The sequence below is a fragment of the Mercenaria mercenaria genome, chromosome 17 (genome assembly GCF_021730395.1).
Source record: "Mercenaria mercenaria strain notata chromosome 17, MADL_Memer_1, whole genome shotgun sequence".
In the NCBI taxonomy this organism is placed as follows: domain Eukaryota; kingdom Metazoa; phylum Mollusca; class Bivalvia; order Venerida; family Veneridae; genus Mercenaria; species Mercenaria mercenaria.
The window spans coordinates 11,749,666-11,871,099 of record NC_069377.1 but is presented as its reverse complement, the minus strand read 5'-3'; the positions used below and the strand labels follow the sequence as shown (position 1 = coordinate 11,871,099).

Here is a 121,434-nt window from a genome sequence, read left to right as displayed (position 1 = left end):
AATACCATCGTTTTTATCTTCAAAAGTTGAATTCCATAAATTCGTGTGCCCATGACATAGCCATTTCAATATAGACAAAGCAGTTATCAACAACAAAAATAAAATGACTATTAAGTCTTTAAAAAGAACTGATCCTTGTCAAATGTACAATTTATTACAATGCTAACCTCGGAAACAAATTTGCACAAGTTTGTTTCAATTGATAATGCATTGTGTCGTAAGTGCCTTGATGTTGGTGACTCACAGGTTCTGTTGCTTGTTCTGACTGAGCTCCTAGCTTAGCCAGTTTGTCTGCATCTTCATTGCCTGCAAGTCCACAATGGGATGGAATCCACTGAAGGGCTACTTTGCAGGTTATACTCAGGCTCTGCATTCTCCTGGCTAGCTGCGGAGCTTTATTGTCGATCAGGGCTTCCATGACAGACAGTGCATCTGTGAGAAAGACGACTGAGGAGCTTTCTTCTGCCGAGTTTTCAATCATTGAGACGGCCTTCATGAGTGCTTCAGTCTCTGCCTTGTAATTGCTGTAGTGTTTTCCTGTGGCTGCGTGTAGTGTAGAGAAATTTCAATTCACCAAAATACATATAATTATATACATATCAATTATAATTAATAATGTATATCCATGGTTTCTGCCCCCCCCCCCCCCCCTTAATACATTGACATAAAAGTTCAAAGTATTAGATATTGGATGTCATTGGATGTCAACCAACTCATTGTTGCCAGATTTTGGATATACAGTGTGTCATCAGAAAAAAATGTCAGAGATTAAATATGTCAACCATTTTTTGAAGAATCTTAATTAATATTTATTTAAACAAGTTTTTGTGAGGTAAGATACACTCGTTGGCCTATAATACAACTGGTTACTTAAATCAGTCCAGCACCAGAGTCAGAGTATATGTGCTTTGCTTGAACCTTGAGTAGTATAACACCATCTATTTTTGCACATTAACTACATCACAACTGTCAAACATTGCTGAGTGTGTCTAAAACAAGGAAACAGCAATGATTTCAATTTAGGAGTTATCCCTGTTACAAAACACTTATTATATAATCTCTAATTTTCAGCTGGATAGTGGATACAGTTAAATGATTACATCTCAGTTTTAGTCTTTGTGGCCGGATGGTTAGGGTAGTTGATTTTAAATTATTTGTCCTTCACTGCTGTATGTTCGAAACCTTGCTCAAGGTGTATAATTCTTTCATGTGTGGATTTTTAAGTAATCCAGCTGACTTAACTTAAAGGACAGTGGCTTAACCTAGCTGCCCACCCATGCCTTAAATAATGCATTGAAAGTTGATATATGACCTATAATTCTGTCAGTCTGACATTAAACTTAACAAAAACAAACATTTGTATTCACTCAATTGGTCTAATGGCTTATGTTGTTGAGTGCAAAAGGCAGTGACTCAACTGTCTATGCCATAATTAGCCTTGCTATATATACACATGTTAAACAGTGTCGGCACATGAGGGGTAGTAATAGTAGTACATGTTATTTAATATGTTTGGCTCTCAGATACAAAATCTGTCATTTATCTCCATTTAGAATAAATGTAATCATCAGTTTTTCTAGATTCGTCATTTTGTTCATACAAACCGCCTGTTTGTTCAAGAACTCATTTTAACAGAAACCAGTTTAAGTTTATCATTATTTTTTATCCTTACCAAAACCTAAAACCCAAACCGGATTTTTGCAAACAAAAGCGCCCTAAGTTGGAGATTTTAACGCCAGAAGTGGATTTTTGTGCGATTTTACTGACTTTGACAATTACATTAATTATGGTTATAGACTTGCCGATATTTGTAGAAGTACAAGCTTATATATTGCTTATCGTCGGTGTGGCACAGATGCCTACATTGCTGCAAATACCTGCTTACCAGGCAGTGTTATTGACTATGCTATATTATCTGTTGAAAACTTTCCTAGAGTTAAGCACTTTCATATTCTAGAATTTGACCCGTTATATTCGGATATACATCGCCCCATTGAATTTTTTATTGACACATCATATTCAAATTCATGTTTGTCAAATGACATTGATGAAAATGTTGTAATAGTTGATGAGGATCAAAGTGATAAATCGTATCTGGGTCAAAGAAGAAGCTACGAAATTTGTGAGGAAAATTTGACAATTTTGTCTTAGTCGATATTTTTTTGCAATTGTCTGACATGTACAGGGGCGTCGGAAGGTATTTGATATTGGGGCAGCGAAGGGCGGTAGGTACTGGAGGGGGATAAGGAGATTAGGGGAAAAAAAAACAGGATCATAAATGGCGAGTTCTGGTGCATTTTCGCATCTCAAGCCTCCAGTATTTTCTTACTATTTACAGGACTATAAGCATCATAATTAATTATGTGTAAAACAATACAAAGAATACATGCATGATTTTTTGTATTTAATATACTGAACAATAATCATCCATGTTACATTCAATAAACGTATTGAAGCTCAAGTAATTTCACTTAACAGTTTTTAATATTCTCAAAGCAGTTCAATGTGAGACCAGTTTTATGTCAACTGTTATGTACAGTGTTGTAACTGAACTTATTCAGTCTCTTTAAAACTTTCCAAAAATGGTAAGACTTGAGTCTCTGCTGATATCTCTCTGCAGATATGACGTAAGTTAAACTTCAGTTCTTATTTTTGTTTCACGTTTTGAGTAAAAACAATTTACACAACTAATTCCTTACATCTTAGCGGGGTGATAAATCTTAATACTTACCTCTTTCATTAAAGAAAAAAACATCATTATTATTTTTCCTAATTTTCTAAGTTAATTACTTAGATCTTAGCGGCGGGGTATAGCTTGAATTTACCTTTAACTAAAGACATGTCAATTAAAAACATGCTGATTTGTTCACGCCTAATCAAGTCCAGTCAAAGAAGTATAAAATAATTATTTTTATAGCTCTTTGGTCCAGTGTATCCCTCCAATTAACATCCCCGGTCGTGTCACCATCACCACGTTAACACACTAATCTGGACAGCGTGTATTGTTTAACGCGAAGCAAAATTTAATATACTGTACATAATCTGCGTTCCAACTTATAAGTTTACCCAAAAAATCGCTTTTGGGAAAAGCGCCCCTGCATGTATGCTGGTAAAAATATAGTGAAGTTATTGTTAACGATTTAACAGAAAACTGTTCTAGAGTCATTGCAAATGCAGCTAAAATTGTGGTTTATTAAAACAAAAACAGTCTAGGAAAAGAAGTCAATAATGCATTTGTTAATACAGTGTAATAATAAACCCTGGTTTGATGATTCTTGCAGAATGTATCGCAAGAAATATTTGCATGCTAAGGGTAAATATAGAAGTTTTCGATCAACAGCAAACTATAATACTTTGTTAACGAGTATGCAGACTGTCACATAATAAGCCCTTCATCGAACATGGCCTAATTCAAGGGGCATAATCCAAGAGTGCCTTGGGCGATTTTGGTGGTTATCATACTTGGCCGAGATATTATGCCCACAAACATTGTCAGCAATTTTGGTGAAGATCGGATGAAAACTGTTCAACTTAGATTGCGGACAAGGCTAATTTCACAGTTTTTTTTTAGTAATTTAAGGGCCATAATCCAAGAGTGCCTCGGGCAATTTGGCTGGTTATCAAACTTGGCCGAAATATTATACCCACAAACATTGTCAGCAAGTTTGGAGAAGATCAGATGAAAACTGTTCAACTTAGATTGCGGACAAGGCTAAATTCACAGTGTTTTTAGTAATTAAAGGGCCATAATCCAAGAGTGCCTCGGGCAGTTTGGCTGGTTATCAAACATGGCCGAGATATTATGCCCACAAACATTGTCAGCAAGTTTGGAGAAGATCGGATGAAAACTGTTGACTAAGAGAGCGGACAACACTAAATTCGCTGTTTTTCGAGTAATTCAAGGGCCATTATCCAAAAGTGCCTGGGACGATTTGGCTTGTTATCGAAATTGGCCGAGATATTATGCCCACAAACATTAATATTTTTCCGTTACGGCTCTTTTTGTTTTGTTTGTTCGTTTTGTCCTCATGTGTCGGCTTTGTGTTCGAGTGTGTGTGTGTGTGTGTGTGTGTGTGTGTGTGGTGTGCACGTCTGCGTGCTGTGGGTTTCGTTTTCGGGAGGCTGCATTTTTTGTACATGGCATTCTCTGTTTGATATTTGTCTTTGTGTTTTGGGCCTACTTTGCAAATGCGCGGCTCGCATTTGCAAAGTAGGCCCAAAACAAAAGAACCATAACGGAAAAATGTTATAGACGGGTTACCATATTATTATAGGTATACTAATACATCGAAATTTGAAGAACTTATTAACAGTAGAAACAAAACACTTTAAAAAATCTTGCATAGTTTTTGTAAAATAAATATTACAACCTGCAAATAGCTTTGATAATGTTCTATCATTAGTTGTCTTCTTGAGAAATTTGTTAATGATGCGTAAATTTGTAGTGTATTTTTTTCATTGGTCAAGTTGTGGCTGTTTAGAGGCTAGTAATACTTCCATGGATTTTGGACATTAGCTAAGATAAAAAGATTAAATAGGAGCAGCCACGTTCAAAGAACAAAGCCCACTCATACTGAAACAGGGTAACAATATACGTAGAATACATAGATTAATTACTAGTAACACAAATGGACAATACGGACACAGCAAACTCTTAAAGAAACACATAGTCAAGGGGCGTCGTCTTGAAACGATCAATGGCAAAATAACACTGGAGTATTTACACAGCCTAATTGCACCAAAACCTCATTCTTAATCGCTAACAAGATTCAAAGTTCAAAAGAATAAATATCAAACAGGATGTATTCCCCTGCCAGGTGAACCACTTGCGCAAAGGTGTGATTTGTAATAAAACATGTAAGAAGATTTTGGAAGCATAGAATGCAAGTGAGTCAAATCATAGCAGACTCACTTGGAATGAGTCTATCCGGGAGATGTAATGAAGTGTCCAACACCCCTCGCGCCCCCTAGTACCGACATAAGCGAAACTCCTTTGTACATAAATATTGAATGAACTCCGTGGTTCAAAAGGACCAGAAAATATAACAACACTTTAAGACACAAAATACTCATGTTAATTTATATAAAAGCAAATGTGTCGCAAGATACTGTGGAAATACAGAAGACAGTGTAGAAATAAAACTCAGCAGACAGTCTATTTTCTATAATTTTATTTCTTATGTGACTTTATCACATAAATTTCTATATTTTAATAAATACCTTTTTCTCGTCAGCAAGACCGTTCTGCTGACTGCAAGTCTTACAGTTATACCAGTTATACAAGTAAAAATATTAGCAGACCAACTTAAATATATTCATATTTGAACGAAAGTGTATGTCAATACTAATAATTCTTTGCACGTTTACATCTGCTACATGAAAAATGTTTACAAGTAAATCAATGAATAAAATTATCTACCAACTAATTGTGGTATATTTACACCGAATATGAAAGGTTTTATTTGGGATTTCACTCAGCCAGATCAGAATTATGACCCTTGACTAGATGTCAAAAAATAAACTTAAAAGATGTAAAAGATTGTATCGCACATACTTCAAAAAAAGTTTGATATAAGGTCATAAAACATTACAGCATGCAAAATTGTGTTCCATTGGTGTTTTATTTGAGAGTCACTCGCCTAGACCAAAGTTTTTGCCCTTCAGTCAAACATATGCATTCATTGTTAATTTGTTATAGTTGGTGTCGCATATATGTCAAAAAGTACTTGACTTAGAGTCATTCGGCCTTACAGAAGTATTAGTCAGCATGTGAAGTTTTGCACCGTGGGTTTCGTTTCAGATTTCACCAAGACATTCCAGAGTTGTTGTCTTTGACTTAGGAAGAAATATGCATAAAATGGCTTGAAGGTTTGTGTCGTATCTATCTCAGAAAGTATTAGACCAAGAGTCAATAAACATAAGAGGATTATTATAATAATATATAATATGCCAAGTTGCGTACCTTGTGTTCTGTTTGGGAATAGACTCGGCCAGACCAGCGTAATGGCCTTTGGGCGACCTTTGGGTTTCCCTATTTCTCTTTCACTTAAATATGTATAAAGGGCTTATATGTATTTGAAAAAGTATTTGACATAGAGTTCATATTTTAGTTTCTTTTAGCTTGTGTTTCTTGATGATGTTTTGGTGTATCTATATGTAATCTGTATGTAATCTATAGCTATCGTAAGTAGCTATAATGGGAGTTACCTAAAATCATCGGCGGATTTCTTCAAATAAATATAACGGAATTCTTAGTGGCTCTTCTTGTCTTTTTTTATTTGTTGGGTTTAGCTCGCACCGACACAATCATAGGTTATATGGCGACTTTCCAGCTTTTGATGGTGGAGGAAGACCCCAGGTGCCCATCTGTGCATTATTTCATCACGAGCGGGCACCTGGGTAGAACCACCGACCTTCCGTAAGCCAGCTGGATATGGCTTCGTCACATGAAGAATTCAACGCCACGAGTGAGGCTCTAACCCACATCGGTGAGGGGCAAGTGATTTGAAGTCAGCGACCTTAACCACTCGTCCACAGAGGCCCCTGGCTCTTCTTGGGTAGGAGTAATAATTAATATATAAGTGCAAGTAATTAATGAACTCTCAACTAGTCAATACATGCATTTTTAAATTTAAGTTGTCTGGTTTGAAAATACAACATCACAGCGTTGCAGTTCATTAAAGTTGCAATAACAAATATCAGCATTGTCAACAAAGTCCATATCAACATACTTAGAAGAAGAAATAATTCAACCAAATACTCAACAAAAATGTGTTATTTGTTGCTAGTTGTTTGCCCTTGTTTTCAGTAGTCGGTTAAAAAGCTCAGTCAGAGCTTTTGTTGTATTGTTATATGTCTTGTCGACATATAATAAAACTTATCTTATCTTATCTTAACAAGCCCAGACAGCATGTCTTTTTACACAGAAGGCGAAGGGACGACCTTACCATGTGACAACCCTGACCAGACAACCTGGACCGAGATAGGAACAACCAGGACAATGTTTGAAGATAACCTGGACCATTTCCCGGAAACTTCTAAATCACTGTTTATTTTTTTTATATATAAGAATGATTGGTAGAGCCGAAGATTTACAATGTCCATGCATAGTCAGTAAACTATATTTACCGGTAATATGTTATGGAAGACCCGAACAAAGTGTTAGGATGAACCATAGGTCATGTTTCAGGAATTTTAAAATGTCTAAAATGTATGTGTATGAACAATGATACAGGGACTTCAAAAAGTGTATGTAGGTCTTGAAGTTTACAAGCTAGACAAGCTAGAAAATCATGCGGTAACTTTGACGGTAGTCAAAATATTGCAGACAGCGGTTCCTATTCAAAATTTCTATGTAAAGCGCTTTTTCAAATTGTGTTGCATGGTTTATTAAGTTGCCATATTGAAGTAAAAGTCATGCAAACAACTGCTAACCCCTGTAAATAAACAAGTCATGCCCAAGGTCAACATATCCCAGGAAGGTGTAGAAAAGCTCCTTAAAAGCCTGGATCCAACTAAAGTCTCTGGCCCAGATGAACTGCCACCTAGGTTATTGAAGGAACTGTACTTAGAAATAGCCCCTGTCCTTTCCTACATATTCCAAATCTCCCTCAATACTGGTATTGTCCCCAATGACTGGAAGCATGCAGTCATTGCCCCTGCATATAAAAAAGGCCCTAAGTGTAAACCCTCTAATTATCACCCCATATCCCTCACATGTATTGCCTCTAAGTTAATGGAACACATTCTTGTTTCCAGCATCATGTCCTTCTATGATCAGTTTAACATTCTCAGTCCCTACCAACATGGTTTCAGGTCAAAACACAGCTGTGAAACCCAGCTAATAAGTTTTTCCCATGAAATCAGTGACAGCTTAGAACAAGGTCAACAAACAGATATCATAGTCATGGACTTCAGCAAAGCTTTCGATAAGGTAGATCATCACAATCTAGTCAACAAGTTACAAAGACTAGGTGTCAATCCACAGGTCACTTTTTGGGTCAAGTACTTCCTTCAGGGTCGCACTCAGCAGGTTGTCGTCGAAGGTCACAATTCAGACAATCTCCCCGTCCTCTCTGGTGTCCCACAAGGCTCGGTCCTCGGACCTTGCCTCTTCCTCTCGTACATAAATGATCTACCTGAAAGTGTTAAAGGCAAGGTGAGGCTGTTCACAGATGATACAATAGTCTATGTTACGGTCAAATCAAACAGTGTTGCCCAAGCCCTACAGCAAGACCTTTTCAGTCTCGAAACCTGGGAGTCTGATTGGTCCATGGAATTCAATCCAGATATGTGCGAAGTCCTAAGAATCAGTCGCAAAAGAAACCCTGTAATATTTCCTTATAAGCTGCATGACATCGAGTTAAAATCGGCTGATTCTGCCAAATATTTAGGCGTAACCATTTGTAAAGACCTATCATGGACCAATCATATCAATAATGTAACATCAAAAGCAAAAAATTCCATAAGATTCCTCAAACGTAATGTCAAAACCCCAAATAAAAGAGTCAAAGAGGTTGCATATAAAACCTATGTTAGACCCCAGTTAGAGTACTGTTCCACCATATGGCATCCATGGCAAAAATACCTAACCCATAAAATTGAGCAAGTTCAAAGATCTGCAGCAAGATATGTCTATAATGACTACAATTACACCAGTAGTGTCTCCAAAATGATAAATGAACTCAACTGGCAAACCCTAGAACAACGCCGTAAGATCAGCTCAGTTACTATGTTATACAAGATCCAACAACACCTTGTTTTTGTTGACCACAGTCATCTTAGACCTACCAGAAACTTGAACTACTTGATACCGTATTCAAAGACACATTATCATGCAAACTCCTTTATTCCCAGAAGCATACGTCTGTGGAACAGTCTCCCCGTGTCTTTGCAAGCTAGTCCCAACTTAGAAGTATTTGTTGGGCATCTACCACCCTTCTATCAGTTCTAATTCAATTTCCTGCTTTTACTTTTTAACCTGACCTGTAAAATAGTTCTTTTACTTTATCTTTGAGATGCACATAATCTCTGTTTTCTTATTATTTTTAACAGCTATCCCTGACAAAGCGCCTGCTAGTTATAATCAATAACGATTGTTAAGCAGTATAACATAGACATAGATAGACAAAGGCACGTACAGTACTGATTTTTTTCGGTAGCAAGACGTTTTGACCCCTTGACATTTTGACCCCTAATAAAATAAGATGACACCTTGACCCCTTGACACTTTGTCCCCTATTTTCAATTTTTTCATATTGACACTTTGACCCCTAATATTTTTTTTTATTTGCCTGGTTAAGTGAAAAATTTACATGTTATATGTCAATGCGCAGTGTTTGTTGTTAGCTTTTATAGTTTTTGTTGAATATTGACAGATATTAAAAATTTACTGAGGTGTGATAATTGGATTACACTGCACTATAAACTGAAGTGTGCCCCTAATTACTCTAATCTAGGTACAATACAATAAACTTGTGTCCTTTAAGTGTTACCTAATGGGGTCTCACCTTCACAACATGCAATTAGTAGGTACCATATATTAATTGAAATGTATGGTGTTAAAGGATATCAGGCTAATATTTAATGAAAATTCCTTAAAATCAAAATGTTTTTTATCTAAGCTGAATATATTTAAAAGTCCGAAGATAGTGAATTAACTTTATAGAAAATGTGAGCAAAACAGTAATGTGATTAAACACACATCTATGCATAATTTGGTACCGATCTACATGACTGAAATATTAAGTGTTATTATTATCATATTATTATGGAACCGCCGCCAAGTGTATGTGTCAATGGACAATCGTATTGGCGATCTTTGGGACAAATACGATGACCATGACATTGTGTGCGAAGACTTTCTTGCCCAGGTTGGTGAGATCTATGGCCGTATGTAAATCCTCAATTAAATTGAAAAAACAGTGCCAGTGACTGACCAGTATCAAGTAAATAGTGTACAAAGTGTATTATATTTTATGTGATGTATTTTTCTTATTTGTGTCTTTGTGGTCTTCTGTTTGATTTGTATGTTTTACAGTCTTCTGTTTTTTGTATAATGTTTATATATTTATGTTGTGTAGTCTATTTCATGTAAATAGTGTACAAAGTGTACTTATTCAATGTATTTTATGTTTTAAGTGATGTATTTTTCTTATTTGTGTCTTTGTTGTCTTTTGTTTGATTTGTATGTTTTACAGTCTTCTGTCTTTTGTATAACGTTTATATATTTATGTTGTCTATTTCATGTAAATAGTGTACAAAGTGTATTTATTCAATGTATTTTATGTTTTAAGTGATGTATTTTTCTTATTTGTGTCTTTGTTGTCTTTTGTTTGATTTGTATGTTTTACAGTCTTTTGTCTTTTGTATAATGTTTTATATTTATGTTTTCTGTTCCATGTACATAGTTTAGCGTTACATGTATTTATTTATAAAAATAAAGTAGAATACCAGTAAATGAGAAGTTTCGAACAGAGTTATTTTTTATTTCAATTAATAAATGAATTTATTTATATCTAATTACTAACATGATTAGTAATTTCATCTAAATAATTGCTTAGATACCTGCAAACGTTTGTGAAACATCATTGTTAATAATACCAACACGAGTAAACCAACACTCATAATTTAAAACCAAACTTTGTAACCTACTCATAGCCTAGAACTTGTCCATTCAATACAGCTTTTATCAATGACTTGCATGCACATTAAGAAATTTAACTGCAGAAAAATATACCCCTAGCCACAAAAAATCAAAGGGGTCAAAGTGTCAAATAAAAAAATGTAGGGGTCAAGGTGTCACTGAAAATAGGGGTCAAAGTGTCACTAAGGGGTCAAGGTGTCATCTTTGGTAAAAAATTTAAGGGGTCAAAATGTCAAGGGGTCAAACCGTCTGACATTCTTTTTTTTCATTCTTTCATTTATTCATAAAATCTTTCATGTGAAAAGTTATTCATATAATTTTGAAAGAATATGCTGTTAGTTTATTTATTGCTCTTAGTTAGTTATATTCTTGTTTATCTGAGAATGCTAAACTGAAATATGTCCCTGGTTTTCTTTTTCTGTAGTAAAAATCTTTCATTCTATTTCAGGTATATCTATAATTTCTGGTACTTATGTTTGGAAACCAGTCTAACACTCTCATTCACACTTCCTTTTCCGTCAACGTATATTAGCGAAGGGTACGTATGAAACCGGCTCTTCTTCAATCCAATGTTTTTGGTGTAATCATTGATGAATTTACATTGACAGCCATCTAAGATTAGCGTGGAATTAATATATTTTCAACTAATTCTCCAATTGTCAGCTGCAGCACCCGAATTTATGACCAAAAAAGCTTTCACTTGATTGATATTTCTGGGCGGATAATTCTGTTTGTATCCAGTACGGTGTATTGTCTATCGGCAGACTATTAAACGCAGGTAACAGATTTCACCCGACAGGGATCATGTGTTACGTCCCAGTTAAGGGTTAGACACTAACGGAAGATAGATAGGTCTAATATAGTAAAGTAAACCCTGGGAGAGAAAATACCAAGGTCCCTATTGGGGCTAAAATCCCGGACCTCGAGATCTATAGGCGGACACCCGACCACGTCGCTAAAGGGTTAACCCAACAGCAAGGCCTTGCTGTTGGAAGTGTAGTCCAAATAATTGTACTCGAGAGTTGAATATCGTTACATTATTTTGACTTGTCGATATCCGCCTCCGAGTACAAACCAGAAAAGGTAAAGAATGTGGTAGCACTGTCCTCTTCTTTGCGTAAGTAATACCCAATGGAATCCGTTGGGCGGGAATTATGTTATAATAATGCAACGGATAAAAAAAAAGAAATACATACATAGAAAGCCTGTAATTTTTCCTTTTCAATGATGTATATATTACCGAGATTTCTTGAGAAAAATTCAAACTATGGCAGTTAAAAAAATGCCATGGTTTAACACGAGTGTACTACATATTGGAAAATGGCCGATCACCGGTAAACACATTACAACACGAAGCGTTTTCATTGGTCACGCCTCGGACCGCCATTACATGAAGACGATTGAAACGTTAGAGGTTTAAATTTTTTACAACAGAAATTCCTGATAAATATGTCCTGTTCTTATGTTTTTTTATTTACTATTCATGATTTAAAACAACAGGTAAGCAGTTTGGGCTAAAGAAAAATCGTGACTACTGATAAATCGTAATTTCAATTGACCACAGTTTCCACCACAGTTTTGATTGTTTCTGGTTGAGACCTCTAGGTAGACAACGTAAAATATCAAAATGTAAAATCGGTCTGCCCGAGGTCTCATTATTTAGACTATTGGAAGTGGCCAATAAACCTACTATCACTACACTTCACCCCCTTCACTTTTCAGAGCTTACCAGCTCTCCAGAATGACACTCCATCCCCACCGCATGAGTCGTCAGACACTTCTGACACCATTAAAGTAAACCCTGGGAGAGAAAATACCAAGGTCCCTACTGGGGCTGGAACCCCGGACCTCGAGATCTGTAGGCGGACACTCAACCACGTCGCTAAAGGGTTAACCCAACAGCAAGGCTGTTGGAAGTGGCCTATAAACCTACTATCACTACAATAGTGTGTATATGCTGATAATCTATGATGTATATCTGAATATTTTGAAGATGATACTTCTGAGTACAAACACTCGCCGACCCTGCCAAATATCAGCCAGTATTTTTAGTCTCTTTAAAAAACACTAGCACATATTTCAAACATTGAAAAAGTTTTGTTACAAATTTGTGGCATGTTTTAAAAATTTCCATTTAATAATATCATTTGATCTAATAAAAAGTAACTGTTTGACAATTTACTTGTAGCATTTCAACACAAATTGCTTCTCCAAGGTATCTGAGCTTGGTTGGTGTTGTGCCATCAAATTTACCAACAGGAACACATGAATGATAATATTATGATCGTCAATGGTTATAATAATAATACTCTCCTCGCAAGTCATTCGCGATGGCCAAGGTGTATTAAAGCGCTGGTTTATAAGGCTTCAAGCTTTTTGCCAGGGTTGCGTGTTCGCTCCCCACTGTGGGTGATATTTTTTTGCGAGTAATTGTTTTTATGCCCCCGAAGGGAGGCATATAGTTTTTGAACCGTCTGTCAGTCGGTCTGTCAGTTTGTCCGCAATTTTCTTGTCCGGTCCATATCTTTGTCATCGATGGATCGATTTTCAAATAACTTGGCATGAATGCAGCATGCCCACACATTTTTAAAGTTGAGGGTACGTGTACCCCCTGCTTTTGCAAAATAGGGGTACACTTAAAAATTTGGGGGTACACTACATGGCAGATCTGAAAATTTTCTATTTAACTACTGAAATTTGTATATATATTACATGTTTGTTTTTTTTGGTTTTTGTTGTTTTTTTTCCATACAGAACTCTCGTGGGTGGGGTATAACAGATGAGATAATTTTAGAAAATGTAAAATGTTTTTCCAAAGTTAAGATAGGAAATTCTGAATCAAAAGACCCCTCCCTATATTATACTAAATATAAATAAGTTTTCAGCATGGTTCAGGTATTCCCAATTTCGTGAATGGAACACGATTCGTCCGAAATAACATACAGTCAACTAAGACTGGTAAAATTCGTCCATCAATAATAAATGCCCAAACTATTACAGATATGCAATGTGTATCAAAATTGCAGTTAAATATCGAAAAATAAAATACTGTTAACCTTTTGCTGAGTTTATTAAAGCTAAAATGCCTTTTTGCATTTCGTATCCATTCTTTTTTTGCACACGACCCGTGTGACGTCCGACTAAAACATTTACCAACCCCTCTATACAGCTGGCAATTACGCCGAGAATTTGGTGATGGAAACGAAATTATAACGTTCGTGGACTGGATCTGCGTTTTAGACCATACCAAACAATTGGCAGGTGCGCGATGAAATAAACAGCGATTTTGCAGCTGAACTGGAGTTCCGAATCTCTGCGTGCATGTACCCCCAACAAGTGATTTTTATGCGTGCATTTGATATTTTGTACGTGATTCACGTACTGCAGTGCGTGAATGGTCATGCTGAAATGTGTACCACAGTAAGACGATGTGTCGCGCGCAAGACCCAGGTCCGTAGCTCAAAGGTCAAGGTCACACTTAGATGTTGAAGGATAGTGCATTGATGGACGTGTCCGGTCCATATCTTTGTCATCGATGGATGGATTTTCAAATAACTTGGCATGAATGTGTACCACAGTAAGACGACGTGTCGCGCCCAAGACCTAGGTCCATAGCTCAAAGGTCAAGGTCACACTTAGACCTTAAAGGATAGTGCATTGATGGGCGTGTCCGGTCCATATCTTTGTCATCCATGGATGGATTTTCAAATAACTTGGCATGAATGTGTACCACAGTAAGACGATGTGTCGCCCGCAAGACCCAGGTCCGTAGCTCAAAGGTCAAGGTCACACTTAAGACGTTAAAGGATATTGCATTGATGGGCTTGTCCGGTCCATATCTTTGTCATCCATGGATGGATTTACAAATAACTTGGCATGAATGTGTACCACAGTAAGACAACGTGTCGCGCGCAAGACCCAGGTCCGTAGGTCAAAGGTCCTAAACTCTAACATCGGCCATAACTATTCATTCAAAGTGCCATCGAGGGCATGTGTCATCCTATGGAGACAGCTCTTGTTTATCTTGTGATTATATCATTAAAAAGAATGTAGAAATATTACATTTTAAAAAAATAAAGAAAAAAAAGAACGAGTTGTCATAATGATAACAATTGAAATCTGTTTAACAAGAGGGTCATCATGGCCCTATATCGCTTACCAGAGGCAGTTGATCTGGCCTACTGACCTAGTTTAAAAGAGTTAAGAGTTAAAAAGATTAGATCACTAGGTCAATAGCTAAAAAAAACGTGTTGTATTTTCTATTTCGTGTGCATGAAGGCAAGTTGGAGTGTTTGTGTTACTGAAGTGAAGGTTAAATTGGAAAACTAGGTGGTTTAGGGTAAAATTTGAGTCATATTAGTGGTACAAGCCTTGTATCCTGCTAAAGAATTGCCCTCCCGAATTGGCTCACAGCCATGAAACTTCATTGATTTGAAAATGACCTGTTATAAGAGCATTAGTTTGTCAAATGTTTTGGTCACTTAGACTTCCAAATTGGTTTCAGATAGGTTGCTTAAAAGTACTGTGACATAATGGAAGAAGTCTTGCGAACAAGAGAGTACGTCTTCCATGGCTCACACCCAGCCACATAACACAGATGTCAAATCTAAAAGTTCTTGTGCGTTTTTTCAGTAAATCAAGATGGGGGCCTACAAATACATGCAGGAGATGTACCGTAAGAAGCAGAGTGATGTGCTTCGTTTCTTGCTCCGTGTGAGAACATGGCAGTACCGTCAGTTGTCTGCAATCCATCGTGCCCCAAGGCCAAACAGACCAGACAAGGCCAGGCGATTGGGATATAGAGCCAAGCAAGGTAAATTATTTCAGTTAATATCTTCAAACTTTGGCAATGATGGACAGTATACTATAAAGATGGGCATAGTTCTGTGAAAATACTGAGCAGGCAAGTGTTCAATCAAGGTCTCGTAATCTGGGATGCAACTTGGAAGATAAGTTAAATTCAGACAATAGCAATACCTTTGTTCTCTATGGGAGGAATTTATAGTTGTAAGAAAGGAGATTGTAAAATTGTTAAACTTACCATTAACATTAATTGTAATTATATTTCAGGATATGTTATTTACCGTGTCCGTGTTCGTCGTGGTGGACGTAAAAGGCCTGTTCCCAAAGGTTGCACATATGGAAAGCCAAAGTCTCATGGTGTTAACCAACTCAAGTTCCAGAGGTCGCACAGATCAGTTGCAGAGGTTTGTACCAAGCTTTGACTTATTTTATGAAAAGTACAGAGTTTGGGTATCATGTAACTGAAATCAGATTTTTCTTGCCAAACTCTTATATTATGGTTATGTTTTTTTTTTGTCAATGTGTGACTTTAAATTAAATGATTAAATATTCATAATTACTTGCATTATAAGCAATTTTGCTCCATACATTCATGATTACACCCTGTAAGTTACCACAGGGTTGGAAGTCTCGATATCTGGCATATAATTTTGCATAGTTCTGTGAAAAGAAGCTTTACATCACATTTTCATGCAAGCAAATGAGTTTTGTTTCTTATTTACAGGAACGTGCTGGTAAACGCTGCAGGGCTCTCCGTGTTTTGAACTCTTACTGGGTGGCTGAGGATGCCACATACAAATTTTATGAAATCATTATGGTAGATCCATTCCATAAATGCATTCGAAGTGATCCCAAAGTGAACTGGATTTGCAGACCTGTGCACAAGCACAGAGAAGTACGTGGTCTGACATCCGCCGGAAAGTCGTCTCGTGGTCTTGGAAAGGGTCACAAGTTCAACAACTCGAAAGGTGGCTCAGTCCGTGCTTGCTGGAAGAAACACAATACCCTCAGTCTGCGCAGGAAGCGTTAAACTTAATTTTTTTTCTTTTCAAATTTATTTCTTCGTTTGACCAACTCTGGGGAACTTGTAAATTTTGGAATGCTGTTTTGTTTTCATGTCAAGTGAGAGTTGTAATTGAAATAAAAGTGGCTTTCCACATGTGCAGCAGTTGGTGTTTTGTGATTTCTTTTGTTTTGTATTAAGGACTGGTTGGAAAATTTAATTTTTGCCTTTTTATAGTACAACAGTTTTGAAAAAAAAAGAAAAAAGACGTATGTGATTGCGCGTGTCTGCCAATCCATCCGTAATAATTTGTCTGAAGCATGACTTCATACCATTAAAGATACTGACTTTAAACTTGGCATTAAGGTAGATGGCAATGAGACGATGTGCAGATCGCTTGAACTGGCTCTATGTGAAATGTCAAGGTCACAGGTTGAGCTCAAAACTGTCCGTATTTCATGTTCTAAGCATAACTCATTAACCATTAAAGGTAATGACTTCAAACTTGGCATGTAGGTAAGTAGTGATGAGACAATGAACATGAACCTGTTGGGTAAAGGCCAAGGTCACAATTTGAGGTAAATTTGTCCATCTGCATAACAATTATTTATGGTATTGACTTTAACCTCTGAATGTAGGTAGGTGGTGATGAGACAATGTGCAGTGCGTGAAAGGGTGGTAGGTCAAGGTCAAATCTGCCAATCGCATTTTGTGTCCAGAGCATAATTATAACCTGACCGCTTGGTGTCTGAGTAATTATGTCTCCCACCACACAGTGGTGTAGGAGACGTATTGATTTACTCCAGTCTGTGTGTGTGTGTGTTTGTCACAAAGCTTGTCTGCACTCTTAAGTCGAACATTTCTCATCCAATTTTCACCAAACTTGAACAAAATGTGTTTGACCATAAGAGCTCGGCCAAGTTCAATAACTAGCCAGATCGGTCCAGGCGTCTTGGAGTTACAGCCCTTGAATTGCCAAAAATCGGCCTTTTTCGCTCACCTGAGCACGAAGTGCTCAAAGGTGAGCTTTAGTGATCACCCGTTGTCCGTCGTCTGTCGTCAAAAATTTGACTGTTAACACTCTAGAGGTCACATTTTTGGCCCAATCTTAATGAAACTTGGTCAGAATGTTACCCTCCATAAAATCTTGGACGAGTTCGATATTGGGTCATCTGGGGTCAAAAACTAGGTCACCAGGTCAAATCAAAGGAAAAGCTTGTTAACACTAGAGGTCACAATTTTGACCCAATCCTAATGAAACTTGGTCAGAATGTTACCCTCCATGAATGTTACCCTCCATAAAGTCTTGGATGATTTCGATATTGGGTCATCTGGGGTCAAAAACTAGGTCACCAGGTCAGATGAAAGGAAAAGCTTGTTAACACTCTAGAGGTCACATTTTTGGCCCAATCTTAATGACACTTAGTCAGAATGTTACCCTTAATAAAACCTTGGACGAGTTCGATATTTGGTCACCTGAGGTCAAAAACTAGGTCAAAAGGTCAAATCAAAGGAAAAGCTTGTTAACACTCTAGAGGTCACAATTTTGGCCCAATCTTAATGAAACTTAGTCAGAATGTTATCCTTAAAAAAGTCTTGGACGAGTTTGATATTGGGTCATCTGGTGTCAAAAACTAGGTCACCAGGTCAAATCAAGGGAAAAGCTTGTTAACACTGTAAAGGCCGCATTTATGACTATATCTTCATGAAACTTGGTCAGAGTGTTAACATTGATGATCTTGAGGTCCAGTTTGAATCTGGGTCATGTAGGATTAAAAACTAGGTCACCTGGTCAAATCAAAGGAAAAGCTAGTTAACACTGTAGAGGCCACATTTATGACCATATCTTAATGAAACTTTGTCAGAATGTTTATGTTGATGCTCTTTAGGTCAAGTTTAAATCTGGGCCAGCTGGGGTCAAAAACTAGGTCACTAGGTTAAATCAAAGGAAAAGCTTGTTAACACTCTAGAGGCCACATTTATGACTATATCTTCATGAAACTTAGTCAGAATATTAATCTTGATGATCTTTAGTTCAAGTTCGAATCTGGGTCATGTTGGGTCAAGAATTAGGTCATTGGGGCAAATCAAAGGAAAAGCTTGTTAACACTGTAGAGGCCACATATCTTGATGAAACTTGGTCAGAATGTTAATCTTGATGATCTTTAGGTCAATAGGTCAGGTGAGCGATACAGGGCCTTCATGACCCTCTTGTTACTCTTGTCCGCACTTTTATTCAAACATTTCTCATCCGATCTTCACCAAACTTGAACAAAATGTGTTTGACCATGAGACCTCGGCCAGGTTTGAAAACTAGCGAAATCGGTCTAGGCATTTTGGAGTTACGGCCCTTGAATTACCGAAAAATTCGCCTTTTTACTCTTGTCCGCTCTCTAAATCCAACATTTCTCATCTGATCTTCACTAAACATGAACAAAAATGCGTTTGGCCATTAGACCTTAGCCAAGTTCGATAACTAGCCAAATCCACCCAAGCACTTTTGATATATGGCCCTTGAATTACTGATTGGATCCGCTCATCCAGACCATATAATTGGATCCACTCGTCTAAACCATCTGAAGAAACTAGACATTTTACATAGGGGGCAGTTGTGGGAGACATGCGCTTTTCTCAAAAGCATCTCTAGTTCGTCATATGTTCTCCATGACAATTTGATAAGACATTCATCCTCCACCACTGATCCATGTGAGAAAGTTGCTGGTACAGAATCCAGGAGCACTGGTTAGGTTAACTGCCTGCTGTTACATAACTGAAATACTGTTGAAAAATGGCGTTAAACCCAAAACCACGCTGGCCATAGCTTTTGCAGAAGCGGTGGTTCCAACGCAGTGGCGGTGGAGGATTCGTTGCAGAAGCGGTGGAGAAATATGGCCGACTGACTATATTTACGCTCTCATCGGTACATTTTCTAACGAGTGTTTCACGTTTGACTGAAAACAACCAGTGAGACAGGAGCCCACATGCATATTCTTCCAGCCACAAGCACTTGTTCAGTGCAGTTCTTTTACATTAATGTAAACACTTCTGTACAGTTTGACGAAGGACTGCCTTTTTGTAGAATTTCTATCAGAAATGGTAAAATCTTGTACAAAATGACCCCTGACCACGTTTGCATCAAAATGTCAGTCTGGCATTGTCAAGCAAAAACTTTTTCTCCGTAATTGGAGATTTTTCATTGCAAGCATACAAAATAATCCACCAAAAATCACCCCAATGCAGTGTACGGTGGATACAGTTGCTACGCATTACTGTGGATCTTGTTTCTTTAATGTTCGCTATTGGCTTTAAATTGGAGTAAACAGCATTTTCCTAGAATTTTGGTAGGACCATGAAATCACTTTGACATTAGTTAGCGACAGAAACTGTATAGAATAAATATATGACATTGATTTGCACATCCGTAAATACATAATATTAAGTGACAATATTAATTTTCTGATTTGATCACATGTGACTTTTGCATCGTATGATAAACTAATCTGACTAAAGTACAATACAACTACCAATTAGTAATATGTAGCATACCTTAACAAAATGCAATTGAGCAGCTGTGTTACTGGAGTTAAGACTTTTTACATGTAGGCTAATTTACCTCATCTTCAACAATATCCTTTTATTTTTAGCCGTTTACCACAGAATTTTAGTGACAAGATGAGATTATTTGATTGCCCGTCGCCCGTCAGTCGTCTGTCCGTCCGGTCCGTCGGGCCACAATTTCTTTTGAACACTATAGAGACCTCATTTTCAACAGATTTTAATCCCCGAAGGAGCCAAAATGTTCACCTTATGAACATGTTAGCAGTGACATTTTACTTTCGACTTTTAACTACATTTACACACAAATTAAGTCACAATAAGATCTCAGTTCCTATTGAAAAAGCCAGATTCCATCATATGTTCAAGAGATACAATCTGAATAAAGTACTTGATCTTCTAAACGAGGATCTGAGAACGACCCATTCACATTCGTCTTCTGTATATTTTGGATTTCCAATATTGTTTTTTTTTTTATTTTTGCAAATTTATTTTTATTTGAACCAATCAGAGGACTTGTTCGAATGTCAGAGTAAGAAAAATTTACAGTTAGTCCAAGGTTCGAACCCGGGACCCCTCGCTAACAGAGCAACTGCCCTACTGGCTGAGCTAACCGGCTATCTGACCTCTTTCGACATAAGAATTGTAGATATCAAAAACCAAGGCTTTTTAAGCGTGCAGAATGTTGTAAGTTAGCTTTTGATTGGCTAGCGGAAGGGTCGTCAGAACGAGGTTATCAGATCCTAAGCGTAGCGTAATAGGATATGTATTGTGCTATTTTTTAACCTGTCAAATGTGCATTACACGCTCTTTGCTTTCGATATTATAATATTTGGCCCAACTTCGGTGCTATTCGTATGTTTTACGGAAAGAAATTTTGGTTAGGTGTCCACATTTCATCATTAGTATTGTAAGTGAAACACGCACTCGTCGTTTGTATCTGTGGCTCAGTGGTTACCGCACATGACTCTGATGTTGGAGATAGCTGGTTTGAGCCCATTAGGGGGAAAACATTTTTATTTTTCATTTTTAATTGTTTATATGATTTATAAGACTCCGATGACAGCAGTACCGACACCGCGAGCGGAACTGAATGATGAATTTAGCTTGTTGTAATTTATATGCATGAAATTTGTAATGTAGTAAAATGAACGGTGAATAAAAATAACATAAACATATATAAAAAATGAGAAATTAAAAAACGAGATAAAGATATTTAAAAAATACTTGTGAAAATACAATGAAGGAAACATTGCATAAAAATGTACATGTACAAAGTGTTTCTTGAAAATTGTTAAGGAAAAAAAAAACGGAAAAAAAACAGACTGAACGGTTTCGATCTTAAGATCTCCAGGTTTCAAGCTATTGACGATGACCATTGACCTATCGTGACTTCCCATCCTCCGTATACACGCTTAAAATATAAACCATTTTAATTGCTGGTTACCTTCTGTATACTATACGGAATGTACTGAATATGAACCGAAGATTAAAATATTCTGTGCACCTCCCATGTAATCAATAGGCATTTGACAGTTCAATAAAATAGTACAATACTTTAGTCAGATTGCAAGAGATACTACCCCTGAAAGGGGCAAATTTTCTATTCTGGCCCCCTCAGCCTTATAAGGTTTCATTTATGCTTGGATTTGATACAAACTTGCATATGTGTGCCCAATCACATGATCGCGCTACGTCATTTAAATTTGAGCCCGAAAGTGAAAGAGGAAACGTAAACAAAAATTATAAATCAGGGCGTAAGTTTATTATTCAACATATTGTGTTAATATCATGTACATCGTTCGAAACCTATATGAAAGTGCTAGCCCCGGTACTACAATTGTCCCGCCAAAACTTTCTCGTTTTAACGCTATTCCTGTTCAACCACTTTCGACAGTATGCTGTCAATGTGCAAGTCAAATGAACAGGAATAGCATTAAAACGAAAAGCTTTTGGCGGGGAACGCGCGGGAATAGCACTTCCAAATAGGTTTCGAATCATATGCACGATATAAACACAATATATATATTAAAAAAATACGCCCTGATTTTCAATTTTTGTTTACCTTTCTACTTTCACTTTCGAGCTCAAAATGACGTAGCGCGATCGCGTGATTAGACACACTGTGCAGGGAATTTTTATCTTAATCTCTTGGTCAAGTTCGAAACTTTGTCATGTGGGGTCAAAAACTAGGTCAGCAGGTCAAATCAAAAGAAAATCCTGTTAAAGCCATACACCACATTCATGGCCTTATCTTTAGTAATGTTTATCTTCATGATTGAAAGATAAATGGAGAAACAGAGTACAAATCACTAACAACAGACAAACAGAAAGAAATGTTACAAAAAATGAAAGACAAAAATTTCATTTTCCTCTGAAAACTGTCACAGCGCCAATCAAACATATTAAGAGACCTTTAACTCCTTGTTCTAGTGCCAAGAGGACGACAAGGAATCAACTCATTTCAGTTATTATTATAACAACTGAAGAGAAACTACAGTTGGGAATATACTTAAATATGCCAAAACATGATTAAAAAAACTAAAAAAAAATGACAAATGGTTGCAGCCTGTGCAGTGTGTTGGAAAATACTCCCCCAACCCCAATGCGAACCTGGATTCGATATTATACGGCCAAAACAAACAAAGGGACAGCAGAAACCCTGTCAGTTTGTATATTAGATAAGTTGGTCTGTTCTATGATGTAAAAGTCGCATGTGGTAAGCATTTAATCAAACAATCGATATTGTCAGTTGATATTTTATATATAATAAGGGAAATGAAGAAAACCTTCATGCTTTAATATCAATAATCATAATTTGGGTGTATTTAGTACGAAAGCACATGACGTTATTATCTGGCAGTTGATTTAGTAAAATACTTCCGGTTTAAAATAAAGCTTTTCGTGTGTGCATTCAACAGAACGGAAGTGCAAATCAATAGCATATTATTACTAAACATTAAGTTTCTGTTGCTGTCTGATGTCAAAGTGATTTCATGGACCTACTCGTATCAAAATCCCAGGAAAATGCTGTTTACTTAAGTTAAAAGTCTATAACAAACATTAAAGAAACAAGTTCCACCGTAATGCGTTGCAATTGTACCCACCGCACACTGTGTTGAAATCGTTTTTGGTCGATTTTTTCATATGCTTGTAATGAAAATTCACCTATTACAAAGAAATAGTTTTTGCTTGACAGGGACGTACTTACGATTTGCTGCAAATGTGCTCAGGGGTCGTTTTGTACAAGATTTTACCATTTTTAATGGGAATTCAACAAAAACGGCAGTCCCTCGTCAAACTGCACAGAAGTGTTTACATTAATGACAAAGAATTACACTGAACAAGTGTTTCTGGTTGGAAGAGTACACATGTGGGCTCCTGTCTCACTGGTTGTTTTCAGTCAAACGTGAAAAGGTCATTAGAAAACGTACCGATGACAGCATAAATGTAGTCAGTCGGCCATATTTCTCCACCGCTTCTGCGACGAATCCTCCACCGCCGCTGCGTTGGAACCACCGCTTCTGCGAAAGCTATGAACAGTGTGAAAAAGAACAAAAGAGCATAATTTTAAAGATATAAAAGGATTTGATTTGAAACTGGAAAACAGGCAGTTGGTGATTAGATGTAGACTGACCAGCACATAGAACTGTCCATTGTCCATTCCAATTAGTGTTGTGAATATCTCAAAAAGTATTTTAACTAGGATCCTCTTAACTTCAAAGGTTTGTTATTCAGCTAAGTGGTTGTGCACGTTGTGTTTAAATTGGAATTTTACACAGCCAGACCAGAGTTATGGCCCTTGACTTATTAAAAAGTTTGTCGTACCTATCTTAAAGCACTTAACGTCATGAAACATAATAGGAATATAATTCAGCATGTGGAGTTGTTCACCTGGGATTTTGATCGAGATTTCTGTTGATCAGATTAGAATTGTGACCCGTGAGTGTCAAATTTAGGTATAAATGCTCGAGTTTGTGTTGCATATATCTTGGAATATTTCACCTGGAGTCTCGAAACATTTGAAATTTTCCAGAGACAGCAAGTTGGGGCACCAGTGTCGTACGGATAAGTATCTAGTTGAAAATGATCCTTTTAGGGGCTTCAAGCAAACTGTAGAAATACATTTGAGCCGTGCCATGGGAAAACCAACATAGTGGGTGTGCGACCAGCATGGATCCAGACCAGCCTGCGCATCCGCGCAGTCTGGTCAGGCTCCATGCTGTTCGCTTTTAAAGCCTATTGAAATTGGAGAAACTGTTAGCGAACAGCATGGGTCCTGACCAGACTGCGCGGATGCGCAGGCTGGTCTGGATCCTTGCTGGTCGCATACCCACTATGTTGGTTTTCTCATGGCACGGCTCATTTAAATGATTTCATCTAATGAACCACATGATGGATCTCTATCAAACTTGATTTGTAGCATCATTGTAAGGTTCTCTCCAAAATGTGTTCAAATAGGGTTGTTCAGCTCCACTTAGGGACCCCTATAGCTAAAATATAGAAATGCCATTAAAGGACTGGCTCCTGAATCATTATATGGTCCCCTCCCAATGTTTTTGAAAAGAGGGTGCTTGATCCATTAAAGGGGGCAGCTAGAGCTAAAATCAGAAATTTGGTTTGATGGATCTTCAGCGTTATTTCATTAAACAAGGTTTTCTCCTTACTTTGTTCCGATTGCCACGGGCCACTAGATCTTGTTGTACTAGAAATACATTTAAAGTATTTCATCTCAAGGGCTACTTGATAGATCATCAAATTAGGAAACATGTTCAAATGGGAGACTTGTCCATTGTAGAGCTAAAAATAGAGATGCCTTTAAACGACTTGTCATTAATCACTTGATGGATCTTTATCAAACTTGGACTGTATTATCATGGAGGTCTTCTCAAAAATTTCTTCAAATTCGGGCCAAAAGCTAAATAGCTAAAATTGAAATGTCTGTACATGTTTTTTTTTTCTGGAATACCACTCAATAGATTTTCATCAAACTTGCTCTGAAGCATCTTGTTAAGTTCATGTCCCAAATGTATTCAATATATAGGTGCTTTGCCCCATTTAGAGGCCGCTTGAGCTTAAAATAGAGATTCCTTTAAACAACTTCTTCACAGGAACTACATGATGGATCTTCATCAAACTTGTGTGTGTACAATTATGAGGTCCTCTCCAAAATGCCTTCAATTGGGGTCACTTGGCCCCTTTTAACTGCAACTGTAGCTAAAAAAAGAAATACATGCACCTTTGAATGACTTTCTAATGAACCACTTTATGGATTTTCATCAAACTTGGTCTGTAAGGTTTATGTCAAGGTCCTCTCCAAATTGTATTCAATGTGGAGGGCTTGGACACATTAAGGGCTGCTAGAGATGAAAAAAGAACCACTTGAATGATCTTCAAACTTGGATTGTAGCAGCATTATAAGGTCCTCTAGAGTTCCATTCAGATTGGGGCACTTGGCCACTAAGGGGCTGCTAAAGCTGAAAGTAGAGACTTCTTTTCATGAAGCACTCGATAGCTCTTCATCAAACTTTTAGCACCATTTATAAAATGGGGATGCTTGGGCCCCCTTTTTGTGTTGATAATGCTGAAATAGGAACATCTTAAAACAACTTCTCATGAACTGCTTAATGGATCTTGATGGAATTTGGTCCATGGCATTACTGCACCCCAAACTTTGAAACAGATTGTGGCACTTATCCCTTCAGGGGGCCCCTCATTTATACTAAACACAGTTGTTACCATTCCCGAGATATATGGCCCTCTTATTTATGAAATTATGCTCCTTTTTGTACCCCCCTGACAACAAAGTTGTAAGGCGGGGTATACTGGTTTCAGGTTGTCTGTCTGGTCGTCTGTCCGTAGACGCAATCTTGTGCGCACCATCTCTCCTTATCCCCTTGACAGAATTTAATGAAACTTCACACAAGTGATCAGTACCAACAGTAGTTGTGCATGGGGCATGTTAGGTTCTTTTAGAAAAAAAAATTGCAGAGTTATGGGACTTTGTTTTTTTGTTACTATATACATAGACACAATCTTGTGCGCACCATCTCTCCTCATCCCCTTGACACAATTTAATGAAACTTCACACAAGTGATCAGTAACAAGAGTAGTTGTGCATGGGCATGTTATGGTTCTTTCAGAAAAAAAAATTTGCAGAGTTATGGGACTTTGTTTTTGTTACTATACTATTATCATAGACACACTTGTGCGCACCATCTCTCCTCATCCCCTTGACACATTTTAATGAAACTTCACACAAGTGATCAGTAACAACAGTAGTTGTGCATGGGGCATGTTAGTTCTTTCAGTGACAAAAATTGCAGAGTTATGGGACTTTGTTTCTTGTTAACATACTATGTACCTACAGTCTGCATATGCAGTCTTGTGCGTGCCTAATCTACCAAACCCTTACACACAATTTAATGAAACTTCACACAAGTGATCAGTACCAACCCATGTTGTGCATGCTGCATGTTACATTCTTTTAGATAAATATTCTGCATAGTTATAGGACTTTGTTTTTTGTTACTATACTATATACTATACTGTATACATACAGTCTATATACATACAGTCCAACATAATTATGCAATCTTGTGTGTGTCAAATTGCAATGTACTGTGTCAGTGCATGCGGGGGGTACATTCATCACCTTTTGTGATAGCTCTAGTTTAACTTGGCAATTTTTGCTTTGCTTTACATGTAAGCTGGCCTCTACCCACTAATGGTAATGGATCGAAAATTCATATACTTGTCCGCTGTAATGATGACATGCACTGCACAGGTTGCATAACTAAGTTTCCCTTTTTACAAAAATATCATAATGCCACTTTTGACTATGGAGTTTTGGGTTAAGTTTTTCAAAGCTGGTATCTCGGTATTCACTAATGGGAATAGTTTGGTGACTCCAGGTCAAATACTTCTTGAGGTATGCATGACACTTTGGAGAGACATAGACTAGGGCAGCTCTTAGTGCCAAAATATTGGGGATTGGGGGAGATGGGGTTGGAGGGCACAAACATTTGAGACAGGTCTATGATGCTACAGACAAAATTTGGTGAAGATCCCCAAAGTCATTCAGGTTTTTAGCTCGACTATTCATATAATAGTAGAGCTATTGGACTAGCCCATGCGTCGGCGTCCCGATTTGGTTAAGTTTTTGTATGTAAGCTGGTATCTCAGCAACCACTTGTGGGAATGGATTGAAACTTCACACACTTACTGTGATAAACTGACTTACATTGCACAGGTTACATAACTCTATTTTGTTTTTTTACAAAATTATGCCCCTTTTTTTGACTTAGAAATTTTTGGTTAAGGTTTTGTATGTAAGCTGGTACCTCAGTAACCACTTTTGAGAATGGATTGAAACTTCACACACTTATTTACTGTGATAAACTGACTTACACTGCACAGGTTCCATAACTCTATTTTGCTTTTTTACAAAATTATGCCCCTTTTTCCACTTAGAATTTTTTGGTTAAGTTTTTGTATGTAAGCTGGTATCTCAGTACTCACTAATTGGAATGGATTGAAACTTCACACACTTGTTCACTGTCATAATCTGACACGCACAAAGCAGGTCCCATAACTTTATTTTGCTTTTTTACAAAATTATGCCCCTTTTTCAGCATAGAAATTCTTGGTTAAGTTTTTGTATGTAAGCTAGTATCTCAGTATCCACTAATGGGAAAGGATTGAAACTTCACACACTTGTTCACCGTCATGATATGACATGCAGTGCAAAGGGTCAATAACTCAACTTCGCATTTTACAAAATTATGCCCCTTTTTCAATTTAGGAGTTTTGGGTTAAATTCTTATATGTAAGCTGATATCTCAGTACCCACTAATGGGAATGGATTGAAACTTCGCACACTTGTCCACTGTCATGAGCTGATAAGCACTAAGCAGGTTCCATAACCCTATTTTGCATTTTTACTAAATTATGCCCCTTTTTCGACTTTCGTATTCATTCAATCGACAAGGCTGTTGAATAGTCAAGCGTTGCTGTCATCGGACAGCTCGTTTCTGTTGGCCTGTAAAATGGTTTAAGTGGAAACCTGAACAAATTTGAGAGGACCACCAAAGGACATTACAAACAGACTTGTAGATCCATTAAGCTGTTCATGAGGTCAAAAGTTTTTATGCCCTCGAAGGTGGGTGTATAAAAATTGCACTGTCTCTACGACGTCGTGGGTGTGTACATGTAACTTCTTGTCCAGGCTGTAACTCTGCCATCCATAAAGGGATTTTGAAATACCTTGGCAAAGATGTTCACCATAATGAGATGACATGTCATGCGCAAGTCCCTAACCCTAGCTCCAAGGTCAAGGTCACACTTGGAGGTCAAATGTTAAAACAGGGTCTGTTTCGTGTCCAGTCCATAACTCTGCCATCCATGAAGGGATTTTAAAATTACTTTGCACAAATGTTCACTATAATGAGATGACTTGTCAAGCGCAAGACTCGGACCCCTAGCTCCAAGGGGTCAAGGTCAAAGAAGTCAAAGGTTAACATGGTCTTGTTTCGTGTCCGGTCCATAACTCTGCCATCCATAAAGGGATTTTGAAATAACTTGGCATAAATGTTTACCATAATGATAATGAGACAATGTGTCATGTGCAAGACCCAGACCCCTAGCTCCAAGGTCAAGGTCAGACACATTAGTCGAAGGATAACAGGGTCTGTTTCGTGTCCGGGTCTTAACTCTGCCATTCATGAAGGGATTTTGAACTTATTTAGCATAACATTCCCTATAATGAGACGATGTGTTGTGTGCAAGATCTAGACTCAATACCCTAAGGTCAAGGTCACACGTAGAGGTTAATGGTTGACATGGTCTGTTTCTTGTCCAGTCCATAACTCCACCATCGTGTCTGGATGCTACAGACCAAGTTTGGTAAATTCCAGCCGGAAGTTTAAAGCAGTAGATATTTACAATAGATGCCGAACCATCTGTCTACAGTAATCAATCGCCCTGAATCTGTAGTACAGGAGAACTAAAACTTCATGAAAAATTTCTAGGTCAAAGTAATGGTAAGCTTTGTAACAAGAGGGCCATGAAGGCCCTGTATCGCTCATCTGACCTAAAGATCATCAAGATTAACATTTTGACCAAGTTTCATTAAGATATGGTCATAAATGTGGTCTCTAAAGTGTTAACTAGCTTTTCCTTTGATTTGAACCGGTGACCTAGTTTTTCATGCCACATGACCCAGATTTTGAACTTGACCTAAAGACCATCTGGTGTTATTTCTAGAGCTCAAAACGGGCAGGGTGCTGCCTAAAAGGGGCAGGGTGTTGTCCGAAAGGGGCAGGGTGCTCTTTTAGCCATGAAAGTTACCATAGCAATAGTTGCATTTCTAGATGTCTATAGTTAATACGTATTCCATTTATCTTTATTGCACACTGAAAAGAAATGTCACAGAATAAAGTGGTAAATCTTCCCAAAACCAGTAACATAGTTTAGTAATTACAAAGGCTTTTTACTTATAATACACTTTATAGTTTAGATTGAATCATTCAAGCCTTTGTCTTAAAAATGTCACCAAGAATGTCAACTTATTCATATGAATATGAAATAGTGGAGGGCCTTAATATAAGCTTAATCTTGAAACCAAGATCATGTTGTAAACAACATATAGAGGTTGTAAACAACATATAGTAAAAAGCCTGTTTCAGGTCACATTGTAAACTAATAATTATCAAAAGCCATGTTGTATTGATCAGATCATTCACCAATATTTCATTAACAGAAAAGTGCTATTACAGTCAGGTTAAAGTTTACTAAAACGCATATCCAAAATATTGGATACTGGTACACTTTCGGAATATTGTCTGAAAGTAGCTTTTTTTACCTGCCAGTTTTTACTCAGTTTACATGACCCACTAGGGTAAACCAGAGATAGGTCCTCAAATTCTGATGTTTCTCATCATAAAAAATACACAGTCAGCTTTTTTGAAGGAAATATGGAAAAATTGCATACGACATCGGGAGAAATAAGACTCGTGAACGGACATTCTAAACTTACTTTTACTTTCGATATTGACATTAAAATTTGTGTATTTTCTAGTTGAAATTACAGTAGAATCAAACTGCATTAACTGATATATACTTGTTATTATACTAAACAACAGTCTAATTTAAATTTTGCACAAAGAAATCAAGGGCACTTTTCCATGCTCGGTAATCAGCTGGCCGCTTACGAACGCCTTTGGGACATTACACAGGATCCATACACTTTATCAATTAGTTTTAACACTTCATTGATTCTCATTACATGTGTGCACTCGCCATGAGGTAATTTGCTAATCAAAAAATCGTCGAGGCATGTCAACAGGAAAATTGGCGGGATATAGCAGAAGATCAAGAGGGCACATTTTCAGGGCAGCGTGGCGGCAGTAAAAAAGGGCAGGGCGGGGCGCCCCGCTGGGTCGCTCTAGAAATAACACTATCATCAAGATTAACATTCTGACTAAGTTTCACGAAGATACAGTCATAAATGTGGCTTCTAGAGTATTAACAAGCTTTTCCTTCGATTTGACCTAGTGACCTAGGTTTTTACCCCACCTGATCTAGATTTGAACATGAACTTTAGATCCTCTACAGTGTAAACTAGCTTTTCCTTTGATTTGACCTGATGACCTAGTTTTTGAACCCAGATGATCCAATATCGAACTCGTCCAAGATTTTATTGAGGGTAACATTCTGACCAAGTTTCATTAAGATTGGGCCAAAATTGTGACCGCTAGAGTGTTAACAAACTTTTCCTTTGACTTGACCTGACGACCTAGTTTTTGACCCGATGACCCAATATCAAATTCGTCCAAGATTTTGTTGAGGGTAACATTCTGACTAAGTTTCATTAAGATTGGATCATAAATGTGGCCTCTACAGTGTAAACTAGCTTTTCCTTTGATATGACCTGGTGCCCTAGTTTTTGACCCTACATGATCCAGATTCAAACTGGACCTTAAGATCATCAATATTAACATTTTGTCCAAGTTTCATGAAGATACATTCATAAATGCGGCCTCTACATGTTAACAAGTTTTTCCATTGATCTGACCTGGTGACCTAGTTTTTTGACCCCAGATGACCCAATATCGAACTTGTCCAAGACTTTATTGAGGATAACACTCTGATCAAGTTTCATTAAAATTGTGACCTTAGAGTGTTAACAAGCTTTTCCTTTGATTTGACCTGGTGACCTAGTTTCTGAACTCGTCCAAGATTTTACTGAGGGTAACATTCTGACCAAGTTTCATTAAGATTGGACCAAAATTGTGACCTCTAGAGTAATAACAAGCTTTTCCTTTGATTTGACCTGGTGACCTAGTTTTTGACCCCAGATGACCCAATATCGAACTTGTCCAAGATTTTATTGAGGGTAACATTCTGACAAAGTTTCATTAAGATTGGGTCAAAAATGTGACCTCTAGAGTGTTAACAAGCTTTTCCTTTGATTTACAGTGTAAACTAGCTTTTCCTTTGATTTGACCTGATGACCTAGTTTTTGAGCCCAGATGATCCAATATCGAACTCGTCCAAGATTTTATTGAGGGTAACATTCTGACCAAGTTTCATTAAGATTGGGCCAAAATTGTGACCGCTAGAGTGTTAACAAACTTTTCCTTTGACTTGACCTGGTGACCTAGTTTTTGACCCCAGATAACCCAATATCAAACTCGTCCAAGATTTTATTGAGGGTAACATTTCGACTATGTTTCATTAAGATTGGGCCAAAATTGTGACCTCTAAGAGTGTTAACAAGCTTTTCCTTTGATTTGACCTGGTGACCTAGTTTTTGACCCCAGATGACCAAATATTGAACTCGTCCAAGATTTTATTGAGAGTAACATTCTGACCGAAGTTTCATTAAGATTGGGCCAAAATTGTGACCTCTAAGAGTGTTAACAGTCAAATTGTTGACGACGGCGGACTCGGGGCGATCACAAAAGCTCACCTTTGAGCACTTTGTGTGCAGGTGAGCTAAAAAAGCAAGCCTGTCTATTGCTTGTCAGATCATCACAGTAAACAAGTCTCTGAAGTTTCAATCCATTCCAACATGATACTAAAATACCAGTTTGTAGGCATGGGTATTTTCAGAAATTTTGTATGCTTTATTGGATTAGACTGTAAGATCACCAAAATTACATGAACAAATTTAGAGCATACACATTCTGTTGAACAAGTTATCATGAGAGATATACTTCACTAGCAGGTATATATCAGTATCTGCCATCTTGATCAACGACACCCTGCTTTTTTGCTGCCATGAATGTACAGATGCAGCAAAAGTAACTTGTAATGAGTTTTTATGCCCCCTAAGGGAGGCATATAGTTTTTGAACCGTCTGTCAGTCTGTCCGCAATTTTCGAGTCTGGTCCATATGTCATCGATGGATGGATTTTCAAATAACTTGGCATGAATGTGTACCACAGTAAGATGATGTGTCGCGCGCAAGACCCAGGTCCGTAGCTCAAAGGTCAAGGTCACACTTAGACATTAAAGGATAGTGCATTGATGGGATTGTCCGGTCCATATTTTTGTTATTGATGGATGGATTTTCAAATAACTTGGCATAAATGTGTACCACAGTAAGACGACGTGTCTCGCGCAAGACCCAGGGACGTAGCTCAAAGGTCAAGGTCACACTTAGACATTAAAGGATAGTGCATTGATGGGCGTGTCCGGCCCATATCTTTGTCATCGATGGATGGATTTTCAAATTACTTGGCATGAATGTGTACCACAGTAAGACGACGTGTCACACGCAAGACCCAGGTCCATAGCTCAAAGGTCAAGGTCACACTTAGACGTTAAAGGTCATTTTTCATAATAGTGCATTAATGGGCATGTCCGGTCCATATCTTTGTCATTCATGGATGGATTTTAAAATAACTATGCATGAATGTGTGACACAGTAAGACGACGTGTCGCGCGCAAGACTCAGCTCCGTAGGTCAAAGGTCCTAAACTCTAACATCGGCCATAACTATTCATTCAAAGTGCCATCGGGGGCATGTGTCATCTTATGGAGACAGCTCTTGTTATTTCATTATATACCTATATAAGTTCTCTAAATCCGGCTTGTATTTCACAAGTAAATATGAACAGTCAGAAAAAAATCTGTATTGTACCTTTTGTATTGTATGTTGCCAAACTACTTTCATTAATATGCATGACCTTACGCAGTTCTAAATAGTGCGCATGAAATCTTCACCAAGTTCCATTTTAAGGTAGTTCTGCATGTTTGGATCAATTTTTTTTCTACAATTTGATTAAACTCTCAGTTTTCAAAACTTCAGAATATACCTAGAAAATTCAGCAAATAAAAAAGATAAAGAGTCATGTGCTTGATTTTTTGCTAGACTGATTTGAAAAATTAGGACCTTGCGCAATATTTCATAATGGGAAAATCATAACTTTCATAACATTTTTGCGAATAGAATTTTTTCTACAAGTAGATTTTGATGAAACTTCTGTCAGTTGTAAATAAACACAATCATGACCTTTAAGTTGAGATATTTGATCATGATTAAAGTGAACCGGACATTTCACGCTAATTTTAATTTTGAAATTTGTTAACGTGTCATATGTTTTAATATCATATTTTGACTTTACAAATATAGCAACAATACCATCATGATAAATGTACTCACAGGTTTCGATTAATTCATACAATGACTTTCATTTCTGTACGCCGAATTTCGGCATTATTCTATGTTTTCCGGATAAATGACATTAAGCCATCACTTCCGCTTTATCAAATGGTTAATGAAGATATTGAGTCTGTGTCAAAATTATTAAGTAATAAGAGAGGTAAAGATAAAGTGTATCAAAATACTATACAAGTATAATTCTAAGCAAAAAGGGGGCATAATTCATAAAATATGGTGTAAGATTTATGCATCTTGTGTCATATGGTGTGGGTGATGATGTGGAACAACTACTTTAAGTATGAATCAAATCCATGTAGTAATAACTGAGATATAGCAAAAGTGCATCAGCTCTTTAACCTGAAATTCTAAGTAAAAGGGGGGATAATTCATTAAATATTGGTACCAGAGATATAGGCCTTGTGTCCTATGATGTTGGAGATGATGTGGAGCAACTACTTTCAGTTTGAATCAAATCCATTTAGGAATAACTGAGATAGAGTGAAAGTGCATCAAAACTTTAACCTGAAATTCTAAGTAAAAATGGGGGATAATTCATGAAATATTGGGGTGAGAATTATGGCCCTTGTGCAATATGATGTGGGTTGTGATGAGGAATAACTATTTTAAGTTTAAAGCAAATCAATTAAGTAATTACAGAGATAAGGAGAAACAAAAGCTCCGCCATGAGGGGCATTATACGCCCAAAGAGTTACATCAGAGGATGGGAGCAAAATTTAAAGACCTTGGAGTGTGAAGCCCAACGGACAGGAACAACAAAGGGAAGAAATTCCAAAAAATTTCAAAGTCCACAAAAAGATCCTTACCAGGTAAAGGTATATCAAAATACACCTAAAAATTGGAGGTACCATCCATGATGTACCACAGAAAAGTGGTCTCGGGGTTTTTTTTTCCCACAGCCAATAATAAAAAAGTTTCAAAAGTTTTCACTATTTATAGTAACATAAAAGGGAAGTAATTCAAAATTATATTTTTTATAAGTGAACAAAAGAGGGATCTGCCAAATAAAAACAAGAGCACTGCAATGCAGAGCAAACACAAAGCAAAGTCATATATGACCTTTGAACCCTAAGTGTGACCCTGACCTTGAAGTGAGTCATCCGGAACACGCGCTCTGCATGTCGTCTCGGTGTGGTGAACAATTGTGTCAAGTTTCTTTGAAATCCTTCAAGCAGTTCAAGAGTTAGAGCGGACACGAAACAAACTGATATGACCTTTGACTCCTAAGTGTGACCTTGACCTTGAAGCGCGACATCCAAAACATGCACTCTGCACGTCGTCTCGGTGTGGTGAACATTTGTGTCAAGTTTCTTTGAAATCCTTCAAGTGGTTCAAGAGTTACAAAGCAGACACAAAATTGCTAATGGACGGACACGCGTCATAACATAATACGTCCCTTCGGGTGTATAAAAAGAGAAAGTGTAAAAACACTTTAACTACGGTGGGGACGCAGAAAGATGCTGACGCCGACGCCGGGGTGAATAGGATAGCTTTCCATATACTTTGTAAAGTCGAGCTAAAAACTGCTTGTTTTTAAAACAAAATTAATGACTAATAACACATACTTAATGGAACATGCAGCTCTGCATACAAAGTCTATGTATATTTGATGAGGACATAAATTTGAAAAGGTAATACCTATGATGAAAATAAGCAAAGTGGTAAGTACATATAATTAAAGGAATTTTAAGCATAAACATGTTTGAAAATTATTATTTCACACAAGATCAAAAACCCTCGTCACTACTTTATTATAGCTAAAGCTTTTGCTTTTTATCTTTCTTCATACATGTATATTTTGTTTTTGTTTACTGTTCAACTAAGAAGGTCTATCTTAACACCACTGGAGTGAATTATATAACTGGTCTCTAAACTGTGGGAACAATGTTATGTACATCTGTCACTGGAAACCAGTTTCAAAATCTCAGGGATCTCATTGGTTGTTTCTTATCACAATTTTGAAACTGACCAATGGCAAAGTGCATCCTGACAGTGGTTTCAATTCTCACTTTTATAACTTTAAGAGTCACATACTGTTTTATGTGGAAGTATATACAGAGTGCTTCCTATGAATAAGATAAACTTAACCCAAGAGTCCTGAACGTAACAAAACTGGCTATATCACTTCTTCTTCGCCTTTGCTTTTGCTTTCTTTTTCTGCATTTTCTTCACCTTTTTTACTTTTCTTTGACTCATCCATACTGGGAAATTTCCGTGCTCATTTTTTAAAGTCTTTGGATTGTAATTTCTTGAAGCTTTTGAAGTGTCCATCTTTTCACCTGAAATTTACACAAGAAAGACATTAAAGTGGACTTTTCAAGTTTCAGTATCTTCTGACAGCAATCATAATATGGTGAAGAATAAATTTCTGCAGTTTAAGCTAAAACAACTATTGCACTGGAATTAGAAATCAATGTATTTCAATTCATAGCTTGGCTATTTAAAGAACAGGTAGAGCTTTTGGACTTGCCTATGCGTCTCACTTTGGTTAAGTTTTTGTATATAAGCTGTTATCTCAGTAACCACTTGTGAGAATGGATTGAAAGTTTACCAGTTTTTCACTGTGATAAACTGACTTACACTGCACAGGTTATGTAACTATGTAACTCTTTTTTGCTTTTTTACAAATTGTGTGATGTGTCCCTTTTTCAACTTCATATTAATTCAGTTGACAAGGCTGTTAAATAAAAACATTGCTGTCCTTTGACAGCTCCTGTCTATGATCAAATAAAGGGACTTGTGTCTGTTAACTTGGTTTCATTTTTATGGACTCATGCAATCATGAAAGCCTTGAAGATTAATCCCCTATCAATAATGATTTCACAATAAATCTAATATGACTGGGTTCTTTACAATAAAGATGCAAACACTCGAGTTATGAAAATCAACCTACTGCTACCTTATCTGTATTAAACTGAGTTTTGTCATGGGAAATGGGGACCAGATAGCAGTTAACCCTTAACATGCTAAATTTCTATAATGGACTGGTCCATCTTCTAATTTGGGCAGTACCATTTATCATCTGAAGGGGTGTTTACTGAAAATTTACTGACTGAATAGCGAAGAGTGCAGACCATGATCAGACTGCACGAATGTGCAGGCTGATCTTGGTCTGCACTGGTCGCAAAGGCAGAATCACTTGCCACTAGCAGGCTAAGGGTTAAAAGGCTTTCATACTTGATCTACTCTATACATACTACACACATTAAAATACAAAATAATAATACAATCTTTTTTTGTGTGTTTTAATCAATTTATATCATCCACATGCTGTTTTTCTTTTACACCTTAAGGAAAAATATGCTTGCACTCTGTCCTCATGAATTAATTTACTCCTTGCGACATAAAACCCTTAAGTCCCTTTTGTTATGCTTAAATTAATTAAATAATACATCTGCCATGTGTTATTCCTTCAATCAAACATGTCTAAATACGCAGAGAGGAGAGGTGCTTCTGCAAGAAATATGGACGACTTCCCCGCAAAAAAATGCTTAAAATCTCAAGGAGGATAAAACCTTTTTTGAGGTGAGAGGCAAGTCATTTGACCATGATTTATTTTGTATTCGACGCTGTTTTCTAAACAGTATTTCATTTATGTAACGGCAGGCGGTTAATCTAACCAGTTAAATCTTGAATTCTGTAAAAGTACAAACTTGTTCTCCACAAGTAACTGTCAACTCAGAGGTGGGGGATGTATCTGGCACACAACCTATCTATATATTCAGAACAGGAGTGAGGCAGTTATATGAGCTGCGCCATGAGAAAATCAACATAGTGGTTTTGCGACCAACAAGGATCCAGACCAGCCTGCGCATCTGTGCAGTCTGGTCAGGATCCATGCTGCTCGCTTTTTAAGCCTACTGCAATTACAGAAACCATTAGCGAACAGCATGGATCCTGACCAGACTGCGAGGATGCGCAGGCTGGTCTGGATCCATGCTGGTCGCAAACCCACTATGTTGATTTTCTCAGGGCACAGCTCATATGTGAAAAACCTTATTCTAACCATTAATAAGAGCTGTCCATAAGGCAGCACGCTCTACTTTTCTCAGTGCTTGAATCTGAATTAGAGCTTTGCCAGTAAAAAACTTAACCAAAAAATTCTAAGTTAAAAAGGGGCATATTATGGGGATTGTTTCTCCTGGTGTAGACTTTGATAGTTAAGAACTATTTTAAGTTTCAAGTAAAAAGCTTTAATAGTAACAGACTCTGTTACAGAGATATTTGACTTTATCAAAAACTTTAACCAAAACATTCTAAAAATCATTTAAAAATGGGCAACAGCTTTGACCTTATCAAAAACTTTAACCAACGGTGATGCTGGGGTAAGTTCAACAGCTCTCCTTTTTCTCTAAAAAGTGGAGCTAATATTGATAAAATCAACTTCTAGAAACAGGCGTTGCTACGTTAAATTTAAGCAAACTGGAACCAAATGGGCTTAGTAAATCTTACCATCTTTGTTTTGTTCCTTTAACTGAGCTGCTGTCTTTTCTGAAACACAGTTAAAAATATATTTTCTACCTATTAAAGTTAATGTTCAACACTTGCAAAAATGCCACTGCATATTCTTAAACTGTATAGTTAATGTATTTCAAGTAATTCCAAAATTTTATTTAAATCATACCAGGGAGAAAAGTGAAATGAATATTTGAGCCATGCCATGAGAAAACCAACATAGTGGGTTTGTGACCAGCATGGATCCAGACCAGCCTGCACATCCGCGCAGTCTGGTCAGGATCTATGCTGTTCGCTAACGGCTTCTCTAATTGCTATAGGTTTTGAAAGCGAACAGCATGGATCCTGACCAGACTGGCTGGTCTGGATTCATGCTGGTCGCAAACCCACTATGTTGGTTTTCTCATGGCGCGGCTCATTTAAAGATCTTAAAATAAATGAAAAATCAAAGACTGTCATGATAAATATCTGAATTTAAATAACTCTTGATCTTCTATAAAATGAAAAAAGCTAACATCAATAAAAATATACAATTTTGAGCAGGCTTTTTTCCCCAAATTTTACATGTAGTACAAATACATTTTATGTTTACAGCCTTATTAGCAATTTTCATTTATAATCAAACTAATCATGTATAGTTAAGTTCAGTTCTATGAACTGCATGCTCACAGTCAGGAAGAAAAACTTGTGAAATCTAAATGGGATAATGTATTCATACTGTAAGACTGAGAAAGATCAAAAGAAACATGTGAAAAACATTTGTTATTTGAATGGCTGTTCACTGAAAAAAAAATACTGACTCGGAATAGTGAACAGTGCAGACCACTGCACTGGTTGGTCGCAAAGGCAGAATCTCTTGCCTCCAGCAGGCTAAAGGTTAAAAATCACTTTCTTAAAATTAGGGAAGAACAACATCTTCTTCCACTGACAAGGACTTTAGATAATTTCAGCATCCAAACGGACCAAACAAGGTCCAATTTAACTGTAAGATAGACAGCACCATTTTTCAAATTAATTTACCTTTGTGCACCAATTAATGCAATTAAATATACCTGTAAACATTTCTTTCATTTCTACATCTTCTGCTGCCTTGGCCCTTTCTACAACACCTTTTAATCTTTCCAATTCTTTCTTTCCAAACTGTTCACGTTTAACTGCTCTCATCTTCCTTCTTCGCTTGCTTCTTATACTTTTAGCCATGGTCTAAACAGATGAACAGCCTTTAATCATTAACATTTAAAGTTTGAAATTTAGACCTTAAAGTTAAAATGCTATAAATATTTATCCAACACATGTTGACTGAGTCTGGCTTGGCTATGAAAATGATGTAATCCACAAAATAACAAGATGCCCAGCATTTGTAGACATTTTCATTATCAAGTTTGGCTAAATCAACTTCAACTGATTGAAAAAATGGCAAGAGAACTGTATACCTTGTGAAGTTGTGTAATTTCATTATAAACGGCTAACTCTGAATTTAAATCCTATGTTATTGATTATTTGGTGTCTATACCTGACAGTGTTAAGAAATTCAAATAGGAAAAGATATCATTCTAATCATGGCTGGTACTCAACAAGATGGCTGTAAGTCCAAATGCAGAGTATGAACACACGCCAACTTCAGCTACCTGGTCCAAATAATAGGATGTTTAACTTTTGACTGTCACTGTCCCGTCACGTCCAAACTTCTTCTGCATATTTCTGTTAGGAAATCCTCAATGAAATCGATTGGGAACGTTTTCTGGTACATGTTGTAATTATTGTACAATAATTTATAATGATAACATGTACATCTCTGATAATGAATTAATGCTGACATAAAATTTGCCTCGCTGACAATTTTTTAGTGTTTAATTTGTGTTTGGTTTCTGCAATTTAGTACAACATCTGCAGTCTGCAGAAACTGGTGTCGGGTAGGTATTATCTCCTTGCACCTGTTGAGATCATATTTCCAAAGATCTAATTAAGTCTCTTATTTAAAATCATGAGTTCTATTCAACCCATTTGAAGTTTAATTTACTGTCCAGAGCAAGCAAGTCTGACAGGTATTTTAATTATGACTTTTTTAGATTTTTTAATGTCTTTGTTTTCCTAACAGTAAAATGCAGACATGGGTAAGGCTTAAAGGGATGACAACTTTAAATATCAGATCATAGAATAAGTCATCCCGATAAGCCAAATGAGAAAGGCTATCAACTACCTAGTCTCAATTTTTCACAAGCTGACATTTACCGTACAGATCTGCCTCTTCGTCTCAACTCTCAAGTAGTTAAAATCAAAACTGTGGTGGAAATCGACACGATTTAAACTTCATGATTTATAGTTTTACATACACATAAAGCAAGTGAGTTTTAAAAATAAACCGATCGGTACACCCACAGCTTTAAATGGCTGAGGTAGGCTACCTGGTAGAAATTTAACAGAGTAAGCGGAAAACACAGTGACATACATGGAGTTTGAAAGTGTTTTTTACTACAAAACAAGAGGTTTTCTCATTAGTTATGACATATAACAAATGTATATGGAATGAGTTTTTCAGACCTGTAATTTTTTGTATGAAAAATTGGGTTTAAATGTGTATTTGAAGCCTCTAGGCAAAATAATTTGACATTCAGATTGTTTTATATTTGTGATGGGCAATCGAAACGTCAAAACTTTGAAGGACCAAAATAATGGAAGTTAAATCACAGTACACACTGTCATCTAAAGTTATTGGTTTTATATGGTGTGTAAACACACGGTAATCGTTGGTCCTGTACAGTACATACAAAGGGTTAAATCACCACAAAGTTCATAATTTTGGATATTGTTTGATAATTTTAACATAGATTAATGAGGAATTGAATCCCCTTTCGATACATGTAAGTTATATATTAATTTATGGCCAATTTAATTCGTGAAAGAATCGGCACTTAAACCTATAGCATGTAAAGCGTCGGCAGCGATGAAAATTCATCGGAAGTAACTGCTGCTTCAACTATTTTGGATATTCGAGTGTTTGACGCGAGTGGGGATATTGCCCGTATGAAAAAAAAAAAACAGGTCAATATTTCCTAGGATCGCATCAAATTAGTTGGACTATTGAAGCCTCCAAAGTTTATACACAATAACACATCGAAGGAAATTTTTCCGCATTGTTTTGAATGGTAAGTGAGTTGTGCACAGAGGGCATTATAGTCTCTATATATGTCAAAGAGACCTTTGGTCACCATTCGTTGGGCCAAAGAAGTATAAATACACAGAATGGCAACTTGCTGTAATCTCGCGTGAGCTCGTGTCAGAGCGTGATTCGGCGTTATCTTACTAAAAACAAACATCGGCGAGCATGGAGTTACAATTTGTACCTTTAAAACTACATTGTAAATACATGTTAGCTTCTAAAACAAAATTAGTTTAATTTGAAATGGTCTTAAGACACGAAGTACACGTTTTTTTTGCCATCGAAAGAAGCGTGGTCATACGATGATAATTATTTTACCGATGAATAATTGCTTTCGCATACAAAATAGCGCGTGGAGAAAGTGCCACTTTCGGTAAACGAGATCTTGTTTTTAAGTCACGGGAGGTTGGCGAGATTTGCTCTATATGCCTTTCAAGTTGCCAATCTATTTTTATAGCTCTTTGGTTGGGCTATCCTACCAATCATGTTCAGAAAATACCAGTTCCTTTGAACAAGCCTGTTGTAGAAGTCATCTCTTCCACCTGTTGTGCACACAGGTTTATTTTAAAATGAATTATTAAAAGTGTGATATTCAACCAGGTTGGAAATTAAAATTAAATACAAAATGTTGCATGTTATCCAGAAGGCAGTGGCTACGATTACGGTACCGTAATCCTAGCCTCCGGTTCTAGGATTACGGAAGTTCCGTATTCCTAGACAACCCTATGAGGATAAGCTAGGATTACGAAAGTATTCAAGAGGCATCAAATATATGTTAGGACATGCATAAATGATGTTGTAAACTTCTTATTTCATTTAATTAAAATAGCGATTTTTCATGCCTGCCTTATTATTTCGTGTTATCTATCCGCCATTTTGGGTAAGTATAATCTTAAACACTTATATTAATGGTAGCGCGGGGAAATATTATAGAAATCTGAAGCTCAAAGTTGGATTTAAAAAGATATTCTATTCTTTGATTTTTTTTTTATTTATAACCATACTGTACGTTATTAAAGACCATTTGTATTGATTTGATGAAAAAATTGAAGGTATATACGAAACATAGATAATTCTATAATATTTCTGCACAACGCCATTAAGATTATACTAACTCTAAACAGCGGATTGATAGCATGAAATTATAGTGAAATAAGTAAGTTTTACATGCAACGTCATTTACGAATGTCCTAACAAATATTTAATGCCTCTTAAATACTTCCGTAATCCTAGCCTATCCTATAGAGTTGTCTAGGAATATGGAACTTCCGTAATCCTAGAACCGGAGGCTAGGATTACGGTACCGTAATCGTAGCCACTGCCTATCCAGAAAAACTGGTCGCGAAAATGGATGAAAATATTTTCAGAAGTTATCACTTTAAAAGAAAAGTTGGCAATTAACGTTACAGCATATACATTTTCATCTGTTATGTGAAAACATGTAAAGACATTATATCTAGACTTTTAAAACCAACCTTCGAGATTAGCGAAGAGCTTCCCGACTGGAAGAAACACGTGTGTTTGTAAACAAATTAATTAAATAGCTCTACCATACCATAAGGGTCAGACACCGCTATGTTTGTTCCTGACCCTGTCCCGTACTCGTACTGTACAAACCACAGGGAATGGACTCATATATTTATTTTTATAATAGTATATATCATAAAAATAATTATGAGCACATTCCCTGTGGTAAAAACTTGTTCGAGAACCATCAGTTTTGTAAAAAGAATGGCGAAAAACTACGGAAACTGCAGTCTATTTACATCTTAGATTATTCTTCACGCAATCTCTTGGTGGATTAAATATAATGTAAGGACTACCTCTATTTTACAGTGCAGTAAATACTGATACTTGTTAGCCGAAAATATATATTACTTTTTTTTCGTAGTGTACAGCGAACTTGAACGAAATGTTTGTATATAATATAGTACATGTACTAAAATGAATCTTTCTTGTTAGTGGATGAATGCGGGCAAGAAACATTTTATATAAATACACTATTAAGATTTGTTACTCTTAAAGTATACGACAAAAATATCGCGTACTTATTTATTTATTTATTTATTTATTTCTATTTACTTGTACGATTGTATCTACATCTAGATCTTTCACCCAACCGTCGATTTCCGACTATCACTGGGCGGCGCTGTCAGAGAAACAGTTGTTAAAGAAATGATATGTTACAATGTTAAAATAATAAAAGATAAAAAAGACAGTATGCTACAGTTAAAATGGGGCAGAGGCAATAGAATTACATACTGACCACCGCCAGCCTCTCTCTATAGATACTGAGACTGGGGCTAGATTTAACATAAGTTGGTAGGGAGTTCCAGAGACGGATGGTCCTTGGGAAGTAGGAGTTAGAAAAGCACTGAGTGTGAGACATGGGGATTAAGTAATTTAGGTTTCTAGTTGGAATAAGATGAGATTGGTCGACTGCAACTGTCTGGGTCCTTACTTTATAAAACATTACTAATGAGTTGTGTAACCTTCTATATTGGAGTGTATTCAATTCTGAACTAAAATGTAATAGCGTTCTGCTCTAGTTCTGTGAAAATATATATTTGAGTACTTCAGATGAAGTATACTTTTGTGAAATTCATGTAGATCTTCGTAAATGTAATTATTTTTCTTACTCGTGTATATATAAAGTTTATCGTATTTTTAGTAATATCTTCTACTTTCATTAATTAGCACAGCAAAAATATGTTCCTGTACGAGTAAGAAAAATAATTACATTTACGAAGATCTACATGAATTTCACAAAAGTATACTTCATCTGAAGTACTCAAATATATATTTTCACAGAACTAGAGCAGAACGCTATTACATTTTAGTTCAGAATTCGTAGTGTACGGAAGCAGTGCGAAAAAAATGTTAAAATCATAATTGACAAAAGTTGTTAAAAGTGAAAGAAGTTAAAAAATGATAACACGTCATCAGGTGAGTTAAGAGGTTTAAAATCACAGCTTCAGCTATCTAGGGATTGTGGTAGAAGTGCAATGTCAGCTTAAAGCCCTGCTCCGCGGCTATTCAAATTCTATTGTGTATATGCAACCCATGATTACAATAGGTAATAGTTAACGGCCACGCGCCACACTTTAGCACGCAAAACCACAGGTATTTTATATAGAATTTTATGTAAAATAGACTGTATTTTGACAGGCGTCACTGTTCATAGTCTGGATTTTCATGCTTTTTCAGTGACAATTTAAGGTTAAAAGGTAGGACTGGAGCAGGTCCTTAAAGCTTTCAAGATCAGATTGCATAACAACACATGGAGGAAGGCTGTTTCATCAAAAAATCAAAATAATTGGCACAGAGTTATGGACCTGTCTGTATGGTAGGCATACATAGGGCGAGCCACTATCATCGGGCGCTCATATATATATTCTGTACCGATAACATTGTAACAATTTATACAGTTCTTACAGTGTGTGACTATCACACACAAAATAGAAAAAGTGGAAACTCCACAGGTCGCTCAACACGACAAAAACGAAAATGTTGCAGGCTCGGTTAAATTGAGCATGTTCATGGACGGTAGTGGAAATGCATGCTACCGTCCACGCCCTCCTAGCCCCGGGTTGAGCAGAACTCAACATTTACACAAGCTACAAGTACAAAAATAATTTAGACATCCGCAGATGTGTTCATACGGTGGTAAACCACGGTTTCTATTTTCCCTTTGATCCCAATCACAGCATAAAATCTGATTCTTTATGTTGTAGGCTACTGTCCATGATTTGTTCACGTATTTTTTGTCTTTACTTTTTAATTGTCTCTGACATGTCACTTTTATTTTAACCTATTTATATGTGACCATTTCATCAGTTCCTCTCGTAACATTTGACGTCAAACTTATCAGGACCTAACAAATAGTTACTTAAGAAATAATATATCTCATCCAGTGATTTGTAGTTGAATAAATCATTGTTTGGAGTTCAGATGCGAAGGAATTATATCACGAGGGCGCAGCCCGAGTGATATAATAATACGCATCAGAACGACAAACAATGATTTATTCAAGAGCAAATCACTAAATGAGATACATGTATATTATTTCGATTCTAACACGTTACCAAGGATTTTTAAGTACATCATTGACGACATTCATTAAATATTTGCCCGTTTTCAATCGGTTTCTTTTCCAGCGCGCCGCTATGCCGTTTGACGCCATGACGTAATAATTATGACGTCAGAACAGTGATTTGTTGTATAATAATTCACTGATTTCTGCCTTCTTTGTTTAATAGGAAAATGAATCGGATCGTGTTAGAATTAATGTTAACTTAAAATTCCCTCTCTAAATTCCAGTTTGCACTGTTCTGCCCATTCGGTTGTTTTCTCGTTTAGGACAAAGCCATTACTTTAAGTGGACACCATACGCCACTTTTCATGGAATTGCACTCTGTATATCATTGAAGATTCCATGTGGACCTATGAATACATCTGCGGGCGTCAGTAAATTATATTCTTATAACAATGCAATCTGACTAAAGTACATCTCCTATTACGCTACGCATAGGATCTGACAACGAGCTATTGATGGCCTCGTTCTGACAACCCTTCCGCTAGCCAATTAAAAGTTAACTTACAACATTCTGCAAGCTTTAAAAAGCCTTGGTATTTGATATTAACTATTTTTATGTAGAAAAATGTCAGATAGCCGGTTAGCTCTGTCGGTAGCGCTCTTGCTCTGTAAGCGAGAGGTCCCGGGTTCGAGCCCTGGTTTAACTGCAAATTTTTCTTACTCTTTGACTTTCGAACAAGTTGTCTGATTGGTTCAAGCAAAAATAGATTTGCAAAAATAAAAATAGCAATCTTGGAAATCCAAAATATACAGAAGATGAATGTGAATGGGTCGTTCTCAGATCTTCGTTTAGAAGATCAAGTACTTTAGTCAGATTGATAACAATGTACATCTCTAAATTCAACTCAATCCGGACATAGGGGCGTGGACGGTTGCTTGCATTTCCACTACTCAATCAAATCGAGCCTGCAACATTTTCGTTTATGTCGTGTTGGGCGACTGTGGTTTTCCACTTTCTCTATTTAAGTAAAATGAGGTTGCCAAGACAACATTTCGGAAAGTCGTGGGGGAGGGGAATCATACCACATTCCTACAGCTCTAATTCAAAAGTAACCCCTTCACACTTCTAGACTCTGTCATAGCTGCTTTTTAAGCAACCCAAGTGAGTGCATGCCCTCTAGTAGTTAATTACGAACGTGTAAACATTTATGCTTGTCAGCTCTATCAATACCATTCAAAACTTTAAATGACTGGGCCATATTTGCTTTTTCTCTTCTATACTCTACGGTTGGTAATTCTAAAACTTTATCTTTCATTAAATTCTTACTAACTTAGACTGATGGCGTACCATTCTTGTTGTTTTTCGAACGCTGAAATTTTCAATTACTATCTTATTCTTCTTTATAGTGTGAGCTTCCAGATGTTTGTTCCATATTTTAAACTGTGTCTTCATAGGCAAGAAAGACTTCTCTGTTCATGTCTTGCATATAAGTCGCAGATTTCTACTCGCCATCTTATATTTTTCTGTACGTGTTCACTAAATATGCTGTTTTCTGATTGTTACAGATACCAAAGTCTTTTTGACTTTCTATTGACATATTTTTCTGAAATTTAATTCTGATAGTTTATGCTATATTTTTTTTCCAGATTTTCACATTTTCCAAAGTGCAAAAGTTTACATTTTTGGAGTGGAAAGTCAGTTGCCAGGTATTTGCCTGTTCACACTAATGTAAATATTTTCATACTGGAGAATTTCTTCTTCTGGATGTCTGAATTGCATTTTAACTTTGAATCATCTGCAAACAGTTTCAGGGTGTAATTCAATACGTCTGGTAGATCATTTTAGAATCTTAGATTAAGAACAGTACATGACCAATAAGTAAATGACACTGTCCTCAACTTACTCGAATGAAACTGTTTCAGCAGGAAAAAGTCTAAAAAGCCGGTTTCTATCTCATGGAAGGGCAAACAAAGATGCCTGTTTACAAGTAAATAGACGGGAAAGTAATAAACATGCAGTGTATATGACTGTTACTGTTTATTTTTTGCAAGATGTATGCATGTTAATTTAAAAGTGATTGTTTAAATACCTATATTTGTTAATATGGGTGTAGGAAATAATATTTAACCATATAAGCTATCAAAATAAGCAAAAGAAAAATATTTATTAAAATATTTTATCTAGAAATGAGTTATATTTTGTAAAACATTCTAGATCCTAACATTATATCTAACTAAACTGACTAAGTCAGAAAAACGCAAGGAGACCCATGACTTTTTAATTTCGTTCTACTGTGAATACGATGTAGTCACTTACTCACTTATACAGTAAGAAAAAAAAAACGTTGTCCAGTGAAAAATGATAAAAATGTGCAATGTTTGTTAATTTAATAAATTATAACATACCTTTTCTCTTACATAAAAATGTATTTCATGTTAATTTTGGAAGTTTTATAATTATAAGTATCAATTATGTAATATTATATGTACAAAAGTAAAACATGAACTTATGAAAAATCGTCAATAAATTCAATTTTTCATGAAATTTAAGTAATATTTTGTTCAGTTCTTGGTTCTCAAATTTGATACCAATTTCAAATGAGTCATTCATTTATCATGTCTATACCTTAGATACGGATATGGTGAAGAACCCAAAATGATCGTTGAAATTGATAGAAAAACAATGCAGTATATATATTTGTAAATGTTTCAAAAGATTCTGTCATTAGAGGAATATCGAAGGAAATGTCCTTAAATACCCAAAAGGAATAACATCAGACACCCCCACCCCGGGCACAAAATATAGGGAGCTCATAATATACAGACGGACGTCAGATTAGAAACACTCACACACTTATATCTGACTTAAATCTTCTAATCTGGAACAGTAAGTTTGTTATAGAAATAAATTTTTGATTAAGATACAAAACATTGTTGATAAGCATCATAATCACTGTTCAGACATTTTTAGCAATAGGCTGCTAACAAAACAAATTACACGAACCTTAACCTTAGCACAAATAACATGCTTAGGCTTTTAATTTGAACAACAAAACGACCTTTCTCAGAGGATATTATATAACATACTTTGCCTTAACCATTGGAATAATTTCATTTGGATATCACCCTTTAAATAACAGGGTTAACAATTGTAATAGTGTTTGGTCAGAGGTAATAAGGACAGAATTACTCCTTTGCAGAATTGTCTTAACAACCCCAGCTTGTGAAATTACACTTACGTATAATGAAACTGAGAAACAATAAAAATCGAAACATATCTATGAGAACATTGCCTACAAGTGCATTTCTTTCTATTGACATAATATCATAGGGCATAGATGAAATCGGCTTGATTGCGTTTTTATTGTTAGTCATCGATCGAACATCAGAAGGCGATTTGTCCAATATCTCAAGAAAGCAGACACGGTATATTTTCTGCTGCAGTTGTATTTTGGATCATGTAACTGGTTAGCCAATACTATTTCAGCAAAATAATAGGTAAATACAGTTTGTAATCATAGTTTATAAGACTAATAGATAATTAATTATGTACACGATGTTGTCATTTGTGCAGTCAATCACAATCTTCCTGATAAATATTGATTCGAAGAAATAAATTACTGTGATATATACGTTGCCAAGGAAACGGAAATATTGTTTTATTTGACAACAGTTTGAAGTGGTGTTACGGATCAAGAGGCGGATTAAAGTTTTCTGCATGCGACGAAAACTGATGTCTCAGGTATTTACTTACATATAGTGTGTACAAAAGTTTTTTTGTTTTTGTTTTTAAACAATAGGGATGTTTTATGCCTCGCATAATTATGATGGTTTCTTATGAAGATATCAACGAAAATGTTGGGTTTTTTTTTAATTATTGCGTATTTTCATTACAGTAGTATATAAAGAATGAAACAAAGTACATATAAAACGAGTAAGTTAATTGATTTACGAACATCTGTTCCGGACAAAATCATATCTGCTCATATCATAGGTCACAGACAATCCCACCCCCACCAACCCTACTCCCCTCTCCATTTATTTTACCAAATATTCCAGATATCAACTAAACGGTCAGTTGATAGAAAATAAAAGATTTAATTCATGGTATATTTACAGTTTTCACTGTTAATTGATATTTTGGCATTCTATACATTTAATAAATATCATAGTGCTGGATTTAGATTTTTTGTGTGTATTTTCATTTTGTGCCCAATCCATAATGAAAAGCCGACAGAACTCGTTCAGTTTAGAATAATTGCTAAATACACATGTTAAGCCTAACAATTTACTGCCCTTACAAACACTTCAGGGGAATTCTTTTTAAGTAAAATTTATAGAAGTCAGGACGGTTACCGTTTTCACCTTCACTTTTCTTAATGTTCCATAAGGCTTTAAATCTATGTTAAAAAGATGAAACAGCTGTTGAAATATATGTTAAGGATAATTACATTATTAGGAAAGCTCTTCTTTTAATGCTGCACGTGAAATTTACAGTTAGCGCGATAAAGAGAGGAAATCAAACAAGAAATATCATTAAAAATGATGATCGGTGAATTGTAATAAGGAAAGAAGTTTATGAATTTTTCATCTAACATTCATCTTTCATCTAACATTTTTCAAATTGCAAAACTAAACAACGCACTTTAACAATTTAAATGGTTCTCTTTTAATTTTTCGCAAAGGTTTCGTAGGGTTGCAATTTTGTTTCGTTTATCCTTAGACGAATAATTACAGCAGTAGTTTGATGAAGATTCATGAAGCGGTTCATGAGAAGAGGTCATTAAACGTGTTTATATTTTTAGCTAAATTGGTCCCTATCCCCATTTGTAACAAAATAGCAGGAGACCTTACGATATTGTTACACATCGAGTTTGATAAAAATCCATTACATTTTAGTGGTTAATGCGAAGAAAGGCATATCTACTTTTAGCTATAGTGGTCCCTAATAGGCCCAAGTTCCATATAAATAAATTTGGAAGAGGACCGTATAATGATGCTCCAGACCAAGTATGACAAAGATCCACCAAGCTGTTCATGAGACGCTGTAAAAAGGGCATTTCTAGTTTTAGCTCTAGCACCCCCTAAAAGGTGGTTAAATATCCCAGCTGAACAAAGTTGGCTGCGGGCCTAATAAAGTGCTACAAATCAAGTTTGATTAGAATACATGAGAAAAAAAATCAATTAAAGGATTTTTTTATTTATTATTTTAGTTATTTCTAAAATAGGCCAACTGACCCCGCTTAACAAATGCATATTCGCTATTCATGAATCTTTGGGACAATGACGTCACTCCTATAAAAAATTCAATATTCGTTTCATAAGCAAATTTTGGGAACCGAGTCATATCACATAGATAAACTGTATGCAGCGTACCTTCATTTCAGAGTAATGAGATTCACCCATTATATAGCATATATATAAAAAAACAGATTTCAACTGAGTTCAATATTTGATACCATACTAAAGAAAAATATTTTTATATAATAAATCAGTTAAATGATTTATAACAAATATATCAAAGCAAACAAGTACTCATTTTAATATGTAATCTGAATAAGTCACAAAAGCAAGAAACCCTTTTCATAACAGACGACAATTGTAAAAAAGGAAAATTTTTTAAAAGACTTCTCTACATAAAAGACTCTTATCACACCCCTTTTTCATGTGATACGCAGACCGTATCAGCTCTTTCTTTAATTTGATATATGTTTTGGTATTTGAACAGGTTTTATCATATTTTTTAAACTTACTTTTCATTTTGAGATATATCAATATTCTTGCTAAATGTCTGAGCCAAAGTTACTTTAAAAAATGTGAACAGTGTCGTTTAGGATAAACGCTTTTTTCTACATTTCACTCAGCGTAGCACAATCAACAGAGTGAAGAAATTGACACTCTGTCCAAACAGGCGGTGTTGCATAAAATCTTCCATTTGATAAATTATCTATAGGAGAGATCGTGTTTGTATACAAATTCTATTTTTAGAACTGATAAGACAGTGATCGGGGGGGCAGAACCCGACCGTCCATTTTTTTTTGTAAACAGTAAATTTTTTTTTGGGTCTAAACTTTTTTTAAAAACACAAATTACAAAAATTTTTTTGTCAAAGGAAGGTTTAAAAAACAAGAATTTATTGTTACTTTTAATTTTTATTTCAAATAAAATGGTTTAATATAAAACGAAAATTTACCGTTTTTTCTAAAGGTGTGAAAATCATACGCCGTTTTAAAATTTATATTCTTTTAAAAGGGGCTTTTTGGGAAAAAGATTTTGGATACAAAAATTAAGTTGTTAGTTTTAAATCTCTTTGAATTTTTTAAAACCATAATGAGAAAAAAAGTTTTTAAAATTAAAAATTCTGATTAAATACGCAAACGGTTTAAAATCATTTTTTTTTCCCAAACCACAAAAAACAATGTTAACGCGGGCACGGGATCTCTCCTTATGCTTATCAATAGTTTGATTTGCAAACGAGCCCGGGGCATGGTAACGAAAACGAATTTGAGGGCGTCCCCAAAAAAACATATAAAAGGAACAATTACAGAAAGAAATTTAAAAGAAATCATAATTTTGTGTTCATACCAAAAATATGACTCCCATATTTATAAAAAGGGTTTGTACACCCTTTTAAAGAGTGACAAAGGGATACTTTTAAAATGTAAAAGAGAAAAAATTTTACACGTCGTTTCTTTTAGTGAAATTTTTTTTCGTTAGATCCCCCATTTACTCGTATCAGTATTTAAAATTAATTTTGATTACTCTGAAGAAGACAGTTATGAATAACAATGGTATGTAATAAAATCTTCCACGTGATATTTTTTTGTTACCTGAAAAAGTACAAGTTTTTTTTTTTGAATACAGAAAGAGAACTAAAACCATGTAAATTGAACAGGTCATTTAAAACAAATGACGAAAAATACTACAATGATAAAAAAAATATCAAATATTTTTCGCAAGGTAAAAAAATAAAAATTCCCCGTATAAAATTTTATATACTGTCTTACCCTACTTTGTAATATCAAAGGTTGGGCCCCTTAACAACTGGCCAAAAATTTTGTGGACACATTTCCCCCCAAAAAAATTTTTTCATGGTTTCCCCTTCAGAACCCTAAAAAAAATGAAAGTATAAAACGTTACAAAAAAAAAAAAATAAAAAAGCCCCACAAGCAAAATGGTAAATCATATTGATGTTTGTTTAAAGTTTTTGCAAAACCCGGCGGTAATATGTTAGTTTATTTAAAATGGAAAAAGAAAAACCCTTTTTTAAAAAAATCAAAAAAGATTTAGATGTAAAAAAACCCCTGTTCATGCAAATACATATACTTTTAAGCAGTTTGAGACAAAATTAAAGTCTGAAAAAAGTTGACCGTTTTAAAATTTTTGTTTTTTTTTGTTATTTTTTAAAAAAAATTTTATTTGCAATTTGTATCACTTCTTTTAAATTGTTGTTTTTTTGACCGACGAAGAAAAAATAATTTTTTATTTTCCAAAGTTTAAAAATTTATGTAGGGGAATGATAATTAAACAAATTTATTGTTTTAATGCTGAGTGAAATTCTCATTTTGATAATGGAAAAGCCCGCGGCAAAACGGTAACAATCGGCAGAAATGGGAAAATTCACCCATGGGAGATTATAAAGAATAGCTTGAAATACATATGGTGAATTATTTAAAAAATTTTTTAAAACAGAAAAAAGGCCCCTTTTAAAAGTAACGGCCCCGCATTTTTTTCGATTTTAAAGATACAAACGGCATGCACCTGCATTTTACATACGCTATATTTATAAAGCAAAAAAAAAGATTTTTAAAGAAAAATTTTTTCAGTTTTTTTTGAAGAACATATTTTACAGACCACATATTTTACATCATAATTTTTTTAATCTAATTTTGGAACTTTAAAAAAAAAGGACGAAAGATGGGGGGGGTTACTGTAAATCGTTTAGGGGGGCAACTCTGCCGGGTATTCGGCAGCTATTTCCACAAAAGCCCTTTAAGGTTTAAAATTTTATAAACCCCTTTAAAGGGAAAAAAATATTATATCGGAAACCTGTGGAATTTTTCATCCCCCCAAAAAAAAGTACATTTTAAACTGTTAAATTTATACATTTACCCCCAAAATTTAAAAGGAAGTAAGATGAAATTTACCCGGGCCCGCGGCCGGAAAAGGAAATTAATCCTTTAAGTAGGAGGGAGGAGGAAAAGTTCCCCCGGGAGCTTGCCCCTAGAGCAACATGCTGTTGTTTCAAATTTAGAAAGAGTGTGTTTTTATGTATTCAGAGTAAAAGGGGTATGAAACTTAAATTGATAAATGAAAAGATTTTAATTTTAACAAACGCCATTTCTATACAATTTCAATTTAATGGGGGTTGACATTGAATTTAACAAGCCCTAAAATATAATGAGAAAAAAAAAACTCCCAAAAAATTTTTAAAAAAAATAACCGGCTGTTATACACATTTTTAAACAATTATTAAAAAATTCAAAACAATGCCACAAGTCTCCAAATCAGTGTTTAAGATTTGTTTTAATTTCAATGTTCACTTTTTTGGGAATGCTAACGGGGGTTATTCCAAAGTTTTGGCCAATAGTTAGTAACCAATAAAATAGCAGAGAAGGGTTTTTGTGAGCACAATTGACAAAATTTTTTGTAGGGAAACACACAAAAAAAAGAAAAAAAGAAGTGTACTTGTTTGAGCAGTTGCTTTTTTTTTTGATTTTGCGTAGTGATTATGACGGTTTTCCCAAATACTTATCATCGAAATATGTTCAGGGACCAGGGAACTTCAACTTGGTAGGACTACCCTCCACTCGTAAAGCTGTTTAACTTCCCCATAGTTATGTCCCAATTGGCGTTTTTAAAAAACCAAAAATTTTGGGGGAAAGGTAACTTTTTTTGATTTCAAAGGCATTTTCGTAAAATACGGCAAGAGTGCCCGTAACATATAAAAAAAAAAAAAGTTAGAATTCATTGAATATTTGGGTTTAAATTCAAATACAATGGAGAGGGGTTTTTTTTCAAGGGTTTCCCAAATATATGAAAGGAATTGATAACCGTTTGTTTCCCTATACAGTGTAAAGCCCACATAAGAGAACATTTTTTTCCGGGAAATTTTTTTACTAGTCCCAGACAATTCAAAATGATATAAGAATATTCAAAATGGGGTGGGTGATTGATCGTAAATACTCTCAAAGAAATAGCCGAAAAGGAGAAAAATTTTAAAAATTTGTTCTGCCGTGGGTATGTTTTACCCAAAGGGCCCCTCGGCGCTTCATTGCATTTCAGAAAGTTTTTCATTGAAACAAATATAATAATTGCAGGGACAGTGTCTTATTAACCTTACCCCCAAATTTGTATGTGAACGTCCATCTTTCAATATGGACAGTTCATTTATGTTTAAAAAAAGTGTTACTAAAAAGAAAAGACTGAATGGCGAACAGTAAAAACCCTGATGACTGCCAGAGTGCAGGTGATCTTGGGCTGCACTTGAAAAGGCGAATCACTTGCCCCAGAGGCTTGGTTTAAACTATTTTGTGGAGCATTTTTGATAAAAAATTTTTTTTGGATTTTTTCTTTTACCATAACATTTTGTTAGTTAATTCCGGAAAGAAAAAACACATCAAGTTTAAAGCTATGATTATGGGCAATTGCGTGAAACGAATTTTTTTTTTTGTGTAACATAATGTGGCTAATTTTGTTTGGGAATGCTTTTTTAAGATCCTGCTTTCCCGGTGACGGGATTGTATTTCTATATAATATTTTTAAACTGAAAACCTGTGCCTGAAGGGAAGTATATTGCTATGTTTTTTGGTGACGGCACTGAAACTATAGATCCATGTAAAAATGTGCATGATTAATCTAAAGCCTATTTTTAAAAAGATAATCTTAAACCACACAATCCTAATAACGAAAAAAATTTACAATAGATGCCCGAACTGGTTCTTCCCAGGAAGACGGCTTTGCTGGTAGTGCTATTCACGGAAAGTTGCAAAAGAGGAGTAGGTAAGTTAGCCCAAAAGCCTGTTCCCGAAGGTTTCTCTTTGTTTCGCTCATCCCCCCTGGTTAGATCGCTCCCTGTCTGGGATGTGTGATGAATTTGGGGACTGAGTGACTGCATTTGCATACGAAAGCGGTTTGAACGGTTTTTCATATAAGGGGGTATATAAAAATTTGGGAAAAAGGGAAAAGATAATTACGTTTTTTCATTTTTCTACAGGAGTCATTTAATCACGAAACGAATGTGTAATCTGAAGACAGTATATATTCTTACAGAAGTGATTAAATCACGAATCAAATGCTTGTGTATGGCGTACCGTTAGGGTCGAAAATGCCGATTTAGCTTTAAGACAATTTGATTTAGTACGACCCAGGGTCGGACATATTCCAGTTAGTATGACCCTGGTTGAGAATTAGCTTAAAGCTATTTCATTTAGTACGACCCTGGGTCAGACAATTTCAATTTGTATGATACTAAATCAAATAAGTACGACCCTGAATTAAGACAAATCTATTTAGCTTTAAGACAATTCGAATTAGTACGACCCTGGGTCGGACATATTCCAATTAGTATGACCCTGGGTCAGACATATTCCAATTAGCTTTAAGCTAATTCCGAAATAGTATGACCCTGAATTAAGATAAATCTATTTAGCTTTAAGACAATTCGAATTAGTACGACCCTGGGTCGGACATATTCCAATAAGTATGACCCTGAGTCAGACATATTCCAATTAGCTTTAAGATAATTCGGAATTAGTATGACCCTGAATTAAGATAAATCTATTTAGCTTTAAGACAATTCGAATTAGTACGACCCTGGGTCGGACATATTCCAATTAGTATGACCCTGGGTCGGACATATTCCAATTAGCTTTAAGACAATTCGGAATTAGTATGACCCTCAATTACAGCAGCCATTTTTAGTACGACCCTGGGTCGGACATATTCCAATTAGTATGACCCTGGGTCGACATATTTACAAATAGTATGACCCTGGGTCGACATATTCCAATCAGCTTTAAGACAATTCCGAATTAGTAATGACCCTCAATTACAGCAGCCATCTTTAGTACGACCCAGGGTCGGACATATTCCAATTAGTATGACCCTGGGTCGGACATATTCTAAAAAAGCTTTAAGACAATTCCGATTTAGTATGACCCTCAATTACAGCCGCCATCTTTAGTACGACCCAGGGTCGGACATATTCCAATTAGTATGACCCTGGGTCGTACTAAATTGAATTAACTTAAAGACATATTATTTAGCTTTAAGACAATTGAATTAGTATGACCCTCGGACAAAATACCAGAATGCACCAAATTCACTGACCAATTAAATCAGGTGTTACATTTTCCTGTACATAATCGTCTATATCCAGAGGCCACCATAGGTCAGTTGAAATAAAATTTTGAAATCTTGAAAACAGTTATCATAAAATGTTGCTTTCAAGTTTCCTTGATCGTGTGAGGGATATAGTAAATGGTGTATTTGATACGAGTACGCAAAACGGTGTAAATGATCAATCGATTAAATATTCGCTTATGAGGCTTAATTAGTTGCTTTTAAACATTAATGCGCATATGTACCAGGTTCCAAGCTTATCAGATGGCCAGTGCTAACCTGGGAATCCAGTCTGACAATTTCTATCTTTTTTCTACCTGCAAATTGACAGCCTGGGGAAACCTGTTTTCCGACCGCAGCGCCACCTATATTACACCCGATATATGCGGGTGTTTGATAAAGAACGATAACTTCTGAAAGCAATAATCCATGGCTAAAAATAGAAACGGAATACTCACGGAAAAGACAGATCGGAATCGTGTTCTACCGAAGGTTTCCGAACATTTCCGGGCCATAGACAAATACAAGTTTGTACTTCCCATAGCTTTTCCAGCAAGTTGTAATAACTTTTAAATGTCAGTAAACTTAAGTTTGCGTCATATATAGCCATCAAGATGTTATATAAATGCAGACCTAGTGATCTACGGAAATTGACGAATTGACTGGATAATATTCCAAAATTCGGCAGCATTGCCTCGTTTTCGTTTCAAACAAGCGCACATGTTAATTAGGCTAATTATAGAAAATCGATAGTCAGTAGTGACATGGAAACTCCTTCAGATTTCCCCAGGAGTTGATAATATCAGAAACTCGATGAATGCCAATTAACACTAATTAGCGTAAATTAAGTCGGATCTTTAATGCATAGATATTATGTAGTATTTCTTCTGACAAAGCACAAATATTATCAACGGCTTCCCAGGCTAGGCCAGTGCCATAAATACACATTATCTGATTCTTAATGGGACATCATGCTGACGAGACAACAAGCCTGAAATTGATTTCCAGCTGCAGACACTTGTCCTAGGCAAAATAACGTATCTGTTGAGAATGCATATATAGCCATATACCTGAATCACCGCAACAATCACTTAAGATTATTATTATTGGTTGCAAAAAAGGAAAAATGTTACATAAGCAAATCAAATAAATGGCACGAAATACAAATACAATAAAGATATAAATAAAAATAACATAACGTTTGTTATAATACACTGAAAAGAAAAGAAAAAATGCATTATTTACTTCTTTAATATCTTTTGAACAAATTGTCCTAGAAAAATAGTGGTAATACTCACCTTTCATTCTTTTTGAAATTTAATGAAGAAAAAAAACTTCATTTCATCATTTTTGTCAATTTAAAATCTGGTTTTATATTTGTTATTCATTGATACAACATAATATGTTGATGTGCTTATAGAGAAATTGTTGTAAAACAACACACATTGCAATAACAATATTCTTATACAGTATGCTAGTAAACTACTTGGTATCCAAAAACAAAATTTATTATCAATACAAAAGTTTCGAAAATTTTAACTGATCTGGATTTTAATGAAACATATCAAAAGCAACGCAAGACATAAATAGGAGGTGTCAAGCAAACATTTCATTTGATATTCCAGAGTTTCCATTGAATATCGAGGCCAGATTTGTCAAATTCGGAACTGGATAAACAGAAAGTTACATTGAACCACATACTTTTGCTAAACATTTCAGTTATACAATGTATTTACAAAGTATAACGTAATAGTGCTAGATATGTTTCATGATTCAGTTAACAATATTTCAGTGGTAAATAACTTTCTTGATTGAATGAATTACCACAAGAAAAAACTGATGATTTCATATATGCAAAATTAACGGAAATAGAAATCATCAATTTGAATTTATCTATATTATTTTTATCATAGGTTATAATTTTTGTGGTGAAGATTTTGTCATTTGTAATAGACCTTTATCACGGACACGGACATGGAAATGTAAATGTAAACGTACTCTGTACTTCAGTCAAATTTGGGGGGTTTTCTCAAACATGTTTTAGGAATCATGGTAAATTGTTGTACTTAGTGTGTATTGAGAATATGTATAATCATAATTATAGCGCATTTTCTTTTAAATTGTGTAGAGGTTTAACCCTGCAAAGCTGCATGCTGTATATGCTTACAGAAAAACACAGATCTTTGACGTATTTGTAATTGTTTGGGAAAGGGTGGGTGTTCTTAAATAATTAAAAGATACACAAGGAATTGAAAAAAGAAAGGAATATGAATAGAAATTACAAAAATAACTGATGGTTAGTGTAGGAGTGTATCTAGGGAGGTTAAAGGGTCTGGGTGTGTTTGGGAGAATACTAAAATATAAGAAGAACATAAAACATTTATTTGTTGTCTCATCTTTTGGTGGTCAGGGTGTAAGAGTCTGTGGATTTGAGGTAAAAGGATATTTAGAAACAATATCAGCCATAACACGGCCTGTAAACCCCGGATCTACATACTTTTGATGGCTAGCAAGGTAATGGAGGAAATTGCTAATAAGTGATACTTCCGAGGAGGCTCTTAGTAGTAAAAAAGACTACTTTCTGTAACAATTTGGAACCTTATTTCAATTAAACGTGCAATATAGTTCTAATCATAAATGACTGTAATTTACATTTATGAAGATTGATTTTCAGAGGTTTACTGTTTAACGTTAGCGCTTTTGAGAGTAGCGATTTAGGTCCTGTTCAAAACGAAAGTTAAGTTTTGCAATATATTCCGTTCCGGTTTGTACAACATTAGTATTTCATAGAAATGGTACCTATTTATTTGAAAAGCTTACATTTTTACAAAATAAATAATGTGGTTCACTGTTTGTTCTTACTTGTCTTTTTACACTTTTGAGATAAAGCCATTGCCGCTTGTACATGCATAAAGAGTTGGAGCATAATTTATGAGATATTTACCCTTTAACAAGATCAGTCCTGAAGAAATGATTCTTTTTTATTATAGTGACTGTAGTAAAAAGGCATTGAGGAGGTTCACCTAAACATTTAACCAATGCTATTACAAAATATGAGGTTTAATGATTATAAAAAAATTTAGAAGGTGGCCAACTTTGACCCGAGAGCAAAGAGCAACACCGACACCGACGTCGGCGTGAGTTCAATATAGACATCCTTATTCGTTTAAAGGGAATTCCTATAGTTTTTTATGCGCATTTTTCTGCGCAGCCGACACTTTCTATGGAAAACTGAACTGAAGTCAACATTTGTTGAAACATGTTACAGACAATCTTAAATATGAGGAATTTTGAATGAAATAACATTTTTGATAAGTTATATCAGTAATCAAATGTTGATATTGGTTTATGTTGTATTGACAAGTATCATGCCTGACAGGTATCTTGCCATTTTTGTGGTTGTGTTTTCACATCGCATTTTAGTACAAAGACGGTGTTGTTCATATAATGTAAGATAAATGACTTAGTACTGATAAGACAATATCACCTTTCAGATTATTTAGTATTCAATTATAGAAAGAATTAAGATTTTTTAAAACTTTTTTTTAAACTTTTAGCAGACATACATGTAATCAATTTGGCCAGGTTCGCGCCATTTCCGTCCAAACAGGTGTTGTATTCTAGCGGTCTTAACATAAAATTTAGCCTGGTGACCCATACATTTTTAGCCATTTTTATGCTCACAATACAATTATCTATACACAAGAAGAAAAAGAAAAAAATCTATGAAAGAGTTTTTTCAAAATTAAAAAAAAGTATTCTTCACTATGGGTATTTTTCATTGAAAAAAGTTCACAAAAGTAAATATGAAACAATATTTTTTTTCATTTGTACCCATTATTGTAAGGATAGAGTATTACAAATATGACTATGATATCAAATAAGTATATAATAAAATCTGTAAAAAGAAAAAACCGTATTGTGCTGCCTAGATGTATATTTTGGTTGGTATTTATAAAAAAGCAGAAAATTATGAAAATGTTGAAAAATCGCTGGCAGTTTCAGCAACAGTGGGTGTGTTCAAAACAATTTTTCACAAAAACAAGCCTGGTGACCTATTGTTTTTATTTGTTCATTGTTTTCAGCACAAATTTTCCTATCATATATGTGAATTTAAAAAATTTCTATGAAAGGAAAAAAACTATAGGAATTCTCTTTAAATTGATTGAACTCAATTACTGTAAATAACAAAGAGATGTTCCGCAAAATTTTGATTATAGGTAGCTTCCATATATGGGGTAGATGCAGCTAATTTCAACTTGTTTGTTACTGAAAATAGAAACAAAGGTTTTCGGTCAATAATTGAAGTTTGGAATGATATATTGTCACCAAACTTGAGAAATAGCGTGGTTATTAAAAACCGCTTGTGATTGCATTACAGCTGCTTGGTTCAAAGTCCTGTATCTAATTTAATAGATAATGTTCTGCCATAAACTATACTTATTTGAGTGAAGAGAACTATCCATTGGCTATTTGAGTTGAGGTCAGAATTGTTTTACCCATACAAAGAAACGGCCACTGTCCAATGAATTTAGTTTAGAATGTATTTTCTGTCACTACGATGAAATTTGTTTTAATTGCGTTGTTTGCTTATAGACTGGCAAAATGATTCTTATAAATTTACAAAATTAAAAAAAGAAAGATATTTTATCAAATGGCAGACAGTAAAAAGAATTACAGGTATTAAACTGAACATGTTTTTTTCATTAGATGTATACGTAAATGTGTTCTCCTTGGAGACGATTTATTCGCAGCAGAGGATAACACTGCAAAGAATTATAAAGGTATGTTGTGCCTTGATAATTTGGCGAAAACATTTAAAATATCTTTAAAATAGAACAAATCCCTGTGGTTTCAATTTTTGTGTTTTGAGAAATTCCCCAGACTTTGACCATAGTACATAGTACGATTACATTGTCCGTGTCCGTTATAAAGGTCTAATATGACATTATGTAGATATTGCATTCCTGAGAGAGGGATATGAAAAATGTTCCGGATATAGCTCCCCGGTCTTGTTGCAACATGACCACGTAGTTGTCATTTATATGATTTAAGATATTGAGACTTTGAAAATAGAATAGTCCGTATCCACATTTTTTCAGTAATGTGTGAGACGATGGCTCTAGGATTAGAACTCAGCATTCGTATTAGACCTTTATAACGGACACGGACAATGTAATCGTACTACACTCATGTACTATGGTCAATATCTGGGGATTTTCTCAAAACACAAAAATTGTAACCACAGGATTTCGTTTTTTTAAGATATTAATATAATAAAGGTTTTCGCGTAATTATAATTATCAAGGCACACCATGTCTTTATAATTCTTGGCAGTGCTGTCCTCTGCTGCGAATAAATTTTCTCCTCTAGGAGAACACAGACGAACACTTTATATCTACATATACATAAGATGAAAAAAATACCATGTTCAGTTTTAATCAAACGTCACATACCTGTAATTTTATTTATTGTCTGCCATTTGATTAAATACCATTGTTTTACTTTTGAAATTTTTGAGAATTATTTTGACAGTCTATCGGCACCCAACCCGATTACAGTAAATTTCATCGTAGTGGCAGTAAATACATTTTGATCTAAATTCGTTGGATGGTAACTGTTTTTTTGTATAGGTAAAACAATTCTGACCTCAACTCAAATAGACCACTGCTAGGTCTTTTCACTCAAATAAGTATAGTTTATAGCAGAACATTATCTATTAATTTAGATACAGCGACTTTGATCCAAACATCTCTAATGCAATTGCAAGCTGGTGTTTTTTTAACTATGTTATTTCTCATGTTTGGTGATAATATGTCATTCTAAACTCTTGACCGAAAACCATTTTTCTATTTTCATTAACAAACAAGCAGCTACCCCATTTATATCCAAGCCTTTCTAAATTAGAAAGCTACCTATAAACAAAGTTTTGTCATAACATCTCGTTGTCATTTACTGTAATTTTAAGCTCAATCAATTTAAGCGAATAAGGATTTCTATTATATGTACTCACACCGACGTCTGTGCTCTTTGCTCTCGGGTCAAAGTTGGCCACCTTCTAAATTTTTCTAGTAACTGCCCCTATAATCATTAAACCTCATATTTTGTAATAGTGTTGGTTCAATGTTTAAGTCAACCTTCTCAGTGCCTTCTTACTACAATCACTATAATAAAAAAGCAACATTTCTTAAGGACTGATCTTGTTAAAGGATAAATTTCTCATATGCTCCAACTCTTTACGCCTGTACAACTGGTAATGGCTTCATCTCGTATCTCAAAAGTGCAAACAGGCAAGTAAGAACAAACAGTCAACCACATTATTTATTTTATAATAAAATAAGCTTCTCAAATAAATAGGTACTATTTCTGTGAAATACTAATGTTTTACCAACCGGAGCGGAATATATTGCAAAACTTAACTTTCGTTTGGAACAGGGTCTATATCATAACACTCTAGACTAGCTCCTAGACTATGATTTATCTTTTTTTACATTTTTATGATTAAATGCAGTGAACTGAGCCAGTCTATATTCTATGTCCAAAAATCATGATAATTTCAACATCATTCCTCTGTAAAAATCTCTAAAATAGATTGGCTTTTGTCTCTATGAAATTAAATTCATCAAAAAAGGAAAAATGTAGAAATATATTATTATCAGTCTGGTGGCTAGTCTAATAACTCTCGAAAGTGCTGACGTAAAACAGGTAATCTCTGATAATCGATCTTCATAAATGTCAGTTAATTTGAGATTAGAACTATATTGCACGTCTAACTGAAATAAGGTTCCAAATTGTTCAAGAAAGTAGTCTTTTTGTTTTGCTACTTAGAGCCTCCTCGGAAGTATCATTAGCCCTTTCCTCCACTTACTTTACTAGCGAACAATAGTATGTGGATCCAGTGTTTACAGGCCGTGTTATAGCTGATATTGTTTCTAAGTATCTATTTTCCTCCATCCCTCTGACTCTTACACCCAGACTACCAAATCATAAGACAACAAACAAATAAGTTTTATGTTGTTCTAATATTTAAGTATTGTCCCAAACACTCAGATCCTTAAACCACCCAATTACACTCCTACACCGACCGTCAGTTATCTTTGTAATTTCTATTCATATTCTTTTCTTTTTTAATTCCCTGTGTATCTTTTAGTTGTTTTAGAGCACCCCATCCTTTCCCAACAGTTACAAATACGTCAAAAATCACTGTTTTTGTAAGTATGTACAACATGCAACTTTACAGGATTAAACTTTACCTCTACACAATTTAAAAGACAATGCGCTGTAATTATAATTATACATTTCTCGATACACACTAAGTACAATAAGTTACCATGATTCCAATAATATGTTTGAGAAAACCCCTCAAATTCGACCGCTGTACAGAGTAAGTTTACATTTACATTGCCATGTCCGTGTCCGTGATAAAGGTCTATTTATATAGTGAAAAACGAAAACCGAGCACGGCCACTAGCATCAATTTTTATATTTGACTGAACAAAAAGGTTTAGCAAAAAAAAGCAAAAAATGAATGTCGGGTTTGAAACCCGCACCTGACGGTCATGCTCAATGTGAGGCATTTGATAGAGAATGACAGACCGGTTAGAAAATTAAGTTACCGTTGAAACACCGTGACATTATCCATTACCGCGAGTTCTTTTAAAGAGGGTTACTGCACAAACAAAACTAGAATTCTGTCGATAGCATACGAATGTCCCCAGTCAAATGTCGCAACACCGCCTAATGTCGCAGCAGTGTTAAATGTCACAAAATCATCTGCCGCTGTATGTCGCACCTTTAACGTTACATATGTCGCAAGAACTTGCCTATCGTTATTTGTAGCAACACCACACAGCAAATAACTAAAGAAATAACTAAGGTATGTTCAGGGGTCATAACAACCTGAGATAAGATAAAGTGTGTACGTGCGTGCCAAAGTATGCACTGAGTGGACTATTGAAAGGGTTTAGAAATTACATACTGTTCAGGGGTGGCTAACTCGAAACTTACGATATCGCTGAATTTACGAGGTTATTTACGACAGTGTTAGGTAACACTAAGGTAACGCTATTTTTATAACTCAAAGCATACCTTATCAACCTCGTATGTTGAGCCTGACTTACGATACCATAAACGCAAAAAAGTGCATAAAAATGAAACGGGAATCTTCCACATTTGTAATTGTCCTATCTTTAAGAAAAAATATGTAACAACCTGTAATTATTTCCTTCATTTTTGTGTTGATTTAGTTTAACTAAAGCAATTAGAAAATACTTATTAAATCCCGCAGGTGTCCGTACCGGAGCAAGGATATATGTAGATTTTTGGAACATCGTGAAATCGTTCAAAAGGTCCTTTTTGCTGTTGTCTAAAAATGTCAGTATATATATCCATCGGATGTCAGATATTTCCATATTTAAAAGCGGCAACCTAGACATTTCAGAAATATTTTTAAAATGAAGTCCGTGTAATAATTGTTGATTCTACGGAAGAGTGAAAGGGCCATCAGACGCTAAAACGTTTTATTACGTTAGGGCCGCGGAAAGGATATAATTATAGTTGATATGATTATTTATCGCCTTTTTCAGACATATAAAAAAAACAAAAAAAGAAAAACAAACAAAAACACCCGGCCCAGTGGGCCTATAAGCCAACAGTGAATGAAATTCGTATGAAATTAATGGCTTACAAAAGGCACTCTAATGTGTTTTCTAGTAAAAGAAGTTAAGTGCCACATTTATGATCAGGAAAAGTTAATAGGTTCTTATGTAATTGTACTAAAACAGTTTGTAACTGACCAATAATACATTGAATATATACAATAGCGACAAAATTATACGCAATATGTATATACAGGTTAGGTAAATTTGAATGGTAATGGCAACGCGCCGACAGTGGTAAGTTAGGGAGGTTGTGTCCCACCCTCCTCCATAGGATGGTTTGTAGGGGTGGGGGGCTCCCCCAAGGAAAAATAGAATATATGATATGAAAAACACACTTTGGTGCGCTGTTTTTATTTAAAAGAAAAAAAATACTCTTTCCACTCCGTGGTCACCCCGGGTATTGATATTAATTTATGGTTCATTTGTAATGTGTCTCTCTTGCGATGGAGGTCTCGGGTGCAACAGAGGACTTACTTTATGGGAGATGAATGTATAATATTCTTGTTGATGAAGCTTCTGGTTTATCTCATACGAGTAAAATTAAATGTAAAATGTTCAGACAATTTTCCCTACAATAAAAGTTCCGTCTAATGTTGCTGTCATGCTGAAAAGGACATTAGTTTTCTATGAAAAGAGTTCTTCTTTTATACAATGACAGGCATATCGTCATTTTTCGACCGTGAATAAAAATATAAAAAAAGAAATTCAATAAATAAAATTTGAAGGCTAAGAGGATGAGATATAAGATGAAATGAAGATTCAAAGAGGCTTTTTGCACACATTTAATGTTGAACTGTGATAGAGGTATACAGTACATCCTGCATTAGCGGTCACCTACAGGTATTAATTAAACAGCCACTTGCCTTAAGTAGCCATTCTAGAAACTTCCCAAACTGACGAATCTATTGTTCCGAACGAAAACCTCTAAGATATTGTTTTGATATAATTATGGGCAACACCTTTGACCCTCATCATTGGCTGATACTACAATACTGGAGCTTATTTGAAACTGAAAAGTGAAGATCAAAGTTTATACTGGTATCTACAATGTATAACATAACTTATTTGAGACAGACATAATGGATATATTTAAAGACTTAACGTGTACTACACGAATATACTTTTTTTTAGTATGACAAATAAATACATTTTTATTCGTATAAAATACTCGTACAATTTTGAAGCAATAGTATGTGAAAACGTGTAGCAAGAATTTATCATTAGGTTTAACACATCTGACCGAATGAGTTTTGCTGTTGTTGGTTTAAATTCTAAATTTGAGTAATTTAAATCGAAGAATTCGACGGAAAACTTAATCCTCCACTCTTCTTGGAATGACAGTAGATATACATTCATCTCTAGTTGATATAAGACGTTCTCTCCCCTGCAATCATTTGAATTTCCGTACATTTACAGTATTAAGGTTTCTGTCTGTTTATATTATTCGAACGCAGTTATCAAGAACTCTTTTCTCATTTTGTTTTACAAATGCAATGACAGTGCAACTTATGTTCATATTACCAAGCAATGAGATCCAAGCAACTTGAAAGGCAAAAAGACTTGACTTGCGGCATTCATTTCGCTATTTACATTTAAAAGCAGTTTCATCGGATCATTTTTTCCATAGTATTATAGACACTTTTTGCATTTAGTAGTGTTTAGATTATGATGCAAAATGTATCTGATAACATATACTGTCATTTATTTACAGTAAACTTTTTTGACCGCTAAATTTGATTCAGTATTATATCTGGTAAATCTTTTGAAGATTACTAAAATTTCTTTACTAACGTGTCTGAATCATGAAAGGATATCAAATTATGTTAACCTGTCATCCGCGTTTTGTAATAGTGGTAAAACTTTTGTTGATATAAAACTACATTTGAGCACGGTAAGCATTTAAAGTGCGCGTCTACAATAGAAATTATTATATGAATGACAGTTGTGAAATATTTACTAAACTGTAGGCCTAGGAGTACCAAAATCTGCATTAGGCAAGTACATTTATTTTAATCGTATCCCAGAATGTCAGATATGCATATGCAACAGAAATGTTTTATCAATCACTGAACTAGCTAATTACATTTAAATGTCGAACATCTTAATTGAACGAGTGAAACGTCGAGATCTGATATTTCTTCAAACATGTCCTCGCAAGTAGGAGTCCGAAATTGATGCGTTAATCACACAGCAAAATATATGATATAAGAAAGTAACAGTATTATATGACTAACATAGGAAATATCAATTTATATAATATTGACTGAAAATTTCCTATACACGTTGGGATTTAAAAAAATGTTTTGATGAACATCGGAGGTTTTATACCATCAGTTCAAAAAGTGTCTTGCATGTTTGAGGTCATTTGAAGATCTTTGCAAATATTCATTAATACTCGTATTATGTTTTTTTTTTACTAAATAAAATACCATTGCTCAATACTTGTATTAAGGCAACTTTATATGGTTTGAAATGATAGTTGCCTTGCAGGCAGACAAAAAAAAAAAAAAAAAAAAAAAAAAAAAAAAAAAAAAAAAAAAAAAAACAGATTTTTTAAATCTGTCTGGAAATTACCTCTATATCGATTTAAAAAACAAGAATTGGAAAAGCTAGATTATAAATGAAAAATTAATCAGAAAGTTAAACAAAACTTAATTTCTTCAATTTTCTATCTATTTCCGATATAGATAAGGCACCATTCTTTTTACCTTAAGATACGGCATTACTTAAGGTATCTCGTATCTTACGAGAAGATTGAGTTAATCAAAAAAATTCCTACGAGCAAGAAAAGGTGACGTTACGACTACCTTAAGACTTAAGGGACCTTTGAGTGAGTCACCCCTGTACTGTAGGCTCTATAAATAAATCGTGCCGTATCAGGCCTATCGATTATAAGGTCAATACTGTCATCCATTTTACGAACTTTTTGAAACAGACTATAGAATCTAATACACATAATCAACTAAACTTTAAAAGCAAACAAACATAAACAAGTACCGACTATATTTTATAAAAACAATAACAAGCATTTACTCTGAATGACTAAAACAGAGGATACTTTCAGTGTCCGCACTGCTGGCATTCAAAGATGTGTAACATCCATCCGACATATTGAAAACACAATCTTGTAAACCCCTACATATGCTAATTCACATACCGGAAGACGAAAACTCGTTATTTAGCTGGGTCGCGGGGCGAAAAGTAGATTTAAACCTTAAAAAGGCGGGGCGCGGAGCGAAAACCCGCTGTTCAGCGGGGACGCGGGCGAGATTTAGTAACTGGTATGTCGGGGGCGCGGGGCGAAAACACGATAATTAGCGCTGCTTAAACTTCGTCTTTTCGCACCGCGCCCTCGACATTCTTGTTACTAAATCTCGACTTTTCGCCCCGCGGCCCCGCTAAACAGCGAGTTTTCGCCCGCACCCCCGCCATTTTAACCATCTTAATCCTCGTGTTTTCGCTCGGCGAGATTGCGGTGCGAAAAGTCGAAATGGCACAAATCAGCCACATAGATAACTGCAATGCGTAACACTTACAAAACAAAAATGCAAAAAGTCGCGCTGCGAAAGGTCGAAATTAGAGAAATAAAATGGCGGGGTCGCGGGGCGACAAACCACTAATTAGCGAGCTCGCAGGGCGAAAAGCGAAATTTAAGCATTACAGTGGCGGGGTGGGGGGGGGGGGGGGGGGCGAAAACTCGCTAATTGTCGGAGTCGCGGGGCGAAAAGTCGAGATTTAGTAACTAAATTGGCGAGGGCGCGGGGCGAAAACACGATAATTAGCGCTCTTCAAACGTTGAGTTTTCGCATCGCGCCCGAGCCATCAGAGTTACTAAATGTCGACTTTTCGCCCCGCGACCCCGCTAATTATCGTGTTTTCGCTCCGCGCCCCCGCTAAATAGCGAGTTTTCGCCCCGCGCCTCCGCCATTTTAACTTGTTAATTCTCGTGTTTTCGCTTGGCGGGGTCGCGGGGCGAAAACGCGAAATGGCAGAAATCAGCCACCATACGAAACGAATGTGTAATCTGAAGGCAGTATATATTCTTACAGAAGTGATTAAATCACGAATCAAATGCTTGTGCGTGTAATATATGGTCTTGTTCTTCCAGCAGAAGGTAATATGAATTCTTACTGAAGTGATTGAAACAGGAAACAAAATGTGCATGAGTGTAAATCTATGTCCCTTTTATTCAATACTTTTATATTTTCCTTATAGAATTCATTAAATAATGGAAACAAATTACATTTTGGTAATTTATATCTCTACAAAAGGTATATAACTTCCTATAACTTCCTATAATAAAGACTTCATTTAATATAATTGCACATGTACTTGAAAGCCATAAAAGGGAGCTAATCATAAGCAATGGATTCATTATAATTTTCCACTATGTAAACAAATTTTACAAATATTAGAGAAAATAATGATCAGATTATACAAGGAAATTAATATTCTACATTCATAACGAAAAGTGTGGCAGTCACATTATACAAAGAAGTATTATGCGCCTTTAAAATATATAATCGTGTGCATTTTTGGTGTAATTTTAGTGAGTTTTGCCAAAACGTTTTGGAAAAGGAAACTGAATTCATGCGCATATTTCGTTTTGTAGAATGAGGCCTCCAAAGAAAAATGACACGATGCGTGCTCTGATGATACTTGTGATGCTGATGGGAACTTTCCAACTAATATATATATACGCCAGTACGTGTACGTATAAGTTTTGTATATCTTTATCGACACATGTAAAAAGAACACTATATTTACATTCAATTTTCAAGCAATATTAACGATCTTGGAGAAAACTACTGGACATTTGGCTGATATTTTTTTAGATTTTGTCAATATGTTTTTTTTTGTTCTTTTCTTGTTTCTGAAATTGCAAATATTGATCGATATATAATGGTCTTCCAATGCTAATTTTTTGTTGCATAAACGAAAAGGAAATCAATACGCCCGTACAAATTGCTTGAGATATATTTTTCAATACGAATGTTAAGAATGCTTATAACATGTCTTAGCTTATGACATTTCTTAGATTGAAATGCTCAATTTTTTGAATATTTTACAGAAAGTGAAACACATTTGTATGTATATCAGTACCTGTAGCCCAATACTGCTTGTCCTTTCATATTATAATTCCATAATTTACTTTCGTTCGCGCATGTCTTACAGGAAGTCGATGCTACGAAAGCGATGACACGATGATGAATGAGCGATGCTCCGACAGCACGATATTGATAGTACGTTAGCACGATGTTGATGGAGCGATGTGACGATCGTATTGCTTCTTCGTCATCGCGTCTTCGTTCCATCATCACCCTGTTAGCGCTCTATAAAACGTCGTAGCTATTGTAGTGTCGTGCTATCACCATCATGCCATTGTACTGCCGTGTAATCGCGTGTATCTGATTATATAGTATGGTGGCCTGAACGCAAAACCGTACGCAAAACCGTACATTTAGTTTTAACTTTATTCTTACGAAATAATTTCTGTGTTACAAAAACTTACTTTGAACGTATGTCAGCTTTTATTTACACCCGTATTCCAAAAATGTAACAAGCAAAACATTATTGGTCACTTGTCATGCCGCTTGTTGAATCTGTGCCAATAGTTATATACCTTAAAATGAATTAGATTGAAATCATCTCGCAGAAGAAGTATATTTGTATTCTTGCACTTATCAAGGCAACATTTCATAAAGTGATCGATTCGTTCTTCAGGCAAATCCATATGGTATTATGAAGCAGTTCATCAACGTGCCACTTACAGTAAATGACTCTTTTGTTGGATGTCTTAATATTTTGTTCTCTAGTCTTGTTTTTACGGGCTACATTACGTGGTCATCCTCAGATATCAAATGCAAGAGACGAATTGGCACGTAATACTTGATTTTCCTTCGCTTCTGAGATTCTTTAATTTGTGTTTACGTGCATTTAACCACGAATTTCAGTAATATCAAAGCCTAACATGATTAGACAGTGGCAAATAGAACAAATGTAAAAAAAGTAAATATCTGTTTTTACATTTGCGTAAACGCAATTATTTAATCATTTCCAGCCGTTGGCCAAGTGCTAACTAAAGTGTATATTGAGAAGGTATATTTTAGGTATACGCTTGTGAGTATCTCCGTATAACCTATGAGCCAGAATGATAACATGACTAAAATGCCATTAACATTTTACAATTAAGTGCGACGCTCTGGATTTTAACGTTTATTTTATTCGATGATTTTGATGAATATGATTATCTTTAGATAAACTTTAAAAGGAGTTGAATTAAATTATAAAATGTGAGACCCTGCCGAGCATTTCACTTCTAAACAACGAGCATAATTTCTTTTGGTTCAGGGTGAGCTATTATAGTATAATAATTATGATGGTCCGTCAATTGTCAACATTTTCACTTAAACATCTTCTCCTCTGAAACTTCTGGTAAGAATTACACCAAACTTTGTCAGTAGCATCCAGGAAAAGTCCCCTGCCAAGTTTAAATAGGATTACTAGGCACCTTTCAGGAGCTGCTAGAGCTACAAATAGAAAAAAAACTTTAAACAAATTCTTCTAATGAGCGGCTTGATGGATCTTCATCAAACTTGGTTTGTGGTATCATTGTAAGGTCCTTACTAAATATTTTACAAATGGGGGTTCTTGACTCCTTTTAGGGGCCGCTGGAAATAAAAATAGAAATACATTTAAAATTTCTTCTTAGGAACAGACTGATTGATCTTCATTCAATTCAGTCTGTATCATCATTATAAGGTTTTCTCTATATTTTGTTTAAATGGGGGCACGTACTTAGCCCATTTAGGGGCCGCTTGAGCTAGAAATAGAAGTACATTTAACCGACTTCTTCTCATGAACCGCTCGACAGATATTTATCACACTTGGTTTGTAGAAGCATTGTAAGTTTTTTTTTCAGTTTTTCTTTTTTTTCAAATGAGGGCATGTGACACCCGTTAGTGGTTGCTAAAGTTAAAAATAGGGAAACACTTTTGAACGATTTCTTCTCATGAACAGCTTGATGAAACTATATCAGTTTCGGTCTGTTGCATCATTGTGAGGTCCACTTACAAATGTTACGTAATAGGGGCGTTTGACCCTTTTAGGTGTCACTAGAGCTAAAAATAGAAAACCTTTAAAAAAACTTCTTCTCAGAATCGCTTGCCGGATCTTCATCAAACCTGGTCTGTAGCATCTTTATATGTTCCTCTCTCCATTCTGTTCAAATAGGGGCATTTGGCCGCTTTTTGATGACACTTGAAATAAACATTGAAAAGCCTTTATTCAACTTCAAATAGTTGCACTTGATCCCTTTGAGTGGCCATTAGAGCTAAAAATAGAAAGGAAAAAAAACACCCTATAACGACTTCTTCTCATGAACTGACCAATGGATCTCCTCGAACTTGGTATATAGAATAATTTTAATGTCCTTCCTCAAATTTGTTCAAATTTGGTGGTGGGGGGGGGGGGGGGGGGGGGGGGGCTTGATCTACTTCATGTTTTCTATGCTCAACACAGATATTACCATTTATGATATAGTGTGTCGTACGTGTATTCAAGGTCAAATGATCAAGGTCAGGTGAGCGACTTAAGGCCACTGTAGCCCTCTTGTTTTATTAAAATGGATTTAAGGTCACACACACACACACACACACACACACACACGCACGCACGCACACACACACACACACACACACACACACACAATTTAGGCCATGTGGCCACTTTTCAAGCTTGCGATGGTGGAGGAAGACCCCAGTTGTCCCTATGAGCGTTTATTATGAGCACATTTTTAGAATCACCGACCTTCCTCACATGAAGACTTCTACATTCAAAGCAAGGTTTTGGACCCGCATCGATGAAGAGCAAGTAATTTGAAATCAGCGGCCATTCGGCCACGAAGGCCTCTTCAATGAGTCTTATTAATTTAATAATTGCATTTCTCTGAAATCTATAAAGCTGTTTCAATTATTTGTCCTTATATTGATATTTTAATGGCTATGTAAAATATTTTGAAATTCTACATTTAGACAGAGTACAATTACAAAACCTTAGTTTTTAATGACAAATCAAATACCATATGTGCCTGTAATGATAGTCAGCTCATGTAATGTTGTAAGAGGGGAATCTGATTCTTTCTAATATGGCTGTTTTTTTTCCATATCGCTTTGCGTAAGTCAATCATAGCAAAAGCAATGAAATATGAGTGATGACTGTATTGATAATATTACTATGACTTCTCAGAGAAAATCGCTAAAAAAGACTGGCATTTGTCAGTGCTGTATAAAACAAAAGAAAAAAATATAAAAGAATCGGAAATTTTGTGACGAATTCTTTATCAGCAGTCTAGTGACTAGTCTACTTATTTATGTATCTAGACACAAAAAGCAAGTGTATTTTCTTTAGTAAGGGACATAAAGAAAAAAACTGCTCATGCTTTATATTTATCATTTGACTGTTTACAAACAGAACACATACAGTTTAGCAACCGTTGCCAGACACATTTGAGCCGCACCATGAGAAAACCAACATAGTGGGTTTGCGACCAGCATGGATCCAGACCAGCCTGCGCATCCGCGCAGTCTGGTCAGGATCCATGCTGTTCGCTAACAGTTTCTCTAATTACAATAGGCTTTGAAAGCGAACAGCATGGATCCTGACCAGACTGCGCAGATGCGCAGGCTGGTCTGGATCCATGCTGGTCGCAAAACCCACTATGTTGGTTTTCTCATGGCGCGGTTCGTTTGATATTATATTTAAAAAAGTAATGCAGCTTATAACTTTAATATACCAATACAATCTTAACTGATATTATCTAAATGGTGTCGGTATAAGGAAAGAGGGCGTAAATATTAAAACAAATTGAAAAGTTCAAAGAATTTGACTTGGTTTGTTGAAATAATAGTCATATACAATGAAGCTGCACATCAAATTCTTTAAACAATGAAATCTGGTTTTATTGAGATACATATTTCAATTGCAAATTACATTGCCCTATCATGCACTGTGTTCACTGTTCATTGGCGGTTAATGTACCGATAATAGTGCAGTTTATTCCATCTATATATTTATTGAAATATATTTTTGGAAAGAATTCTCGATTGTATTTAATTCAATTTGCTTTCGTATTCAAGTGTGCAAAACAAACTGATATTTTCGCTGCTGTCAGACAGTGAACATATCAATTTCATTTCACTTATACCTTACAGTATTTCATCCCAACGCATTAATTAAACGACGTCAAACATGTCATTAAACATTAGGCGTTAAGTTTCTGTACACACATATGCCTAAGACGTTTAAAAATACGTTGACTATTATGATTCCGCGTCCGATCAACAAAGATTTTCACTAAAGATTTTATGCATTTTCTTCGTTTGTGTTAGAACGCATCAGTTATGGTCACAGAAGAACGACATAATGTTTTAATCTAGCTGGTTTTACTTTTATATAAGACCATTTGTATTTTATAGATAATTGCGGGTTACATAATGTATCATTTAAAAGTTGAAGGTAATTTTCTCATTTTAGTTAGATTATCCAAATTTGATTCAGAGTAGATTACCGAAAAAATAAAAAAAAGTAGATAAACAGTTGCTGTAGGTATTTGGAAACCTCACTTTAATCGTCTATATGACATACAGAAATTTGGTGGTCCTACCTAGTTAACCTCTCGTGCTTGAAATAATGCCTACGTTTTCGCCACAGATAATGACCGGGGGAGTTGTGGAGAGGGTGGGAGGCAAAAGCTTGATAAATTAATCATTTCAGTGTGACTTAAAATCCAACAAAATATTGTCAAAATTGAGTGTCAGTGTTCCTACGCTAAACTGGTGCCAGGTTTTGAAGTAACATTTCGCCCTTTTTATCACGCTGTGAGAATTTCCAAAAGAGATAGGTAGTTTCCAAAATTTCAGACTTTGTATTAATTTGAATACGTTTCAGGTGCGAAAAGGAAAAACGAGAACGATGCCAATCACCGACCTGTCACCTTTTAGATGGCCGTGTTTCTTTCGGAATACATCAAGCTATGCCATGAACAAAGCCTAAACATTTAGTTTTAGTGAAATTCATTGCAAAGTAGGCGGCATTAAGCCGTTGCTCTTTCTATTCTTGTTCCCATCAATACAAATACCCCAGGCAAAGTTAACGATAAAATACATCCAATATATTTATATTAGATTTATTACCATATAATAAATATCTTTTACTGCAACGTCCAGAAGTCTTTTGGATCGGTTAATGTCAACTTATCAAACTGTTGTAATAAAACGCAAAAGCAATTCTATCTGACAATTTCTATCTGCTGTGAGAATGATTTTGTACATAAGACTTTCTCAATATTTGAGATTCTATTGAGAAAATTTCGGCGTTTAATTAAGAATTGATTCTAGACCTTATTTATCTTCTTCATTCCGAAAATATGAGTTTCATTATGGCAAAATACTGTGAAAATATAATTACGTGTATTGTTGCATTGTGTAAAAGCAATGCTTGACTAGCTCTTTCTCCGTTATAAAGGCATACCGTCGCAGCAGAAAAAACATTTCACTGTGACATATTATATACTATATGCGTGCGGACATGCAATAATTTGCGTATTTTTTGTCGTGCACTTCGATTGATAATCATTTCCAGACATAGGCAGAAGACCGCTCTAGGTCTGTAGACAGCAACATCGAAAACATTTAGACGGAATGGCTAAAAGCGGTGATAGGTCTGTTCAATATGAGACTTTTGGCTACAAATTCATGTTTTCAGTCCTTAGGGATTCTAATTTTCAATTATTGAAAATATGCGCTATTCTAAAAGTGTCCGTATTTATTAATAAAATCTGTAAAAAGATCCCTTGGAGGTATAGCATAATAGCATGCAACAAAATAGCAGACTCGGTTTGATTGAGTCTGTTCATCAGAGGTAATGAATTATGCAACACCCCTCACACCCCCTAGCACCGGCTTAAGCGGAATTCTTTCATAGTAAAAATGCTTTTACATTGATGCTTGATTCTGTTTTCGGTATGGCCAGAGTTTTTTTATCTTTCGTTTTACGGGAGATTTTTGAAAAATGAGCAGGGGGAGGAGGGAATAAAAATAAAAATAAAAAGCTTGAAAGTGAGCATCTCGGAAAAAAATAAAAATAAAATAGAATTTTTTAAGATTTTTTTTATTTTGATGAACTTTCGTTTCAAGTTTTGTTTACTTGTGTTTGTGTCCAATATTTAATATTGTGATGTATTGTTATGTTTTAAGACTATAAAAGCCATTTATACAGGATGAACATTGAATAAAATTTTCATGCATGCTTGTGAATAAACTGCTTCAGGCACTGTAACTCACACTGGCAAGTCTTTAAAATTCAGAAAGCTTGTTTTACTTAATTTAAGTGGAAGACAAAAATTATTTTATCTGTTACAACAGCCACAGTAAATTTCAGTGACAGCAAGTAGAGACTAAACACGTCTGGTATAAAGTGGCTTAATTAGTAGTGTAGTAGTTTTGGTGGTTTGGTTTGCTTGCATCTTCTGCTGTGTAACCTCTGCTTTTTATACATAATATTTACTTTTATACACTTATGAATTCTATTGAAGTTACAAAAGAAATGGACCATCTGTCTGAGATTTTGCCAACACTACCAGCTGCTTTATGCCAGACAGTCCCAAGCCTGTGTAAAGTGTGAGGGGTCACCATTGAAATAAAAATGTAAAAACAATCTGCTGTTACAAACATTTATTTGTTCTGCAAACAACTAATGTTTTGAATAAAATTTAATGTCAAAGCACCTTTGATATTGTATTACCTTTCTATGGCAAACTTGTAAGTTGAATCTATTGAAAACAAAATGTGAGTAAGACAATCTTTAGACAATTTAATACTTTTAATACTGTCACTTTTATGAAAGGAGTATTATGTACAATAGTATTATTTCCCGAAAAATATATACTTTGAAAAGTGTCTAAAAAAATTTGGACACAATCATCGTCCATCCACCCGTGTAGAAAGAGAGAAAAAAAACGTTAAAGATTATCGGTAATTATTCAGTGATAAACTAAGTAATGTTGACCTTGTTTTCATGATCAATTTACACCCCCTCTAAGAGCTAAAAGAAGTGTGTCAGTATCTTGACATCTGAAGCGGAGATCAAAGCGGTATTTTTGCTCGAGATTGTCATGGCATTACGTCATGTTTTCGCGCCATGTGATACATCACTGTCTGATCGTACCGCATCGGTTCTTAAAATTGCTGAGAAATAGAAATTAATAAAAAATTTCTTCTTTAATTTGTTATCAAAAGCGAATGTGCTATATCCCGTATAAAAGGTAAATGTCTCAAACGATAGTTACTATAGTGGATATCCTACCTCTGTGACCTATTTGACCGCAAGGAATTTACATTATTGTTTGACAAGAAAAACTTTTAAATTGTTGGTCAAAAAATACATGTACAAAGATTCATTTAAAACTTATTAAAAACCGCTGTGACATCACATTGCTTTATTTTAAAATCGCATTTCTACTTACGTTCACGAGGTCACGTAACCTATTCTGCCGCACTAACAGAAATCTGTTTGCCAAAAATCGTCTTACTCCATGTATTGTAATCGCAGCCGCCTTTTCATTATTTAAGATTTTTTTATTCTGTTTTTTGTACTTTCTGGTCAAAAGTCTGAATTTTAAGCCCATAGTATTCATCATTTATTTACTTTTAGAAAGAAATAAGTAACTAAGATCGCGCTGTTTGAATTTTTACAAATGATTATATGAAAATTCGACCGTTTTTATAGAATTTTGCCTACATTTATGTCGATATCTTATTAAAATCATTATAGAATTCAAAAAGTATTATTTCTCAAGGGGTGTTGAAAACTTGAAGCGAAAATATTAAAAAATGAATGCACTACGCACGGTTTTTGTGTACGTGTCGATGTAAATTAGATGTTACGATAGGTCACACGTGCTTGTGGAATGGAAAATTACCGGCATGACGTTTTGATATCTTTATCTGTTTCCAGTCAATCCAGGTAGCGACTGAACCATCTCAAAGTTTGTTGACGTTTTGTAGATGTAATTTCTGAATTTTGGTAAAGTAAGGACGTAAAAAAAAACCACTCGCCCGATCGGTCGAGTACACAGCGAGGTCCACTCGTCCTACTCAGACTTAACTCGCCAATGCGAGCAGGCGAGTGGAATTTTACACCCTGTTTATGCCGATAAATGTACGGCAGAACACGATATTTTGCACGCGTTAAACTCCCTTCCTGTGAAATTACGTCCAGGTGAAAATACACTAATTTTATTTTCTTTGGGGCTGTAAACAACCGACCGGCGGAAAAAATAAAATAAAACTCGGGAAAATGAATTTTAATTTTATTCCACTTTTGCAATATTTAGGACCGGCGCTCCCGTAAAACGAAAAATATAAAAACTCTGGCCTATGTCTAGATCTTTGACATGTTATGAAGACTTTTATGCGACCTAACAATGAAGTCTAACTGATTGATGCATTTATTACCGTTTCAAAGGGTCTTCTGGAATCAGCCTGGTGCTTGTGTAACACTTAATGTGATTTCTGACGTCACGAAAATTTTTCATTTAATAAATCTTTACTTTTAGATTCGCCGAATTCGACAGAAGATATTTTAGAGCAACCAATTTCTGAATTCAATTACAGAACACAGGTAAGTCATATTTTAGAAAATTGAAATCTGATATGGAAACAGTTTTATGTATACAAGATTTTTGCAGCCACCAACAATTTGCTTCCTGTCATCTTTAGAATTTGTACACATGATGACATTTCAACGGTCCTTTGCCATCCATATCGCTTTCTGCTATTGTTTTCGAACACACACGTTTTCTTGCGGCAAATAGTCGGCATCATGTAGTTGACCAAAAATACACAAATGTTTCAATTTATCCGAAAGGTTATGATTCCAGAGATTAATACCGGGCGTGTCCCACAAAGCTTTAAATTTAATGTTTAAAACAGATGAAAAAGCTGTCCAAATTAATGCAAGGCATAATTATATGTTTAGAAAAACGCTACTTATAGTACTTTACATGAACTGTTACAGTTAGAGCCAAGAAAATAATAGATTCAATAAAACTTTCTACTGTTTTCATCAGGGTTCAAATCTTTGACAAATGCAAGAGAAACAATTATGGAAAGTAGCATGAAACAAGAAATTAATGTATTTTATATTCATATCGGAAAATGTGGCAGCCATGTTTTAAACACAGGCATTATGAGTGTAGCTCTAAATACAAAATATATCTAAGAAATAATTTATAGCAAAAGCGTGTTTTAACACTTATTTATGCACGATGGGTGGTTATACGTCGGGCGTAATAATTTTACGAGGGGGCAGCTCGAGTGAAATTATTTGTACGACATATAACCGCCCGAGTGCATAAATAGTGTAAAAGTACGGCTTTAGGTATAAATTATTTCTATTCTAATATACACTTATCTAAAAATGTAGATCAAATATAATAGCGCTCTTTGACGTCATTCTAGCGTAAGAGTGCTTTAACAGAGACAAGCATATAAGAATCATATATTTAGTGAAAATAAATATGTTTTATGTAAATTTTCTACATCTGAAGTAAATATTTTCTGAAGTAAATATTTTAAGATAAATATTCTGTTGAAAGATGGGCATTGGACATCTCTCAATTATGTAACTTGGCACGTTTCCAAGTATGTCTATGTAAATAATTCATCAGTCTGATTCGATAAATAAGTTATTTATGTTAGCTACATAGGTCACAATTGATCCGAAATTAAGTCTTAGGCATCAATCAGAAATAAGTATCTGGGGGAAAATAACATCCTTAATTGCATTCAACCAAAAGTTCATTACATATGTAAAGTAATTTGAGCCGTGCCATGGGAAAACCAACATAGTGGGTGTGCGATCAGCATGGATCCAGACCAGCCTGCGCATCCGCGCAGTCTGGTCAGGCTCCATGCTGTTCGCTTTTAAAGCCTATTGGAATTGGAGAAACTGTTAGCGAACAGCACGGATCTTGACCAGACTGCGCGGATGCGCAGGCTGGTCTGGATCCATGCTGGTCGCACACCCACTATGTAGGTTTTCCCATGGCACGGCTCATTTGTATTATTGATGCAATCGGAAAGGCAACCCTTTTATGTTAAGTGCAACATGCGGGTAAGCACGAAATACTCAGATTACGTTAATTTAACATTTAGCCTGCTAAATTTCTAAAATGGACTGGTCCGTCTTTCAATTTGGACAGTTCCATTAACTGTTAAAAGGGGTGCTTACCAAAAAGATACTGACTGAATGGCGACCAGTGCAGACCATGATCAGACTACACTGGTCGCAAAGGCACCAGCAGGCTAAGGGTTACAGAACTTATTGTAGGTACTTTATATGGCTAAAAGTGACAATTAAGGTAGAAAATGTTTATCTTCTTTAGGATTTTAATCTCAAAATCATTTCGTCATTTTATCACTACTGACAACATTAAATTCATGTCTGATTTTCTACATAAATTTAAACACATGTATTATACAACTTTCATCTGTTAGTTAAAAAAAATTTTAGGCATATCCAATTTGGTCAGTTTTAATAACTGCAATGCAGAAATTTCCAGTCCTGAAAACGTTATTGTTTAGTAACATATCTAAAATATCATTGACCAGTTTTTCCAGATTGTAAGTAACCTAAGCACCATATATTTTATGCACAGATTTGCAATTGTTCATCATCCCTTGATATCAAATGCGCAGTGAGAGGCCAGTTTTGTCATTAGTTATTAATTTATTTATAGAGCGAACATTACTTCCAGTGGAATAAATTACTTAGCATCGAAAAGCTGAAGAGTTCATAATTGTTTAATATTAAAACCCCATTTTCAGCTTGTGGTTCGTCACATAGCTTTTCCTACGCAAGAATTGTTATCTTCGCCGAAACATGTACTAACAACAGGAGTCAAAGACAAGAATCAGACGTTACACGACGTACCGATGCCAGCAACTATGTATATAAACAATGCCAGGGATTCATTGTCACCACCCTGTAATTCCGTTCTGATTATTCCGCCGGTATGTGGTCCATTATTGTATGGTTATCGACGGAATAACAAAGGTATGTATCGCCAAACATATGAGCCGCGCCATGAGAAAACCAACATAATGCGTTTGCGACCAGCATGGATCCAGACGATCCGCGCAGTCTGGTCTAGCCTGGGAAGCCGTTGATAATATTTGTGCTTTGTCAGAAGAAATCATACCTAATACCTATGCATTAAAGATCACTTAATTTGCGCTAATTAGTGTTAATTGGCATTCATCGAGTTTCTGATGTCAATTTGCAGGTATTAAAAAAGTTAGAAATTGTCAGACTGGATTCCCAGGCTAAGTCTGGTCAGGATCTATGCTGTTCGCGTTCAAAGCCTATTGCGATTAGAGAAACCGTTAGCGAACAGCATAGATCCTGACCAGACTGCGCGGATGCGCAGGCTGGTCTGGATCCTTGCTGTTCGCAAAGCCACTATGTTGGTTTTCTCATGGCGCTGCCCATATGAATTAGATTAAAATACCCTGTAGAGTTTATGACTGGGAAATGCTACAGGTAGACTTAGTCATGATATGTTCAATTAAGTATTTTTCTTTCTTCATTTATTGACACTTTTCAGTTTTTACTGAAGCCTGAAAGCCTAGCTGTTGTATCATGATTGATTCTGAGATTAAATAATTAACAATTTCCCTAAAGAATAACACCTATCGCCCTGGATTGATGATTGTTGTTTATAAGATATATATTTGATTGTTACGTTTCTTTCTCCATAGATGTTGTTACAACATGAAATTGAGTTGAATATAATATCATTAGATTTCCACTGATTAACATCACTGTATGAACGGGTATTTTACAAAAAGACATTGATATTGGAAACACTGAAATCTATTTTTGTGATTATAATCGTATAATTCTATGTGTGTATGAATCTTTTTAATAATAAACATTACTAGAATTATTCTATACGGTGTCCCGTTAGGGCCACCGCCGCATATTTTGAGCAATATACTAGTAATCACTCTCCAATAGATGTCGTATCCTCACACGCACCTTCTCAAGACTGACACCTTCTTTGGAAGGCTAGCATGACACACATTTAGTGTTCCAGGGTTGGGAATAGTCAATGGCAAGACAAGTTGGTGGTCAAATGCGTTTCATTCAAACATTATATGGAGTTATATAGATGGTACCCACCCACTGCCAATAAAACTCATATAAAATGCTTAAGTAGAAAACGAGTCTCTTTACTAAATAAATTGTCTCTATATGAATATTTGATAATGGTCGCTCGCCATAATATATTGCCCTATGCAAATATGCAATAAAGAAATCTTTAGATATCATTTATTAACGTAACATAAAGAAAACAAAACTGTACATAAACGTAAATGGTATAACATTGAAATTGGATTTTGTAGTTTGAGGAGATGAACCTTGATAGGAAATGGGTTTTCAGAGAAAATTCAGTGTCAGTCTATAAAGAAAGAAATTAACTCTTAAAGTTAACAGAATTAAGGTGTATTTCGGGTGACTTCAGATCGCTTTTGCCAGCCGTTAAAGTAAAAAAAATAAAGGTTTTCGAGAAAGGGATTTAATAATAAAAATATAAATATTTTAAATGACTTTAATTATCGAAGTGTTTTCTTACAAATATGTCCTCTGTCCAGTGATTTTGGTGCGCATTCTAAAATGGTTTAAACTTCCAGTGGTATTTTTACCATTGCTCGTTTTAAACCGGTGCCCTATTGAGTACCTTTAGTTTCTTTTGTCCTTATCTTGTTGTATTACTTTTTATTTGAATTTGAGTTTTGGTGAAAATCATTTACATATCCGTACATTCCTACACGGCCAGGTTCCGGTGAAGATGATTTCTTAAAACGTGGTTATTCACGCCTGTTGGGTCTTTAACCCCCTGTTTGAATAGTGAAAACCCGCTATTATGGTATAGAATATAAGCCTTTACATGTAACACGGTTATCAAGACAGTTTGTTAAAAGTACACGGTGTTAATTTAAACTAATTTTATTATAGAAACAGTGCTTTAGATAACGGACAAAATATTGATTTTACAGCAAGATATTTACTGATACTATTTACTCAAATGCTTTACGCTTTTTTGCAGTACAACTGAAACTCATTGTATTTATCCAGACTTAATTAAATAGAAGAGTTTGACAGATTCGGTCTTTTCAGCTCCCAGCTGTCAAAGATAAACTAATCCCAAATGTCAATGTTGAACAATATGTGACGTTCCCTATATCAAACTAATTCTCATAACACATTTGTATTTAGAGAAAAAACTCATTTGAAAGGCAGTTAGCAATTAAACTTATTGGTCACAGATTAAGACTATACTTGTATGCTTAGTAAACATATTTTCTGTGTTTTTGATAATTCTAAAGACATTCTCAGTTTACTGAAATTTTCATATCAACGGCTGACCACAAACAAGATACAATAGTTTTGCGGTCAGCCGTTGATATGAAGCCTTCCATGCCACTGCCAGTTTTTCATTGAGGATCCACTTATGTATTGTGAACGTAAAATAAGACGTGTAAAGAAGACACAAATGTGCATCTACAAAAAGAACTAGGACAAAAGTCCTACATGGGAAGCCTTTTCGTTTTTATAGTTAGAAGTTCATCTCCAAATGCTAGACATATCTAGCAATGAAATGGGTTAAACTTTATAAAGTTTGTAGCTTTATAAAGCCTTCAAACTGATTACTAAAATATTCCATTGAAGTGACTGCATCCTATTTTGTTCTGTTTTCAGGATTTCTGACTATAGGAATACCGTCTATTCGTAGACCAAACACTGAAAGTGTTTACCTCTACCAGACTTTGGAGTCTTTGATTAACAACACTAATGAAAAGGAGAAAAGGGAGATTACCGTTGTCGTATTATTATCCGATCTTAACGAAACCTTCAACGATAAGATAGCTCGAGAAATCTATACCAGATTTCAGATATTCGTTGAGGGAGGCTTTATAAGAATAATAAAAGCACCAAAAACAATTTATCCAAATTTTGACAAACTTAGTAGCACAATGAATGATAACATTAAAAGAGTTCAATGGAGAGCGAAACAAAATATAGATTTTGCCTACCTTTGTTCATACAGCAAGAACATTTCGGATTACTATTTACAGCTAGAAGACGATGTTTTAAGTGCAAGGAATTTTTCCACTTATATTCGGAATCAGATTTACAATGTTACAAGACCGTGGTTTATGTTAGAATTCTCTAGACTAGGTTTTATTGGGAAATTGTTCAAAGACGAAGACTTAGAATGGGTAGCAAAATATTTGATGAAAAACTTTGAAAAAGCCCCAGGAGATTTATTGCTTGGTAAAATGCTTTCTGTAAGAGGCCAGCGATTTCCAATACACACACATTTTAGCTTGTTCCAACATAATGGAAAATTCTCATCATTAGAAAATAAAATGATGCCTTCCATCGACTCAAAATTCAAAGATGCAGACAGTATAAAACTGCCGATATTGAGTGCACCAAAGGGAAATAATCCACCGACGAAATTCAAAACTTCATTTCAAATTGTGCCTGGTTACTTCCCGTCTTTTGCCTACGACAATAATTCGACAACATTTTTCTGGGCAAAGAGACCGCGGAAGCTTGATTATTTGTCGCTCCATTTTAAAAGTCCACACAACTTTACAAGAATTATAATTTCAACAGGTGATTCTAAACGAAAACAAGACTCTTTGTTAAACAGTGCATTATTCACAGCAATAAAACACAAATCAGATGTTCACATACAAGGCAAATGTGGAAGTTTTATCCTTTTGGCAGACTTTATTGACGGAGAAATAGACACCAAAGCAATGGGAATAAATATTCCAAATAATATAATTTGTCTGAAAATCCAGCTTATGAAAAATAGTAAAACTTGGATTATCATTCGAGACATCGTACTTATATAAGTTCGATTTGCTACGTCAATTTTCAATGAGAAGTGGTTAAATATTCTATTGATTATATATACATGCATAAACCTGTAGAAGGACACAGTTTACAGATAGGAAAAGTATTTGGGATGGATCTAAAATCTTCAAAATATTACCAGTCAGTCCTGCTAAGATAAGATGAACAGATATTAACTATTCAAACATGGCTGGAAGAATGTCTTCTATTCATACAAAAATGGCAAAATACTAGATTCTATGATTTGAAGCCAAAGTATTGACAATTTATTTTTACTGAAAACAATGTTACTAAAATCAATCAGCAAAAAATAAGGACAAAGTTCGTATAGGAATAGCCAGGCTCCAAGAGCATGTACATATAGTGGCTAATTTAGGGCATTTCGTTATGTCGCGTTGGTGTGCGCGCAAACTTGACGACACAACGAAATGTGTAACAAAAACTCGCGCGCACGCCAACGCGACATAACGATATGTCCTAAATCACCCACCATACAAACACCCCAAAACGAAACCCTACCCTAGTGTGCATGTATGGAGTAAAATGGCTGACGTTTACTCAAACATTAAACCAATATTAGACATCAAAGACAATCTGTTGATGATTGTTGACGAAGCGGCAGGGAATAATAAAGTATGCTAAAATGTAATAGTAACACAAGCAATAATTTATTAGTACATACTTTGTAGTGATATTAGGTAGGTAAACATTTTCACTTTAGAACAAGGAAAATGTTTTAATTTAAAATATGATTTCAACGAAGCAGTTGATGTTATAGCATTTTTTGTTAAACTTGATACATAAACTATTTTAGCTTTAAGTTTAAATAGTTGTGACATTTGTTAACATATATTTTGAGAGAATTTAATAATGCTTATTTGTTTTTATTGAAAACAAAACCTGTTTATGAAAACTGTTGTTTAATTGTTCTTTAATTTTTGTATTACATTGTGAGCGAACACGATTTTCCATGAACAAGTATTCTATGTAACGGTCTGACTTTAGTCAAGGCAATCCCTTCTACCCACTTTGCAGGATCTCCAAACGTATTTCTTAAGTTAAACCATGTGACTTTTAGCAACTCCACTCAGAAGTCTAAATTTGCCAGTGATAACACTCACTGAATATTATACATACATACCACAGACTCTATCGTACGAAAATGGAACACCACCTTTGTCTTAGTTTTACGGTATTTTGTAATAACATTGTATACGAAATTTAAGTGGAAAGGGGGCCAACATAGCCGAGAAATTAAAGTCGATGTCTTTGAATACCATGCTCTTCATCGCTGTGGTTCGTTAAGGGGTTTGCGGGTGTCCGATCAGAGCTGATGGTTCAGAATACCTCATGAGGGCCCCGTGCCATGTTTGAGGTTACCCCACGGGGTTAAATCTATTCCATATTATAAAAATAAATATCCCTGTATGAATGCATACCGCTTGCACGTTATCGTATATTGTAATTAAAAATTGCAGCATTTGCATCGTCAATTAATGCCGTATGGTGTAATTCACATGCTCTCTTGTCCAACAGGCAGTAATTAATTGATAAATCAATGCTCATTTTCAATTTGTACTTCTCATATCGAATATCACTTTGTTATTAAAGAAATTGGCTTAACGCTGCTGATTTAAATATCTAAATATAATAGGTTTGCATATAAACAGCAGACTTTATCAGTTTCAACTTTGTTTTATACTTTAAATAATGCCATACAAATGACTAACGGAAGTCAGTGGTTCTATCTTAATGCTCACCCGTGCCTAAAATGATACCCGGTTTTCATTCACCACTACACCACCGCCAAAACCTGAAAAGTGACCTATAATAGTATCATTGTGCCATAAAACCCAATAAATAAAGGCAAAAATTAGATTGCCCAGAAATGATAAGCATATCGATGCACTTCAGTTATGTAACGGCGGACAATTATCCTAACCAGTGTTCCTGGACAGTGTTTTCCAAAGTAACTGACAACTTCTCCATATTCATCAAAGGTGGAAGACACAATGTATTTATATCAAATCGTCACGGAAAGCATACGCCTCGCCAGAGGATCGAACTCAACTCACAACCCCGCAACCCGTAGACTTGCACTCTCCCTATTGAGCTAAGAGAGCGGCTCATTTCGGTCGAATTTTGATAGTCATTACCAGAATATGTGGGACACAACGCGTTCTGAAACTGCACTGCAAAAGTGTGTTATATAGTTGTTTCTTTGTTTTGTGTTTAACAGCGTTTTTCAACAGTACTGGTATTATAAATTTGTACACACAAAACTGTATAACTGATAATCTGATGCCTATATGAAACAGAAGTGTTTGAACATTTACAATACGTACTGGATTACCTTAACACGGCATGGTTGCTCACACATTTGCTTGTAGTTTTCTTCAAAATGCATCCACTAGGAAAAATTCCTTTCTATGGAGAATTTGTTGACATGATCAGGAAATTAAAACACATACATTGTTCTAGGGAGCGTTCAGCCATTTTTGTCAAAATTACTCTGTCCAGTACATTTATCATCATGATTTTGGTTTGCGTCTTGACAGGGTGGAAATGCAAAGGAAGTCACAGTTCCTGTGATATGCAGGCTCCATAACCTCAGATCCCTTTTCTAAATTCCAGTTTGTTTAGTTCTGCCCATTGTTTTCTCGTTTTGGACAAACCCATTATTTTAACTGGGGGCCATACGCCGCTTTTCATCGAATTACACGCTAGTGCATCATGCACCGCCGTATGAACACATTTGCGGATGTCCATAAATTGTTTTTGTAGCATGTGTAAATGTTAACTTCTGCTCCACCCGGGGCTTAAGGGCGTGGACGGTAGCATGCCTTTCAACTACCGTCCTTGAACAGGCTTAATAAAACCGAGCCTACAACATTTTCGTTTTTGTCGTGTTATGCAATCTAGCTGTGTCTATTTCATTATCACAGCAGCGGTGTTTGTGCTGTGTTGCGGCCGTAAAATGTCTCCCCGTACATTCAGTCAGGGCTATTATATTTCGATCTTCTCAGATAGTTCCGCACGACTTTTATGTCGGGTTATTGGTACTGTTTAAATTCTCAGCCTGAACATTTCGGGCTGGGTGGTTCCTTTACTCCCGCCTGCATAACTTTGGGTATTGTATAATCACCCCTTGGATATGGTGCCTGCTTTTTAATTTTGTCCTTTGGCAGTTCCTGTGATATGCAGGCTCCATAACATTCTGCCCATTGTTTTCTCGTTTAGGGCAAATCCATTATTTTAATTGGGGGCCACATGCCGCTTTTCATGGAATTACACGATAATGCATCATTGAAGGCTTCATGTACATCTGCGGATGTCTATAAATTGTTTTTCTAGCATGTGTAAATGTTGACTTCTGCTCAACCCGGGGCTAGAGAGCGTGGACGGTAGCATGCATTTCCACTACCACAGGCTCAATCAAACCGAGTCCGCAACATTTTCGTTTTTGTCGTGTGGAGCGACCTGTGGTTTCCATTTCTACTATTACATGTATATTCTCTTCTCTCCTACCCTCATGGCAACGGAGTCCATCAGGAATGAGATGTGAAGTGCGATTAATATAGCTTCACAACCGACTTAAAATAATTAGTATAAACTAAACTAAAAATAGAATGCAGCGTTGCAACATATTAGGCACGCCTGCAGTTTTGTAAAGAGCACTAGATAGCGTTAAGAGCCGATTATGTGGTGTAACAAAGGTGTGTATAAAAGCGGAGACAGATTAGAAATAGTTGACACATTAAAAGACATCTGAAACATCGCATTGGAACGGCCAGTAACTTTGGCTAGAGGTAAACAGAGACATCTGAAAACGGAAACATCGCATTGGAACGGCAAGTAACCTTGGCTAGAGAAAAACAGAGACATCTGGAAACAGAATCATCACATTGGAACTGCTAGTAACTTTGGCTAGAGGAAAACAGAGACATTTTGAAAAAGAAACATCGCATTGGAACGGTCTGTAACCTTAGGTAGAGGAAAACAGACATATCTGGAAACAGAAACATTGCACTGGAATGGTCAGTAACCTTGGCTAGAGAAAACCAGAGACATCTGGAAACAGAACCATCGCATTGGAACTGCCAGTAACTTTAGCTAGAGGAAAATAGAGACATCTGGAAAAAGAAACATCGCACTGGAACGACCAGTAACCTTATCTAGAGAAAAACAGACACATCTGGAAGCAGAAACATCGCGCTTGAACGACAAGTAACCTTATGTAGAGAAAAACAGACACATCTGGAAACAGAACCATGGTATTGGAACAGCTAGTAACCTTAGCTAAAGGAAAAAAGACACATCTGGAAACAGAACCATCGCATTGGAACTGCTAGTAACTTTGGCTAGAGGAAAACAGACACATCTGGAAGCAGAAACATCGCACTTGAACGACCAGTATCCTTAGCTAGAGGAAAACAGACACATCTGGAAACAGAACCATCGCATTGGAACTGCTAGTAACTTTGGCTAGAGGAAAACAGACACATCTGGAAACAGAACCATCGCATTGGAACTGCTAGTAACTTTGACTAGAGGAAAACAGACTCATCTGGAAGCAGAAACATCGCACTGGAACGACCAGTAACCTTAGCTGGACGAAAACAGACACATCTGGAAACAGAACCATCGCATTGGAACTGCCAATAACTTTGGCTAGAGGAAAACAGACACATCTGGAAGCAGAAACATCGCACTGGAACGACCAGTAACCTTAGCTAGAGGAAAACAGACACATCTGGAAACAGAAACATCGCACTGGAACGACCAGTAACCTTAGCTAGAGGAAAACAGACACATCTGGAAACAGAACCATCGCATTGGAACTGCTAGTAACTTTGACTAGAGGAAAACAGAGACATCTTGAAGCAGAAACATCGCACTGGAACGACCAGTAACCTTAGCGAGATGAACGCGTTTTTGACCCGTCGTTTTCATCAAGGGATGTAAGTCTGCAATTTTCCTGTGATATAAGATTAATTAACTATAATTTAGTCTTTCCTTTTATCACCACATTGTATGTCTTATATGACATCTGGCTATCGGCCACTAACCGTAGTGTATATGCCTTAAACTCTTACGTTCTCTTCAAGCAGAAAAGGGAAAACTTAAAGCACAATACTAAAAGATAAAAGGTACGTGTACATTTCCCGGAAACACAGAACATCCCAAACCCATTCTTAGAGCCATGAATGACTTAATTAATTGAATTCGAACCCATTTTAACGTGCACAGAAGTGTAGATATTTTCAGGATACAAATATCGCGTAATATAACGAAAACGTCCGAAAATATTTGCGAAGATTAATGAGTACCAAGCCAATTCTTACAGACAATATTAAAGTATAAAAGTATATCCCTTACAAAAACAATATTGATTTCAGGCAGTTATACATCATTTAATCTTGAAAAAAATACCCCCCCCCCCCCCCACACTCCAAAAAAAAAAAAAAAAAAAAAAAAAAAAAGAAAAAAAACCCCCTGCAATTTAATTGAAGGTTTAAGGTATGAAACATAAGACGGCCAGTATACAACTCTCACCGTCTACTGCGTGTATCATTTACAATGTTTTCAGGCCACCTTTTATTCGAAACAAAGACATCACTAGATTAGTTCGCATTCATATTCAATATCAGTATAATCAATATATTTTACGTTTGGAGTAATTTAAGACTGTCATTATGTTTGAATTATTTCAACACACTTTGCCCATAAACATTATTATTTGTGCTATTTAACTGACTTGTCAAAACATGTTCCCGGCTTTCATGTTAATCTTATATAGGCTCGAACAGAACAAAAGCTGGGTCCATTTTTTGACAGGTCAATACACACATGCATATGCTCTATCGAGGTGGCTATGAATGTAGTTAGATATTTTAATTTGTGCAGTAAAGAATGAATAAATTTATTGTTCGACTTGTTCGACTGCTGGTATTTTTTGTACCAATGTTTTTGTATTTTTAATAACTTTTACAAAACATACCGATAGAAGTACAGTCTTTAACCCCGTGGACATTATTTTATCTAATAACAATGTAAAATCAAATCCAAGATGGAATTTTGAAATGGGCATAAACTGGACGTGGAATTCAGTTTTGGATATTTTGAAACATTTTCCAGGCCGCGGAGATTTCTTGCAAATCGATTCAGAGGGTCCATCTGTTTTGTACCCAAACAGAAGCAAGTCGGAGGAGTTGATTAACGATAAATTGTCAGTTTTTGTTCTTTTACATTCACATAACGATCCAGGTTATAGACATACATTAGAAGATTACTACAACTTTAGGGCGAAAAAGGTATTATCTTTAGCTGTCCAGAAACTGACAAAATATAAAGATCTGACATTCATATGGACTGATACATGTTTTCTTGAACGATGGTGGAATGAACAGAACAGTGAAACTAGAAACGAGCTAAAACTACTTGTGCAATCTGGACGGTTTGAAATCGCCCTGGGAGCATGGGTGTCGGCGGACGAATGTATCACACACTACTTTGCCTATTTAGATCAACTCATAGAAGGTTACTATTGGATACGACAACATTTGGGCGTGTTTCCAAAAGTATCTTTTAATATGGACCAGTTTGGATCATCTGCATCTGTGAATTACATAAGGAGTGTGGCCGGTATAAAAATCACATTTTTGAATCATTTACATAAAGGGACAAAGAAGTATTTTAGACAGCACAGACTGCTAGAATTCTACAATCGGCAGCTTTCGGACAAAACGGGGGACGAGGATACATTTATCCATGTAAGTACTTTTTGCCTTAAGAACTCAAACGATTATACGTTTCAATAGGAATTTCAATATTACAACTTTTATATATAACCCGTTAGGAAATAAAATCCAGCATATCACGTGATCAGTATAATAAAGAAATTATGATAACAAAATATATAATTTCATCTTTTTGTTTACAAGTGAATTCTTCTCAAAGAATTGAGAAACGAAAAAACCATTAACCATTACGTATTTTTTTTAATTTGACAAAGGAAGAAATTCAATTTCAGTTTTAGACTTTTCCTGTCTGAATTGCATATGTACGAGAAATATAAAAAAAACAACTCTATATGAATCTAAAACTCTTCATATAGTTTAAAATATAGGATTCAAATTCATACTTTGTTACTATGAGTCACAGTGTATAAAAGGTTTATCTGATTTACATAATCAATAGGAATATCGAATATCTGATACTACGAGGATTGTTCAAATATAATTGCATCTAGAAGGTTTTCTCGCTCAATAATGTGAAAATCACGAGGAAATTAAGATTATTGGGTAAATAAACATGTTAGTTTTACATTAATACCACACCCATTAAAATCCGTTCACTTTAGCTGTGTCTATCGCTCGCTAAACATTGCTTACCCGAGTATACTAATACAAAAATGGTTGGAAGAAGGTCAGCATACGCCGTTGAAATATGGTCCCATATTAAGAATCGTTGTATTCTTGGCATAGGGTGTAAAGACATTTTTGACGAAATAATAATGTTTATGGGCATAATGAAATGTCTTTTTCGACAGTTATTCGTTGGTTTAAGAAATTCAAATGTGGGTAAGTTTCAACAGAAGATGCACCACATGGCCGTCGGCCGAAAACAGCAACGTTTGCCAAGATGGTTGCTAGAGTGAAAGAAATAGTTGCTACTGATGCAAGATACACCACTATGCAAATAGCTAGTATGGTTGGCATCTCATTAGGAGCAGCTCATACAATTCTGAAACGTAATTTGAAAATGAGAAAAATCTGTGCTAGATGGATTCCCCATCTGTTGACAGATGAGCAGAAAAAGGCACGCGTGCAATGCGCAAAATTATTGCTTAAACAGTTTCCAAATTACAACGCACGGTCTTTCGCAAATGTCGTCACTGGTGACGAGACATGGATTCACATTTTTGAGCCCAAACGAAAGATTCAGAACAAAATATGGGCATCAAAGTCTGGCAAAAGACCATGCATTGCAAAGCGGACCATGAGTGTCAAGAAGGTAATGTATGCCATATTCTTCACAACTCGGGGTCATGCCATTCAGGTTGCTGTACCTAAAGGCAAATCCGTAAGTGCGGAGTTTTACAAGACTAAAGTTCTTCGAAAACTGAAGAAATATTTCAAAAATCGAAGACCCGCAACTAGTTTGGTCAATGTCAGATTGCTACATGACAATGCGTCATCGCACAAGGCGTCTATTGTACTTTGAAATTCTGAAACAGGAAAAGGCTGTGTTGTGCTCCCTCAACCTCCTTATCTTATTCGCCTGACCTTGCCCCGTGTGACTTCTTTTTGTTCTCAAGGCTCCAAAAATAGCATTCTGGTCGAAAATTTGTGCAGCGCAAACACCTCGGTTCTGCAATATTCCAGTGTCTTCATAGTATACCTAGAAAAGACTATGAAAATGCCTTCAAGGATTGGATTAGAAGACTGAAACTTTGTATATCTGTTGGAGGTGAATACTTCGAGAGGACCAAATAAAATTTTCATTGAAATCTATCAACTTGAAGGACACATTTTTATGTGCTTAGATGCATTCATATTTGAATAATCCTCGTAGTAACATATATCATTTAACCCTTAAGAAGCTAAATTTCTATTATGAACTTGTTCATCTTCCAATTTGGTCAATACCATTATCTGTTAAAAATGGTGCTAGCGAATAGTACAGATTGCGATCAGACTGCACGGATGTGCAGGCTGATCATGCTCTACACTGGTCGCAAAGGCAGAACCAATCGTGTCCAGCATGGTAGGGATTTAAGAGTTCTGTCTGCTGATTAAGAATTGTCAAATACGATTACCATAATAATATGCACGAATCATTACCGTCATGTTTATTTTAACTGCGAAAAATGATAAATTTTACAATTTAACTTCTGTTGAAGTATCATTGAAAACTTTATAGTAAGTTCGGTTGGGCGCGCAATGTCATTGCTGATGGCGGTTTTTGTAGCCCACCTATGTGTTTTTAGAAGTGGCAAAAAATTCAACTGCTTTATAATTACATATAAGATTAGTATATCTTTATATTTTAGTTAATCGTCATTTAGGGAAATAAATGCCATTTTCACTCATGCTGTTTTGGTGGTTTATTTCCATCATTTTGGAACATATATGAACTCACACCCAATATCGCAATCTACAGTACTGTAATTAGTATTTGCAATGCAGGAGGTGGAAGGGAATATTCAAAAGCATTTTATCGCATTTAATAAATTTTGAGTCGCCCCCTGACAACAATTTCGGTAACTTTATGATGCCCCCTTTGTTTTACGTTTCAAGATTTAGTCGCCATTTCTTGCAGCAGAAGGAAACAGAACATTTTGTGGATCGAGTTTTTTCTTGCGATTTTTGTTTTTTCCACCCGCTTACGGTTAAGAATTTTCTTTTATTTACGGTATTCCTTGCTTATGTTACCTATTACTGTACACTGGTGGTAGGGGAAAGATGGTGGAAAAACGCGATCCACAAAATGTTCTGTTTCCTTCTACTGCAAGAAATGGCGACTGAATCTTGAAACGCAAAATAAAGGGGGCATCATAAAGTTACCGAAAATGTTGTCAGGGGGCGACTCAAAAATTATTAACTGCGTTAAAATGCTTTTTGTCATGTTATTTATATTTTCCTTTTTCAGTAGACAATACACATTCAAATGATACCAACACCATGCTTTAATATTCCATATATTTTAATAGCACTGTTGAATAGAACTTGTTTATTTTTGGACCGGATACCTTAATTAATGTATAGGCGTTCAGTTAATGTTAACTAGGGTGGTGGAATAAGAAATGTCTGGCCATCATGTATCGGACTTACTCATTTTAAATGCAGCAAATGCATGTAATCCACATTGACACGATTGGTTCTGCCTTTGCGACCAGTGTAGATCATGATCAGCCTGTACATCCGTGCAGTCTGATCATGATATGCACTGTTCGCTATTCAGCCAGTATCTTTTTATATCCGTGCAGTCTGATCATGATATGCACTGTTCGATATTCAGCCAGTATCTGTTTGGTAATCACACCTTTTAACAGTTAATAGCACTGTCCATATTGGAAGAGGGACAAGTTCATTTTAGAAATTTAGCAGGGTAAGGGTTAAAACTATTTTTTCCATGATGAACATGAGCTTGTTTGCTTTATTAATCAAAGGCATGCATTTAGCTGTTCTTGTGCATACCTTAAAATCGTCTGCTTTAAACACACTTTTTTTTATTTAAATTGAAATTTTGAAATAAATTAGCGATTACAAATTTAGCTGTTCTCGTGCATACCGTAAAATCGTCTGCTTTAAACACAACTTTTATTATTTGAATCGAAATATTCATTAAATAAGCGAAAAGCCTTATGTCAATTAGTTAAATGGTTTACAATTTTTGGTTTCGCACGGAAGACTTCATTGTGATTATATCAATGTCCTATTAAGGGAATAACCTTGTCATTAGTACTAATTTCAGTTCAAAAAAGAATGTTTGTACATGCCAGTTCAAGGGCAGCGATTATAGGCCTCTTTTCGTTACTATTAAACTGTTCGGATAGGTTACATCCTACGTCATATTCCTGTACTTTGTTACCATATTTTGTGTTATCGACATTAAACCGTTAGAACCGACTTTATGTTGTATATTTTAAACTGAACGTTGTCCTAAAAGTTACGTTTTTCGTTTGTTTAATTTTGGTTTAGCGCCCGCTATTTCATTTATTATTTATTTAATGACAAGTTGTTAATATAACCAGTATGCCTGGATGTTATACCAGAACTAACGTTTTCTTCGTAAATACCTGCCTCTCCATAGGAATCAGTAGTGGGGAAGTGGATTTTTTGTCAGACACAATGTCTTTTATCAAATTGTCAAGGAGAACACACGTCACGCCTGGGAAACCGAACTTAATACCTTGAGAGCCGTAGATCTTGCACAGATTAAATAGTTTCAGGTGGACCTTATTTTTTCAGTAACATAACTGCCAAAATATCTTATTTCAGTTGATTTGAGTCAAGTGTGTTGTTACATGTTACACATGTAGCTTTTTTTTACATTCAACCAATACCTTTATTAATTTTGTTGTACCACTGGATTTCCCTGATATCCCCATAATCAACCCGTTCATGCTGAATTCGCCTTCCAGTGAATGTCCGTTTTCTTTTCTAATGCAATCCGTGAGAAATTCCAGATGTGTCAACAAATTTACCACCACACTTGTTTTGTCGGCCGTATGGACAGTTTCTATGTTTTTATTTGTTTGACTTCATTAATAATAACAAATAAAATGAAGTCAAAATTTAAACAAATAACTATACCATTTAGAAGGACATATAATATATATTCCAAGTTTCCATTCAATGAGTAACAGACACAACTTATTCTTGATGGATATTTGAATAAAAAAGATTGCCCTCATCGACATTTTAATGCAGTGCATTAAATCAGATAGCAAAAACATAATATGTCTGCATATTTATGATTTTGTATCAGGCACATTTGCAAATTTTCAAATTTTAAATTTAAATTGATGACGCAAAATGAAGGAGTTTGCACCATACAGATTTCATAAGGCTCAGTCAACACTATAACAAAGCCCCTAAAAGTTTTGTAGCAGTATAAAGCACTGAAAATAGCCATGCAACAGCCCAGGAACCAAAATATTACTACACACTACATTCACTTGATGTTAAAACAGAGAATTCATCAATGCAGTAATGTGTATCTTATAAATAATGTACATGTGTAATATTATATTACATGACTGTATTCTATTGTTTCTCTGACTGGCTGAAAACGGTTCAAAAAGTAATGAGTACAAATCATATCAACTTATCTTGGGTTATAAATAGTACGATAATAAAAAAAGATCGAAATAGGTGCTTGAAAAACCAATATGAACCTGATCTGGTCTAAAAATAGACGGCAATATTTCCAATTTCAATCGTCCAATTAAATGAGACGTTCCTTGGTGTTCAGCCAATCAAAAACCGGCTTCAATACGCAATCATGAAACCAATCTAAACAAAAATGTCGACAAAAGAACGCTGGAAAGATTCCTGACAGTTGATGAACAAGAATTTAGAAGGATATTAGAAGAAAAGGATGCTAAAAACACACGGAGATCAACAAATAATGCTGTTAAAATATTTAGACAATACCTTAGAGTCAGGAATTTGCCGGAAACCTTTGAAAACTACAGCAATGAAGTGCTTGATGATACTCTGTCAAAATTTTACGTGGAGGTTCGACAAGAAAATGGTGAAAAATACCAAAAATATAGTCTGTATTCTTTACGATATGGACTTAACAGGCATATTTCGCTCACCAAAAATGTGGACATTATCAAAGACTCTGCATTTCAAGTCTCTCAGAAACTTTTTAAAGCTGTGGCCATAGATTTGAAACATGAAGGAAAAGGGGCAATTACACATTATCCACCAACAGAAGAGAGTCTGACCTGAAGAAACTTTATGAATATTTTGACACTAATGACAATGTTAAACTTCAACAAAAAGTATATGTTGGTATAATGCTGTATTTTGGTAGAAGAGGCAGAGAAAATATACATGAACTAACAGTTGGTGACTTTGCAGCTACAACCGATTCAGATGGGCGCGTCTTCATTTATCTGACAAAAGACGAGCAGACAAAAAATCACCAGAATGATCCAAACAGTGCTGATGGCAGGATGTATGCAAAAACCGGTATGTAAAAAAAACAAAAAATCTCACTGAATATAAGGCCTAAAAAAATTATTCGTTGTTTTTCGGTATCCCGAACTACCGTAAAAATTTGTCACAAATGTTTTAATGGCGTTGGATTTTTTTGTGGACATTTTCACTATTTTTATACTGGAGCACTTGCACTTTAGCGATCCCTATAATAATAGTAGTTTAATAATGTCTTATATATCAAAAGTTAAAAGGGGTAACTTTATTTTGAGATGAATATGTTTGGGGCTGCCGCCCCGACACCCCTGGTTTACCACACACCCCCAACTTGCTGCGCATGCGCATTGTAAACTTCCGGGAACCGCTAAAGTGCATTCTACCCTTTATACTTTTCTAAGGGTAGTAACTGTTGTTATTTCTTCATTGTAAAAAAAATCCATTCTTAAAAAATTTCCGACCTACATACCCTTTTTTTGATGCATATTATCGGAAACAATTTTTTTTATAAATGAAACCTAGTGGAAATTTTATTAGATAGATCTTATAAAATGGTGTGCATTAAATCTCAATTTTTATTTTACGAGCCTGTTGCGACAACAGATTACATGTATCTAATTGACAAATGATACACGAGAGATATAATTAATCTCAATTCTTATGAAAGAAGTTTACTGAGTTTTATTCTTATCTTTTTCAGATGATCCACTGTGTCCAGTCAAATCTTTCATGAAATACAAAAGACACCTGAACCCGAAATGTAACAGACTGTTTCAGCGCCCGAATAAAGGAGAGAGAGCCCTGTAAATTGGTACAGTAACGCGCCGCTTGGCCACAATGCCATTGGTGACATGATGCCAACTATAAGTTCTAAAGCCGGGCTTTCGAAACATTATACTTATCATTCTCTTAGGTCTAGTACTGTTCATATTCTTGACAGTAATGAGTTTGCGGGTCGTCACATTACAAGTGTAACTGGTCATAAAGCCTGAATCTTCTTTGAAGACATACACCGGCTACAATACACCAAACATCAAAAGGAAAATGTCGGACACTATATCGGAAAGTTTAAGAAACCAAATAAAAGAAAAAAAGGTTGAAACCAGGAATGAAAACAAAGAAAATGAAATCACTCCTTTGAACACTGAACTGGTTCCTCTTTCAGATTCACAGTTTGATAACTTAGTAACTGATCTCAACACTGATGACACCGATCTGGATGAAATTCTGAAGACCGTGGACACCAGTCTATGTAGAAATGTAGACACTACATACAATTTTACTCGTCAACAGTTTCTGTATTCTGCCGGACCATGTAACTTTCCAATGCCAGTATTCCATGGTTGTTCAAATATTAACATCAATTTCAATGTGAAAAACTAACTCAGGGTACCAAATTGTAAAAAATTCTGAAGACCGTAGACACCAGTCTATATAGAAATGTAGAAAAAAGTAACTTTAAAATATATAAATCTGCTGGGAAAGTGTTGAAATGGACTTTTCATGTGAAAAAGTAACTTTAAAATCTCCTTATTTTAAAAATTGACATTTAAATCTGCTGGGAAAGTGTTGTTTTAGTTACATATTATATTTATGTACATGATTAGAAAAACATATTTATTAAATTGATGTTTCTTGAACTTGTTCATTTTTATTCCGTATTTCTTTATTAAAGATACAATTATAATAACAAGACTGACTATGCATCTATTCATGTAATAAAACAATTATTGACTTTTTCATAGGTTGATATCAGGATTTATCAACCTTCAAAAAGTTATATTCACCTCGCCGAACCTCAAAAAGTTATATTCACCTCGCCGAAGGCGTGAATATAACTTTTTGAGGGTTGATAAATCCTGATATCAACCTATGAAAAAGTCGATAATTGTACATAGTACATGCATGGAATTTGTCTTGGACAAAAGCTGCATGGACTTACATATTTGTCAGCTGCCGAATTATGCTTGTTTGTTGATATCAAGGCAACAGTAGAAAAATATGGTATGTCTGAAATGAAAAATAATTAAAAAAAAAAAACATTCCTAATATATATGTATATATCAAGTCATTCACCATCTATTAGCAGTCAATATGATTTTAAAAGCAGACATTTAAGACATTTAAAAAACAGAAACAAAAAGAAGAACATGTATTAATTTGTTATAGGTAACAGAGACGAAACAGCGGATAACATATTTGAGCCGCGCCATGAGATAACCAACATAGTGCGTTTGCGACCAGCATGAATCGAGACCAGCCTGCGCATCCGCGCAGTCTAGTCAGGATCCATGCTGTTTGCTTTCAAAGCCTATTGCAATTAGAGAAACCGTCAGCGAACAGCATGGATCCTGACCAGACTGCGCGGATGCGCAAGCTGGTCTGGATCCATGCTTGTCGCAAAACCACTTTGTTGGTTTTCTCATGGCGCAGCTCATTTACGATGTAATGGTTATGCAGGAAACCTGATAACATTCATTTCGGGAAAGATTTCATTCTACCACTATTCACTGCAATTCATATATTTTTACTGGAGGAAAATTATGAATGTCACTCCGTGGTGATTGGGTGAAAGTCATTTCTTTAAGTTGCCTAGCTGTTTTCTTGCGCTCCTGCCTTGATCTGCCTTTTTCCTGTGATACCCCTCTAACACACCTCCTATCTCATTAAACGTTTTCCTTGGCATTGAGGGTATACATAGAGGATAATGTTTCATTTAATTCAGCCGTCCTTCTACCGTTACTAACAGCTCCCAAAACTACAGGGACGTTAATGCCATACACTCTATTGATAAGTTATAACTTGTTTCAAGAGTAAAATCCTTCAGACAGCCAAGACTTTGACCTAGAGTGATAATTAAGAGCGCACTTTGTTTCATTTCATTTTACAACGGTCGATTTAACTTCAATGGTGAGTCACAGAGCTTGTTGACATAAACACACCTGAACTGAAATATCAACAACATGGGTTCTCAAAATGCTAAGGTTAAGATCCCTATTACTGGTCAAAGCAAATTCCAGGCTGGGCTGATAGAACCCAGACAGTAAACATTTAATTCTTTCGTGCTTTACTTTAGTTTGCTTAGTTGCGTTCTATGCTTCCAAAGGATCTCCGCAAAGATCTTAATATTTTATAATAATTTTACGGACTGTCTTTGCCATTTTTGACACCTGTTTACAAACTAACCGGTGTGGGTTGGATAGTTCTTTTGTCTTCATTTTCTTTTCTTTCTTTATTTTTTTCCTTATTTCTTTTGTAAGACCCAGAGAAGAGTGCATGCCGGATTACTGCCCAAATTTTACCTGGATACTTTTGATTTATCGCTATTCAATCTATCCAGTCATACACGAAAATGTATGTTAATTGAATAACAGTACTAAATACAGCATATAAAAAAGAAGGCAGGCTTAAGGAATATTTCTCTTTTGAAACGGCTTGTGTTACTATGCTGTTATCATACATTTTCGCCGATGTAACGAGCACAGTCCTTCACGAAATGTCTGTAAATATTAGAAAAGAAAACAACCAACAACATTTGTTTAGATATCCATCAAAGATAGCGGTGCCAACATCGTCTTTCAACATTTGATCGATAAAAAATCAACGATATTTGACTAAATTACTCGATCTTCCTGAACCAATTTATTTTATTTGAACCTATCAGACAACTCGTTTTAACAAACGTCTGGCTTAACTTTGAAAACGGCATAAACCTTCAAACTGCACAAAACACATTTATCGACCATAACGTGTTGTTTCCTGGGTGTGGATTCCACCATATCTATCTTCTGTTTACTTTATTATTATTTTATCATGTCAGAATTTAGAAATTACGAGATATGGTCGTCTTTAGAATAATCACATATCGAACATTGGATATAGATTTTTTAAATTCCTACTTGCACTTTAAAAATGTAGAAAGCAAGTTTCTGATTGGTTAGCGGAAAGGTCGCCTGAACGTGACCTTCTATCGGTTGTCTCCAGTAATATGCGTAGGAGATGGTTTTAATCAGAATGACGTAAACCGTACCTTATCCATACTTACCTTTACGTAATAGATGCAGAAAACCTTCTACTATTTCAACGTAAAACATTTTCATTTTATGAAATATGTTGAATTTTGTATCATTTCTGTTTTTTCTAACTGATATATTGATCATTAATGAATATTTCTGAAAAAAAAAAGATTTTTTATTAAATCTATATATAAATTGATTTTACCATTATTTTGTTTTAAAGATGTCGATAGCATCACCTTTTTTATTCAATGACTATTTCATTGATACGTGTAGAAAAAAAAATATAAAAATATGTAAATGAAACTACGGTATAGATTGGGGGCTCTATAAATGCAATAGGATCTTTAGTTACTACATCAATGATCAGCAAAACACTCCTTGACGCATTGATTAATTTGAATGGGTGTCTTTTATCAGCAGTTGATTAATTATAGATCACGGGCTCTTCTCTGCAATGGCATGCTGTCTTGTTGGTACCTCTGCCAGAACGAAAACACGACAGCAAGATAAATCATTTTTGTCATATTGTCGTGTTGGCGTCCCTACCGGCACAACAACACCAAGACAGGACAGCACTAGAACACGATAAAAGTAGTGCAATGACACGACAGATTTTTCTGTCGTTTTGGCGCCATATTTTGTCGTGTTCTCGTTCAGCCACAGATGTCCGCTTGAAAGAAATATTGAGTAATAGCTAATGTAACACCAGTTAAATACTTTGCTATTTATTGTTTATCATTGCAGATTGAACCATTTGATGATCTTTCCTTCAAAGGAAGTTGTGGACCAGCCAAAATGGTCTGCGTGTCACTGGACTTAAGAACATTCAAGCTTCCGCACCCTGATGAGCTGTCATTTAAACTCCCCAAACTTCTGAACGGCATGCCGTACTGGAACGTGCACCATTTTGCAGAGGTACTTGTTTCCCAAATGAAAATAAAAAGTGACGGTTACTTACATAATGTCCTACTGCTTCCGCTAGGGAACGATATTCTTTACCACACCGCTGGAGAATGGACAAATCAATACAGAAACCTGAAAATATTAATGGCATATATCAACTCTTATAAACCTTTTAAAGTCCATATACAATTTGGAACAATAGAAAAATATTATGAAGAGGTTATGAGACAAACCAAACGGCATAAAATACAATACGCTTTGGCCGCAGGTGACTATTTTCCATACACAAGAGGTCCGAAATATTGGAGCGGGTATTTTACCACTCGCCAGTTTATGAAACGTCTCGGACGAGAACTTCAGGAATCCGTACGTGCGGTAGATCTTTTAATGTCATTTCTTGTCTATAATGGTCCAGGTTTGAATAAGCAGAAGACTGAATACAAAATATTTTTGTCGAATTTGACTTATGCAAGACGACAGCTATATATATTTCAACATCATGATGCAATAACTGGAACGGCAGAAGAGGAAACAGTGAAAGATTTCAAACAAAGATTGTCATCAGCTTTGATTTTGTCACAGGAAGTGATGTCAGAGTTACTGAAAATAGCATTACATATCAGCTGTACACATACTGCTTTACGATACAAACATCCTAACAAAGAAGGAAACTTCAACCTAGTAGGAAAAGTAAGAGATGTCGTAAATATTTCTATTTTTCCTACTACTGTCAGAGATAGAGTGGAAGAATTAACGAAACAGGCTGTGCTAAACGTCAGTGGTGACACAACCAAGTTAATTATATTCAACTCTTTTACTCAGAAAAGAAGGGAACTTATTACGGTGTCAATCAAAACTAAAGGAAGTGTTTTAATCAAGGACCGAAATGATTTCAGTTTTGATTTTGATGTTGAAATATTTAAAGATATTATGAAAGTTACATTTATATCAGAACTTCCACCAGTAGGCATTTCTGTTTTTAATATAGTAACAAATTCAGATAAGACAATTAAACAAGAAGAAACTCCAAAGAAAGGGGAACAGTATTTTGTTTGTCAAACTCATGAAATGAATTTGACATGTTCTATATGCAAGGGGATCCCTTTAACGTTGTGTTCAAAGAAAGAAAATACATGTTCCATTTTCCAAATTGACCTCTTACATTACACGCCAATTAGTGATGCGTATACCTTTCCGGATTCTGGAAAATATACAATTATACAAGACTACTCGTGGCATCGTATCATTAATGGAAAAACGTTTTGCTCTGTGGAATTCTTCTTCAAATTTGTAACGGTGAAGTACGTTCTTCAAAACGTACATGGTGTGAATGGAAGACGAGTACAGATGGAAATTCACGATAATCTATCTAAAGCAGCTGCGAACAATTTTGAAAGTCAGTTCGCCGTAAGAGTAAAAACAAATATTGAGAACAGAAACACGTACTACACGGATTCAAATGGTTTACAACTCATGAAAAGAACATTCAGAAAACATTTATCTTTTGGTGCAAACGTGTACCCAATGACCTCTATGGCGGTTATACAAGATAGATTTCAACGACTCACAGTGCATTCTATTCAGCCTAATGGTGTTGTGAGCAGGGACTCAGGATCATTGGATATAATGATTGACCGGGTTGTAACAGCATACAGTGATGGAACGGTCCGTGAATTCGCAGGGAACACAAATGACAATTTACCAACTTTTACTAAACTGTATTTCCAGCTTGAAAAATCTTTATTTTTTATGCAAGACGGTCAAGCAGAAACGCTGCAACCGTCGTTAGAAGCTGTTATGACAAATGATTTAATTCAACACCCAGTTCACACATTCTTCACTCAGTCGAACTTTGCATGCAGTCAAAAGTCATTCTCATTTCTAAATCGTCAAATTCCTAGTGAAATGATAATTGCAAACATGAAGTGTTTAATAGGAGATGAATTTAATTTGGATGGACTATCAATGACATTGTTACGTCGAGACGTTTCTATTAACAGACCATATTTGAAATTCAATCCGTCTATAATATTTAGAAACGGTTCAGTAACGCTTCATAACATGTTTAAAGATAGTAATATATTCCATGGTAATTTTTCTTTCAAACCACTTGAAATGAAAACATTTTTAATCAAATAGACATAGCAAGGATAACTTTAATCAATAATTCCTTGAGCATTTGTGAATATGTTTATTTATTCTGTTTTTACATAGATCTATAATAAAGTTTAGATCTACTTTTGTTGTTGCTAGAATGAAAAAAAAATTACAATGCATTTTCCCTGAGAGTTTTGTTTGATTATAAAATACAGTTGTCTGTTTAAGAAAAAGATAAAAAATATCGTTCACAAAGTATACACCAAGTAGCAATGAAAAAAGTAAGATCCGGAGGGAATGATAATTTTATCTAACATGTAAAGCAAACAAACTTTGGATCTCTGGTAATTTTTGTACGAATTTGCTAACCCTTTCAACTACAGTGCAATCTCTCCAGAGCGGCTCTCTCTTAAGCAAAATCCTCTCTATAACAACATCATCAAAATTTCCCTAAGCTGGAATATAGACCTACTATCAAATTTACCTCTCCAGAACAACAACCTTTACATAACAGACACTATTTGTATCTGCCAGAGGGTGTTGCAATACAGAGGTTGCACTGTATGTATGTAGGTAGGGTTATTGTAACAGTGTCTTGATGTTGTATTCGGCTCGAGTAGATTTTACCGGGCCTGGATTCTTAGCGAGGTGATTGCACCGAGTGTGATCCGACCTGGTAAAATCCACGAGAGCTAGAGGCATCATTGCAGATCAAAGTACTGTTTTAAAGGCCCGTTTATTAAATACATAGATTTTATATCAGCCAAAATTGTCAATAATATTAGATTGAATTTTCATTTGAAACGGTGAACGTTTGACGCATAGAACGTCGAGACACCATCATGACGTCATTTCTGATGACATATTTGACGTCACAACTAAAACAAATTATCCCAACATTGAATATTTTTCCGTATCCGATGGGAGTTGAATACCGGTTTTTGTAATCATATGTGAAATACGTCCTATGATAAAGTGTAAGATTTGAAGATATATTTTTTATTTTGTAAAATAAATGATTAAAAGTGTCATTTTGGGTAAAAATATTTAATATGTTTGGAGAACAAAATTTTATAAAAAAAAGCATCCATAGTCCCAGTTCGCGATTCTAGTTACCCCCCCCCCCCCTGACTGTCCGTCCACAGAGTCACAAGCAACGACTTTTTAAAATCGGCGTAATCGAGGTAGATTCTTGTTCTACTTCAGTCTTTCAGACATAATTTCATGCATAATGATGATTTAATGGTGAAAAGAAAGAATTTTCTGAATAGCAAATTTATTCATGTGCTTGTCTTTTGAAATGTACGATATGTGATGTCATGAGCACTTCGTAGTACCTGAAGAAAGTCACCCACTGACTTACATTATCGATTTGTTTTTCGCCATTGGTGACGTCACAGCTTTATTACGTCACTATTGGTGCATTTCATTCATAGTCCGGTACCAGTACCAGATGAGCACAACGTCTCGGGCGAATTCTAAATGTATTAGCGCAGTATTATTTGTAAATTTACTACGATTTAAAGTTAAATTACAAAATTTGAAAACAAAACAGATATTGGGATTCATAGGGGATGAAAATCCTAGAGACGGTAACGTCCGTATATAGTTATTCGTCTTTGTTGTTTGCATATACTGAGGCAATGTTTTCGATGTTTTCCGGTTCCGCTTTATGTACACACCGCAGACTGGCTGTCTGCATGAACATCCGAGCACCCCAAATCAGTCACAGAAATTCTTAACACGCGCCAACATGATTCTTTTACTTTTTTTTTCGTAATGAAAACTGTACATGCAACTAAAATACTTTTAAAACAGTAAGGAAGTGTAAAGGCCGTCAAGTTTCTGCGTGGAGTGCAAACAAAGAAAGAAATCCTAAAGCAAGTGCGAGAACGCTGTGAATGACGTCATCGTCACGGCTTCCCGATAATTTTGCAAAGTATGACATTCGCTGTAAGAGGTATGATGACACTAAATGTAAACTTGACAGTTAGAGCGAAGTTTCACTTTCTTTTGAGTATTGAATATTTCGTTGAAAGTGGATGTATAAAAGATAAATCCCCATGCTAGGCGATGCCTTCATTCATATTATATATTCTCATGTGCTTGTTCCTTCAGGAACACCAGAAATAAACTTTCGTGAACAGATCGAGTAGAAATCTACGACTTCTTCACACTGTGCTAAATGTTGTACGTTCATGCATATATTCGATAGCTGTTTTTCTATAGTTTTTTTTAATGCAGAACATGTCAAATAACCTTTCTGTTCATGAGATAATGTATTACCTACAGTAAATTAAAATTTCGCTTTTCATACTGTGAAGCTTATAATTTATGTTCATATTTTAGTCAATAATGATTACGCCTATGTTCGGACGTGGCTGAGTTGGACGTAATATCAGACTGAAATGAAATGAAAGTGATAATTACGTCACGAGTTGGACTACGGCATCCCATACTCCCATTTACCCAAAGAAATTGTCTTGCATGAACCTGTGTACAAAAATTCTACACAATATGTGTACATTAAGTGAGGTCTCTAGAGCAAAAAATATATGGTTAAGTAGTATGATATATATTAACACAGTTTTTTGTTCTCTCTTCAATGATACGTATTTATCACTATTTATACACGATGGGCGGTTATACGTCGGGCGTAATAATTTCACGAGAGTGCAGCGGACGACGTATATTTCGATTCTGATATGTTTTTGTTGCGACAAAGAAAGAGCGTTACTATATTTTATCTACTGTTCTAGATTAAGGGCATATTAGAATCGAAATAATTTATAGCAAAACCGTATTTTAACACTATTTATACATTCAGACGGTAAAACGTCGTACAAATAAATTATTACGCCCGACATATAATCGTCCATCGTGCATAAATAGTGTTAAATCACCCTTTTGCAATAAATTATTTCTTAGTTATATACTTGCTGAACATTGGTGTGAAAGTTAGTTTTTACGTTAAAGTAAACTTATTGGTGAGTTTAAACTAAATTCTATTAATCATACACAGACAAACCGGCGAGGCTGGTGAGTTTAGGAAATACAAGAACACGATGAAAAAATCCCGTTTCATAAAATTATGAAAAATCCTTTGGAAGCCTAGAACGCAACCAAGCCACCAATAGCAGACTCCGTTTGATCTGTAATATCAAACACCCTAACGCCCCCCTAGCACCTGGAATTCTATTATAGTAAGCGGAATTATATTAAAGATCGTTCGACAACAAAAAATACATATATTTTTTAGATATCTGGAAATAAATGCTATATTTCTAAAGAAGGCTTTAAAACTTAATTACTGAAAAACTATATGTTACGGAAACACATGAGAATTTGTTGTTTTTACTACTTTTTACGATGAAAATCGAAAAGCATTTGAACGCTTTACTCCAGGTTAACTGTCTCGATTATAAATATCTATATTTTTAAGTCATAATTCACTAATCACTTAGCTCTGTTAGTGGCCAAAGGCAATTATTTGTCGATTTTGCCAATAAACTTGAAACTAGTAACGACGACGACGGGAAAATGTGTTTATTGTCGCGGCGGTCCGGGGTTCGATTCCCGACGCGGTCAACATTTTTTTCTTGATTTGGAACTTTTAAAATATTTTAGAAACATAATGCAAAACTGAACGCTCTCCATGATCCCAAATGACCAGAAAATATAACAACACTGAGTTTAAGTACGGGAGAATTTTACATGCTACAGTATAAAAAAGAAGAACTTGATAAGGTTGTATAATAGACTTAAACAGCAACGGTGGGCCTGTGGAATTTATTAGTACGACTAAACCTATATTTGCACGAGGATTACGCTTACGTAAAAATGTAGGCTTTGAAAACCGTCCACATAACGAAGTCATGGCGGTTTAGTGGTTTGTTTATTATATACCTCAACATAGTATCGATTTCTTGACTGTTTGAATCAATTAATCATATAAATATTGACGTTAACAAATTTCTTTAATAGTGCAACGAAACAAGAAAAATAACGTCATTTATTTTATGCTAACTAATGAAATACTGTATTCTATCAGTTAAATATTTTCATATCTCATCACTCACACTGTGAAAATGTGAAATCTATATTTTCACACTGTGAGAGATATAGCTCCGCCCCCTCATACATTGTGTATGAATTTAAAATTATTTGCTTAAAACAGCATGAACATTGTAGTCGCACTTTGTTCTTTATAGTATATTTCTCAGTTCAAATATTTTTACTTAATAAGAATTTTATAACGTTATGCAGCAAAAAATAAAATAAAATGGAACTTTATGTTGTGTGCGTCTTTATAACGTCACAACACGTCTGACATCATGTCTGTTTACGCGCGTCTGTTTCCCGCGCTGAGATTAAAATTTCTTGTAAAATGCACATATCAACGTAACTGAGCATAAAATAAAAAGAAAATGTGTTTGTTTTTCGTGAATATGGAATATATCTCACCTCGAATTGAGAAAATGTTCACATTTTCACTCGCGCTAGGCGCTCGTGAAAATATTTGAAATTTTCTCACTTCTCAGTGAGATATATTCCATATTAACTCGAAACAAACAAATATCCTCTATTTATTAAATAACTATTAATTATTAGCCCTTAAATACAGCATTTGCCTGGTCAAATAATACAAAGGTCTCCTGTATAACAGTGCCAATATCTATATCAGTCACCGGCCCCTGGCAAAAGGTGATATAGATGTAAAGCCCGCATTTTAAGGAATTTTGATTGGGTAATTAGACAGGACCAAAAATGATATAGATTCGCAGCTGAAAGTTCGAAAACGGCAGCCATTTTGTTTTAAAGTCAGTAACATTCTGTTTGTATTAGTACTTTAATACATGGACAAAGTAAAACAGAAACATTTATTTTCAAAAAGCACTGTGATCTAAATTTTGATTACTTTACTTAATGGTTAAAATATGTTGGTTTTTTTAGAGTTGTTTTTTGTTACAATTAATAGATGGAGTGTTTAAATTTTGAATCCGCCAAGTACATGTAGTTATTTAATAAAATTGTCAATAAATAAGTGAATTGATATTGTCCCTGTTATTTGTTCTCGGGACAGTCATATTGGCCCTCAGACAAATAACAGGGCCAGTATCAATCACTTATTTATTAACATATAATATTCCTAGATGTGAAAAATTGATTGTTGTTCCCGCTTCCGGTTTTTGTGCCCGCTTCCGGTTATTGGCCTGGGTAAGAGGTTTTTGTCCTATGCATTTTTTATTACGTAAGGTATACAATAACTTGTTACTTACCTTTCTACAAATATTAACAAAACTACATAGGACAGAATCCTGTACCCCAGGCCATATGACAGGAGATCGGCATTATAACTGAAGGCGGACGTTATAATCGGTTATAGGCCCGCCACGGATTAGTGACGCCATGTTTGACGTCATTTTACCCTATGTCGTCGCATTAAAAATTCGTAAACGTCGATATTTTATGTGATTAACTCATTCAAGAAATCAAGTAATCGTTATTGTGCTGAGGTATAGTAAACAACTCATTAAGTGATTATGTCGTTCCTTACGAGGTTGTGAGCACTCCTAGACCTATATTGGCACTCAGGCTACACCCTCGTGCATAATATGTTAAGTCGGGCTAATAACAACTAAAGTCCCGCCTCTGCCGTTTAATAAGTGTATAATACTCATTTAATGAGTTGTTTATTATATACCTAAACACAATAATGTGTACCAGCTTGTTTAAGTCAATTAGTCATTTAAAATATCGACATTAGAGAACTCTTTAACGCGATAGCAAAAGGTAAAATGACGTCAAAAATGACGTCACCCATACGTGGCGAGTCCAATGGCCGTTTTTTTTGCCCGCTTCCGGTTATTGGCCTTGGTTACAGTATTCTACCCATACGCTATTTAGTTACTTTTTATAGTAAGGTATATAATAACTGTATATATATATATATATATATATATATATATATATCCTCTTTACGGAGGTAGATTACCTTAATATTTGTATGTGCGCATGCCTAACCGGAAGCTAATGTGACGATTTACGACGACGTTTACGATAAACTAAAAGTGTTTGTATATTCATTCTTCTAAAATAAAACCTGTCTCCGATCTGATGCTTAATAGTTTAATAATGCAGAAATAATGAATAAATTGCCGAAGAAACTTCAAAACATTGTTCTCTTAAAATGACGTCATTGAATTCATGGCTTTAAGTGCTTTTATTGATAGCTTTTATTTTGAAAGTACGCAATTCTGTGCATTTTCTTTATTTGAAATATTTTTAAACGGCCATTATTTGCTGAAATATTTTTATGAATCTTTCGCACCGAATAATGACCAATATTTTGCTTCATTTATGTAGTTATATTGAAATGTTATGTGGAATGTAAGAAAATTGATGACGGTGACTAATGTTGTTGGGAATATAGTTGGGTGAAAGGTAACTTCTTACGGCCATTTTCAAATAAAATTTGGGCAGTTTGATTTGTTATACCTATTTTTCAATTTCCGTTGATAATTTGTTACCTATATACTAAAACTAAGCTCTAAAATTGTTCAAATTGCAGTAGAAAATTGTGGTTTCTTGAATTTGATAGATGTTACCATGGAAACGAAGCCGGTGACCTAAATATCTTAATGTAAAATTCAAAAGCGTTGACACTGGACTATTTAAGGAGGTAGGTTACCTTGATATTTGTAAGTGCGCATGTCCAACCGGAAGCTAACGTGACGATTTACGACGACGTTTACGACAAACTAAATGTGTTTGTATATCCATTCTTCTGGAAATAAATCTTGAACCTGCCTCCGATCTTGTGTTTAATGGTTTAATAATGCAGAAATAATGAATGAATTGCCGCAGAAACGCTTCAAAACATTGTTGCCTTAAAATGACGTCATTGACGTCATGACGTTACGTGTCAGTTACCGCGCAAAATAAATAGCTTTTATTTTGAAAGTAAGTTATTCTGTGCTTTTTCTTTATTTGAACTATTTTTAAACAGCCATTATTTGCTGAAATACTTTTTATTAGTCTTTTGATCTAAAAAAATGATCAATATTTTGCTTCTTTTATGTAATTATATTGAAATGTTATGCGGAATGTAAGAAAATGGATGATGGTAACTGATGTGATTGAGAATATAGTTGGCTGAAAGGTAACTTATTACGGTCATTTACAAATAAAAATTGGGCAGTTTGATTTGTTATACCTATTTCCCAGTTTCCGTTGATAATTTGTTACTTAAATACTAAAACTAAGCTCTAAAATTGTTCAAATTTCAGTATAAAATTGTGGTGTCTTGAATTAAATTGATGTTACCATGGAAACGAAGCCCGTGACCTTTATGTCTAATTGTAAAATTCAAAAGCGTTGACACTGGTCTATTTAAGGAACACAGCTTCGGCTTTTTATTTTCATTTCAACAATATCCATGAGAATAATAGCAGCATGCAGAACGATTTTTCAATAAAAATGTCAGACGACGGGCACTGCTGTAAGTATTTTAAGCTGTGAAATTTGTTAAATTAACTGCAATTCATACGAAAATATTACTAACGTTAGAAATAAGATGTTTTAAATCTACATTAACAAGAAAGATAATTTTATATAATATTTTTTTATAAGAAATTACGATAAAAAGCAACATATAAGCTACTTTAAACATCTCTGTTGCCATGGTTACTCTAAACTTTAAGAAAAACATAGTACCATGTAAAGGTCTTGGTATTTTGCTAATCATATTACCCAAATATTCCATGTTGGTCAACAACAGAATGGCACTGAAGCCGTCGAAAAACCCGTTTTCATACATAATTGTTGAAAAATGAGAGAAAATGCGTTACCATGGAAACACGAGCCCCGCGACATATACATTTTAAGCTTTTATTAGAAAGCTAATGCGCATACTAGTAAAACTATTAATTATGCAGACTTCTACGGATAACAATGAAACCAAAATACACTGAAAAGTGTTAAATATCCGTATTTTCCTTCTTCTTTCTATATAAAATACCTTAAGAGGGTCATGTACTTCAAACCTGGATAAAAATTGTACTTGAAGGGACAGAGATAAACGGAACTGAGATTGTAGCAGTTAAAACATTAAATTACACGAAATACAAAAAATCACTGCGGTTCAACTAATTTGAATTTACCCTGGTAACAAAGTAACCTACCTCCTTAAGGAACACAGCTCCGGCTATTTATTTGCATTTCAACAATATCCAAGAGAATAATAACAGCATGCAGAACGATCTTTTCGAAACATAAGTGGAAAGGGGGCCAAGATAGCCGGGAGTTTAAAGTTGATGACTTTGAATACCATGCTCTTCATCGTTGTGGGTTCGTAACCTTGCTTGTGATGTGATATTTCATGTTAAGGGTGGGGGTGTGGTGGAGGGTGGGGGGGGGGGGGGGAGCTGGTGGTACAGAATACCTCATGAGGGCCTCGTGCCATGTTTGAGGTTACCCCACGGGGTTTAATCTATTCCCTATTATAAAAATAAATATCCCTGTATGAATGCATACCGCTTGCACGTTATCGTATATTGTAATTACAAATTGCAGTATTTGCATCGTCAATTAATGCCGTATGGTGTAATTCACATGCTCTCTTGTCCAACAGGCAGTAATTAATTGATAAATCAATGCTCATTTTCAATTTGTACTTCTCATATCGAATATCACTTTGGTATTAAAGCAATTGGCTTAACGGTGCTGATTTAAATATCTAAATATAATAGGTTTGAATATAAACAGCAGACTTTATCAGTTCAACTTTGTATTATACTTTAAATAATGCCATACAAATGACTAACGGAAGTCAATGGTTCTACCCTAATTCTCACCCGTGCCTAAAATGATGCCTGGTTTTCCTCCACCACCACACCACCGTCAAAACCTGAAAAGTGACCTATAATAGCATCATTGTGCCATAAGACCCAACAAATAAAGGAAAAGTTAGATAGCCCAGAAAAGATAAGCATATCAATTAAATCGATACACTTCAGTTATGTTACGGCGGACAATTATCCTAACCAGTGTTCATGGATAACGTTTTCCTAAGTTTTCTAGAGGATCGAACTCAACTCACAACCCGCATCCTGGAGACGTGCACTCTCCCTACTGAGCTAAGAGATGGGTTCATTTGGTCGAGTTATGGTAGTCATTACCAGAATATGTGGGACACAACGCGTTCTGAAACTGCACTGCAAAAATGTGTTATATAGTTGTTTGTTTGTTTTTGGTTTAACACCGTTTTTCAACAGTATTATAAATTTGTACACACAAAAAAACTGTATAACAAATAATCTGATGCCTAAACGAAACATCCCTCATCGATGTGGTTTCGAGCCTCATACGGGGCGTTGAATTCCTCATGTGAGGAAGCCATCCAGCTGGATTACGGAAGGTCGGTGGTTCTACCTAGGTGCTCGCTCGTAATGAAATAATGCACGGAGGGACACCTGGGGTCTTCCTCCACCATTAAAGCTTGAAAGTTGCCATATGACCTATCACGTGTCGGTGCGTCGTTAAATCCAACCAAAAGAAAAAAATCAAAAACAAAACAATACGAAAGAAAAGTGTTTGAACATTCATAATAAATACTGGATTACCTTAACACGGTATGGTTGCTCACACATTTGTTTGTAGTTTTCTTCAAAATGCATCCACTAGGAAAAAATCCTTTTTATGAAGAATTTGTTGACATGATCAAGGAATTAAAAAACATACATTGTTCTAGGGAGCATTCAGCCATTGTCAAAATTATATCGTCCAGTACATTTATCATCATGATTTTGGTTGGCGTCTTGACATGCGGAAACGAGAAGAAAAATGCCAAGGAAGTCACAGTTCCTGTGATATGCAGGCTCCATAACCTCAGGTCCCTTTTAATTAATTAATTCCAGTTTGTTTAGTTCTGCCCATTGTTTTCTCGTTTTGGGCAAACCCAATATTTTAACTGGAGGCAATACGCTTTTCATCGAATTACACGCTAGTGCATCATGCACCGCCGTATGAACACATCTGCGGAATGTTGTAAATTGTTTCTGTAAATGTTTAGTTTTGCTCAACCCGGGGCTAAAGGGTGTGGACGGTAGCATGCCTTTCAACTACCGTCCTTGAATAGGCTCAATAAAACCCAGCCTACAACATTTTCGATTTTGTTGTGTTTAGCGATCTGTGTCTATTTCATTATCACAGTAGCGGTGTTTGTGCTGTGTTGCGGCCGTAAATAGTTTCCCCGTACATTCAGTCAGGGCCATTATATTTAGATCTTCGCAGATAGTTCAGCACGACTTTTATATCGGGTTATTGGTACTGTTTAGTTTTTCAGTCCGAACATTTCGGGCTGGGTGGTTCCAATACTCCCGCTTATATAGCTTTGGGTATTGTATAATCACCCCTTGGATATGGTGCCTGCTTTTTAATTTTATCCTCTGGCAGTTCCTGTGATATGCAGGCTCCATAAACTCAGATTCCCTTTCTGAATTCCTGTTTGTTTAGTTCTACCCATTGTTTTCTCGTTTAGGGCAAATCCATTTTTTAACCGGGGGCCATATGCCGCTTTTCATCGAATTAAACGCTAATGTATCATTGAAGGCTTCATGTGCACCGCCCTATGGACACATCTGCGGATGTCTATAAACTGTTTTTGTAGTCTTGCGCCAGGTGTAGGCTGCAATTTTTTCTGCTCTGCAAAATTGGGTTATTTTGCAAAAACCAGTGATTCTAGAGATTGGATTTTTGACTCAGTTTTTAATAAACTGGTAACCAACATTCTGCAGAATTTATTTTGTGGAATTATCATTGGATTTACGAATAACTTTGATGTAAAACAATTGTAATTTGACAAATATTGGGGTAACGTTTCAATAATTTCAGTCAGTTTTGGTGAACAACATCTCACTCGAAATTATGGCTAATCCGTGTACAGGTAGACAATACAGTAGAGACCAATTACTGGATTATAGAGATGTGCCTAGGAAGTATACAATACCGAATAAAGAAACATTAGCTATGTTGAAAAAGTATAATCTTTTGAAATACAGAGGTAAACGAGCTGGTCGCCCGAGGATAAAATCTAAAGCTGATATTCACTTGACAAATTCTACCCAAATTAACTAAATCATACATTTATATCAAATGCACACAGAAAGAAACAACAGGAACGTTCAAATTTGATCCAAATTAAACTAGATCATTCATTTTTATTGAATGCCCAAAGAATGAAAAAACTGAAACTTTCAACTGTGAACATACGGTCTGTGCGAGGAAAGTCTGCTGACCTTCTCCAGCACATATTAGAGGAGTGTATAGACCTCTGTGTGATCACAGAAACTTGGCTACAGCCGGATGGTGATGGGCGTTGTCAGTGGGGAATTGTCTCAAGATGGTTACTGCTTTGATGAGTCCCGAGACCCGACCGTAAAGGTGGAGGACTTGCCCTGTTATACAGAAACAATCTCAAAGTGTCAAGATGCCCAGCAGAAACCTTTCAGTCTTTTTAATGTGCTGAATGGAAAGTACGTAGTCAATCATTCATCCTCTACATCTTTGGTATATATAGACCGCCATATTCGGAGAGACACCCAGTAACTCAGGCTATGTTTATGACAGAATTCACTGGGTTTTTTCGAACAAATAACGTCAAGATCCGAGTCTCTGGTGCTGTTAGGTGACTTTTACATCCACATGGATAATAAGTCAGACTGCTACACAAAACAATTTCAGCAGTGTTTGAGATCTTTTGGACTGGTTCAACATGTCAATGCTCCTACTCATTCTGGTGGTCATATTCTTGACCTGATGATCACAAAGCTAGAAGACAAACGTGTGAATGTCTCAGAACCTTTGCCAGACTATTACATCTCTGACCACTGCTTTGTAAGTTGTAACATTGAACAGTGTCGCCCTCCCTTGATCAGAAAAGAAATCAAATCTCGCAATTGGAAATCTGTATCAAGTGACATATTACAATCAGAATTCGGTCAATTAAATGAAATTGTAGTGAACACTTCCAATGTCAATGATCTTGTGTCTGAGTTCACTAGAATCACGTCCGACATTGTTCAGAAACATGCCCCTCTAAAGGAAAGAACTATTCTCTGTAGACCGACAGTTCCTTGGTATTCTGGATACCTAAAACAGCTGAAACAATATAAACGATCAATAGAAAAAATCTTTATGAATGACAAATCTGACCTTTCAAAGAAAGTGTATAGTGGTGTAAGAAATGTATATAGCGCTGAGCTTTCTAGGGCCAAGGATGAGTATTACCAGAACAAGATTGGAGAAGCAGAAGGAAACATCAAAAAGCTGTATGCCGTAACATCCGATTTACTGGGAAGGTCGAAAGACAATCCGCTCCCATTACACACAAGTGCAGTGTCTTTGGCAAATGACTTTCTACGATACTTTGGTGATAAAATAATCAAGTTGAGAAATGATCTTGACAACATATCAACTGAAACACCCAATGGTAATTCTTCCTACTCAAATCCACCTGTGACTATGAATACATTTAATGCGTTCAAACCACTTTCCGAAAACGATATTTTGAAACTTGTATATGCATCAAAATCTACAACTTGTGAACTTGATGTGATACCAACTAAGAAATTAAAGGAGCACTTTTCACAACTTGTTCCCGTTGTGACAGAAATTGTAAATCGATCACTGCTATCTGGTGTGTTCCCTGATGAATGGAAAAGTGCTGTGATAAAACCTTTGTTGAAGAAGAAAGGTCTCCCACTTGAACTGCAAAACTATCGCCCAGTGTCAAATTTAACATTCCTCTCCAAAATTCTTGAAAAAGCTGCACTAAATCAAATCAACAAGCATATTGAAGCTAACAATCTCCTCCCAGCTTACAAAAGTGCCTATAGAACATATTATGGGGTTGAAACAGCAATGGTCAAAATGTATAATGATCTTTTGGAAACCATAGATGAAAATCAAATAACAATCGTGGTCATGATCGACTTGAGTGCAGCGTTCGATACCATCGATATCCCGATACTGATTCAAATCCTTCAAGATGACTTTGGTATACATAGCACTCCCTTGAAATGGATAGAATCTTATCTCACGAACAGAACAATGAAAGTTTTAGTCGAACAGTCTGCATCTGACACGGAGCCACTAAGGTTTGGTGTCCCGCAGGGTTCTTGTGCCGGACCTGTGATCTTTACCCTGTATATATCGGCTCTTAACCGAGTGGTGCAGAAATATCCAGCTGATCTCTATGGATACGCGGACGACCACAAGATTGCGTTAAAAATTCAAGCGGGAAATTCTCAAAATGAGACAACTGTTCTTCAACAACTTGACAGTTGTCTAAATGAAATCATAAAATGGATGACAACCTTCAAACTGAAAAAGAATCAGTCTAAAACTGAAATTATTATGTATGGAACAAGACAAAGTTAGCGAAATAGGACATCACAAGTGTAAACGTTGGTGGGTGTGACGTAAAATGCGTCGATCACGTCAGAGACCTAGGTGTAACTATGACCAATACACTCAACTTTGACCATCACTTCAGAAAAAGTGTCAGATAGCTCATGTACAGTTACGAAACCTTAGGGCTATACGGAAAAAATCTCACACAGAAGTCAACTGAATCATTAGGCATGGATTGGTTCATTCTCACATTGACTTCTGCAACAGTCTATTTACAGAAATTCCAGCCTACCAAATCAATAAACTACAAACGAGTCCAAAATCATGCCGCTAGGTAGTAAGAATGCTTCCTATGAAAAACCAAGTACCGAACTTCTGAAAGAATTACACTGGCTTCCAGTTAAGGCTAGAGTCATGTTCAAAGTTTTAGTAATAGTTTTCCGTGTCATCAATGGTACAGCTCCAGTATATCTGAGGGAAATGTTTGTACCTACTCGACAACGATACAGACTTCGCTCACAAAGTGACACTAACTTTAACATCCCTAGACGGCGAACAAAACTAGCAGACAGATCTATGGCAGTCGTTGGTCCCAAATGGTGGAACGATCTGCCTAGCTATCTGAAAAACATTCAGTCTGAAGCCAGCTTTAGATCAAAACTGAAAACACATTTATTTAGGCAGTTTTATGAACAATGAGTGTAGTCTTGTTAAAATACAAAATATTCAGAAGTGGTGTAAAATAGTATTTATATATGTCCAAATCTTTAAATCTAAGTTCTAGAATCCTGTTCATATTTTGTATGTATATATGTTAAATGTGTGTTATTTAATTGTAAAGCGCAATAGAATATTTTATAATTTTTGCGCTATATAAATGCCATGTATTTGTATTTGTATTTGTAGCATTTGTAAATGTTGAATTCTGTTCAACACGGGGCTAGAGGGCATGGATGGTAGCATGCATTTCCACTACTATCCATGAACAGGCACAATCAAACCGAGCCTGCAACATTTTCGTTTTTGTCGTGTGGAGCGACCTGTCGTTTCCACTTCTACTATTAAATACTCTTCCTTCCTACCCTCATGGCAACGGAGTCCATCAGGAATGAAGTGTGAAGTGCGATTAATATAGCTTCACAATCGACCTAAAATAATTAGTATAAACTAAACCCAAAAATAGAATGCATTATTGCAACATATTAGGCACACCTGCAGTTTTGTAAAAAGTACTAGAAAGCGTTACGATCCGATTATTTGGTGTGACAAAGCCTTACAAAAGCGGAGACAGATTAGAAATAGTTGACACATTAAACGACACATAAAAACAGAAACATCGCACTGGAACGACCAGTAAATTTGGCTAGAGGAAAACAGAGACATCTGAAAACGGAAACATCGCATTGGAACGGCCAGTAAATTTGGCTAGAGGAAAACAGAGATATCTGAAAACAGAAACATCGCATTCGAACCACCAGTAACCTTAGTTAGAGGAAACTAGATAATTCTGAAAACAGAACCATTGCATTGGAACGGCCAGTAACATTAGCTAGAGGAAACCAGAGACCTCTGGAAACAGAACAATCGCATTGGAACGGTCAGTAACTTTAGCTAAAGGAAAGAAAAGACATCTGGAAACAGAAACATCGCAATGGAACGGTCAGTAACCTAAGCTAGCGGAAAACAGACACATCTGGAAAACAGAACCATCGCGTTGGAACGGCCAGTTACCTTAGCTAGAGGAAAACAGAGACATCTGAAAACAGAACAATCGCACTGGAACGGCCAGTAACCTTAGATAGAGAGAAACAGAAACATCTGGAAACAGAGTCATCGCATTGGAACGGTCAGTAATCTTAGCTAGAGGAAAAAAGACACATCTGGAAACAAAACCATCGCATTGGAACGACCAGTAACCTTAGCAAGAGGAAAACAGATACATCTTGAAACATAACCATCGCATTGGAACGGCCAGTACCTTTGGCTGGAGGAAACCAGAGACATCTTGAAACAGAAACACCACACTGGAACGGCCAGGAACCTTAGCTAGAGGAAAGCCGACTTAATATATGAAAACAAAACATCACATTTGAACGGCCAGTTACCTAAGCTAGAGGAAAACAGACACATCTGGAAACATAACCATCATATTGGAACGGTCAGTAACCTTAGCTAGAGGAAAACAGAGACATCTGGAAACAGAACCATCGCATTGGAACGGTCAGTAACAATAGCTGGAAGAAAACAGACATCTGGAAACATCTGGAAACAGAACCATCGCATTGGAATGGCCAGTACCCTTAACTAAAGGAAAATAGGGACATATGGAAACAGAACCATCGCATTGGAACGGTCAGTAACAATAGCTGGAAGAAAACAGACATCTGGAAACATCTGAAAACAGAACCATCGCACTGGAATAGTCAGTAACCTTAGCTAAAGAAAACAGAGACATCTGGAAACAGAAATATCGCATTGGAACTGCCAGTAACATTAGCTATGTACAGGAAAACAGAGACATCTGGAAACAGAAACACCGCATTGGAACTGCCAGTAACTTCGGCTAGTGGAAAACAGAGACATCTGGAAAAAGAAATATCGCATCGGAACGGTCAGTAACTTTAGCTAGAGAAAAACAGACACATCTGGAAACATAACCATCGCACTGGAATGGTCAGTAACTTTCGCTAGAGAAATACAGAGACATCTTGAAGCAGAAACATCGCAATGGAACGACCTGTAACCTTAGAGAAACGCGTTTTTGACCCGTCGTCTTCATCAAGGGATGTAAGTCTGCAATTTTCCTTTGATATAAGATTAATTAACTATAATTTAGTCTCTCCTTTTATCACCACATTGTATGTCTTATATGACATCTGGCTATCGGCCACTAACCGTAGTGTACATGCCTTATACTCTTGCATTCACTTTAAAGCAGAAAAGGGAAAACTTAGAAGCATAATAATAAAGATAAAAGATACGTGTT

The 121,434-nt window shown here is 35.6% G+C and overlaps 4 protein-coding genes across 7 annotated transcripts; 3 read left to right on the top strand and 1 right to left on the bottom strand.

Annotated features, from left to right (window-relative positions):
- Positions 1 to 11,045: 11,045 nt before the first annotated feature.
- Positions 11,046 to 16,616, top strand: LOC123536418 (60S ribosomal protein L15-like). Its single transcript, XM_045319591.2, has 4 exons — positions 11,046 to 11,183; positions 15,278 to 15,458; positions 15,716 to 15,852; positions 16,173 to 16,616. Exons 2-4 carry the CDS (start codon positions 15,287 to 15,289, stop codon positions 16,476 to 16,478), a joined length of 615 nt encoding a protein of 204 aa, XP_045175526.1. The 5' UTR covers positions 11,046 to 11,183; positions 15,278 to 15,286; the 3' UTR covers positions 16,479 to 16,616.
- Positions 16,617 to 35,241: 18,625 nt separating this feature from the next.
- On the bottom strand, positions 35,242 to 42,877 carry LOC123537024 (protein LLP-like). Its single transcript, XM_045320563.2, has 4 exons — positions 42,784 to 42,877; positions 39,201 to 39,351; positions 38,146 to 38,184; positions 35,242 to 35,972 (listed from the first exon to the last, which is right to left on the bottom strand). The coding sequence occupies exons 2-4, from the start codon at positions 39,346 to 39,348 to the stop codon at positions 35,815 to 35,817; spliced, it is 345 nt and encodes a 114-aa protein (XP_045176498.1). The 5' UTR covers positions 39,349 to 39,351; positions 42,784 to 42,877; the 3' UTR covers positions 35,242 to 35,814.
- Positions 42,878 to 48,795: 5,918 nt separating this feature from the next.
- On the top strand, positions 48,796 to 86,255 carry LOC123536693 (alpha-1,6-mannosyl-glycoprotein 4-beta-N-acetylglucosaminyltransferase-like). Of its 4 annotated transcripts, none has more exons than XM_045320054.2 (5): positions 48,796 to 49,086; positions 69,960 to 70,051; positions 78,963 to 79,027; positions 81,235 to 81,463; positions 84,173 to 86,255. In XM_045320054.2, exons 2-5 carry the CDS (start codon positions 69,961 to 69,963, stop codon positions 85,339 to 85,341), a joined length of 1,554 nt encoding a protein of 517 aa, XP_045175989.2. In that variant the 5' UTR covers positions 48,796 to 49,086; position 69,960; the 3' UTR covers positions 85,342 to 86,255. The 4 variants fall into 4 exon arrangements, with proteins under 4 accessions (XP_045175989.2, XP_045175988.2, XP_045175986.2 ...); XM_045320053.2 differs by having other exon boundaries at positions 48,797 to 49,086; positions 69,960 to 70,057; XM_045320051.2 differs by lacking the exon at positions 48,796 to 49,086 and adding an exon at positions 66,154 to 67,341.
- A 4,570-nt stretch (positions 86,256 to 90,825) lies between these two features.
- LOC123537102 (alpha-mannosidase 2-like) lies at positions 90,826 to 106,066 on the top strand. Its single transcript, XM_045320664.2, has 2 exons — positions 90,826 to 92,115; positions 102,780 to 106,066. Exons 1-2 carry the CDS (start codon positions 91,426 to 91,428, stop codon positions 105,075 to 105,077), a joined length of 2,988 nt encoding a protein of 995 aa, XP_045176599.2. The 5' UTR covers positions 90,826 to 91,425; the 3' UTR covers positions 105,078 to 106,066.
- Positions 106,067 to 121,434: the final 15,368 nt, after the last annotated feature.

Excerpts from the sequence above, each read along its gene's own strand:
- LOC123537102 (XM_045320664.2), top strand. The coding sequence starts at position 91,426 with ATGGGCATAAACTGGACGTGGAATTCAGTTTTGGATATTTTGAAACAT. Across the intron at positions 92,116-102,779 it reads ACGAGGATACATTTATCCAT|ATTGAACCATTTGATGATCT; the intron begins GTAAGTACTTTT and ends TTATCATTGCAG.
- LOC123536693 (XM_045320050.2), top strand. The coding sequence starts at position 67,283 with ATGACAGTTGTGAAATATTTACTAAACTGTAGGCCTAGGAGTACCAAA. Across the intron at positions 70,058-78,962 it reads ATATATATACGCCAGTACGT|ATTCGCCGAATTCGACAGAA; the intron begins GTACGTATAAGT and ends CTTTACTTTTAG. Across the intron at positions 81,464-84,172 it reads TTATCGACGGAATAACAAAG|GATTTCTGACTATAGGAATA; the intron begins GTATGTATCGCC and ends TTCTGTTTTCAG.
- LOC123536418 (XM_045319591.2), top strand. The coding sequence starts at position 15,287 with ATGGGGGCCTACAAATACATGCAGGAGATGTACCGTAAGAAGCAGAGT. Across the intron at positions 15,459-15,715 it reads GGGATATAGAGCCAAGCAAG|GATATGTTATTTACCGTGTC; the intron begins GTAAATTATTTC and ends ATTATATTTCAG. Across the intron at positions 15,853-16,172 it reads CGCACAGATCAGTTGCAGAG|GAACGTGCTGGTAAACGCTG; the intron begins GTTTGTACCAAG and ends TCTTATTTACAG.
- LOC123537024 (XM_045320563.2), bottom strand. The coding sequence starts at position 39,348 with ATGGCTAAAAGTATAAGAAGCAAGCGAAGAAGGAAGATGAGAGCAGTT. Across the intron at positions 38,185-39,200 it reads AATGAAAGAAATGTTTACAG|AAAAGACAGCAGCTCAGTTA; the intron begins GTATATTTAATT and ends ACTGTGTTTCAG. Across the intron at positions 35,973-38,145 it reads AAAGGAACAAAACAAAGATG|GTGAAAAGATGGACACTTCA; the intron begins GTAAGATTTACT and ends TGTAAATTTCAG.